The sequence below is a fragment of the Mustelus asterias genome, chromosome 12, assembly GCF_964213995.1.
Source record: "Mustelus asterias chromosome 12, sMusAst1.hap1.1, whole genome shotgun sequence".
Classification (NCBI taxonomy): domain Eukaryota; kingdom Metazoa; phylum Chordata; class Chondrichthyes; order Carcharhiniformes; family Triakidae; genus Mustelus; species Mustelus asterias.
Genome location: NC_135812.1, coordinates 65,310,635 through 65,433,369, shown reverse-complemented (window position 1 = coordinate 65,433,369; position 122,735 = coordinate 65,310,635). Strand labels below are relative to the sequence as shown.

At 46.9% G+C, this 122,735-nt stretch overlaps 1 protein-coding gene across 1 annotated transcript; it reads right to left on the bottom strand.

Annotated features, from left to right (window-relative positions):
* Positions 1-22,631: 22,631 nt before the first annotated feature.
* On the bottom strand, positions 22,632-103,038 carry glp2r (glucagon-like peptide 2 receptor). Its single transcript, XM_078225976.1, has 13 exons — positions 102,658-103,038; positions 85,809-85,899; positions 73,806-73,910; positions 71,175-71,299; positions 67,725-67,831; positions 64,687-64,843; positions 62,026-62,185; positions 57,657-57,717; positions 54,296-54,365; positions 49,369-49,457; positions 45,728-45,866; positions 39,902-39,943; positions 22,632-24,319 (listed from the first exon to the last, which is right to left on the bottom strand). Exons 1-13 carry the CDS (start codon positions 102,748-102,750, stop codon positions 24,020-24,022), a joined length of 1,539 nt encoding a protein of 512 aa, XP_078082102.1. The 5' UTR covers positions 102,751-103,038; the 3' UTR covers positions 22,632-24,019.
* Between the last annotated feature and the right edge of the window lie 19,697 nt (positions 103,039-122,735).

Below are 122,735 nucleotides of genomic sequence, written 5' to 3'. Positions count from 1 at the left end.
ATGGCGGTTTGGAGTTGGCTGCTGTCCAGTCCACCAGTTATGCCTCTAGGTGGCATCCGCCACCCTCCCTCCCTTCATCCCTGCCTTGGACTGCAGGTGATGGCAGATGACACAGAATGAATGGCACTCCACATCTTGCGAGAGTCTTGCTCTTATGAGACCCGTGAGTCAGGAAAAAATCTGCTGCTGTGTGGGATTCACCACAGAGAGAACACGACTGAAAATGGTTGACTTCCAGTTGCTTCATTATTATTAAGATGCCCCTTTAGTTGACCACTTGTGCTGACCTTGAACTCCACCCACTCTGAAAAGAGCATCCTCCCACTTTGAGGGATCTCGCTGATTGACTGCGTGATTAAGGTCAGTTTGGAAAAATGACGTGCATCACATTCCAGATACGATCCACCACCTTCGACCTTCCCCCGTCACCCACCAACTTCCCTCCATTGCTCTTGATTCAAACAATATCATCATTTTCTCCCCGCTGTCACACTTGACCCTTTCCCCGCTACCCTGGATCCTATTATGATCCACTTCCACATGCCTTCTCTTCCCTCAGTGCCGACACCCATTATTGACCATGCTCATCCTGACCCTGCCCCCTTCCCTTATCCGAGCCATCTGGCTAATTCCCCTCTGTGACCCCACTCTCCATGAGACTTTTACCTCACAAACTCTCACCCTGGACCCCGCATCTCTACAGCATCCCACTGCCCCTGCTGACTGTGATTGTTCCGCATTATTACCAGTACCCTAAGTTCACGCCCCAGGACCCCACTGTCCACTGCCTCTGCCCGGTAAAACATTCTCTGCCCACACTTCACTGGACACTCGCCCCTCCCCCCGCTTCCCCGGACACTGTCGCTGTCCCTTCCTCTTCCTCCTCTGTCCAGCCTTGGTGCAGCTTCTGATAATAACACTCAATATTTGCAAAGTTATGTGAGTAATCCAAGCAGGTAAATCAAGAGATATTAACCTCAAAGCCATGGAAGGGGTGAAGCTTACCAGTTGCATACAAAAAACAAGAACAGTACAACACAGGAACAGGCCCTACGGCCCTCCAAACCTGCACTGATCATGATGCCTGCCTCAACTAAAACGTATGCACTTACAGAGCCCATATCCTTCCATTCCCATTCTATTCATGTATTCGTCTAGATGCCCCTTAATTGCCTCTATCGCACTTGATTCCACCACCTCCCCGGGCAGTGCATTCCAGACATTCACCACCCTCTATGTAAAAAAACTTGCCTCACACATCTCCTCTAAACTTTTCCCCACGCACCTTAAACCTATGTCCCCTAGTATTTGACTTTTCTATCCTGACTATCCACTCTGTCCATGCCACTCATAATCTTGTAAACCTCTATCAGGTCACCCCTCAACCTCTGTCATTTCAGGTTCTATGTTCTTGCTGATGGTGACTGTAATTTGGAGGGCAAACTTAATCCCAGTGAGTTGGCCTCCCTTTAGGGAAGGCAGTGGCACAGGAGTATTGTCGCTCACTGAACTAGTAATCCAGAGGCCCAGGCTCCACAGATATTCCCATCCTCAATGATGGAGGAGCCCAGCACATTGGTGCAAAAGATAAGGCTAGGGTATTTGCAGCAATCTTCAGCCAGAAGTGCCGAAGGATCCATCTCGGCCTCCTCTGGAAGTCCCCAGCATCACAGGTGCCAGCCTTTAGCCCGCTTGTACGTCAAGAGAGCAAAATTCCAACTGTTCATCCTGCAGCAGGAAACAGACATTTTGCTTGCCGTCAAATTAAATTCTCCTGCCCATCGTGATTCCCGCTGAAGGTGGCAACAGAAGATTCTGTTCATTGATCCAGTACGCGGCGTGGGGATTTCCAGAGCATATTTTGCCAACACGGTCATTTCTGAGCTACTTGATTTATGGTTCCATGATATTCAACCCACAGGCCAGGATTTTCATAGAATCATAGAATCCCGACAGTACAGAAGGAGGTCATTCGGTCCATCGAGTCTGCACCAATCACTATCCCACCCAGGCCTGATTCCTGTAACCCCACACATTTACCCTGCTAATTCCCCTGACACTAGGATCAATTTATCATGGCCAATCAATCTAACCCTCACATCTTTGGACTGCGGGAGGAAACCGGAGCACCCGGAGGAAACTCACGCAGACACGGGGAAAACATGCAAACTCCACACAGAGGGGGGAATTTTACCATTTTGAGTCTAAGTGCCGGATCTGGGCGTCAAATAGATCCGCGCCAGGAATCCTCTTTCCAGCGCGCCCATACGTGTTTTGCCAGCTCTGACCCGATCCACACTGTGGGCGGGGCTTAGCACGGGCGGACCGATCGGAGCTCTGAACTGCGCATGCGCAGTTCGAAAAAAATCTGACAGTGCGCCCGGGCTCGAAAAAAAAAGCAGAAAGCGGAGAGAGCGGCTCTCTGACATTCATCCTCTGGTCGGGGCGGGGGGTGGGGGGGTGGGGGGGGTGGTCGTGGTGGGAGGGGGAGGGTGTGACCGATCATCTCCTGGGGGGGGGGGGGCGGCGAGGGGGTGTGACTGATCATCCCCTGGGGGAGGGGGGGTGAGGGGGTGTGACTGATCATCTCCTGGGGTGGGGGGGAGGAGGAGAGGGGGTGTGACCTATCATCCCCTGGGGGGTGGGGGGTGGAGGAGAGGGGGTGTGATGTCTCATCCCCTGGGGGGGGGGGGGGGGGCGGAGGAGAGGGGGTGTGACGTATTATCCTCTGGTCAGGGGGGTTCCGCTGCCTGTCTGCGGCCGATCCCTCCTGGCACCATCACTGGGACACTACCAGCCACAGATTACTCTTCCCTGCAGGTGCGAGAGAGCGGGAGAGATGGCTGTGGCTGGTAGTGTACCAGTGATGGTGCCAGGAGGGATCGGCCGCAGACAGGCAGCGGAACCCCCCTGACCAGAGGATGAGACGTCACATCCCCTCTCCTCCCACCGCCCCCCCCCCTCCCCCCGGGGATGAGACGTCACACCCCTTCCCCTCCCACCACCCCCCCCACCCCCCCCCACCCCCCCCAGGAGATGAGACGTCACACCCCCTCTCCTCCTCCCACCCCCCTCCTGCCCGACCAGAGGATGACCTGGGTCAGAGAGCCGTTGCAGTCTCTGACCCCGCTCTTCGGAGGCTGCAGCGGCGACTTCAGACTTTTATTTTGCAGGTCGGTGACAGCGCGGATGCGGATCGGGCCAGAACTCGGTAAAGTGGGATTTGGCGGTAGAGTTGGGCGCGCGGTTCATTAAGTCGATTTAAATGCATGGAAATGCATTTAAATCGTCGGGCCGCCCGATTCGGGCGCGCGCTGGACCCGTGCCCGAATCGGGTGTCGGTAAAGCCGCGATCTGCTCGGAATCGGGTGCAGATCGCGGTATAGGCCCGACGCCCAACTTTACCGTGATTTCGTGCCCGAAAACGGGTGCGAAGCTTTGGTAAAATCAGGCCCAGACATTGACCCGAGACCGGAATTGGACCCAGGCCCCTGGCGCTGTGAGGCAGCAGTGTTAACCACTGTGCCCATTTATTTCCATTGCACAGTGTGCGGGAGTGGGCATGAAAATTTATGTTTTTCCCAACGGCCAGAATGGTAGGTTTTTAGCTCATATTATCCGCTTCTTGCCTCGTTAATTATGCGCACACGGGAAACATGTCGGATTGTGGGTGGGTGACCTCAGATTCACCTGCCGTGCCATAAGCTCACTGTTCCCTCACTCGTGGCGCTTCACTGCTTCACTGAGGACATTTCCCTGTAAGCTTAGAAGAAGCAGCCCTCAAGTTCAGTGATGCCTCCCCTTGAACGCCTGTTGGATTCTATGGAAGTCTCACAATGTCCTGTACCCTCCCTCTGCCTATAGGAGGTCCACCAACCTCACCACTCTGGCATGAATGGCTGTGGCAATGATGGTCAGTGCCTGTAAGAGGTTTGCCACCCAGTGCAGAAATAGGATGAATGATCTCTGTGCCGCCAGGGTTACTCAACCATCTCATCACTCTCAACCCACACGCACACATTCACTGGGACCTCACACACTGCCAGCTCAGGGGACATCACCAATCACTCTCACACACGCACATTCACATCTCCATCTGGCCCCATCTCCGCTGGAGATTGTGTCCTCATCCTATTCATGGCTCTACTCACCAGCCATGCATGCCTGTGATATCTGGCCAGGCATGTGATTTGCTCAGACTCTCTCCATCTGTCTTGTGGATCAGCTCACATACAATAAAAGGGAGAGGACCCAGACTGTGGGGGGAGTGGGCGGGGAGCAGTGGTGGCGTGCCAGGACACGAGCTCCACACTCCCTTTGAAAATCCCGCCATTGAGATTGCCGAAGAGGAAGTGGACCGTGCCTGAGACAATGGTGAGGTTGGCATGGTGGCACAGTGGTTAGCACTGCTGCCTCACAGTGCCAGGGACACGGGTTCAATTCCGGCCTGGGTCATTGCCTGTGCGGAATCTGCACATTCTAGAGAATTTTCACAGTAACTTCATTACAGTGTTAATGTACAGTTAGAAGTCTCACAACACCAGGTTAAAGGAGCTGTGCTCCGAAAGCTCGTGATTCCAAATAAACCTGTTGGAAATTAACCTGGTGTTGTGAGACTTCTTACTGTGCTCACCCCAGACCAATGCTGGCATCTCCACATCAGTGTTCATGTAAGCCTACTTGTGACACTAATAAATAAACTTTAAAACTTTGCACCATTTCTCCCTCAATGCCACCCGTGAATGCACTGTTATGTGTTCCAGCCAGCTGCCATGCACTAATTACCTTTCACAGCACCTTTGCCAATGCCCGTGACCCTCAGCCAGCCAAGCCAGACTGAAGAACACGTCCCATCAGGGACCTGAGGGTGGCACCTTTGGAGACCTGTCACAGTGCTTACCCACACATTCCACCAGCGCAGCGGCACTCACTGCAGTGAGACTTAGTTCTAGATTGGTCACAGCCTGGCAAACACAGCATGCACTCCGGTCCATAGCAGGTGGAGGTAGGGACATTCAAGGTTACTGGCACTCAGAGGACTGCTGGAGGCCATGATTCTGTGGAGTCCAAGTCAGTTAATGAGCCTCCGGACTCGGTCCTAAACCTGTTGCTGGAGCTGCAGCGACAATCCCGGAAAATTCCGCACTCTCTCGTTTCCTTCTCTATGAACAGTATGTTTGTCTGTATAGCACGCAAGAAACAATACTTTTCATTGTATGGTAATACATGTGACAATAATAAATCGAATCAAATCAAAAATCAAATACCAGGACGGGTTTTCAGCCTCATTCCTCAGATCGCAACATACAATAGAGAAATCTGTCCACCTTCAGTCTGAGGTAATAGTGCCGGCTTACCAACATTGGTCAACATTGGCAAGTCGGTTGTCACCATGGGCATTGATCCTGCACTGGTGCAGGAGCTGCAGTCCATCGCTGTAACCCTTTGTGGCATCCATCAGTGGCCAAGCGGGAGCAGGACAGGGCACCTTGCTCTCACCCCATATGCCCCTTCTCCTCAAGAAGACAGCCAGGCTTCCTCAGACACCCTTACTGGGGAAGACCAGTAGCTGAATGCCCCATGGCATTCCACCCAGTTGACTTCGGGACTCACTGGCTGATCCAAATCCCCTCTTCCTGTGACGTCCAGCTACACAGACCCAGGAGGGTGCAGCTGCCCCCCCTCCCCTCGCAGGACACCCAAAGCAGGCCGGAGACCTTCAGGTCTCCGCCCTCCAGAGAATGCCTGCCAAGGTCATCACACAGACAAAACAGAAGGTAGCAGTTAGCAGCCGCCACTTCTGCTGTGGATGTTGGAGCTGCACCAAGACATGGCGGTAGGGTAAGGAAAGTTATAAAGATTTTGGAATACAAGATGGCACAGATGTTCACAACATATAAGGGTGGCACAATGGCACAGTGATTAGCACTGCTGCCACACAGCACCAGGGACCTGGGTTCAATTCCTGGCTTGGGTCACTATCTGTGCAGAGTCTGCACATTCTCCCCGTGTCTGGGTGGGTTTCCTTCGGGTGCTCTGGTTTCCTCCCACAGTCTGAAAGACGGGCAGGTTAGGTAGATTGGCCATGTTAAATTCTCCCTCAGTGTACCCGAACAGACGCTGGAGTGTGGTGACTCGGGGATTTTCACAGTAACTTCATTGCAGTGTTAATGTAAGTCTACTTGTGACTAATAAATAAACTTTACTTTATATGCCATGTACTCAAATGTAAATAGAATCTCACCCATTTCACATCTCCTCTTGTGTATGCTGCCTTTTGATGATGAGCTGGGTTGCTATCAGTCAGGTGCTATATCATGACACCTTCCCTTCCACCCGCAGTGATTGCAAATGTTGCTCTCATGTGCCTCCCGTCTATGTAGTGACTCCGTATCTCCACTCTGTGTGTGTATGTGGTCCTTTTCCTGATCATTCTCAACATCAGCAATGCCCTCACTTTAATGTTAAGTGTGTTAGCGGAACAAACCTCATCGACATGCTTTGCAGGATAATGTCATGTTTATTCTTGGCTGTGTAAGATTGAGTAAGGAGTCTAACAACACCAGGTTAAAGTCCAACAGGTTTATTTGGTAGCAAAAGAGTAGCATTTGCTACCAAATAAACCTGTTGGACTTTAACCTGGTGTTGTTAGACTCCTTACTGTGTTTACCCCAGTCCAACGCCAGCATCTCCACATCATTTGTAAGATTGAGGCAGAGGTGCTTTCCTATCTGGTCTGAATTTTTGAAAGGTGAAGGTATAGTGTACAAGGAGAGATGTGTTCGCAAATGGAGAAGGTCACATACTGTACAACTCCATGCGCTCTCTGTCTCTCAGCAGGTTTTTTTTGCTATGATTTGATTTGATTTATTATTATCACGTGTTAGTATACAGTGAAAAGTATTGTTTCTTGCGTGCTATATAGACAAAGCATACTGTACATAGAAAAGGAAAGGAGAGATTGGAGAATGTAATGTCACAGTCATAGCTAGGGTGCAGAGAAAGATTAACTTAATGCGAAGTAGGTCCATTCAAAAGTCTGATGGCGGAAGGGAAGAAATTGTTTTTGAGTTGGTTGGTACTTGACCTCAGACTTTTGTATCTTTTTCCCGATGGAAGAAGGTGGAAGAGAGAATGTCCGGGGTGTGTGGGGTCCTTGATTATGCTGGCTGCTTTGCCGAGGCAGCGAGAAGTGTAGAAATGGCAATGGATGGGAGGCTGGTTTGCGTGATGGACTGGGCTTGATTCACGACCCTTTGTAGTTCCTTGTGGCCTTGGGCAGAGCAGGAGCCATACCAAGCTGTGATATAACCAGAAAGACTACTTTCAATGGTGCATCTGTAGGAACTGGTGAGAGTTGTAGCAGACATGTCAAATGAGTCAACACTCAGAGCATGTGTACACCGCTGGCAGCTAGTTGTGTTTTCGACTTTCATTTACAGGTGTGATTTTCCAGAAAAAAAAACTAAGTGGCCAATGGGCGGGAAAGTGGGAGTTTTTCCTGCCTGTTTTTTGGGCAAGATTAATAAACTGAATTTCCTGCATTGTGCAACACAGAGGTTGTCAGGGGAATTTACATCAGTGGGGATGGGGCAGGGCCCCAGGATCCCATCAGAGAGGGGAGGTGGCTACTGCACATGCGCTAATCTCCCTGTATACTGGAAGGTTGGTTGACATGCACCTCCCTCCCTCCCCCCACCTCCGGACATCGCTGGACCCCGATCGCTGGCACAGAACCACCACCCAGACATTGCAGGCCCCAAACTCCGCCCCCTCCGATGGCTGCCCTCTTGATGGCGAGGCCCAGCCTTCGGGCACCGGCCCCCGGACCCTGGTCCCACCACCATCCAGCCTGCCCCCACTCCCAGTCTATCTCCACCCCTGTCTGGCCCTGCCCCCTCAGGCCCCAACCCTTAGGCACTGCCTGGTGCCCGCTGGACATGGCCAATGTGCCAGGTTGGCAGTGTCAGGGTGTCCAGTGGGCACTGCCAGGGTGCCAGGCTGGCATTGCCCAAGGGGCACCCACCCCGCCCCCATCCTCTTGGGGGGGCCTCATTGCCTTCTGGTCCTGCCAGTGAGAACATCCTGCCTGGTCTCTGTTGCTGGAGACCAGACATGATCCCCGCTGGTGTGGACACCTATCGAGGGGGTCCGGAATATTAGCAAGCCTGGTAGATACTGTCCTGGGCTCGCTAAATCGATGTAAATCCTCATTTCCATATTGTAATCAGCCTTGCATTGTTCCCTGATGTGAGTCTGATTACGTGGAATAAAATGGCCTGGGTCTTGATTCCCGTTCTTGCCCTCCTGCTGATATTCCCTGGTCTGCTGTGCTACTTGAGCAGCACAGCGGGACAGGAAAATCCCGCCCTACACCTGCCAAGCTCACCAATAACTGCTCGACCACATTATTGTCCTGTTCAAATGTTCGAATGTCAGTGTTTCTCACCTTGTTGTTGTGTACATTGCAGGGCTCTTGTTACAAACCAGCAACGCTGTGCCATGCATCCCTTAATCATAGTTAATCATTGTTAAGCATAGAACCCTACATTTAGCCCAACGAGTCTGCACTGACCACAATCCCATCCAGGCCTTATCCCCATGCATGTACCCTAGCTGGTCCTCATGACACTAAGGGGCAATTTAGCATGGCCAATCCACCAAACCCGCACATCCCTGGACCTTCACCTCATCACTCACCGGGGTCACTGATATCATTCCAAATGGTGATCTCTGGCAGCAACTACAGCCTTTGAGCACACTCTGGAAATGCTTATTGTTATTTCATACAATGGGAGAGGAGCGATGGGGTAGGAGCGAGATGTAATGAAGCTGAAATGTGTTCTTTATTCACAATGTCACATTTTGGATTTGGCAGGGGCCAGGGCTGGCCATGGGGGCATAATATCTGTGTTAAAGAGGAGGCATTTTAATGTCTGGCAGGCAAATGTTTGACGTCGCTACACTCAAGTGCTCTGCACCCATATTAAGGAGAGGATAAATGCAGCCCAGCACCTCTAACAGAGAGTGCTGAATGTCAGTGTGACTTGGAAGAATGTAGCACAGACAATTGAGCCATCTCCAAATGGAGTTACAGCAGCAGAATCTCATTGGCTGCCTCATCCCAAATGTGAATTATATCATTCACCATCAATGTTACACAGAGTGTGTTGTTCCATTGCTGAGGTAGACCTCCTCTTGTTTGATTGAAGGCGTACAGCAGCAAGCCCACTGAGAATTGTGCAATAGCTCTTGCCATTTGTAGGTTGCCATTGCAACTGGGATGCTGGAGAGACACTTGGAGAGGCAACACCTTCTGATGTCTGATTTGGGCATCCTCCTACAGTTAACACCTCATCTCAGCAGGTACACACACCAGCCCAACTATGACCCTCCCTGTGTGAGTATCAAAATCCTTCCCCTTGTTCAGGAGGGGCTTCATGTTCAGAATTCCCTCCCTCGTAGACCTCTCAATCCTCCCCCTCCCACTGATCTTGTTGTGTTTGTGGTGCATATCCTTTTGTTAGCCCTGGAACATATAGAAGTGTATGTGCCCCTGGCCCATTCAGACCTTACCTTTCTTCATCTTAGGGGGGGTGAGTCAGTATCTGCAGCCTGCAAGTGGAGCAAGGGCATTGTGAGTCCCCGAGGGTACGTGGGAGTGCATATACTTGACTGTGTAAACACAGTGCATATACTTGACTGTGTAAACACAGTGCATATACTTGACTGTGTAAACACAGTGCATATACTTGACTCTGTAAACACAGTTAAGTATATGCACTCCCACGTACCCTCGGGGACTCACAATGCCCTTGCTCCACTTGCAGGCTGCAGATACTGACTCCCCCCCCCCCCCCCCCACCCCCACCCAGGTTGCCCAACTCTGCCCTGACTCAGTGCATCAGCTACAGCCCATTGTGATGCCAGAAACTCCATGGACAGGGGCACGTGTTGTTACGACCACAGTCTGTGAACAACATGCTGGGCACGCCCGCCAACAATTAAGGCCATTAACAAACCCACTTTATCAGAATTATTTATTGCCTGTGTGATTTAGTGCCCATCATACGGGCAACGTGAACAGGTGGCCAATCCATTTCTTCACACTTCTCATCCAAGGGCGGGATTTGATTTGATTTATTATTCTTACATGTACTGAGATACAATAAAAAGTATTGTTTCACGTGCCACCCACACAAATCATACCGTACATAGCTTGCAAAGAGTCGCCACACTCTGGCGCCATCTTGAAACATGGATAAGGTCAGCCCACAGTGAGATCAGCAACACATCGCCACTCTCTCTCCATTCCCTGTGTTGTGGGTACTGGCTGGAGGTATCGAGGTAAGTATTTGATTTGATTTGATTTAGATTTATTATTGTCAAATGTATTAGTATACAGTGAAAAGTATTGTTTCTTGCATGCTATACAAAACATACCATTCATAGAGAAGGAAATGAGAGAGTGCAGAATGTAGTGTTACAGTCATAGCTAGGGTGTAGAGAAAGATCAACCTTCGTGCGAGGTAGGTCCATTCAAAAATCTGACGGCCAGCAGGGAAGAAGCTGTCCTTGAGTCAGTTGGTATGTGACCTCAGACTTTTGCATCTTTTTCCCGACAGAAGAAGGTGGAAGAGAGAATGTCCGGGGGCGTGGGGTCCTTAATTATGCTGGCTGCTTTGCCAAAGCAGCGGGAAGTGTAGACAGAGTCAATGGATGGGAGGCTGGTTTGCGTGATGGGCTGGGCTACATTCACGAAATGAAGTTCACAACATGCTGGGCACGCCCGCCAACAATGGCCTTAATTGTTGGCGGGCGTGCCCAGCATGTTGTTCACAGACTGTGGTCGTAACAACACGTGCCCCTGGGTGTCCTTGATAGGTATGTCCCTGTCAGGCAGGGAGGAAATTGCTGAGTGAGGGAACCATGGTTCACAAAAGAGGTGGAATGTCTTGTGAAAAGGAAGAGGGAAGCTTATGTAGGGATGAGGAAACAAGGTTCAGATGGCTCGATTGAGGGTTACAAGTTAGCAAGGAACGAGCTGAAAAAGGGGCTTAGGATAGCTAGGAGGGGACATGAGAAGTCCTTGGCGGGTCGGATCAAGGAAAACCCCAAGGCTTTTTACTCTTATGTGAGGAATAAAAGAATGACCAGTGTGAGGTTAGGGCCGGTCAAGGACAGTAGTGGGAACTTGTGTATGGAGTCAGTAGAGATAGGCGAGGTGATGAATGAATACTTTTCTTCAGTGTTCACCAAGGAAAGGGGCCATGTTTTTGAGGAAGAGAAGGTGTTACAGGCTAATAGGCTGGAGGAAATAGATGTTCGGAGGGAGGATGTCCTGGCAGTTTTGAATAAACTGAATGTCGATAAGTCCCCTGGGCCTGATGAAATATATCCTAGGATTCTTTGGGAGGCAAGGGATGAGATTACAGAGCCTTTGGCTTTGATCTTTGGGTCCTCACTGTCCACGGGGATGGTGCCAGAGGACTGGAGAATGGCGAATGTTGTTCCTCTGTTTAAGAAAGGGAATAGAAATGACCCTGGTAATTATAGACCGGTTAGTCTTACTTCGGTGGTTGGTAAATTGATGGAAAAGGTCCTCAGGGATGGGATTTACGACCATTTAGAAAGATGCAGATTAATCCGGGATAGTCAGCACGGATTCGTGAAGGGCAAGACGTGCCTCACAAATTTGATTGAATTTTTTGAGGAGGTAACTAAATGTGTTGATGAAGGTAGGGCAGTTGATGTCATATACATGGATTTTAGTAAGGCGTTTGATAAGGTCCCCCATGGTCGGCTTATGATGAAAGTGAGGAGGTGTGGGATAGAGGGAAAGTTGGCCGATTGGATAGGTAACTGGCTGTCTGATCGAAGACAGAGGGTGGTGGTGGATGGAAAATTTTTGGATTGGAGGCAGGTTGCTAGCAGAGTGCCACAGGGATCAGTGCTTGGTCATCTGCTCTTTGTGATTTTTATTAATGACTTAGAGGAGGGGGCTGAAGGGCAGATCAGTAAATTTGCTGATGACACCAAGATTGGTGGAGTAGTGGATGAGGTGGAGGGCTGTTGTAGGCTGCAAAGAGACATAGATAGGATGCAAAGCTGGGCTGAAAAATGGCTAATGGAGTTTAACCCTGATAAATGTGAGGTGATTCATTTTGGTAGGACTAATTTAAATGTGGATTACAGGGTCAAAGGTAGGGTTCTGAAGACTGTGGAGGAACAGAGAGATCTTGGGGTCCATATCCACAGATCTCTAAAGGTTGCCACTCAAGTGGATAGAGCTGTGAAGAAGGCCGATAGTGTGTTAGCTTTTATTAACAGGGGGTTGGAGTTTAAGAGCCGTGGGGTTATGCTGCAACTGTACAGGACCTTGGTGAGACCACATTTGGAATATTGTGTGCATCTGGTCACCTCACTATAAGAAGGATGTGGAAGCGCTGGAAAGAGTGCAGAGGAGATTTACCAGGATGCTGCCTGGTTTGGAGGGTAGGTCTTATGAGGGAGCTAGGGCTGTTCTCTCTGGAGCAGAGGAGGCTGAGGGGAGACTTAATAGAGGTTTATAAAATGATGAAGGGGATAGATAGAGTGAACGTTCAAAGACTATTTCCTCGGGTGGATGGAGCTATTACAAGGGAGCATAACTATAGGGTTCGTGGTGGGAGATATAGGAAGGATATCAGAGGTAGGTTCTTTACGCAGAGAGTGGTTGGGGTGTGGAATGGACTGCCTGCTGTGATAGTGGAGTCAGACACTTTAGGAACATTTAAGCGGTTATTGGATAGGCACATGGAGCACACCAGGATGATAGGGAGTGGAATAGCTTGATCTTGGTTTCAGATAAAGCTCGGCACAACATCGTGGGCCGAAGGGCCTGTTCTGTGCTGTACTGTTCTATGTTCTAAAAATGAACTAAAAAGATATAAAGACAGCAACTTGCACAATGGGTCGCTGCCCTACATGAACATATCAATAGAGAGACAGAGATATGTCAGGGACTCAGAGAGTGCAGTGTTCATACTCACTCAGGATGATTTCGATTTGATTTCACTGTCTCAGCCTCTCTCTCTCTCATTCTCTCTCTCTCTCTCTCTTTCTGTAAACATTTACTAAATTGAAAAAACTGCAATCAAGATGCCTGCTGTCAGTTTGTACATTACAATAATCATGCAGGGTCCCGGGCTCGATTCCCGGCTCGGGTCACTGTCTGTGTGGAGTTTGCACGTTCTCCCTGTGTCTGCGTGGGTTTCCTCCGGGTGCTCCGGTTTCCTCCCACAGTCCAAAGATGTGTGGGTTAGGTGGATTGGCCATGCTAAATTGCTCCTTAGTGTCAGGGGGACCAGTTACGGTAAATGCATAGGGTTATGGAGTTAAGGAATGGCCTCCTTCTGCACTGTAGGGATTCTATGGTTCTATGCAGAAACACAGAGCGAGAGAGAGAAATCCATTATCGGAAAATCTGAACTGAATTTGAAAAATGCCACTATTGTTCGGATAGAAGGAAATGGGAACATTAGCTGTGTGCGTCATTAGGAGTTTAGGTGAGAGTTTGCTGTTACCTTGTTGCTGAGATTTCATAGCTTTTCTTGCAGTTTCTGCCAAAGTCTTTGCTTTGTTCATTTTGCTTTGAGGACTCTTTCTTCCCAAATCTTTTGGTGGATTTTTTTTCTGCCCATTGCAACCTTCAGTGTGTGGAGCAGTGCCATCTGCTGCCAGCAGATGGGGATTGTGTACTCCACTGGTGGGACCTCCTCTGAGGAGGAAGAGAGGGCAAAAAGGAGAGGAGGTCAGAAGTCTGCAGGCAGCATCACAGAGAGCAACCTGTGGGAGGCGAGGCACGGGCACAGGGGGTGCAGGGTGATGCACTATCAATCGAGTCAAGACTAGTTGTGAGCAAGACAAATAGGCTTTTATTAGCAAGAACTTGGAGCAATCCCTGTCGGAGATCTGGTCTGTACTGAAGGCTAGGGGGAGGAGCCACCGCCTTTATACCCGGACCAGGGGGAGGAGTCTTGGGCGGAACCGACAGGGATGTGCCACATATACAGGTAATAATAAATACTAACTAACAGTGGTTAACCACCACAGATAACAGCTAACAGTGGTTTACCACATTCACCCCCTGTTTAAAAAAGGAGTCCGTCGGGGGTGAGGCAGAGTGAACAATATTTACAGATTTAGTCTATCCGGGGGCTTGCTGTGCCGCTGCGACCACCGTAGTGCCGGTTCCGACGTAGTTTCAGGTCGCGGTGTCGTTTCAAGCGCCGGAACGTTGCTGTCATCCGTAGTCTCGTCCGCCTGTCGGGTGCGTGGTGACGACTCCTGGGGCTCAGGCGAGCTGTATACGGGGGCAAGAGGAGTGAATAGTGGTTCTGATGTGGTAGGGACAAAGTCGGGGGTTGGGGGTGAGGGGTTTGGGGCTATAGAGGTCCCTGAGTCACCTGCGGGCGCTAGGTCACGGATAGATACTGTGTCCTCCCGCTCGTCGGAGTACAGCACATAGGTGTACTGGGGGTTGGCGTGGAGGAGTTGAACCCTTTCGACCAGGGGGTCAGACTTACGGGTCCTGGCATGCTTCCGAAGCAGCACAGGGCCCGGGTATGCCAGCCATGATGGTAGTGAAGTCCCTGAGGAAGACTTCCTGGGGAACACGAACATCCGTTCGTGGGGGTGGCATTGGTTGCCGTGAACAGGAGGGACCTAATGAAGTGTAGTGCCTCCGGTAGGACCTCTTGCCAGTGGGTGACTGGAAGGCCTTTAGACCGTAGCGCTAGTAAAACGATCTTCCAGACAGTGGCGTTCTCTCTCTCCACCTGCCCGTTACCCCGGGGGTTGTAGCTAGTGGTCCTACTCGAGGCTATGCCTTTGGAGAGCAGGTACCGTCGCAGTTCATCACCCATGAAGGAGGATCCCCGGTTGCTATGGATATAGCTAGGGAAACCAAACAGAGTGAAGAGGCTGCGCAGGGCCCTGATGACTGTGGCCGAGGACATATCTGGGCAGGGAATCGCAAAGGGGAAACGTGAGTACTCGTCAATGACATTGAGAAAGTATATGTTGCGATCAGATGAGGGGAGGGGGCCTTTGAAGTCGATGCTTAGGGGTTCAAAGGGGTGGGTGGCTTTTATGAGGTGTGCCCTGTCTGGTCGGTAGAAGTGCGGCTTGCATTCCGCGCAGAGCTGGCAATTCCAAGTTATGGACCTGACATCCTCAACGGAGTAGGGCAGGTTTTGGGCTCTAATGAAGTGAAAAATCCTGGTGACCCCCGGGTGGCAGAGGTCGTTGTGGAGAGCCTGCACACTGGCGCATGTTCCACGGGACAGGGCGTCAGGTGGCTCATTGAGCTTCCCGGGCCGATACAAGATATCATAATTGTAGGTGGAGAGTTCGATCCTCCACCATAATATCTTGTCGTTCTTGATCTTGCCTCGCTGCGTATTGTTGAACATGAAGGCAACGGATCGTTGGTCCGTGAGTAGGGTGAACCATTTCCCAGCTAAATAGTGGTGCCAGTGCCGTACAGCTTCCACTATGGCTTGGGCTTCCTTTTCGACAGAGGAGTGTCGAGTTTCGGGGCCTTGGAGGGTTCGTGAAAAGAAGGCCATGGGTCTGCCCGCCTGGTTAAGGGTGGCGGCTAGGGCGAAGTCAGACGCATCGCTCTCCACCTGGAATGGGATGGATTCGTCTATACCGTGCATCGCGGCCTTTGCAATGTCAGCTTTGATGCGGTCGAAGGCCAGACGGCCTCCGCCGTCAAGGGAAAAAGTGTGGATTTAATAAGCGGACGGGCTTTATCCGCATAGTTGGGGACCCACTGTGCAAAGTACGAGAAGAAACCCAGGCATCTTCTCAGTGTTTTGAGGCTAGTGGGGAGGGGAAGTTCCAGGAGGGGACGCATACGGTCAGGATCGGGGCCGATGACCCCATTCTCCACTACGTACCCGAGGATGGCGAGGCGGTGTGTACTGAATCCACACTTCTCCTTATTGTAAGTCAGGTTAAGGAGACTAGCCGTGTGCAGGAATCTGTGGAGGTTGGCATCGTGGTCCTGCTGGTCATGGCCGCAGATGGTGACGTTATCCAGTTACTGGAAGATGGCCCGCAGCCCGTTCTGGTCTACCATTCGGTCCATTTCGCGCTGGAAGACCGAGACCCCATTGGTGACGCCTAAAGGGACCCTAAGGATGTGGTAAAGGCGAGCATCCGCCTCGAATGCCGTATATTGGCGGTCCTCCGGGCGGATAGAGAGCTGGTGGTATGCCGACTTCAAGTCAACGGTGGAGAACACCCGATATTGTGCAATCTGATTGACCATGTCAGATATGCGGGGAAGGGGGTATGCGTCCACCTGCATGTATCGATTAATGGTCTGACTGTAGTCAATGACCATTCTGTGTTTCTCCCCGGACTTAACGACTACCACTTGTGCTCTCCAGGGGCTGGTACTGGCTTCGATGATCCCTTCCCTGAGGAGCCGCTGGACTTCAGACCTGATAAAGGCCCTGTCTCCAGCACTATACCGCCTGCTCTTGGTGGTGATGGGCTTGCAGTCGGGAGTGAGATTCGCAAACAAGGAGGGAGGGGCGATCTTAAGGGTCGAGAGACTGCAGGTGGTGCGCAGTGGGCAATTTAGGCGCTGCTGATTGCAGACGGAGAGCGGGGGAAAAGGCCCATTATACTGTATAGTGACACTCGTCAGATGGGTCATGAAATCTAGCCCCCGGAGTACAGAAGCGCAGAGATGTGGCAGCACGAGGAGCCTGAAGTTATCGTATGCCCCGCACCATCAGGGTCACCACGCAGCACCCGAGGACATTTACAGAGCGGGATTGCGATGCCATGGAGATCGTTTGCTTGATGGGCCGCACGGAAAAGGCGTATCGGCTCACGGTATCAGGGTGAATTAAGCTCTCCGTACTCCCGCTGTCAAACAAACAATGCTCCCTGTGCCCGTTTACCTCAATGTCCATCATGGACTTGGCGAGTCGATGAGGCTCGGTCTGGTCCAGGGTAGCCGACGCCACCGTTGAATCCTGCAGATAGCCGTAGGGGGCTGATGAGGTAGGAGATGGCGGCCCCTGCTGGTCACTCGCGGCCGTTGTCGTCCAAGATGGTGACCCCCGCGGGTCGGCGGCAGCCGATGACATCATCCAAGATGGCGGCCTCTGCGGGTCGCACGCGGCCGGAGTCGTCCAAGATGACGGCCCCCGCGGGTCGCACGCGGCCGGAGTCGTCCAAGATGGCAGCCCCTGCGGGTCACATGCGGCCGGGGTCGTCCAAGATGGCGGCCCCTGTGGGTCACACGCGGCGCTCATGGATTTGGAGGTAGACTTATGGCAGACTTTGGCGTAGTGCCCCTTCTTCCCACACGCGGAGCAGAATGACTCCCTCGCCGGGCAGCGTTGTCGGGGGTGCTTACCCAGGCCGCAGAAGTAACATTTCGAGCCTCCAGAGGTTGCTGCAGTGGTCAGGTCACCGGTGAGGTGTGGGGCGGCGTAGGTCTGTGGTCCTCCCGGTAGCGACAGCTGCGGTGTCCACGATGCGCCCACGTGGTCAGGTGAGTAGGCTTTGAGGTATTGTGAGGTCACCTCTAAGGATTCAGCCAGTTCCACCGTCTTCTTTAAGTCCAGCGCACCCTGTTCCAGCAGCCGTTGCCAGATATAAGTAGTTCCGATGCCCGTGACAAAGGCATCCCTGATTAACTCCTCTGTGTATTGGGTGGCAGTCACAGACTTACAGTTGCAGTTCCGGGCAAGCAGTCGCAACGCGCGCAGGAACTGATCAACCGATTCTCCTGGCTGCCGTCTGCGCGTAGCGAGGAGGTGTCTCGCGTAGACTTCATTAGACCGTTTATTATACTGGCCCTTTAAAAGTTCGATAGCGGCCGAGTAATTTTCCGCGTCTCGGATCGTAGCGTATACTACGTCGCTTACCCGGCCACGGAGCACCCGTAGTCTGTCAGCATCTGTACGGACGGCAGTGGAGGCTTCGATGTAGTCTTCGAAGCATTTCAGCCAGTGATCAAACGTGTTTGACGCTCCAGCAGCTTGTGGGTCCAGATTCAGCCTTTCGGGTTTTAGTAACTGCTCCATTTAAAAATAAACTTGCTAATAATATTGATGCACTATCAATCGAGTCAAGACTAGTTGTGAGCAAGACAAATAGGGGCTTTTATTAGCAAGAACTTGGAGCCATCCCTGTCGGAGATCTGGTCTATACTGAAGGCGAGGGGGAGGAGCCACCGCCTTTATACCCAGACCAGGGGGAGGAGTCTTGGGCGGAACCGACAGTGATGTGCCACATATACAGGTAGTACAGGTAATAATAAATACTAACTAACAGTGGTTAACCACCACAGATAACAGTGGTTTACCACACAGGGATAGCAGGGAGGGCAAGGCGGGAGGGATCGCATAAGATGCCATTATCCTGCTGTCAGGGAGAAGAGACAGTAGTCCAGCTACCTCAACATGTCCGAGGTCCAGTGCCACAGGAAGCTCTGCCACTCTCGGACACTGTGACATAATTGCGCTGCGTGATTGGGTTGGAGATCACCTCCAGTTAGTATGTGATCAAAGACACAGATTTTGCAAGTCGCTGCAAAGTACCCTGGCAGCTCCAATGATGCACACACCCTGCCGCACTCCCAGCTGTCAAGGCTGTTCATGGCTCCAGCTCGGCTGGGTGGTTGGCTGCTGGGTGACAAAGGGTGTACCTTGAAAAGGCGGTTCATGAAACCAGCACCCAAGGATGAAGGTGGAAGAGAGGCACAATAGGAGTCATGTCTCCACAAGACAGGTAGTTGAGAGGACCATTGGGCTGCTGAAGATGAGGTTCCGCTTTCACACACATTTTTTCACACAATCCCATGAGCCCAGCTTCACATCACAACCTGTGTAATAAAGTTTACTGGCCCTGTTGTCTATCGCAAGGCGCTGATGAGGCCGGCATTGATGGAAAGTATGATGGACACTCAAGCCATCAAAACAAAATTTAGATTTAGATCTTTTCCAGTTTTCTACATAACATCAAGGACGTAATTAATAGAATTAAAGGGGAAGGAAACCTGGTCCATCTCAGACACTTCCCTTCCCTTCCCTGACCTTTCTGTCTCCATTTCTAGCAATAGACCATCCATTACAAGCCCACTGACTCCCACAGCTATCTGGACTACAGCTCTTCACACCCTACATCCTGTAAGGACTCCATCCCTTTCTCTCAGCTCCTTCGCCTCCGTCGCATTTGTTCCGATGATGCCACTTTCCAAAGTGATGCTTCTAATATGTGCTCCTTTATCCTCAACCGTGGATTCCCATCTACAGTTATCGACAGGGCCCTCAACAGCATGCAGTCCAACTCCCGTGCCACGACCCTCACCCCCTCCCCTCCCTCCCAGAACAAGGATAGAGTCCCCCTTGTTCTCACATTTCACCCCACCAGCCTCCGCATGCAAAGCATAATCCTCCACCATTTTCACCAACTCCAGCGTGATGCCACCACCAAACAAATCTTCCCTTCACTCCCTCTGTCAGCATTCCGCAGAGACTGTTCCCTCCTGGAAAACCTAGTCCACTCCTCCACTATACCCAACACCTCTCCCGTCACTCATGGTACCTTCCCATGCAATCCCATGTGTAACACCTGCCCCTTTACCTCTTCCATGCTCACCATCCAAGATCCAAAACATTCATTCCAGGTTAAGCAGCGTTTCACTTGCGCTTCTTTCAATTTGGTCTATTGCATTCACTGCTCCCATTGTGGTCTCCTCTATATCGGAGAGACCAAATGTAGACTGAGTGTTCGCTTTGCTGAGTACCTTTGGTCTGTGTGCAATCAGGACCCTGACCTTCCCGTTGCTTGCCATTTTAACACACGATCCTGTTCTCATTCCCACAAGTCTGTCCCTGGCCTGCTGCAATGTTCCAGTGAAGCTCAACGCAAACTGGAGGAACAGCATCTCATCTTCCGGCTGGGCACTTTACAGCCTCCGGTCTCAACATCGAATTCAACAACTTCAGATGATTTGCTCTACTCCACCTCGACCCCTTTGTTTTCATTCTATTTTATTTAATTTTTCACTGCTCTCTACCTTTTATTTCTTTATTGCCTTTCTTCATTTTTCTTCCCCCCCCCCCACTCTTTCCCACTACTTTATCCCCCTTTCCTTACCTTTTCTCCCTCTTTGCTTCTCCTTTTCTAAATTTTACCTCTGTCCCATCCATTTCCTCCCCCCCCCAACCTCTTCATTTTAGCTTTTCTGCCGTTTGGCCATTCACACACTTTATTCTCTCTGCGGACAGTCATCAGCAGTCTTTTCCCCTGGTTTCTGTGGCTATGACTCATCTTTCATTCCCTCCCCCCTGCGGTATAAATATCTCCCACTTTCTATGCCTTTTAGCTTTGAAAAAGGGTCATCGGGACTCGAAACGTCAGCTCTTTTCTCTCCTTACAGATGCTACCAGCCCTGCCGAGATTTTCAGCATTTTCTCTTTGGGTTTCAGATTCCAGCATCTGCAGTAATTTGTTTTTATGAAACTATGCTTCAGTTGTATAGAGTTTTGGTCAAAATCCTTATGGAGCAGGAAGGACTTTGATTCATCGATTCCCCAGAGTGATGCAGAGCTGAAACTATTTAATTATGAGGACATGTTGCATTGACTAGGAGTGTACTTCCCTGAGCAGAATAAATTGGAGGGATATTGAGCTAAGTATTTAAAATGTGTGTTAAAAACCTGTATCCAAGGTCATCATTGCTGACATCAGAGCAGCCTTCTCAAAAGTCAACCCACGGAAAGCCCAGATGGGGTACTCAGACAAGCACTCAGGTGCTGCGTGGACCAGCTGGGCGGGTTCTGCGATATCGCAGACATTTTCAACCTCTCTTTACACCAATCTGAGGTCCTTCCCTGCTTCAAGAAGACAACCATCATCCCAGTACCAAAGAAAAGCCAGGCAGTGTGCCTTAATGATTATTGTCCGGTGGCTCTGACATCCATCATAATGAAATGCTTCAAAAGGTTAGTCATTGCACAAATCAGTCCCTGCCTTCCAGACCGCCTGGATCCACTACAGTTTGCCTAACGCCACAACAGATCCACAGCAGACACCATCTCCCTGGCCCTACACTCAACCCTGTAACACCAAGATAACAAAGACACCTGTGTCAGACTACTATTCATAGACTATAGCTTAGCGTTCAAAGCCATTATTCCCACGAAACTCATCTCCAAACTCATCTGTCCAAGACCGCAAGAAACTACAAAGAGTCATGAATGAAGCCCAGTCCATCACTCAAACCAGCCTCCCATCCATTGACTCTGTCTACACTTCCTGCTGCCTCGGAAAAACTGCCAGCATAATTAAGGACCCCACGCACCCTGGACATACTTTCTTTCACCTTCTTACATTGGAAAAAAGTTACAAAAGCCTGAGATCACGTACCAACCGACTCAAAAACAGTTTCTTAGCTGCTGCCATCAGATTTTTGAATGGACCTGCCTTGCATTAAGTTGATCTTTCTCTACACCCTGGCTATGATTGTAACATTCTGCACTCTGTCCTTTCCTTCCCTATGTAAATATGCTTTGTCTGTATAGTTGTCAAGAAACAATACTTTTCATTGTATACTAATATATGTGATAATAATAAATCAAATCAAATAACAATGAGATTCGATAAGTAGATTAAGTGAATCTTTTGTAGCCTAGAATGAAGGGGCATTACCTTAAAATTAAACAATACTGTTTAAGAAGCACTTCACATCAGGGGTAGTAGAAATCTGAAACTCTCTCCTTCAAAAGGTGGTGGTCAATGAAAGCTTTCAAGACTGAGTTGGATAGATTTTTGTTGGCTAAGGATATTGTGATAAGGATAAATGGATTTGAGACATAAATGTCACCATAGCCCCATTTGTTCGGGAAAGCTGACTGATGATGATTTAACCTGAAGATCACCACACCTCAGGCGAGGGATGAGGTTGAGAAGGCGGGGCCTTCATGAATAACTTCAGCCGGTACAGGAATTGAACCCGTGCTGTTGGTGTCGCTGTGCATCACTAACCAGCCATCCAACCAACTGAGATAAACAGACCTCCAATTTGAGATGCAGATGAGGTCTAATCTAATTGAAAAGCAGAACAGGTGCGAGGGATTGAGTAGCCTTCCAATGTTCTGACTTTCCTACAGCAGTTTGGTAGGGATGTAAGAAGGTTATATATTAATGCAAGTTCTTTTTTGTTTTTCATCACAACTAGTGGTGGACTTTTCATTCACTCTTTAATTGAGGCAAAAGGAGGGAGGGAGGACTCTGATGGCTTTGTAATCTGCTTTCCTTCTTCCTATGCTAGCCACCACTGCCATAATCATCATTAGACAATGGTGAAGAACACTTTCCTTTGGTATCTGTTGTATGGACACCAGGGGTGAGGTTTTATGGCCTCACTTGTCCTGAAACCGTAAAATCCCACCCGAGGTCAACGGATCTTTCTATGTTCCACCCCTCGCCTGCTCTGATTCCCGTGTTGGGCGGGCCGGCAAGATTCCGGCCGGGGCAATAATCTTCTTATTTCCATCTCAGAAGGCCGAACAAAAGCTGGAAGTTCAAAGTTGCAGAAATGACTCTCTTTGCGCAGCTTAATAAATTTTATTGTCTGGACATATTCAAAGACTACAAGCTTTGTTTAAAAAAGTTCACAGCTACAATATTAAATATGCAGAAAATTAGTGACTATTATAGATGATGCCCCAAAATTGGGAGCAAGGGGAATGTTTACTTTAGTGCACAGTATGTACAAGCTTAGTCACATCATGATACCTTATAATGTTTGGATCCAAAATAGTAGACCAGAACTGTTTACCTATTGACACAATAGAAACTTGCAAACAGAGACATATACAGCACAGAGGGGGCTGTTTGGTCTACTGTGTTTAACCAATAGTAGGAGACACATAGCCAGAAGTAGGTAAATATTGCAAAAAATAAACTTACTGTTGTCCCCAGAGTGGGCAGAAAGGGTCACACCAGTGGGATTTTCTTTTTTCCCCCCAGACACCTCTCCATAAAGCACTGACCTGTTCTCGAACCAGATCATTGTCAGTCTGAACAGTATGTCTGGAAGGAGACTATCACCACTGCATCCTGTCGCATCCCCATCAGATGCTCACACACGCACAAAGGATTGCCACTCCTTCCACAAACAATCAACCCCTCCACCACCAGCGAACAGTGGCATCCATGTGTACCATCTACAAGGTGCACCTCAGGAACTCAGCAAGGCTCCTGAGGTAGCATCTTCCAAATCCATGACCACTACCATCTAGAAAGACAAGGACAGCAGATACCTGGGAAGACTGCCACTTGGAGGTACCCCTCCAAGTCACTCACTATCCTGACCAGCTGTGGCTGGGTCAAAATCCAGGAATTCCCTCCCTAACAGCATTATGGGTGTACTCAGGGACGGTGACTGTTCAAGCAGGCAGCTCACCACCACCTTCCCAAGGGGCAATTACGGATGGGAAATAAATGCTGGTGTAGCCAGCAGTGCCCACATCCAGTAAATGAATTTAAAAAGATAGACACATGCACACGTGCACACGCACACACACACGCACACACACATGTGCACACACATTCCAGGATTGAATGGGTAGCAATTAAGAATAGCTAAATATCTTTCCTCTTCATAGCCACTGGGCTCTGTGTAGCACCTTTTCTAACTTCAGTGGACTTAGCATTGGCCAAGAATCAAGCTTGATGTATTCCTTCTCTGCAAGGTACAGGTCTGCACTGGTCGTGCCCACTAAATCACTGGAAGAGAAAAGGTGTCAAAATGACTTCTGAGTGAATCTGATCAGATATTCAGTATTTGAAGCAGAAAATGGAAGTCAGTCACAAAGCCGTTTCAGGCTGTCTTGATGTTGACCCCCAGATGCACTTCTTACATTCAAGGACTTCATAGCTTACAGTACTTAATGTTACACTTGGCTTGTCAAGATCTGGCCCTGGCAGGTGGTCCTTACATTTGGCTTTCTCCAAAAACAGCTTCCCCCTCACTGCTCTCCGACACACTGGTCTGGGTGAACTGCTCCATTGGGATGGTGCGGTGTGCTTGCAGCTCTGTCACGGGCGCTGTGCTCAGTTGCATGCTCGAAGTTCTGGTGTCGCTGTAGTAGGAGCTGCTGCAGATGTAGCTGTTGGACCTGGGTTTGGGGCATTTCCCCAGGTGTTTGAAGTGCTTGCCAAAGACGCAGCCGTTGCATTCAAAGTGATTTACCAACAGCCAGCACCTCCACCGCATTTTCAATTCTGCTTGAACCTGCCGCAAAAATAGACGATGAAAACAAAACAAGAGATTGATTTGAGATTGTGGACGTAACTAATTAAGCAAGGCATCAATAAAAATAAAAATATCTTTTTTAATTAAACATGAATGCTAAGATCATTGATGACATTTCAAAACGTGGCTTTGTACGGCTGCCTTTGCCAGTCCACGCTTCCCACACATTCACAGAATTGGGAAACTTTAGCCTGAAGTGGAGACTGCATTTTGCATTCATTTTGAGCCAACCAGTGTTGTTAAAGATGTGGCCGAATGGGCCACCTAAGATTGCAGTTTGCAAGAGCATGCTGGGATAATTGGACAAGTACTGAAACAGGCAGGCTGCAGCCTCAAAACAAATTGGACAGAGGTAAACCAGGCTGCAGCTGCAGACGTTGGAATACACAGGATATAGGCCATCTCAAGGACAAAGGACACTTGCTGGTCAAACCGGGTTGTTTACCAGACATTGGGGCACCTTAACCCTTTTCAACAATACACTTCAAATATTGAACTCAAGCCTGGTTAAAATTATTCAGTAAGCAAAGATAACAAAAATTGCCCAAATTATCTTTTTGCAAGAAAATGGAGCGCACACATTTAGTTTTTTTCATTTTTACATTTTAATTTGTGCCCTTTAGACCTTCTGCTCATCCATCCAGATTCTGGACATTTTAGTAGTAAGAGTTTTACTCATATTTGCAACTGAAGAAAGTAGTAATTCAAGATTTCCCCCCCGCCCAAATGTTAAAGAACAAAAGCTAACTTCTGTTAACAGGAGTTAAAGAACAGAATTTGTCATATTGTAAATAAAATATTTGAATATTCACAATTATGGGTATAGTTTACAATCCGAATGGGTCTTCCCAGCTGAACACCAAGATTTCCTAGAATATGCAAACCTTAAAAGTTATTTTACACTTTGGCTGGAAGTTTATTTTGATAATAGGCCAAGTATAGATAGGCCTCTGCTAATCTGCAACATAGAAATTTTTGCATAGACAACTGCAGTTTGTACATTCTCCCCGTGTCTGCGTGGGTTTCCTCCGGGTGCTCCGGTTTCCTCCCACAGTCCAAAGATGTGCGGGTTAGGTTGATTGGCGATGCTAAAATTGCCCCTTAGTGTCCTGAGATGCGTTGGTTAGAGGGATTAGTGGGTTAAATATGTAGGGATATGGGGGTAGGGCCTGGGTGGGATTGTGGTCGGTGCAGACTCGATGGGCCAAATGGCCTCTTTCTGTACTGTAGGGATTCTATCATTCTATTCTATCATATTAACCCCATAACCACCTACAGACATGGCTGTTGGGTGCACACCCAGAGATCCAGTGGCAGCACCTGATTGGACTCTATCGATCAGGGTAATCAAGCCCTGATTGATTGATTGGCAATAACTAAAAAGGGCGCAAAACCAACGAGATATAAAAGGTGCTGCACAACAGAAGAATCTCTCTCTCTCCCCAATGAACGAACGACAACGGTGACCATCACCAGCAATGACCAGTACAAGGAGAGCCACCACACCAAAGAAGGAAGGAAGATCAGAGCCAGAGTATCAGACCAGACCGAAGGACCAGACTATGCAGAGGACTACGGAGATCAACACACAGATAAAGGCCAATACCTGCCTGGGTACTTGCCAGCCACGCAAAAGCTAAGTCAAGGTCTAGTATTGGACTTGAACTTTAGTATTCTATAAGATAACTTAGTATTGATTGTGTGGGTGATTAGTAATCGTGTGTGTGAATAAATATTACTGTACTAACAATTCTTTGTCCACCGTATAAGGGTTGAAACAGATTGTGTGGCAGGCACAACAAAGTACAGGTCAGGCAGCAACTTTCAATGGCTGCACATGCACAGCTAAATGCAGAAATTAGGAAGTAGCTGTCTGAGCTGCAATATGCTCCTCCAGAAGGTTTGCTATGACAGCATCTCGACATTGAAATATGTGCAATGGTATGAAGCTGCAGCCCTTACCAACTAGAAAGTCAGTAAATCTGTCAGAAAATGTTCCAACATCTAAGTCCATTCCAGTGTCAATGCATTTCTAATAGCATGATGTGTTTTAACTGTTACATTCCAGAAACTCAGTGGGGATGGATTGAATTGGGTGGCACAGTGGCACAAAGGTTAGCACTGCTGCCTCATAGCTCCAGGAACCTTGTTTCAATTCCAGCCTTGGGTTATCTGTGTGGAGTTTGCACCCTGCATCGGCGTGAGTTTCCTTCGGGTGCTCTGGTTTCCTCCCACAGTCCAAAGATATGTGGATTAGATGGATTAGCTATGCTAAATGTGTGGTGTTACAGGGATAGGGAAGAGGGACTGGGTAAAAAAATACAGGGTCAGAGAGTAGGTGCGGACTCAATGGGCTGAATGGCTTCTTCTACACTGTAGAGATTCTTTGATTCTATGAACTGCAGCCAATGTTTAGAAACTATTGTCAGCATTTATTTACAGAGGTACACATAGCTAACATGCACCTTCTAACACAACTGTTACATATTTACAAGGGTTGTAGGTTACTTTAAGAGCTGAAACTCACAACCCCTAACACAGTTCGGACATTACAACAATCACAGATTCAGTCTCTTCCTATTTATAGCTTTGTTGATCCAACCAGAAGGTTGCCGTTAAAGAGGAACTAAATGCCCCCTTTGAAAGGGATGTAACTAATATATAACAAAAAGAAATCCCCCAAAGCTTTAATCTGATTAGCTAAACTTCCTATAAAGTGACATTTCTCGAGGTTGATGTTGCATTCTAGTCCCCCCTGAACCCCGGTGCCCACTGGTCATGAAAGGTGCCAAGCATCTTGGTGCTCTGTCTCCATTAATACCTGGCATGGATGTCGCTATGGAAGAGAGGCAGACAGAATGACTCTCTCCATTGCCAATGCCTGTTCATGATCTGTTTCTATTCATAGGAGAACAAGTGAATCCCCAGTAAATGCATGCTGCATATATTAAACACAATTAACATTAACCACTCTGGCACTGAAAATTAACTTCAATGAGAAGTCCTGTCCTCCGGGTGCTCCGGTTTCCTCCCACAGTCCAAAGATGTGCGGTTAGGTTGATTGGCCAGGTTAAAAATTGCCCCTTAGAGTCCTGAGATGCGTAGGTTAGAGGGATTAGCGGGTAAATATGTGGGGGTAGGGCCTGGCTGGGATTGTGGTTGGTGCAGACTCGATGGGCCGAATGGCCTCTTTCTGCACTGTAGGGTTTTTATGATTTCTATGAAATGTTCTGGCTGACAATTCAAGATTCAGGGCCTGATTTTACCATTTTGAGTCTAAGTGCCGAATCTGGGCGTCTAATAGATCCGAGCCCGGAATCCTCTTTCCAGCGCGCCCATACGCGTTTTGCCAGCTCCGGTCCGATTCGCGCTGTGGGCAGGGCTTAGTGCTGATGGACTGATTGGAGCTCTGAACTGCGCATGCGCAGTTCGAAAAAAATCTGACAGAGCGCGCCTGGACGCGAAAGAAAAAAAAAAGCAGAAAGCGGAGACAGCGGCTCTCTGACGATCATCCTCTGGTCGGGGGTGGGGGGGGCGGGGGTGGTGGTGGGAGGAGGAGGAGAGGGTGGGACCCTGATCATCCTCTGGTTGGGGGAGGGTTCCGCTGCCAGTCTGCGGCCGATCGGTGGGAGGGAGGGGGCAGGGGGGTCCGCCGCCTCCATGCGGGCGATCCCTCCTCCCCACCGGAGGAACGAATCCCTCCTGCCGGAGTGGACATGCGGCCATGCCATCCCACAAAACCTTCAGGATGAAGCGATTCCTCGCTAAGAAGATGAAGCAGAACCGGCCGATTCCACAGTGGATCCGCATGAAAACCGGCAACAAGATCAGTACATGTCCAAGAGGAGACACCGGAGAAAGACCAAGCTGGACCTGTAACTGATCTTGTTGCCGGTTTTCATGCGGATCCACTGTGGAATCGGCCGGTTCTGCTTCATCTTCTTAGCGAGGAATCGCTTCATCCTGAAGGTTTTGTGGGATGGCATGGCCGCACGTCCACTCCGGCAGGAGGGATTCGTTCCTCCGGTGGGGAGGAGGGATCGCCCGCAGAGTGGTGGCAGACCCCCCTGCCCCCTCCCCCCCCACCAATCAGCCGCAGACTGGCAGCGGAACCCCCCCCGACCAGAGGATGATCTGGGTCCCGCCCACCCCGACCAGAGGATGACCTGGGTCCCACCCCCCCTCCTCCCACCCCATTCCCCCCCAACCAGAGGATGATCTGGGACAGAGAGCCGTTGCAGGCTCTGGCCCTGCTCTTCGGAAGCTGCAGCGACGACTTCAGACTTTTATTTTGCAGGTCGCTTACAGCGCGGATGCGGAACGGGCCAGAAGATGGTAAAGTGGGATTTGGCAGTAGGGTTGGGCGCGCGGTTCATTAAGTCGATTTAAATGCATGAAAAAAAGCATTTAAATCGTCGGGCCGCCCCATACGGGTGCGGGTCCCGCCCGCGCCTGAATCGGGTGTCGGTAAAGCCGTGATCTGCTCGGAATCGGGTACAGATCGCGGTATAGGCCCGACGCCCAACTTTACCGCGATTTCACGCCCAAAAACGGGTGCGAAGTTTTGGTAAAATCGGGCCCTCAGACTTTGCACCTCGAAATAATCATTCTTCAATTGGATTAGTTAAGGGAATAAAAAGTTCACACAGATTTCCCCGTAAAGGGCACTGAACCAAAATAGTTTACCAATCAGAGTAACTACCAGGGCAAAATTCATAACGGTTTGTATTCATTCAGTACATTTCCTGTAATAAACTGACTAAGGCACTTCACAGGAGAGTTACCAAACAAAATTCCACACCGAGTCAAGTACGGCTGCTGTTCAAATGTTTGGTAAACAAAGTAATTTTTAATGAGATCCTTAATGTAATGAAAGGGATGGAAAATGGCAAAGAGGTTAAGGGAGGGAATTCCAGACCTAAGGGCCAATTGGCAACTGAAGGCCACCAATGACGGGTGATTAAAATCAGAGATCAGAGAAGGCGATGACCTAGTGGTATTATCACTCGACTATTAATCCAAAAACTCAGCTAACGTTCTGGGGGCCTGGGTTGTGGAATCTGAATTCAATAAAAAATATCTGGAATTAAGAATCTACTGATGACCATGAAATTGATTGCAGGAAAAACCCATCTGGTTCACTAATGTCCCTGAGGGAAGGAAATCTGCCGTCCTTACCCGGCCTGGCCTACATGTGACTCCAGAGCCACAGCAATGTGGTTGCCTCTCAACTGCCCTCTGAAATGGCCGAGCAAGCTGCTCAGTTCAAGGGTAACCAGGGATGGGCATTAAATGCTGGTCAGCCAGCGACGTCCATGTGCCGCGAATGAATAAAAAAGAAGAAAATGCTGAAGAGGTCAGGAATAATAAAAGGTATGGATAAAGTAGATGCGGAATGGATGTTTCCTCTTGTGGGGCATTCTAGGATGAGAGGTCATAGTCTTAGGATAAGGGGTAGCAAATTTAAAACAGAGTTGAGGAGAAACTACGGGCCCGATTCTTCCATTGCGACCTGCAACATTTCTGACGGGTCGGGCTGGGAGATGCGTGTGTCGGCCATTTTGTAGGTTCCCGCCAGCTTATACGACCCGCTCACATCTCCCAACTGGAGAAAAATGGCACCGCCGGGAATGCGCAGAAAACCGGCGGGCTGCTGATTTGCATGACTTTACATACCTTATCATGCCATTATCGGGATCAACATGGCAATCTTCGCCCACGTCTGCATCTCCCACCTCTTTGTCGTGATGTAACTTTGGCGCGAATCAGAGTAGATATGTAAAAGTCTCAACCTGGCGAGGCAGCCTTGAACTGGAGGTAAGTGCTGCTAGCGGAGCATGGGGGATGTTGCAGGCAGGCCCTGGAGATGCCTGGTGGCCTTCCTCCTGTGGCTTCAGGTGTTGGCCCATTGACCAGTGATATCTGGGGTTGAGGGGGGGGGGGCGGGGGCTTCTATTTTCTCACAGCTCTCTGGGTGAGGTTCCATGAAGGAGTCCCATTCACCCTTCCCCTCCAGGGCAGCGCTATAGCGCAGTGTGTGAGGCCCCATCAAGGAGTCCCGCTCACCCTTTCCCTCCAGGGCACTTTGCAGTGGCATTGTCTTGTCGCGGGGTGTGGTCAGGAACTCGACTGAGTGCTGGTGTTCCGGGGTGGGGAAGAGTGCACCATGTGCTGACTGAGGCCTAACCAGATGAAGCAGCTGCTGCTCCAGGTCAGGGTGCAGAGGTTCAGACATGGACTGCATGGAATCTGCTGTCACTGGGCACACATTTGATGCTGCTTTGCAGTCTGTCCCTGCCCTGTGACACGGACCAGCAACAAATGCCTGTAACAGATGCTGCAGTTACACACATAGCAATGGCTCAAGGGTGCGCATTGCCCACAGCTGCACACCGACCTGCATAATCTGTGCCAGAATTTGTCATGATGGGAACTCACACAACCCTAATCGGGCCATGCATGGCACCATGGGTTGTGTGGGGTTGCCAGCTCTCACTAGTGGGGGTACTGGCCCAAGTGAGGGATTGGGGTGTTGCTGGGTCTATGTAGCCAATGAGAATAATCTGTCATTCTATGCTCTTTCCAAATCCCACTGTGCAGATGGATCTCAGTTTGCTCGATCTGGAGCTGCCATGTTGGTGGCAGCAGGGGCGGAAGAGGAGGAGGAGGAGGTGGCTCAGGAGGTGGCGGGCATGGGGAGACCACCGCAGGAGCAGCCACCACCAGACCCTCAGGAAGGAGGGCAGGGAGCTGCCGCCAAGGGCTAGGAAGTGGGTGAGCAGGTTCCCGAGAGAGTGCACGGAATGCGGAGGGTGTCGAGGCCAAGGAGGTACAGACCCTGCAATTCCTTCAAGGCCCTCTTGGAGGAGATGTGCCGTCGCCGGCTATGCCTGTCCAAGATCATGGTGCAACATATTTGTGAGGTGTTCTCACACCTGGCACCTCAGGAGAGGGGCGGCCATCCGCTCCCTGAGGACGTGAAGGTGACAGCGGCCCTCAATTTCTGTATATGCGGAACATTCCAGGCACCCAGTGGTGACCTAGCTGGGATCTCCCAGGCCTCCGTGCACAGATGTGTGCAGCAGGTCACAGGCGCCCTGTATGCCTGGGCAGGACAGTTCATTAATTTCGATGTGGGCCGTGCACAGCAGGAGGCCCGGGCTCTCAGCTTCACTTCCATCACCGGGATTCCCAATGTGCAGGGCGCAGTGGATGGGACGCACATCGCCTTGCGGGCCCCCCATGCAGGGCCGCAGCAATTTGTGAACCGGAAGGGGTTCCACTCCCTGAATGTCCAAATTGCCTGCGACCATCAAATGAGGATCATGCAGGTCGATGCACGCCACCCAGGGACTGTCCATGACAGCTTTGTGATCCGGCAGTCGGACATCCCTGGGCTCTTTGAAGACCAGGCCAGGCTCCCGGGATGGCTCCTGGGTGACAAGGGTTACCCGCTAAGGTCATGGCTGATGACGCCTGTGTGGAGGCCCCAGACCGAGGCGGAGACCCACTACAACGAGGCCCATGCAGCCAAACGGTCCGTCGTTGAGTGGTGGATCGGCCTGCTGAAGATGCGGTTCCGCTGCTTGGACCACTCTGGGGGTGGATCGGGGGGCCCTCCAGTATGACCCTGTGCGTGCTTCACGCATCATCATTGTTTGGAGCGCTCTGCAAAACATCGCCCAGCAGCGGGGAGACCAGCTGGAGTAGGAGGAGGAGGAGCAGCAGCGAGGGGGCGAGGTGGACGTCCCACCACATGAAGAGCCGGAGGAAAGAGGGCGGGCGGCGATGGCAGGTGTCCGGCAGGGAAGGGCAGCGAGGGACACCTTGATTGCAGCCTGCTTCACCCAGCTGGTGCTGTGCAGTGAGGGGGTGCAACCAACACACATCCGCCACACCCCAGGAGCAGGTGCAGCCGCTATTCCCTCTCCAAACCGACCGGGGCCCTCAAACCACCACATCACCCTTCCCCTGCTCCTATCATCCCACTATCCTATCCCTCAGAAACATCCAAACCTGTTCATGTGCCTGGGCTGGCAATGGTTGTGAGTCTTGTTTGAAGGCTGGAGGATGATGAGGACTCGCTGTTGTGCAGACTGGGATCCTGCCCCTGGTGCCATTCAAGTCTGACTCCTACCTGTTCTCCGAATGCACGCTGCCACCCAGGCCCACGTATCTGTAAGGGTTGGGGACACATGTTTTTTGGCAATGTTGGGGGTGGAGTGGGGGGGGGGGGGGGGGGCACTTGCACCAAGGGTCTGGATGTTGGAGAAGGTGGGGCAGACACTCTGTAACATAGGCTGAGTCTGCAAGGCTCAACAGACAGCACGTCTATGTTTGTGAATCGGGAACACTCACCTCTGGGGGAGGTTGGCGGGGGGGGGGGGGGGGGGGGGGAGCGGGGGGGGGGGGGGGGTGGAATCAGAGACACATTAATTACAGCAGTGAGGTGCAATTAACAGTTTATTGTTTCTTGACATTATTGATTAATAAATCCTGACTAATGCTGACCTTCACCTGTGCCCTCTTAATGAACTAAGACTTTCTAACTGTGCTGTCCACTGCTTCTTCCAGGATGCACATCGGAGGTGGAGGTGTCCAGCTGTGATGCATGCCCCGTTGCCTGTTATGCCTTTGGCAGATGTCCCCTGGGTGGCCGGGACCTGGAGGGCCCCGGCTGACTTACGGATGGCACTGTTTCGGTGCCACCCTGTTCATCTCGCTTGCCCTGAGATGCCCTGGTGTGAGGAAGGGGGGAATCGGAAGGTCTCGGGACGTCCGGGATCTCCTGGGTGGAAGACCCTGGCATGGCCTCAAGCCCTTCCTCCTCACTTCGGATGCCCAGAGGCCCTAGGGACATTCCATGGGACGCCAGATTAGCTGGACTGAGCTTCAGAAGCTCCGGCGTCACCTGGCTCTGCCACTCCTGGAGGCCAAGATGCGTCTGCCCCATGATTTGTGATCCCTCAGCCCTGACCCTCTGAGACTGGGCCAAGCTCTGGAGCCCCTCCGCTACAGCATTCTGTGAGTGAGCCAGGCTCTGGAGCCCTTCAGCAGTAGCCCTCTGAGCCTGGGCTAAGTTGTCGAGGCTCGCAGCCATGGCCTGCTGTCTCTTCAGAATGTCAGCGAGAGTCCCAGTCATGGCCAGCAGTGTCTCCCACATGCCCCCGACACCCATGGCCATTGAACGCTGTGCCTCCTGGATGCTGGAAACACACTCGCCTGTGGCCCGTTGTGTCTCCAGGATGACCTGGACCATGAGGACAGACCCCTGCGGTCACTACCCTTGCAGTGTTGGCCTGGGTCTCACGCTGTGTCGGCACCACCTCCTGCAACAGCACTCTGTTGGACGCCCCTAAACAGCCTTGCAGTTGCAGCATGGTGGCTGACAGCCCTTCCACAACTCCCCGGGTTTCCTGATGCATCTCCACCAGCCTTGGGAGGACCAAACCCAGAGGCCCAGAAGCTGGCATGGGGACAGCTGAATCCTGGCCTCCAGCAGACTTCTGCGTGCCCGAGCCCTCGGATGTGCCCGCCTCTACCCGATGTGCATCAGCGTCGTGTGATGTGCTCACCAGTTCGTAACCCAGAAGCCTCAACACTAAAGGTACCCGCCACGGTGATCGTCTCTGTGTTGGTGGGTTGTGTGGTACATGCTGGTGCCGCTTCAGTGGTGCTGCCCTCGGAGGATTCCTCAGTGCCACCTACTGAGGTGTCATCCAAGTGGTCGTGGGTAGTTTGCTCCAGAGCAGCAGGGGTGGCGGCAAAACCCGAAGGGCTGGGTTCCTCTGGATCCAGAGTTGCAATAAAGAACACATATTAGGGGGAGGGAGGCAAAACATTCTATGAAGCATCAAATTTACTTCGAGGAGGATCTAGGTTGAGGGTGCACTTCTGCTCACTTGCATGCTGGGCGCTGACCTGGCTGTTGGTGGCCGTTCAGGATGGCCCATCACCCCCTGCCAGCTCCATGGCACGCTCCTCCATGCTGGTCAGCTGCCGCAGGTCAGGCACACCACCACCAGTCTGTGTCGTCTCACATACATTGTGGATGTTCTTTTCCTGTGGGAACATTAGGTGGATAGCAAGCATTAACATATTGCAGTGCATGGTGCACAATGTGTGCCTGTGTCTCGGGCGTTGTGTTGGCAGTTTCGGGGAAAGCGGTCACCTCTGAAGAGTGCTCGTTGAGGGGTTAGATTCTGTTCCTGGGGGAAGGGTAACTTGTTGCATGGCCTTCAGGCGTCTAAGCAGGGTTGGAGATCTGTGCCCAGCATGTGCGGGGTTCCAAGTGGGATGCTCACTCACCCTTGCTGCTCGAAGAAGGTCGTACAGTTTTTTCCGACACTGCTGGCCAGGGCGCGGTATCAGGCTCCAGGCATTCACTGCTTCTGCCACCTCTTCCCACAATGCCGTGGCAGGTGCACATCACCCAGGGAGTGTCCATGACAACTTTGTGCTCAGGCAGTCGGACATCCCTGGGCTCTTTGAAGACCAGCCCAGGCTCACGGGATGGCTCCTGGGTGACAAGGGCTACCTGCTAAGGTCATGGCTGATGACGCCTGTGTGGAGGCCCCAGACCGAGGTGGAGACCCACTACAACGAGGCCCATGCAGCCACCTTGGGTGAGGGCCCTGGCTGGGGAAGATCTGCTCATGCCTCTCCTCCACGGCATCTCGCGGGTGCTCCTGGTCGGCCTCTGTGAATCTGGGTCAGGTTTATGAGTCGACATCTTTGTGGCGTGACTGACTGTGTGTACATTCCTGCAGCTTATATCCAGCTCAGGCTTATTAGGAGAGTGCAGGTGCAGTGAGTGTGGCCAGTCAAATACTTGTGAGAAATTTTGAAGGCTGCATTCAGTTGAGTGTCATGCATCTCTCGGGGTGCTAGTTGGCTGCCATTCAATAAGCTGCTGTGTCCAGGGGGGTGCAAGACTCAAGGCTCCCATTCAACAGCGGGAATGATCACAAGGTAGGGTTGTGCATGTCAGCACAACGCTAGTTCTCTGCAGGCCAGCAGTGAGGACTGTATGTTCAAGGGATGGAGGGATTGGGTACCCCATTATCCAGATCCAAGGGGGCATGGGGTGAGCGGGCAGCCATGTCTGTGTGTGGGGGGAGACGGGAGGGAGGGTGGCAGCGATGTCTGTCTGGGGGAGGGGGGGGCCAGTGATGTCTATAGGGGGAAGGGGCCAGCGATGACTGTATGGGGGAGGGGGGGCCAGTGATGAGTATATGGGGATTGTGGAGGCCAGCAATGTCTGTGGGGGGGGGTTGTAGGAGCCAGCGATGTGTGTGGAGGGGTTGTCGGGGCCAGCAATGAAGCCAGCAATGTGTGTGGGGCTGTTGTAGGGCCAGCGATGTGTGTGGGGGGGGTTGTGGGGGCCAGCGATGAGGCCAGCGATGTGTGTGTTTGGGGGTGCGGGTGGTTGTGGGGGCCCGCGATGAGGCCAGCAATGTGTGTGGGGGTGTTGTGGGGGCCAGCGATGAGGCCAGCGACGTCTGTGAGGGTTGGATGGCAGTGATTTGGATGCTGGGAGGTATTTTCAGCGATCTCCCAGTGATGCGCGCATGTGCAGGTTCCCGCTCATCCCGCTGATTTCGGGCTCTTTGGTACGAATAGGCCCCGCCCCCTGAGCTTTTAATGATATTCACGATTGTGACCTCTGCAGTGCACAGAGTGCGGAGATTTGGGTCTGAAGTTGCACTGAAAAAACAGTCATGATCGAGAACAGTTTTCTCACAATTCAGCACTTTTGGAAGAATCGTCCCCTCCTTCTTACAAGGGTTGTGAATCTGTCGAATTCACTACCGCAAAGTGTTGTGGATGCTGGGACAGTGAGTAAATTTAAGGAGGAGTTAGACAGATTTTTAATTGGTAATGGGTTGAAGGGTTATGGGGAGAGGCAGGAAAATGTGGATGAGGAGCATATCAGCCATGATCGAGTGGCAGAGTGGACTCGATGGGCTGAATGGCCTAATTCAGCTCCTATATCTTATGAACTTATGAACTTATAAGGAGCTCAGATATCTGGGAGGGCTGTGTTGCGGGAGGAGATTACAGAGATAGAGAGGGAAAGGTCATGGATGGATTTGAAAACACAGATGCGAAAAGCTTAACTGGGAGCCACTGAGTCAGGGAGTACAGAGGTGAATGGGACTTGGTGCGAATTAGGACAGGGGCAGCGGGGTTTTGGATGACTTCAAGTTTACAAAGGGTAAAGGAACATTTGAGCTTGGCTAGGAGTGTGTCAAGTGAAGAGGTAACAGAAGCAAGGGGGAGAATTTCAGCAGCAGATGAGATGAACAGGAACAAGGCACTGTTATGGGAGTGGAAATAGGTGATCTTAGTGATGGCACGGACGTGTGGCGGAGGTTCAACTCCAATATAACACCAAGTTTGCAAATAATCTGATTCAGCCTTGGATTGGGAGTTGCTTGGGAGAAGGATGGTTTTAGGTTTAGTTTTTAAGTTTATTAATTAGTGTCACAAGTAGGCTTACATTAAGATTGCAATGAAGTTACTGTGAAAATCCCCTAGTCGCCACACTCTGTCGCCTGTTCGGGTACATTGAGGGAGAATTTAGCATGGCCAATGCACCTAACCAGCACGTCTGTCAGACTGTGGGAGGAAACGGCAGCAACCGGAGGAAACCCATGCAGACACGGGGAGAATGTGCAGATTCCGCACAGACAGTGACCCAAGCTGGGAATCGAACCCGGGTCCCTGGTGCTGTGAGGCAGCAGTGCTAACCACTGTGCCACCCCATCAGTGAACAAGGAATGGAGTTTTTGAGTGGATCTGAAGAAAGTGACTTGGGTCTTCCTTATATTAAATTTCTGCTCATCCTGACTGGATGTTGGATAAGCAGTCTGATTATTTAGCAACAGTGGAGGCTGTTGAGGCATTAGCTGTCGTCAATGTGTGTGTGAAAACTGATGCTGTATTTTTGGCTGATTTTACCCAAGGACTGTATGTGTATAATTTATAGTGGTGAGCTAAGGAAAGATCGTTGGGGGAAACTAGTGATAATGGTGGGGTCAGTTAGCACAGTTGGCTCGATGGATAGACAGTGGTGCAGAAGTGTGCGAACAGCACGTTTCTTTTCATTCGTGGGACACGGGTGTCACTGGCTGGTCAGCATTTATTCCCATCCCTAGTTGCCCTTGTTCAGAGGGCAGTTGAGAGTCAACCACATTGCTGTGGCTTTGGAGTCACATGTAGGCCTGACCAGGTAAGGGTAGCAGATTTTCTTCCCTAAAAGACATTAGTGAACCAGATGGGTTTTTCGGACAATTGACAGTGATTTCACGGTCATCAGTAGATTCCTAATTCTGATTGTTATTATTGAATTCAGATTCCACCATTTGCCGAGGTGGGATTCAAACCCGGGTCCCCAGAACATTAGCTTAGTTCCTGGATTAATAGTCTAGCGATAATTCCACTTGGCCATTGCCTTCTCCAACTGTTCAATTCCAGATGTGGGGATCAATTCCAACATTTGGAATTAACTTCAGAACGACACCAGTTAAGTTGCTGAATTGGAAAGCTGGTGCAAGCATGATGGGCCAAATAGCCTCCTTCTACGCTGTGACAATTCTGTTATTGTGTTAAGATTCTGGGAGGGATGTTTGAAAGGGTCAGTGCTGAGAGGATGTCTCCCCACAAGGGGGAGTCTAGAACTAGGGGGCACAGTTTCATAATATGTTGGGGGGTGATTCTCCCCACCCATTGCGCTGTTTCTGTGGCACAGCAGGCCAGGAGAGTCAAGCGGAGGCCATTTTGCGGGCACCCTGCTGAGTGTTCACGGCCTCCGCCAGTCTCCAGCAGCCAGAGTTTTGGTGTCCACATCAGAAATCGGCGCGGGGCCACGTAATTTATTTAAATGTTAATTTGATTCTATTTTAAACATCATTGGTGGGAGTTAAAGTCAAAGGTCCCATGGCAGCATGAAGTTGACCTCGGTAGAGTTCGGAGGCAGGCGTGGAGAGTGAGTGAAGTCGTGAAGCTATCTGAAAGTGGTAGTATCAGAGGGCAGGCTGATTGAAATCCCAAAGGACGTTTGTGGGCATGGAATGAACAGGTGGCGATGCTCGCCACTGTCAGTGATAGTCTATGCTGGCTGTCTTGTCTGGAGACAATACACATCTTTTTAGCCTGTCTTGATGCTCTCTCCACTCACATTGTTTTGTTTCTTAAAGACTTGATTAGTTGTAAGTATTCGCATTCCAACCATTATTCATGTAAATTGAGTCTGTGTCTTTATAAGCTCTGTTTGTGAACAGAATTCCCACTCACCTGAAGAAGGGGCTTAGAGCTCCGAAAGCTTGTGTGGCTTTTGCTACCAAATAAACCTGTTGGACTTTAACCTGGTGTTGTTAAACTTCTTACAGTGATAGTCTACCCATGACAAAGGCGTAGGTTTATGGGATGTAATCAGCTGGGTCCTCCAGAGGGAGCTCTTACACAGGAGATGCAGACAAATACAAAGAAGCCCAGAATGATGGACAGAGGGAGCGAAGCAGGCAGGCACGCTGACACACTCACATACCAACACATAAATCCAGCTTTATTTTGCTCCTAGACAGAAATTGCTGACAGTAAAAGCCCTGTGAAAATGTACTGTGTGGTTTGCATTAAAATCAGTAAATAAACACAGGAATCCAATACTGATAATATATTTGTGCCACTTGGTGCATTATCAGACAAGCACAACTTCTGGCCTATCCACAGTGTGTCCAGAAAATATTTCAAAACCTGAAGAAAAGCCTCAGTTCTGCTGAATGTTTTGAAGCTCTTGTGTCTGGAGCAGTGCTGGCTTTACAGTTAGTGGGGCCCTGTGCCCAGTTTCATCCATGCTCACACACCCACCCCCACCCTCGGAAGACCGTTCCCTACCCCTGGACACAATCCAATACCACATCTGACATTTTGAAGTCACAAGGCAGCAACTCCTTCCAACAGCACTTCAGGGAAAATAGAGGAAAGATAAGGACAAGGGCGCGAATATGAAAAAATAACCACGGGCAATGTAAAGAGCGCAAGCCATCACAAAGAACACTGAAGTTCATAGAATCATAGAATCCGTACAGTGCAGAAGGAGACCATTCGGCCCATCAAGTCTGCACTGACCAAAATCCCACCCAGGCCTTATCCTCATAACCCCACAAAGAACTGAATAAAGAAGGAAACAAACTTGAAAGACTTTAGCATCTCAACTGAAAGATGGCACTTCCAACAGATCCGTGTTCACTCATCATTTTGCTCTTCTCCCCCCACCTCCTGTTGTTTGGGGGCCTCTCTTACTGCACAGTGTGTTTTATGGTAAATCCACCCCTGTGTTGTTGCACCAATTACTGATTCATTTCCCTCTTCTTGACCCAGGGTGCTAAGGCCAAGCCTACCATCTCTTCCGAGGTCAGCTGGCTTAGCACCGATCAAGAATCAACTCTGGAATATTCCGGGTTCACCGTTAAAGAACACAGATATTGTCATCGCAAAGAGCGCTCCATTATCCTGGAGACTTTCTTACAGCAAGGCAGCATTCCGCCAGTTCCTTACCTCGCCATTGGCAAAACAGTACAGCAAGGCCACCAGAAAACCCTGCGGAAGAAGAAAAGAGCATTGTCGTACATTAAATTGTGGCCACAGGCTCTCCGTGTTACAGCGCAACAAAGCTGCAGTAAATGCGGCACAGATTAGTCAATTAGAGCTTGTCTTAAACTAAAGATATCAAGAGTAACACACGTTTTCTCCTTCACAGCTAATCATTACTTTCCAAGGGCATCTAGGGATGGCAAGAAAAGTAAGTCTTGTCTGTGAATCCCACATCCCATGATCAAATTTAAAAATGTTGACCCAGCAAGGATCACTCTGTCGTAACAGGCTTGTGTCGTAACTACAATTCCACTTAACCCATTAAAAAAAATCAGCCACAATTAAGCAAGTGTCTGAAATCCTCTCTCTGGCTTTTCTCTCATTGATATTGCAGTAACTAATATTCAATTTCCCACAAGCTACATGCATAAAGCATGGTGTTATCTAGCATTACTTTCTGACTGATATGATTGGAGGGGTTATTAGCTATAGCTTCAATATGTGACCCATATCATCCAACAGCTGTCAAGCATTCCTCACCCATTGAGTCAAATGTGATGATGATGCAATGGTAGGAGATGGAAGGATCAAATTTGCTCCAAATGGTGCTAATCCTAAATTGGTGATCAAATAAATGCTGCTTATTAAGGGAGTATAACTATTTCCAGTTTCAACCCTTGATAGTGCCTAACTAGCAATAAAGGTACGATTGATGCTTCAGTTAATTATGAAGTCTCTTCGTAATTTGGCAGAAGCTCTGACTAGCATCAACTTAATGTTAAAGTTGATGTCTCAGCCTTGGCTCACTTAATAATATTCTCACTTCTAGGTTTCATTCAAACCAAATGCCAGTAGTTTAACTAAATAATCCAGCTGACATTTCAGTGCAGTACAGAGGTAGTGGTGTACTGTTTACACTGTGGCCCAATCCGTGTGATCAAGTGTCAAAGATTCGAGTGCACTATTCAAGGAGCAGCAGCGGCGTCACCCAATGTTCAACAATTATCTTCAAACAACACCACGAATACACATTATCAGATCATTTATCTCATCTCCGTTCATGAGACCTTGTGCTTGCTCTCCCCGTGTCTGCGTGGGTTTCCTCCGGGTGCTCCAGTTTCCTCCCACACTCCCAAGATGTGCAGGTTAGGGGGATTCGCCATGCTAAATTGCCCCTTAGTGTCCCAAGTGTGTAGGTTAGGTGGATTGGCCATCGTAAATGTGTGGGGTTATGGGGATAGGTCAGGGCATTGGGCCAGTGCAAGATGCTCTTTTGGAGAGTCAGTGCAGCATTGATGGGCCGAATGGCCTCCTTTTGCACTGTAGGGATTCTATGGTTGTGCCATAGTTGGTTGCCATGGTTACAAAGATGCTGCAACTGCAGAAGTTACCTCATTAGTTGTGAATTCCTTTTGGATGTCTTGGGGATGTGAGAAGTCCTATATAAATGCAAGTTCTTTCTCAGGGAGTGAGCCATGGATCAAGACTCTATCAGCCCTTTGATTTTCTCTTAAGGATGACAATACTGACCGATAACTAAAAGCAAAATATTGCAGATACTGGAAATCTGAAGTTAAACACAGAAAGTGCTGGAAAAACACAGCAGGTCTGGCAGTTTCTGTGGAGAGTGAAACAGACGATTTGAGTCCAATATTCTTCTTTGGCGCCTTATGAACAGTCATATTGGACTCAAAATGTTAGCTCTGTTTCTCTCTCCACGGGTGTTGCCAGACCTGCCTGATAACTGGGAGCATTTATAGAGAGAGAAAAGACAGTTAACAATTCGACTCTGTTTAACTCTGTCTCCTCACCCTGTAGACGCTGCCAGACCTGCTGAGTTTTTCCAGCACTCTCAGTTCTTTCAGATTCCAGCATCCACAGTATTTTGACTGATCTGACTGTTAACTGGCCCTGCATCTCTTTACCTCAACTGAATTGGTTCCAAACTCTCACTCGAGATCTCAAGATTTTGATGAAGGAGGTTTACTGGTGATAATATTGTCATTCCAGGTCAGAAGAAAAAAAAATCAACTAATGCCTTTCTTTTCTTGAATTATGATCATAGAATCCCTACAGTGCAGAAGGAGGCCATTCAAGTTTAAAAGTTTATGAAGTTTATTTTATTAGTGTCACAAGTAGGCTTACATTAACACTGCAATAAAGTCACTGTGAAAATCCCCTAGTCACCACACTCCGGCGCCTATTCGGGTACATTGAGGGAGAATTTAGCACGGCTAATTCACCTCACCCGCGTGTCTTTTGGACTGTTGAGTCTGCACTGACAATAATTTCACCCAGGCCCTATTTCCGTAATGTATTTACCCTGCTAGTCCCCCTGACACTAGGGTCAATTTAGCATGGCCAATCAACCTAACCCACACATCTTTGGAGTGTGAGAGGAAACCAGAGCACCCAGAGGAAACCCACGCAGACATGGGGAGAATGTGCAAACTCCACACAGTTACCCAAGGCTGAAATTGAACCTGGGTTCCTGGTGCGAGGCAGTAGTGCTAACCACTGTGCCCTAGATGATGATGGCTTTAGTAGGATGAAGGTGGTAAACATCTGTTTATTGGATGGGATGGACTATTACTGCCTCACAGAGGCAATCATTTCTACATGATGTGTGCATTTTCTTGCAGGGTTCCCTCAGGCTAGCAATGAGGTGAGAAACAACAAGTAACCATCGGAAACGGTGAACTATAAAAGGATCTTAGCCTCTTATTCAATTATCCCAACATGGTGACAGTCGATTTCATTGACTATCTTTAACTGTGTGATTCTTTTTAATGGGTCTCCAAACTCCATGAATTTATTCAGCTCACACACACTCTGGGACTGAGATAACACCAAATCGCCCCTTTGTGATGATTCCATTGAATTTTGTATGTAGAATTCTAATCAAGTACCGGTGAGAACCTTGTGTTAGAATTCAAATAAAATATAACTTTAGACACTTGGGGCAGGATTTTCTAGCCACCCCAACCCCACCCCCCGCCCTCCCTCCCCAACCATTTCCATGGGGGAGGTGGCTCGCCATTGGCCACCTGTGGGATCTTCTGGTCCCACCGACGTCCACACCGGCTGGAATTCTGGACCGGGAGATCCTGTCGATGGGAAGGGCTAGAAAATTCAGCCCTTGATGATTTGATCTAGTTTTTAGTGAGTTACTCCTTGCCTAGCATTGCCTATTTGGCAAACAGATTACAAGCCTCATGGTTTTGATGTCACCATCGCTTGGTGCCGTTGCATAGCAACGACACACAGAAAGAATATGGTCTGTCAAATAAATATGTGCAGGGTAATGCATTTCTTCAGTAAACGACATTAATGGGTGAATCTTCCAGCAGTTTATTTGGGTTGCATAGAGCATGCACTTCTTTCTGAACATCCTTCCTTGATGATGCTCAGAGGTGATTGGAGAGTTTTTTGTTCAATGTTTATTGTAAATCTGAATTTCAGTGTGAGTGCAACTCCAGGTATGAAGGCTGTATTTCACAAAGGCAGAATTGTCTCAAATAGCATGTCCATTCTGCTGTTTGCAATAGGCAGACTACTGACCACACTCAACCAGCCCATTCCGGCAAAACTCAGAACCTAATGTCTAATATGAGCTGTGACTCTGTGTTTGGACAGCTGATGGTTAACTCCCATCCCCTCTTGCTTAAAAAAGTGACGTGTTGGCAAAGTCTTTCTGTCCTGTACTCATCAGGACAGATGCAAGAATGTCAAATTTCAAATTTGCTGAACAATGCCAAGTGTGTCAGGAATTACACTATGTGGAGAAGCCGGCGTTGGACTGGGGTAAACACAGTAAGAAGTTTAACAACACCAGGTTAAAGTCCAACAAGTTTATTTGCCTGGTGTTGTTAAACTTCTTAAGGAATTACACTAACAGCCAATTTAAGATTATCAATCGGGTTCGCAATGTGGCTCATATATACTTCCTAGAACCTATGTATATTCATATGCAGGGATGTGTCCTTTGCAGGCAAAAGAAACATGTCCAGGCATTGTCTTTTTTGAATGAAACAAAAGCCTTGGAGACAATAGTTCCCTAGTGCATTCCACATGGCGACCAATTAGAGTCGATTAATAATCAGCACCATTTTCTCATGTAGTGTAAAATTGAAATTTTACCTTCTTGCATCTTTACCTGATGAGTGCAGGACAAAAACGTTTTGCCAGCATGTCTCTTTTCTCAGCAATACTTAATATTTGTGAAGGATGTGGCATTGCCAGCAAGGCCGCATCCTTCACAATACTGAAAGAGCGGTGACTGTTTTTGCAACTCCCTGGCTAGCCAGGCTACTTCAGAGAGCAATAAGAGGCAATCACACAGTGTGAAACTGGATGTGTATGTCGGCCAAAACAGTACGGGTGGCAGGTGGTAAGGAACATGAGTGAACTAGTTGGGGTTTAACAAATTTCTGATTCATTTTGTAGTTATTACTTTCCTGGTGCAGGTTTATAAATTACCATCATTTTTTGTGTTTGATTTCATAACTTGCCATGTTTGCTTTTGATCTTATGATCTCTAAGTTGTGCCACAGCTGCGGAACTACTGTGTCTCAGCAGCTTAGTCTCTCATTTGAGAATAAAGGCTGAACAACTCTCCATCTTACCATGGTTGCGGTGTGTCCTGTCGACACAATGCATGGCAGCAACTTGCTTCTTGAGCTGCATTTCCCAAACCTATGATCTCCACCACCCAGAAGGAGAAAGCCACAGGTGCTTGGACATACTGTTGTGCCAAAGGTCTCCTCCAAGTCAGACACCATCTTGACTTGGACATATATTGTACTTTTAAAAAAACCATTGTTCAATTGTGATGTCAAAAGTGAGATGGTCATGGTCAAAGAAGAGCGTCACTATATATTGCCCGTCCCTTCATTGTCACTGAGTTAAAATCCTAGAACCTTCGATATATTACGATGGCATCTTCACCGAAGCAACTGCAGCAATGTGAGAGGAAGACCCGAGTCCCACAGTCTCAACGTCAGCTAGGATTGGCTTGCCAACCATGCCCATGTTCCAAAGGGTAGCAAGGTGGCACAGTTAACACTGCTGCCTCACACACCAGGGAGCGGGGTTCGATTCCCGGCTTGGGTCACTGTCCGTGTGGAGTCTGCACATTCTCCCCGTGTCTGTGTGGGTTTCCTCCGGGTGCTCTGGTTCCCTCCCACAGTCCAGAAGATGTGCTCGTTGGATGCATTGGCCATGCTAAATTCTCTCTCAGTGTACCCGAACAGGCACCAGAGTGTGGTGACTAGGGGATTTTCACAGTAATTTCATTGCAGTGTTAATGTAAACCTACTTGTGACACTAATAAATAAACTTTAAAGAATGAATAAAGTGAATTATTCACCCTCACTCTTGATATATATTTTAGGGACTATGAAATCTGAGGTTGTTTTATATTCAATCGTGGGACTTGGACATCGCTGGCTGGCCAGCATTTGTTGCCCATCCCTAGTGGCCCTTGAGAAGGTCGTGGTGAGCTGCCTTCTTGAACCGCTGCAGTCCACATGCGGTGGGATAATCCATTATGCCGCTGGGGGGGAATTTCAGGATTTTGACCAACAGACTGCGAAGGAACGGCTGATATATTTCCAAGTCAGGATGGTGAGTGGCTTGAAGGGGAGCTTGCAGGTGTTGGTGATCCCATGTATCTGTTCCCCTTAACAGACATAAACAGCTCACTGCCACACTTAAAACTGTGGGCAAGGAATGAATATCCACAATGTGCATACAATTATCAAGGCTATCGTTGAAGAAGTCTTGTCGTACCTGAAAGGAGCTGATTGCTAGCTGAAGAAAGAGTCGGATATGTCGCAGGAAGCCCTGAACTTGCTCGTCTGTCAGGAAGATGAATACAAACTCATGGATCCCAAGCAACGGTATCAAGACCAAAGTCGATCTGGCCAACCTATAATATTGGGGGATAAAATTGATTCCGGTTTGGTGGCTTCGTTATTTTGGAGACCCTCAGTGCTTCTGGAATGGGCCAGTTTGAAATACGTTCTTTGACAGCTGCCATGTCAGCATTAGGGAAATGGGTAACTGTCTAATTCTATTTTCCAGAGCTCGTAAGACGCTATCCCAAGTTAGTGATACCAATCAAACAGCAAAATACAGAGACATCCTGACACTTAGGCACCCATCATTCCCTCTAAAATTCATGGATCTAATTGATATCAATCATCTTGCTCTCAGCTTTCACTGCTTACACATGTTTTAATGATAAATAATGGATTTCTCTTGTAATTTATAAGGTAAAGTTGCCATAGTCGCCACAGTGGTTAGCACTGCTGCCTCACAGCACCAGGGACCCGGGTTTGATCCGGCCTGTGTGGAATTTGCACGTTCTCCCCGTGTCTGCATGGGTTTCCTCTGGGTGCTTCGGTTTCCTCCCACACTCCAAAGATGTGCGGATTAGGTTGATTGGCCATGCTATATTGCCCCTTAGTGTCAGGAGGACTAGCTAGGGTAAATGCATGTGGTTATGGGAATAGGGCCTGGGTGGGATTGCGGTCTGTGCAGACTCGATGGGCTGAATCGCCTCCTTCTGCACTGTAGGACTCTCTGATTCAAGTCCCAGATGACCATAGGTTGCTCTCCCCTTTGAGGGTGAGAGCTGACTGGTGGTGAGTTAACCTGAGCTCACCACAACTCACGCAAGGGGCAAAGTTGAGAAGGCAGGGCCTTCATGAATAACTTCAGCTGGTGCGGGAATTGAACCCATGCTGTTTGCATTGCTCTGCATCACTAACCAGTTGTCCAGCCAACTGAGCTAAACAACTCCCCCTCTTGTACTGTACACATGGATAATAAATACCAACGCCTTGAGAATATTTAATTTTCTCCCTTCCGCTTCTCGAGAGATTAACTCATTCCTGGGGCACGGCTCCACAATGCTGGCATCTCTCATGAGTTAGCCATACTTTGTGCATGAACTTGAACAATGAGGTAAGACTGTGAGGACAATTATCGCAGAACCTGAACGTGCCTTTTCCCACTGGTGTCAGTGTCATGTGACGAGAGCGGAGGACTGAACTTGCCCTTCCCAAAGAGATGCTTGAATTCAGCATCTTTTGACTGTTAGCAACTGACTGAAGCAGTGCAAGATTAAAATGGAGAAAAAACACAAACATTGCCTGTTGGACCTTGCAGTTATAATGTAATCCTGTCTTTGATATCTGGCACTGATTTCACCAAAACATCCTCAAATATTCTGTCTCTGCTCTCTTCTCATGTGGAGAGAACATTACAAAAAAGGAATAAATCTAGTCAACCCATACAGCACAGATACATGAAGCAGAGGCTTCAGAGAAAGAAATGAACACCCATTATGTACAGATAGTTGCTAAGGAAGGTTAAATTCGACAGCCCCTAAAATAAGGCCAAAAATTTGACCAACGTTCCTCTTCTAAATTCAAGAACGAGGTGTTCTTGAACCAAGATTTTCCAGTCCCCGTCACGGGCTTTGTGATGAACCAACTAAAAATTTATTGACTTTCAGTGGACTGGAATATCCCGACTGTGGGCGGGACTGGAAAATCCCAGCCACAGTGTCCTTACTGTCACCTTCTCACCTGATATGGGCTGCATGGGGTGCAGTTCCTCGCTGCGGTGACCAGCTGAGCTTAGGATAAACAAATCCTTCAATTGTTAACCAGACTAGGAGTAACTGGGTCAAATGAATGACCTTGCAACCTCACCCACTAAACTAAACAATTATCAGGTGAAGCCTTAAAACACTTAAAAAGTGAAAGGACTCTTTGAAATTTGATTTCCAATCAATATGAACTTTGATTAGTACAGTATCTGCACAGGTGCCAGGAGAGTTCTGGCTTTGAACCCTGTTCTACACAGGGTTGGTCGATGCCAGCAAGGTCACTCAGCATTCTGGGTTAGAAAAAGAGAACAAGAGAAGAACTGCTGCCCTGATTGTTATCCAGTAATCCAGCGAGGGCATGACTGGCTGTGATATATCCCTGCTGCACTTTCAGAGACTTCATCAGTGAACAAAAAGTGATCTTCGAGAGCAGCAGCATGCTTGCAGCTAGCTCTGAAATACCTCTGCCTAGGAGAACTCCTTCCCCTGGTTAGATTCCCCACTCTGAGTCCCAATTGGTCACCCAGGCCAAGTGACCCTTACTCTGCTGTGTTGTCCTTAAAAGGTCAATCACCACATCTACCCACTCCTGATTTAAAGAATTCTGACACCCATACATGAAGGAAGGGTTACGGCGGCACGGTAGCACAGTGGTTAGCACTGCTGCTTCACAGCTCCAGGGTCCCGGGTTCGATTCCTGGCTCGGGTCACTGTCTGTGTGGAGTTTGCACATTCTCCTCGTGTCTGCGTGGGTTTCCTCCGGGTGCTCCGGTTTCCTCCCACAGTCCAAAGATGTGCGGGTTAGGTTGATTGGCCAGGTTATAAATTGCCCCTTAGAGTCCTGGGATGCGTAGGTTAGAGGGATTAGCGGGTAAAATATGTGGGGGTAGGGCCTGGGTGAGATTGTGGTCGGTGCAGACTCGATGGGCCGAATGGCCTCCTTCTGCACTGTAGGGTTTCTATGATTCTATGATATGGACAATCGCTGCTGCCTGAGGAACCATAACCTGGTGATATTTAGCACCTCAGAGAGCCAAGGAGAGGGGATCTCTGAGGTTTCTTTTACTGTGTTTGCGATGTCGGTATATCATAGTTTATATTTTAAAGATGGCTAGGTCGGTTGGCTAGATGGCTGGCATGTGGTTCAGATAATGCCCAGAGTGAAGCCTCAGTTCCAGCTGAGGTAGCCATGACATGGAGGTGCTGGTATTGGATCGGGGTGGGCACAGTAAAAAGTCTCACAACACCAGGTTAAAGTCCAACAGGTTTATTTGGAATCACGAGCTTTTGGAGCACTGCTCCTTCACTCACCTGAGAACAAAGAACAAAGAACAGTACAGCACAGGAACAGGCCCTTTGGCCTTCCAAGTCTGCGCCGATCACATTGTCCTATCTAGAGCAACCACTTATATCTCTCTATTCCCTGTTCGTTCATATGCCTATCAAGATAAGTCTTAAATGTGGCTAATGTAACTGCCTCAACCACCTCACTTGGCAATGCATTCCAGACCCCTACCACCTGATGAAGGAGCAGCGCTCTGAAAGCTCGTGATTTCAAATAAAACTGTTGGACTTTAACCTGGTATTGTGAGACTTCTTACTGTGCCCAGCTGAGGTAGACTTGGGACCTGCCTCCTCGCTCGGCTCCAGGTTTGATGCAGAGTGGAGCCCTTTAAGTTACACAACCACTTGTCTCTCCCTAACAGAGAGAGAGAGGCCTGCGGCTCCTCATGCACTTTGGCTAATTACCAACTTATTTATTATTAGGACAGTGAACCACATTTAACCCTTTCATTAAAACAAAGCCACGTACCTGTATTTGTAATCACTGAATCGCATTTGTTGGGCTTTAAGTTTGGAAAGCAACATTTTCAAAATTCTTATGAAGATGTAGAAATTCATCTGCAGGGAAGAAGAAAATGCTCATCAAAATAGAATTACTTGCTTGTACCTAAAATTACCATGATCACATATTCATTTATTCTGTAAAAGAAGCAGCTCCCATAAATTACTGTGAATGATAAAGGAGGAATATTAGTTACTCATATCCTTGAGGGAAGGAAATCTGCTGGCCTTACCTGGTCTGGCCTACATGCGACTCCAAAGCCACAGCAATGTGGGTTGACACTCAACTGCCCTCTGAATAAGGGCAACTAGGGATGGGCAATAAATGCATGCCAGCCAGGGATGCCCATGTTCCACAAATGATTAAAAAATATATATTTGGAGAATTTAAAGTAGCACCATGGAATCTTTAATATTCATCTGGAGCATTGGAATAGATACGTGACATCCATAAGAATGTATGTAGCAACAAAGCACACCTCTCCCCACCTTATATTGGAGAGTTAGGAGGGGGGCTTGTGGCCACATTATTTGATTCAGGGGGTAATGATGTTCGTTCTCAAACCAAGTTGACACAACTAATGTAAGGAAATAGTGCAAGAAATTTCAGCGTTGTGGGCAGAATGTCAGATTCAGTCACTAAACCACCAACCGCTTTTCTCTGGCAGTATCTCCAGGTTGTCACAACTTTGAAAAAGATATACGTTAACTATGATAAAGAGGCAGCCTTTTCTGGGGCAGTTCGTGTGAAAGCTGAGCATGATGTGAAATCAGGTTACATCCAATATTTAGCTTTAGATTTTGAAAGAAATTTCCTTCAACTTAGGCGGCACGGTGGTTAGCACTGCTGCCTCACAGCAGCAGGGACCCGGGTTCAATACCGGCCTTGGGTGACTGCGTGGAGTTTGTTCATTCTCCCTGCGTTTGCACGGGTTTCCTCCGGGTGATCCGGTTTCTTCTCACAGTCTAAAGATGTGCAAGTTAGGTGGATTGGCCATGCTAAATTGTCCCTTAGTGTCCCAAGATGTGTAGGTTAGGGGGATTGGTGGGGTAAATGCATGGAGTTAGGGGATAGAGCAGGGGGTGGGCCTGGCTAAAATGCTCTCTTGGACAGCCGGTGAAGACCTGATGGGCTGAATGGCCTTCTTCTGCACTGTAGGGATTCTATGATTTCTATATCATGACAACGAACACTTCAGCTAACAGTGACAGTAGAATAGTAGGTTTGGAAAGATAATGAAGACTCAAGTTACTGCCAATGTTCAGGGGAGGGAAGGTCAGATAGTAAGTGAATACACCAGTCATGTACTTCCAACTGGTGACTCGCTAGTACTCACTCTCCCTCCTGGTCATAGGTTGTGCCACTAAGAGTGGTTAATTGCAGAGGTTTACGGAAAGTGGGAGGGGTGGGATGGTGTGGACTGTGACCTTCTATAGGACTGACAACCAGTTTCATAGGGTCGGTCATACTGCCTCATCACTGGGATAAAGTTCACCATTCAATTAATACATGAAATACATAAACCCAAGCAGCAAGTTCTGAGCACAAATCTCTATTAGCTGAAATAATCTCCATAAACCCTGCTGTTTAGGGGCATTGATTGGCCTGTTACCAGCCTGTGGAGGAGGTGCTGGGTGAATGGATTGGCTGTGGCATGTGTCAGTCAGGGTGCAGAGACGGGTTACAGTTAAGGGGCTCCTGGTTAATCAGATTGGAACGTAAAACACAGGCCACCGTTTCTGAATGAGAGGGATTGTGTTGCGGTGATTTCAGTGAGACTTCACACAGTCACAAGACAACCAAGGATTGCTCAGTCAATTTGATTTGAACTGATTGATTTTATCTATTGTAGCGACATTCTGCTACTTTCTCTGAACTAACATTAACCCTCGCTGTGTGCAGAATCCTCAGAATATATACAGCCTTCAACAACAACAACTTGAATTGATTTAGCACCTTTAATCCAGTAAGGCGTCACATGAACCCATCTAACAAAACATTGACATTCAGCCACATAAGGTGATATTTGTACAGGTTTTTAAAAAAATAATCGGAGAGGATGGTTTTAATGCCTTATGTTTTAAAGTTTAAATTTTTGGGGGGAGTTTATTTATTCGTGTCACAAGTAGACTTACATCAACACTGCAATGGAGTTACTGTGAACATCCCCTAATCGCCACACTCTGGCATCTGTTCGGGCACACTGAGGGAGAATTTAGCACCGAATCAGCATGTCTTTCGGACTGTGGGAGGAAACTGGAGCACCTGGAGGAAACCCACGCAGACACGGGGAGAATGTGCTCAGACAATGACCCAAGCCGGGAATCGAACCCAGGTCCCTGACGCTGTGAGGCAGCAGTGCTAACCACTGTGCCACAGTGCTGCACTTTAGATGATGTAGGGGAGAATAATAACAACGACAATAATGAGCCAAACTCCCCACTGACAGATCGGCACATGCTCAGCACATTGATGCCAGCCTCTGGGGCGTGTTCAGTCTGTGCCCCCCGCTTAACAGCGTGAATCCCTCTGCAGCACTCTCGGAGACTCATTCAACTAATTGCGTCCAAAAACGGGTGGCATAAACTCCCATTTTCCCACCTGTTGGGCACGTGGTTTTTTTGGGGAGAATTGCCCTCCCCTAAGCATTGTAGATCAGGCTGGTGCTTGGGCAGCCATTATTCTATCTGCCACTGCACATACAAACTGCTTCAGCTTGACTAATCTTGACCATCATGCTTTGAGAGATTAGGCACAGCAGGACTGATGAGAAATTCTTTTTCTCAAAGCTTGAGAACTGTGACCTTTTGTCTGGAAGAGTAACTAGTTCCCCTGTGAAGCTAGACAGTCTTATTGCGTCTATAACAAAAGAAGCTCATTAAAAGAACTTCAAAGTAGGCTAAGGGAGTCTGGAAAGGTAGATGTGTGTGTGTGTGTGTGTGTCTAGCAATGTCCCTGAGGCTTGATAAGCACAACTAATTACTAGCTAATAAGCAAGTGCTCTGGACAATTGCCTACATAATCGATCTGAACTGGGTTCTGTCGAAGAATATCAGAAAGTGAGGATCCACTCCCAACTTAGCACAAGTTGCTTTTAACTGTATAAGATACAATAACTTTTGAACTGGGTTCCTGCCGTCAAGACCTGGGTTCGATTCCCGGCTTGGGTCACTGTGGAGTTTGCACGTTCTCCCCGTGTCCACATGGGTTTCCTCCGGGTGCTCCAGTTTCGTCTCACAGTCCACAGATGTGCGGGTTAGGTGGATTGGTCATGCTAAATTGCCCTATAGTGTCAGAGGGACTAGCTAGGGTAAATGCATGGGGTATGGGGATAGGGCCTGGATGGGATCGTGGTTGGTGCGAACGCGATGGGTCAAATGGTCTCCTTCTGCACTGTAGGATTCTATGATTCTATGAAGTGAAAGATCTAGTCAAGCATTGAATCCTACAATCAGCACAGACTTGATCAGGCATGAGTTCCTTAATACCTTGCAGATTGGGCCGCACAGTGGCACAGTGGGGTCAGCACTGCTGCTTCAAAGCAACAGGGGCGTGGGTTGACGTGGGTTCAATTCCTGCCTTGGGTGATTATCTGTGTGGAATTTGCACGTTCTCCACATGTCTGCGTGGGTTTCCTCTGGGTGCTTCGATTTCCTCCCACACTCCAAAGATATATGGGTCAGGTTGATTAGCCATGTTAAATTGCCCCTTAATGTTGGGGGACTCGGGTGAATACTTGGGGTTATGGGGATAGGGCCTGGGTGGGATTGTTATTGGTACAGGCTTGATGGGCCAAATGGCCTCTTTCTGCACTATAGGAATTCTATGATTCATAGTTTTGAGTGTTTAGGTGCTTGACTAAGATAGTATTGGATGTGTTTGCATGCAAAAAAGTAGTCAAGATTTTCAACTGTTAACTGAAGCATTTGAGTGTCATCTTATTGTTTCTAGAATCCTCGGCTTAGAACTTTAAAATCTGTTTGGATCAAAAAAGGTAATGGTGACCTGTGTTGAAAGAATGAGACACTCAAATCCCAAGGGAAAAGGTGTTGATGAGTTAATCATAAAACATAAAACACATCCTGCGGAGAGAGCTGGGCAACCACCATAGCCGACGGTGATTGCATTCGAGGTGTAATATTAGGCACAGGGTGATTCCTTTAGTCACAGTGCAATGTTGAAAGTCATTTGGTCTATGAGGCAGTGTGACACTGTGCTCTCAACTCAAGAGGCAGTGGTTAATAGTGCAAGAGGATGTGGAATCAAAGCATTGAAGTGGTGACAAAAATACTGGGTTAGGGAATCATAGAATCCCGACAGTGCAGAAGGAGGCCATTTGGCCCATCACGTCTGCACCATCCACAATCCCGCCCATGCCCTATTCCTGTAATCCCACATATTTACGCTGCTAATCCCCTGACACTAGGGTTGATTTAGCATGGCCAATCAACCTAACCCACACATCTTTGGACTGTGGGAGGTAACTGGAGCACCTGGAGGAAACCCACGCAGACACGGGGAGAATGTGCAAACTGCGCACAGACAGTGAACCGAGGCCAGAACTGAACCTGGGTGCCTGGCACTGTGAGGCAGCAATGCTAACCATTGTGCCACTGTGCTGCCCCTTGTGACACTAAAAAAAAACTTTAACTTGAACATTATTATTTAAAATTTAGCCTTGCCATGATGCAAAAGTCCTAAACGGTTTGTCAAATAACAAATAAGTTTCAGCCTTGATGGCCGAAAATGTCTGGCAGAAATCCAGTTCGAACTTTCCAGTAGGTTAAGTGGTACTGCTCAATGAACAGGACAGGGAAAGGAAGGGTGGTGATTAGACTGGTCACAAATGATTTTCATTGTGTATAAACCAACAGAAGAATGCTTTGATACTCACTATAATTGCAAATATCACTGGTCCCCTGATGATCCACCAGATGCCCATGTGTCTGTTTGTACCCCAGCACCTAATATACAAAAAGATTGCAAGTAAATTAAATAATTATTTCTTTTTAAACAGTATGGCCAGAATTCTCTGACCTCACTCGGAACTGGGATTTTCTGGTCCTGCTGCAGTGAATAAAAATTTGGCTGAGCGCCAAATTCTAAAGTTTACTTATTAGTCACAAGTAGGCTTACGTTAACACTGCAATGAAGTTACTGTGAAAATCCCCTAGTCACCACACTCTGGCACCTGTTTGGATACACTGAGGGAGAATTTAGCATGGCCAATGCACCTAACCAGCATGTCTTTCGGACTGTGGGAGGAAACCGGAGCACCCGGAGGAAACCCACACAGATACGGGGAGAACGTGCAGCCTCCACACAGACAGTGACCCAAGCTGGGAATTGAACCTGGGTCCCTGGCGCTGTGAGGCAGCAGTGCTAACCCACTGTGCCACTGGCAGCAGTAATGGGGTGTACAAAACTGGAAAACTTCGGCCTGTATCTTGGGAATTTTTAAGAAGACTTTATTGCCTCTAATTTTCTCCCCATGTCTTTTAATCTCTGATGGTGTGCTGGGGTGCACTCACTAGGCCGAATAGCCATCTTCTGTACCATAAATGAATCTATGACACTCTGGGTGAGATTGTCTGTGATCCCCCATGGCGGGTTTTGTGGTGGTGGAGGCAGCCCGCCATTGATTGGCAGCTAGATCAGAAGGTCTCACCGTTGTCAACAGGGTATCCTGTTCTCTGCACCGCCCCGCTGCCAGGAAACCCACAGCAGGGTTTGCCATCAGCGAGACTGGAAGATCCCACTGGTGAGACTGGCTGGAAAATTCCAGCCTTTGGCTGGTTATGCTGTACCTTTCTTTCACTCTTTGGACTCTGTGAGAAGGTGAAGTTCAGGTAAAACAAATAAATCAGTCTTGAAAGGCCAAATGTTCTACTCCAGCTCCTATTTCTTATGTTCTCACATTCTCTGTGTACACTTTTGTCAGTATGCTGGGGTGTTGGTGTCTCCAAGTCACAGCTCAGTTTACAGATTCTTTGGCATCTGGTGCATCGAAAGAAGATTATTTGAAGCAATGGAAAGAGTAGCAAATACCCATACGCTGGAAATCTGAATTAAAAACAGAAAAATATTCAGTGGGCCTGGCAGCATCTGTGGGGAGAGAAACAGAGTCATGGGTCAGAAATTCTGGGTAGGATTCTCTGGTCATTCACGCCAGCAGGATTCTCCAGTCCCGCTGCGGTGAACGGTGAGTTAGCTAAGCGCCAAATTCTCCGTCCTCGCTGGGAGCAGCGGCGGAGCGTGACCGGTCGGAGAATTCCGGCCATTAACTCTGTTTCTCTCTTCACTGAAACTGCCAGATCAGTTGAATATTTCTGGTATTTTTTTCTGTTTTTAAGCAGGTAAGGAACACATTGTACTCAAAGTTTAGAAGGCCATCGTTACATCCAACTAAAAATGGTTGGAAACATCTCATGTTTGCCCTTTGCCAATTTGGCTGTTTAAGTTCCCTAGCATCAGGCAGGGGAATCAGCCCACAATGTATCTTCCAGCAGGTCACTGTGATCTTGGTGCTCCTAGAAACCTACTGGGGATGTCGTTCTCCTGGACACAACTTCATTCAAAAGACAAAAGAAGGGTGACACAGTGGTTCGCATTGCTGTCTCACAGCGCCAGGGACCCGGGTTTGATTCCCGGCTTGGGTCACTGTCTGTGTGGAGTTTGCATGGTCTCCCCGTGTCTGCCTGGGTTTCCTCCGGGTGCTCCGGTTTCCCCCCACAGTCCGAAAGACGTGCTGGTTAGGTGCATTGGCCATGCTAAATTCTCCTTCAGTGTACCCCAACAGGTGCCAGAGTGTGGCGGGGAGGGGATTTTTACAGTAACTTCATTGCAGTGTTAATGTAAGCCTACTTGTGACACTAATAAATAAACTTTAAGAACTTGAACATTGGTAAGTTGCAGTGAGAGAGAGTTAACCAATGGTGATGCCATGTAAATATAACTGTATAAAAATATAGCATATAAAAATATAAGGACGATTAAAGACCAAAATCAATAGCATAAATCGTCACTGAGGTTGGAATAGTGGAAGGTTAAGTTGGGTAAATCACAGTGATTGGGCAATGCCAAACTTTGATTTCAAAGTCTTAAGTTTGTGGTTGGAAATGAAGTCTCAAGATGGCAAACATTGTTTGTGCAATGAATCTCGATTCCCACAGAGTGAGGGCATTGTGAAAAGGAAACGATAATGGAACAAGCATTTCAAGTTGCCACACAGTGCCAGGTTTGATTCCCGGCTTGGGTCACTGTCTGTGCGGAGTTTGCACATTCTCCCCGTGTCTGCGTGGGCTTCCTCTGGGTGCTCCGGCTTCCGCCCACAGTTGAAAGATGTGCGGGTTAGGTGGATTGGCCATGCTAAATTGACCCTAGTGTCAGGGGGAGTAGCAAGGGTAAATGTGTAGGGTTGTGGAGATAGGGCCTGGGTGGGATTGTGGTTGGTGCAGACCCGATGGGCTGAATGGCCTCCTTCTGCACTGTAGGATTCTATGACTCTATAAATAGACATTAAGAAAAAGAAAGAGATGCACAGAGGGACACCGACAGCAGGAATATTTATAAGATTAATGGGCACAGTAAGAAGTCTCACAGCACCAGGCTAAAGTCCAACAGGTTTATTTGGAATCACAAGCTTTTGGAGTGCTGCTCCTTCATCAGGTGAGAATCCTTACTGTGTCCACCCCAGTCCAACACCAGCATCTCCACCTCAAGATTAATAGGGTGTGGTGAACCATCGTTGGTTCCCACCAGGTAGTACTGAGCCAGGGTCTGGCCAGTAATATGAGTCTGTATATATGTTGCTGTTGGGGTTAGGGTTGGGTTGTTCTACATGTTACTGTTGGGGTTAGGGTTGGGCTGTTCTACCTGTATTATAGTTATTATGGTACATCCCAGTCGGGCTCCGCCTCCTGGGAGAGGTATAAAGGTCACTGCTCTGTCTGGGACCCCTCAGTCAGGGATCGTGTATTATATATGGTAGCTCTATTGTAGTAGTTAATAAAAGCCTTTATTTCCTCGAGCATCTCTCGCCTCGTGAGTTATATCGCGCATCATAGGGGCAACAGCTTTTGAGATGAACTGAGAGCAGAGGTCATTAATCAAATTAGAAGTCTTTTCTTGAGTCCCATTCAAGTGTCTGAGAGAATGTTAAAAGACTGAGTGTGTTTCAAAGATGTTAAACAATACACCAGTTCAATTATCCACCGTGTTGTATCGGAACACTTACTGTTTTCAGTAAATCTTACCATTCATTCTCATAGATAATCTTTGATATTGTCCAAGGTATCACAAAGAGGAGTGGGCACACTGAAAGAGAAAGAAGTTCATTTTGAGTTGCATCTAGACTTGCTGCTGAAGGACACCACTCGAAGATCCCTTGGTCCCAGTGTGGAGGGTCACATACCTATGTAACCATGATAATTTTATTCAGTGTGTACATTAATAGTTTCTTTCTTGAGGCTGGAGAGTTCAAATGAAAAACATTTAAGTAAAACTAGAATTCCTGGCCCCAGGGAGTAGAACTGCAGAAATCCCCGAGGAGCGATACAGCAGCACCAGGTTGTCACTCCAGGATATGGTGGAGCTCACATCTGTACTGCACATGTGGGAGCAAGTGAACCTCAGCACCACTCCCTGAGGCAACTGGGGATTTTTGCAGGTTGTTCGACCCTGCTCCACCCTGAATGAGTTGATGGAGTTTTCAGCCAAATTTTTCTGATTCTACTCTGTGGAAATAGGGAATATAGGTCAATGATATTCCAATACATTAGTATTCACAGTCATCCCAATCTTCAAAATGAATTATACTATTGAAAAATCACAGCAGCGCAGGCTGCATGTTGGCACAGTGATTAGCACTGTGCCTCACAGCGCCAGGGACCCTGGTGCGATTCCTGGCTTGGGTCATTGTCTGTGTGGAGTCTTCACGTTCTCCCCGTGTCTGCATGTGTTTCCTCTGGGTGCTCCGGTTTCCTCCCAGATGTGCAGGTTACGTTGATTGGCCATGATAAATTGGCACTTAGTGTCAGGGGGACTAGCAGAGTAAATATATGGGTCTACGGGGATAGGGCCTGGGTGGGATTGTGGTCAGTGCAGACTCGATGGGTTGAATGGCCTCCTCCTACACTGTGGGGATTCTATGATTCTATGACGTGCTGGTTAGGTGCATTGGCCATGCTAAATTCCCCCTCAGTGTACCCGAACAGGCGCCGGAGTGTGGCAACTAGAGGATTTTCACAGTAACTTTATTGCAGCGTTAATGTAACCCTACTTGTGACACTAATAAATATACTTTAAACTTAAAACAGGTCTTGTCATTCTATATATTAGCAGATGTCATCTGTCATTGCTCATAAGTCAGTAGATACACGGGCATTGTTTTCTGTTTTGGCCCATACTGAATACTTCATAATCAGAACACACGGATGGATGGGAATTCGAAAGTAACTCGCATCTATGTTGCAACATTATTGCTGAAAATTGTCCTAAAGATCTATACAGAAATGCATTCAGAGAAAAAGTGACACTGAGACAAAGAAGGAGATATTAGGAGGGATGATTAAAAACTTGGTTGAATTGATGGGTTTAAAGGAGCATCTTAAAGAAGGGAAGGAGGTACAAAGATTTTTATCAAAGTGTGGGGTGCAAATGGCTGAAGGTCAGTGCTGAAAGGAATGGAGACATACAAGAGGTCAGAGTTGCAGGATTGGAGATGTTAGAGCTGGCAGCTAACAAAAATAGGGCAGAGAAATGCCATGTTAAACACAAAAATGTGAATTTTAAATTGTGGTGATTATATTCCTAGCATCTTTTTGGATCAATCCTAGATCAGGAGTACAATATAAAGGTCTTTCACATAAAGGATTAATGTGGGACTGAGTACAGTACCCGCCCACACAATGGAACAGCTCAAAACCTCACAACGAGTGCACTGGCAGAAATTAACATCTTGCAAAACTGAAGGAAAAATTGAAGAAACATGTGGCAGGGAGGCATGTGCACTCCAAAGATCCTTTGAATGACGATAGGGACATCCTTGGCAGCAAAGTCAGGGGGGAAGTGAAGGACAAAGTGCGGTCCAAAAGGCCCTCATCTACAGGACAGATAAAGGAAGACTTTGCATCGTGCCAGGACAGAGGCAGTAGTGATTGTTGCTGGACCAGTAATTTAGAGATCCAGGGTAATGCTCTGGGGACCTGGGTTCAAATCCCACCATGGCAGATGATGAAATTTCAACTCAATAAAAAAATCTGGAACTAAAAGTCTAATGACCATGAAATGATTGTTGATTCCTGTAAAACCCATCTGGGTCACTAATGTTCTTTAGGGAAGGAAATTTGCCATCCTTGCCTGGTCTGGCCTACATGTGACTCCAAAGCCAGAGCAATGGCGTAGCAAGTCACTCAGCTGTATTTAAATCACTAGAAAAGGAATGAAACCGGACAGACCACCCGGCATCAACCTCGGCTCCGCAAACGACAATGGCAAACCCAACCCTGCAATGTCTTCCTTACTAACATCTAGAGTCTTGTGCTAGAATTGGGATTGTTGTCTCACGGACTAGTCAAACAACAGCTTGATATAATCATACTCACAAAATCACATCTTAGAGATAATGTTCTAGACATCACTAGCGCCATTCCTGGGTATGTTCTGCTCCTTCTTGAATTCCCACTCACCTGAAGAAGGAGCTTAAGGCTCCGAAAGCTTGTGGCTTTTGCTACCAAATAAACCTGTTGGACTTTAACCTGGTGTTGTTAAACTTCTTACTGTGTTTACCCCAGTCCAACACTGACATCTCCACATCATCTCCACATTATGTTCTGCTCCACCAGCAGAACAGACCCAGCAGATGTGGTGGCACAGTGGCATACAGTTGGGAGGGCATTGCTTGGAGAGTCCTCTCTGAAGTGTCATGGTGTCAGGTCAAACATGGGCAAGGAAACTTCCTACTGATAACAACGTACCATTCCCCTCCGCTGATGAATCAGTACTCCTCCATGTTCAACATCACTTGGAGGAAGCAGTGAGGGTGACCACAGTGCAGCAAGTACTCTGGGTGGGTCTTCAATGCCCATCATCAACAATGGCACAGTAATACCACAACACTGGTGCTGGTTGTGTCCTAAGGGACATAGCTGCTAGACTGGGACTCCTTGTGGCAGATGGTGAGGGAACCAACAAGAGGAAAAAACCTATTTGACCTCATCTTCATCAACCTGCCTGTTGCAGATGCATCTGTCCATGACAGATGTCTAGAACATTATCTCTAAGATGTGATTTTGTGAGTATGATTATATCAAGCTGTTGTTTGACTAGTCTGTGAGACAGCAATCCATGAGACAACAAGAAAATTGTAGTCACTGTTGTAGACGTCCAATTTGTGTACAGCAAGTTCCCATAAACAGCAATAAAATAATGACCACATAACTTAGTGAGTTGAGAGTAAATATTGGTCAGGAGACTGCAGAGAACTCACCTTCTTTTCTTCAAAATAGTGCCACTGGATCTATTGTATTTGTTACGGGTGTCCTCATTTGCAAGAGGGCAAATGGGCTCTCACCCAAAATTGGGCATTTCTAAAGGTTCAACACTTCCTGGGTGCTGCAGTGAGAGCCGAGATTATGGTCTCCAGGCCTTGGAGTGGGGCTTGCACATGCAATCATCTGACCCAGCGAGTTACCACTTGTTGTAGGGTGTTGATTACAATTCAGTAGGTCTGAAGAAGCCTTTGTATTCATATACGGGTTTACTGAAAGGGCAGGATTTTCTGGCCCCTCCCATTGGCGAGATCTTTCGATCCTGCCGAACACGCATCCCTGTGGTGGTTACCTGGTAGTGGGACGGGTGAGCCACATAAAACACCGACGGCATTGGCAGGACTGGAAGATCCCGCTGGTGGCCAATGGTGAACTTCCTCCGCTGCAGAAAGCACGCTGCGCAGGTGGGAGGGGGGTGGGGGTGAAAAAGCGCGCTCTAGGGGTGGGATTTCCCGGCTGTGCTTGCCCCAAGCGTAGAAAATCCCACCTGAGGCCAATGGACCTTTGCCTGGCCTGTGCCCCACTCCCTACGATTCCCGTGGTGGGCGGGACAGGAAAATCCAGGTCTTTATTGATAATTATTTACAAACATTCAGTAAAGGATATCAGCTTGGAGCTGTAAGTGGAGTTGAGTCCACGAAAAGATCAGCCATGATCTTATTGAATGGCGGAGTAGGCTCGAGGGGCCAGATAGCCTACTCCTGCTCCTAGTTCTTATGTTCACACTTGTTGGCACAAACAGCTTTGTCCAACACTCGACTAACATTGGGTGCGGGTCACTGTTTGGTTGCAGTGTACTCAGTCTCCCACTAAGCTTATATGTGCCAAACCCTTATGCTACACCACTGGGCAAAGGCTAACACTTGCCATTCCTTTTTGAGAAGCGTTATGCAGTTCTCAAAATATCCCCGTTGTTGAGAAATTAGACTTGTGCAAAGGGGGCCCAGGAGTCAATTGCCTCAACCTGGATACTCAGGAGTGGTCATTCATATGCAGGGAACCACCAAAATGAAGGAAATTACATTTCTTTTAAAACAGTGGGTATATTTAAGTTATGGACTTGACCTTCACTTACCCCAGCCTATCAGGATGTATTGCTTCAACAGTCTTCTCTCCGAAAGGACAGCCAGGACTATCATTTTATGAAGGTAAATGCCTTCCACCAAAAGCCAGAAGAAGTTGGCTCCAACAAAATAATGCATGAAAACCTGGGCCACCTTACATCCGTTTGAAACCTGCAAGAGAGAAAGTGCAGAGTTCACCCGTCATTGCTTTAATGAGATTCTAACATAGACAATGAAATATTCAGGTTTGACTTGGTGGTGTTCGACTAATGACCAATTTTATTTCTGAGGGGATTACTAGTTCATATGGTAGCATTTGAGTGGAGCAATTTCCCAGAAACTCACCGGCTGTGCTGCCACGTTGATGTGGGCTCGCCATATTGCGGCAGAATTTTAACAGTGCCATAAACGCATCTTTTGTTTCACATTAATGAATCTGGGTGAAGAGGTCAAGCCCAAATTTTTCCTCCTCTCACCAACTTTTACAGATGCACCATAGAAATCATCCTTTCCGGATGTATCACAGCTTGGTAAGGCGCCTGCTCTGACAAAGACCGCAAGAAACTACAAAAGATCGTAAACGTAGCCCAGCCCATCATGCAAATCAGCCTCCCATCCATTGACTCTGTCTGCACGTCCCACTGCCTCGGCAAAGCAGCCAGCATTGTCAAGGATCCCACACACCCTGGACATTCTCTCTTCCACCTTCTTCTATCGGGGGCAAGATACAAAAGTCTAAGAACACGTAGCAACCGACTCAAGAATAGTTTCTTCCCTTCTGCCATTAGACCTTTGACACTTTAGGAACATTTAAGTGGTTATTGGATAGGCACATGGAGCACACCAGGATGATAGGGAGTGGGATAGCTTGATCTTGGTTTCAGATAAAGCTCGGCACAACATTGTGGGCCGAAGGGCCTGTTCTGTGCTGTACTGTTCTATGTTCTATGAAAGGACCTATTATATATTAAGCTGATCTTTCTCTTCACCCTATCTGTGATTACAACACAACGGGGGGAATTGTCCCGTCCCGTCCCCCATGGGAATCGTACCGGTTTGGGGGGTAGGGGGTTGGTGGGATTGGTGGAGGGGGGGCGCGAAGGAACATGCAAAGGTTAATTGATCTCAGGTGGGAACCTCTGGTTTTGGGGTGAGTGTGGCCGGAGGATCCCACCCTATATTCTGCACCCTCTCCTTCCTTCTCCCCATATGTACTCTATGAACAGTATGCTTTGTCTGTATAGCATGCAAGAAACAATACTTTTCACTATATCCCAATGCATGTGACAATAATAAATCAAATCAAACCAGAGTGAGCGTTTAAAAAGAAGGGATAGTGAGTCAGTAACTCCTGGATTTAAAATCCCTGAGATTAAGAGGAGTTGTCTTTCTAAGTGTTGCAAGCACATTGCTGGACTCCTGACTGTAATATTGTTCTCCTCCTTTAGTGTTTTTTCAAAACTTGTTCCTGATGAATAGAATATTTCTTTAAATAATTAGCTTTAAAGGACTTTATAGTCTGACTGGCTCAGAATCACGGCAGGCACTGTGATTATCTGAATTCTCCAGTCTCGCCCACACCACAACAGCTGGCAGCGAGATCGGAGAATTTGGTTCTCAGCCAAATCCCCATTCACAGCTGCAGTACTGGAGAATCCCAGCCGTGGGTGAGGTTGGAGGATTCCAGCCAAGATCCTTTTATAATCTAAGACAAGACCATGCAGAAAACCTATCGTGCTAAAAAGAGGTGCTTGAAGAGTTTATTGCTACCGAGGGAACAACAGTTGCTGTCTGGTAGGGGAATGGATTCCTCTATATAACTGATTCCTGTACGCTGATCAATAGTGAACCAAACATCACTTAATTGGTTGCGAACTTATTCTGTTAAAAATCACCATTATACTTAAAACAATGAACAATCTGAAAAGAGACAGCTGCACAAAGAGAAAGAGAGAAGGAGAAATAGAAAGGAAGAAGAGGTAGCCCCTGACAGAACAAAAAAAAAGAGACAGACTTATATGACAATGATAATTAAAACAGAAAATGCCGAGAAAAACTCAGCAGGTCTGGGAGCATCCGTGGAGAGAGAAATCGAGTTAACGTTTTAAGTCCGGAGGAAGTTCATACTTTTTTTATCCCTTCTTTTTAAATCCTTGAGGGAGGCATGGCCTAGTGGTGTTATCACTAGACAATTAATCCAGAAACTCTGTTCTGGGGACCCGGGTTCGAATCCCGTCATAGCAGTTGGTGGAATTTGAATTCAATAAAAAAAAAATCAGGAATTAAGAATCCAATGATGACCATGAAACCATTGTCGATTGTCGGAAAAACTCATCTGGTTCACTAATGTCCTTCAGGGAAGGAAATCTGCCATCCTCACCTGGTCTGGCCAACATGTGACTCCAGAGCCACAGCAATGTGGTTGGCTTTCTGAACTAGCCTTGCAAACTACTCAGTTCAAGGGCAACTAGGGATGGACAATAAATGTTGGCCTTGTCAGCGAGGCCCATGTCCCACAAATGACAAAAAGATGGTGCCAGATCTGCTGAGTTTTTCTCAGCATTTTCTGTTTTATTTCAGGTTTCTAGCATCCACAGCATTTTGCTTTTATAGACGAAGGTGATTTTGTTGGCTTCAAATACTTGGGAAGAAGATCAGGATATCAAGCTTACCTCAGTGTCGAAAAAGGTTTTCCATCCCATTTCATCGTCTGGATGTTTGGAGTAAGTGCTATTCAGGAAAATATCTTTGACAAGGACAGCCAATGCTCGCAGAATAAAGGAAGAAAATAAATTCATGTGGATGTAGTTTCGAGTGCAGTGCAACTTCCTGCAGCAACGAACCGGGAAAGAAGTCAAGATTACATCTAAAAACGCAATTTCCATACAGATACAAATAACAAGCATTCTCTTAGAAAATCTTCCAATATACTTGTTCCAGTACTGGCTGACGTTTTGAGTCCAGATGACCCTTTGTCAGCTCTTTTCTCTCCTTACAGAAGCTGCCAGACCTGCTGAGATTTTCTAGCATTTTCTCTTTAGGTTTCATATTCCAGTATCCGCAGTAATTTGCTTTTATCTAATATTTCCTTATATTTAATATTTTTTTAATTCATTCGTGGGACATGGGCGCTGCTGGTTGGCCAGCATTTATTGCCCATCCCTAGTTGCCCTTGGAGAGCAGTTAAGAGCCAGCCAGATTGCTGTGGCTCTGGAGTCACATGTAGGCCAGACCGGGTAAGGACGGCAGATTTCCTTCACTAAAGGACATCAGTGAACATTTCTGACAATTGACAATGGTTTCATAGCCATCAGTGGATTCTTAATTCCAGATAGATTTTATTGAGTTCAAATTCCACCATCTACCGTGGCGGGATTCGAACCCGGGTCCCCAGAACATGAGCTGAGTTTCTGGCAATAATACCGCTAGGCCATCCCTCCCATCCCCCCCCCCCAATATCTTTAATAGGTTAATTAACATAGACACACGAAGGACGTTGTTGGCCTTGGTTGCTAGTTTACACAATATTTATAACATTTGCTAAATCTTCTGTCCAGTTTGAGGAGCAGTTCTGAGGACATGTTTGGAATAATTTCACTTGCCTCAAATTAATACCTTAACTTGGAAGCAAAGTTCACAATATGGAATCATAGAATCATAGAAACCCTAGAGTGCAGAAAGAGGCCATTTGGCCCATCAAGGTCTGCACCGACCACAATCCCACTCAGGCCTTATCTCTTTAACCCCATCTATGGAACACAATTCTGGTTTGGGAGTGAACAGGAGGAATGTTTGTATTATAGGGAGGATTCTATTCCTGCATGAGATCCATGGATTTTTTTCTTAAGAATATATCCAAGATTAATTCTGAGATCAAAATATTTCTCGTCCAATGAAGAAAATAAACATTTCTTTATATAGTTCAGAGAAATGAAACTGTGAAGAAAAAGCTGTATAGGGCAAAGGGAACAATCACAACACAGTTAGGTTTGATGTGAAAACAGTGAAGATTAATGAAGAATGAGGACCACCAAACTGGGGAAAGGCAAAGAAAGAAGAGTTAAGAAGTGATATGGCTCAAACGAACTGGGTGGAAAATGGAAATGGGTCAGCAGTAGGGAATGTTCAAAATGAGCTAACAGTTTACAAAATAGAGTTATATCTAGATTACTAGATTAAAAAAAGGGACCACCCAAGAATAGGACTCCGAAGAAAAATGAATAGATTAAAACTAAACTGAAATGAACTAAAACTAAACTAAACTAAACTGCGTGGGTTTCCTCTGGGTGCTCTGGTTCCCTCTCGCAGTCTAAAGATGTGCAGGTTAGGTGGAATGGCCATGGTAAATTGTCACTTAGTCTCCAAGGATGTGTGGGTTGGGTGGCTTAGCCATAGCAAATGCACGGGATTATGGGGATGGGGCCTGGGTGGAATTCTCTTTCAGAGAGTCAGTGCAGACTCAATGTATTCGAGAGGAGGCTAGATATAGCACTTGAGGCGAATGGGATCAAAGGTTATGGGGAGAAAGCGGGATTTGGCTATTGAGTTGGACGATCAGCTATGATCGTGATGAATGGCAGAGCAGACTCGAAGGACCAAATGGCCTCCACTTACTCCTAAGTTCTCTATTTCTATGAAAAATGGTGTTACCAAAAATAAGAGGAACAAAAGGAGGATAGAGAGAAAGCAGCACAGTGGCATTAGCTTTTCTTTGATGCAGCAATGATGTGCATAGATTTGATTGGGCAAAAATAGCTCTACTTTGGGTGTTGTAATTGGTATGTTTTGTGCTCATCCACAACAGGGATGTCATTGTTGAACAATAGAACTCGGAATCCCAATTCATGTTCAAGAAAGAAATTGTATTTAATGCCTTTCACCTGACTTCACATGTAATACATAAATACATGCTCGATAAAAGTGAGTACTAAGGATCTTAACAATATTACTCAGACCTCAAGATGTCCCACGAGATGTCCCAAGGGCGGCATGATGGCACAGTGTTTAGCATTGCTGCTTCACAGTGCCAGAGACCTGGGTTCAATTCCAGCCTTGGGTGACTGTCTGTGTGGAGTTTGTATATTCTTCCCTTGTCTGCGTGGTTTTCCTCTGGGTTCTCCGTTTCCCTCTTCTATAACTGGGAAGTCTAAAGATGTGCAGGTTAGGTGGATTGGCCATGGTAAATTGCCCCTCAGTGTTCAGGGATGTGTGGGTGGGTGGATTAGCCATGGCAAATACACAGGATTAAGGGGATAGGGCCTGAGTGGGATGCATTTTCAAAGAGTCAGTGCAGACTCGATGAGCCTCACGGCCTCCTTCTGCCCCTAGGGATTAAATGCTTCTATGTATAACCAGCTTGGTACACAGTGCAGTTTGATCTTTATAATAATAGAAAAAGTTATGGCTTTGTGCAATGTCCTAATTTACTCCATTTTTCATCTCATCCTGTCATGCTATTAGGCCTCTCGTGATAGACAGTTCCTTTGTATGACACACAGTCAGGAATAAGGGACAATGGGGTCCATGTCATGCAAGGGAATTTATCCCCTATTAAGCATTGATGTTATACCATGATATCAGTATGTCCTAGCCTCATGTGCCAAGAAATAGGACAGCAAAGCTGTAATAGTATCATTATACATAACAAATTCAAGCTATAATCTTAGCCCAAGTACACTTTAAGAGTATTTGATATGAGCAGAGAACAAACCTAAGCCACAGTAGTATCAACACAGCCAGTGAGAGGGAGGCCAGTGAGAGAGAGTAACCCACGGTGTAGATCAATTGCAATGCTTTCAGTAACCCATGCGGATTTTTCTGCAAAGATGTGACAAAACAACATATCATTATTAAGAACAGTATGAGTTGTGCTTCCCTGTAGTTCTGACTAACCAGCAACAAGATTTTCTAATAAATACAAGTTCCCAGTTACAGAAGTCAATTTTTTTTCGAAATACACGTTGTGAAATCTAGATGAGGACTAGGGCGCATACTGTTTTGCATTAATTCTCAGGATTTGAGTTAACATAGAACATAGAACAGTACAGCACAGAACAGGCCTTTCGGCCCACGATGTTGTGCCGAGCTTTATCTGAAACCAAGATCAAGCTATCCCACTCCCTATCATCCTGGTGTGCTCCATGTGCCTATCCAATAACCGTTTAAATGTTCCTAAAGTGTCTGACTCCACTATCACTGCAGGCAGTCCATTCCACACCCCAACCACTCTCTGCGTAAAGAACCTACCTCTGATATCCTTCCTATATCTCCCACCACGAACCCTATAGTTATGCTGGAAACATTCATTACTCATCCCTTGAGAAGGCTTTGGTCGGCCTCCATTCTGAACCATTGCAGGCCTTGGGCGGGATTTTCCGGTCATGAGCGCCCCAATGCCAAAGGTTCCCGCCCGAGGTCAATGGACCTATAAACGGTTCGCCTAACCGGAAATTTGTAAAAATCAAATGGTATTCGTCATGTTCACTCAGCACCTTATCACCCAGCTTCCAATGGGTTAGCAGAACGAGCTGTACAAGCATGCAAATTATCGATGGAGAAGCAAGCTTACAGACCATTGCCTTTACATTTAGCAATGTTCTTACAATAACACGCTAAATACAATCACAGGGGTCACGCCAGCCGAGTTCCTAATGGGATGTCATCTGTTGACCCAGTTGGAGTTAGTATTTTCAGATCTGCTGAGGAGAGTAGACAAGCCTCCCTGAGGCAAAACCATGAATGGAGGAAGAAGGGTAGCATTTTGCAAGTTGATGAGCTAGTCCTGGTCAGGAACTTTGCAGCAGGACCGACATGGATGGCTGGTAAAATTATGGAAAGAAACAACATTGTCGAAGTAGAAGGTTGGTGTGTAATAAAACATGTGGATCATTTGAGAAAGAGAATTGGTGTTGATACCAAGAAGCAAACAGACACCTCCTGTAGTCGATTTGTGTTCATCAGTTGCTGATACAAGGATCCCGTTGTAAGTGCGGAGCTGTGGCACTCAGCGGTTTTCGAAACTGAGGAGGACTTTTACCCCAAACTGATGAGTTTACTTTTTGCAACAACCCACTCAGATGCCTCACTCACTGAAGATCGCTGGTTTTGTTTGAAAAATGATCGTTCAACGTTGGAGGAAAAGTCTCACTGTCTCCAAACTGTCAAAACCAGTTTCAAGGGACTATTACCAGGAGTGAAGGAGCTGTGAACTCTGGCCAGGAAAGCATTTCCTGTGCCTTATTTCTGTGTTAGGGTTAGGGTGTTTGAAAGCCTGATGCAATTGTGCAAGAAAGCAAATTACTGTGGATGCTGGAATCTGAAACCAAAAGAGAAAATGCTGAAAAATCTTAGTAGGTCTGGCAGCATCTGTAAGGAGGGAAAACAGCTGGCGTTTTGAGTCCAGATGACCCTTTGTCAAAGCTAAAAGGCATAGAAAGTAGGAGATATTTATACTGTAGGGTGAGGGAATGAAAGATGAGTCATAACCATAAAAACAACAGGAAAAGCTGCTAATGGCAGTCCATAGAGAGAAGAGGAGGTGCGAATGGCCAAACGGCAGAGAAGCTGAAATCAGAGGGTAAGCTGTAACAGATGAAGATGTGGGTGGTAATTGTGCATCATTGTGTTCAACATTCCCAATTCACCAACTCTTCGAGGCAATTGAGATAGCAGCTGAAGAGAACTCCTGAAACCTTACATCCAAGTGATGTTTAAGACCTGGCTTTATTGTGAAGGGAGTGAACAAAGTGACCAGTGTGAGTATCTAGCCATTTGCCATCATGAGTGTCATGGAGATGAATGGTGACAGATGGTTTCAGAATTCTGTTTCAGTGTGAAGACCAACCATACTGACATCGCAATACGCCCATTGAAAGTGATGATTCCTTTTTTATTTGTTTGAATCTGGATTTAGCACACTTATCTGCATCAAATTGTGATATCGATCAATCCAGGATGTCACATCGGAGCACATTGCCAGATTTTGAGAAACTGTGTCACAGCATTCCCATGTGTCTCATTAGGCTTGGTAATGACATAAAATAATAAAATTTTTACCAAGTACTTTGAAAACACAGACTTTCACATTTATATGGTGCATAATGTTACATCACTATAATACATGAACTTTAATAATTGTGGCACAGTGATTAGCGCTGCTGGCTTACAACACCAGGGGCCTGGGTTCAATTCCAGCCTTGGGTCCCTGTCTGTGTGGAGTTTGCACTTTCTCCCCGTGTCTGCGTGAGTTTCCTCCAGGTGCTCTGGTTTCCTCCCACACTCCAAAGTTGTGCAGGTGAGGTGGATTGGCCATACTAAATTGCCCCTTAGTGTCAGGGGGACTAGCTAAGGTAAATACATGGGGTTATGGGGATAGGGTCAGGGTGGGATTGCTGTCGGTGCAGGTTCGATGGACCAAATAAGACCATAGGACATAGGAGCAGAATTAGACCACTTGGCTCCGCCATTCAATCATGGCTGATATTTTTCTCATCCCCATTCTCCTGCTTTTTCCCCATAACCCCTGATCCCCTTATTAATTCCCTTATTAAAATGGCCTCTTTCTGCACTGTAGGATTCTATGATTCTATGTACTGAATGTTACTGTGTTCTTTCATTGCTGCTGTTGGCACCTGGGTTGCGTTAAATTTCAAGTATGAAAAATGAATATTGGAAAATAATTTTGGAAGCATTGCCTCCATACCATTGGATAACAAAAATCTATCTCAGTTTTAAAATTAACAATTGATCTCGCACCAGTTGCCATTTTTGGAAGAGTTCCAAACTTCTAACACACTTTGCATCCAGTGAACAGCATAGCAGTGGAACAGAAGAGCAACTGAATCAATAGAACATAATGGACGCGTATACGAACCAGACTTCATGGCAGCGGAACCCTACTTAGGCTGATTCAGCAAGTTCATGAGAGACTGAGAACAAATAGGGACATGCACTCCTTACAGTAAAAGACTATCAGATATGATGAATATTAAAAGTGGGTGCTGTACTAAAGTTAACACTTTTCGAAGTTCTGACAGAATGGGAAGCAGATAGACTGGATGTCCAGATGGAATCTATATGCAGAATAGTCCTTCCTTCTTGGTGACCAAGGAAACAGGAATTTCTGTTGTAAAACAAATTTCCAAATATCTCAACAGCTTACCTTCTGCTGAGCATGTTGATTGCCTTTGGAACATTCAGAATGATCCCGCCAGATATCAGTGGAATTTGAGTGTGTCATCCAACTGCCATTGTCCAGGCAGTACCTGTAGACCCTTTGTGTGCTCCCTGCAAGAGAGGCAACTGGAGGTGAAGAAGTTTGGAGGCACAAACACGGAGCTTTAAAAGTTTGTAGATTATAGGCAGATGATCAATGATGATGGCACGGAATTACAGTTTGAAGACTCGCCTTGAACAAGTTTTGCTTACCTGAGGGGAAAGCAACTATTTCTCCAGAACATCTTTTAGTTTATCTATTGGAGTCACAAGTAGGCTTACATTAACACTGCAATGTAATCACTGTGACAATCCCCCAGTCGCCACACTCCAGCGCTTGTTCGGGTACACTGAGGGAGAATTTAGCATGTCTTTCGGACTGTGGGAGGAAACCAGAGCACCCAGAGGAAACCCACGCAGACATGGGGAGAATGTACAAACACCACATAGACAGTGACCAGGGCCAGGAATTGAACCCAGGTGCCTGGCGCTATGAGGCAGCAGTGCTAACCATTGTGTCACTGTGCTGCCCCGCATCTGGCCAACCCTCTGATATTTATCTGACTAGTCCTTGGATATTTCAATGTTTTCCCACAAGATTACATGACTCAAAACAAGAGAGGAGGCGAAGTGGTTGAAAAGTGCATCGACTGCTGTTCTGGTCATTATAGGATGTGAGGCAGTCTTTGATGTACTCGCTAATTCTTTCCTATCTATCAATTTTATATGTTCATATGTTTGATATATATTACTAACTATTATTGGCACAACTGGGTGTCTTTGATGGAAGCAAGCTGGAAACAATGCTCATGCAAACAAGTGAACATTTATTGACTGTTTACACTATTTACAGACAGGAAATTAGCAGGGCTCCATTAGAACTGTTTTTCCCCCTCAGGTTCCAGTTACAAGTGATAATCTGACATCACTGACAATGTATTCCAGTTGTTAGCATCATAGCTATTGACCCATTATACTACATCTCCCCCATTTGTTCTATTCAGTAACATTAACTATTCACACACCCATCCTACTCCTGTCCCCACCCCAAGTCCCGACTGTCTCTTGCGCTGGTGGCGCTAATCTCCAACTGTGTTTTTAGCTCTCTTTGAGGATGCGTAGGATGCATTCTCTCCACAATCCTTTCCATGGAAGGCATCCACCTCTGCACTAACCCTTTATACTACACTAACAAAGAAACTTTGGAGCAGGTAAAGTATTTACTTAGCCGGTAACTGCTGCTTTATGTGGCGCAGGTGAAGGACATTGATCCTCTATCACCTGGAGTTAATTCATCTGAACTGGGGCAGCAATAGAGGTGTTACGAATGAATGCTGTGCCTCGGATTAAAAGTCAACATGGTGACTATTCAAAAGTTGGCCTGTGTATAACAAGCTAGGTTGCAGTGGTTGGAATACTTAAATTGTTTGGCAACACTCATTATTAGGTGTTGGACCTGTGAATTATTACTCTTTCGCATCTTCATGTCTCCAATATTGTGACAGAGGAAATTAATCTGGGGTTGGATTGACATAGAGCTCCATTGTTGTTTGATTGCTTATTGAACATGCAGCACGATCGCACTTTGCATCAGTGTGCACAGATTACTTTTAAAGCTGCCTTCTCTTGTAATTAAATTCTGCAAGCAGCGAGTTTAACGCAGGCCACCAATCACTGATACAGAAATTAGGAGCACGCTTCAGAGAATCCGGCATTGACTGAATAATGCGCTGACTGCAAAACATATTCATTTTGGAAAAACATACTGACGTTTTAATGTTGCAGTGTATTCGAAAATCAAACAGGCTGATGATGCAGGTGTATCGGCGCATCGTGCCATGGGGTGGTGAGGGGGAAAGCTGGTGGTGGGTGGGCACGGTGGGTGGGGGGATGTGGTATGAGATGGGCTTGATTGTTGCCCGACTGCACTCGAAGCAGCATTTCTGAGGGTTAGCATCAAGGCAGGTCAGGACCCTCACAACACTCAGAAGGGAAGATATCAAATGGTTGCTTTCGGTTTCTTATCTGAGGGATGTTGAGATGGAGATCATAAAATCATAGAATCACTACAGCGCAGAAGGAGGCCATTCAGCCCATCGAGTCTGTACCGATCACAATCTCACCCGGGCCCGATCCCCGCAAACCCTCATATTTACCCTGCTAATCCCCATGACAATAGAGCTAATTTAGCATGGCCAATCAACCCAACCCACACATCTTTGGACTGTGGGAGGAAACCGGAGCACCCGGAGGAAACCCACGCAGACACGGGGAGAATCTGCAAACTCCGCACAGCCAGTGACCCGGGAATCAAACCTGGGTCCCTGGTGCTGTGAGACAGCAGTAGTAACCACTGCGCTACCGTGCTGCCCCAGATGGCTGACTCAAGTTGACTGCAGTCGTTGGAAGACTTAAATTGCTTGGAGATGGTTGACTCAAGTTGCATTGGTTGCTATTGGCACAGAGCTCAGTGGGAACAAAAGGTGAATAACATTTATAAATACTTTTCCTTTCCCTCTGATATAGATGCAAGACTAAAAGATTTGTAGAAATGAAGTGAGCTTTACTTGAGGATTACCTGGGTTAATCCAAGGGAGGTACCAGGGACAGGGTTCTGACACATTCCCCGGGTACGATTCTGGCCAGCAGACAAATTGGTCAAACGTTTTGTTGCAAAATACCCCTATTTGGAAGCAAATGTAAGTAAATTATTCAAAGAATTGCAGGCAAAATTTCTAAAAGTATAATTTAAAACAAATACAGAGAGTTGAGTTTTATGGCTCTTAAACTTCAAGATCAGAGACCTGGACCGGATTCTCCGACCTCACCCATGGGTGGGGTTTTCCGGTCCCGCTGCAGTGAATGGAGATTTGGCTGAGCGTCAAATTTTCCATCCTTGCTGGCAGCGGGGCTGGAGAATTCTGGCCTTGATTTAGTAGCAGAGTTTGCATTGCTGATCATTCATTTTGCATTTCAAGAGACACGAGTTGGGGCAGACTTAATCCAGCTCTAGTACAGGTGAATCCACAACATAAACTGCACTGATTGGCAGCAATCGTACAAAAGGCTCACGAGAATGGCTATTATATGAAATGGGGTGTTACAGATTTGAGGGTCTGAGGGTGAATCGACGGTAGATTGTGGGAGCACTGTGGAAGACATTGCCATGGAGCTGTTACTCTGTATCTCCTGTAACACAGCACACCGCAGAGTTTCAGACTGAATTATTGCTCATAATTCTGTTCGCTGATGTAGAACGTTCATTCTGAGGAATGGAAGGGCTTTCATATTGAAGGTTGATTCTCAGTGTCCTTAACGGTGTGTTGGTGAGATGGATGTGGATACATTGCTTAGGTTGAATATAAAGGCTGGAATTCTCCCAAAAAAATTCTAAGTGTTGAATTCGAGGGAAAACTGGAGTAATTCACGTTTTTTTCAGTGGGAGTTCAGACTAGAATCTCCGACACTCTGTGCACTGCAGAGGTCACCAGCGTGAATATCATTAGATTTCAGGGGTGGGGCCTATTCCTGCTCGGGAGGCTGAAACCAGCGCACCTCTGCGCATGCGCAGTGGCCCTGAACTGTCGGCCTCCCGTTTGCTGGCCAGCTCGGGACCCCTGCAGTGCTGCCCCTCCAACCCCCTCCATGGCCCGATTGTGGCCCCCCCAACCATTCTCAGGCCAGCTTTGACCCCCTTCGTCCCAGACTGCCCCATTCTCCAGCCTACCCACTACCCCCTGCACTGCCTATGCCCCCCCACGCCCTACAGTATAGACACCCCCGTAAGCAGACCCTCCTGCCGACAGACACCCCCCCACCCAGCCCGCCCCGATGGCTGGCCTCCCTCCTACCCCCATCCATCCCAATAGCACACTGGCAGCAGGACCCCCTTACCTCCACTGATTGTCCCTAAGCCCCGCCCCCAAGGCCCCTCTCCCTATGCTCCACCCCCTTGTCACTGCCTGATGCCTGGTGGGCAGTGCCAAGGTGCCCCCTGGGCACGGGCACTTTTCCCCTTGGGTAGTGCCAAGAGGCACAGGCTGGCACTGCCAGGCTGACCATGATGGGGGCACAACACCTCTGCCACCCAACCTCCTAGGGGGCCCTGATTGCCCCCCTTCACTGCAGTGGGGCCAGGCTGCCAGCTCCCCAAAAGTGGGGATCTACAGTAAACCCCGCTGGAGTGAAACTCTCTGGCGGGGTGGGAGAGGGTAGCGGACCTGAGAATTCAGTCCCGGGCCCGCTAATAGCATTTAAATTATATTTAAAATATCATTTAAATGCTATTTTCGCCTCCCTGCCGATTTTTGGAAAAGACTGCGCCAGAAATCCGGTGCTGGGAGACGCTAGCAGGGCGCAAACGCTTGCGGGAACCCTGCACAATGCCCCCCCCCCGCCGTGCGATTCTCCCAGCCCGCCACGCTAAAAAATTAGTGCAGCAGGTTGGGAGAATCATCCCCAAAATAAGAGTCATCCAGCCTGACTGCAAATAAAAGTCAATTCAATGTAAATAGAACATAAAGGGCAATTGGTTCAGTTCTGGATTTGTCAATTCAATGAGTTGACTATCTACCAATTAGATTTCTATGAAAACATTTGAAATTTTAGCGCCATAGACCTTGCGATTTGGTATTGTTTTATTTGTGAGTGCTCAGAAGTAGCCCCCAGTAGATTTTGTGCTAAAATAAACCTTTTCAGATAAGTGCCAAGAGTGGAAAGGAAGGTTTATGACCTGTTCCTTTATTCCTGTCGAAGATTTGATTAATCTGAATCTGAAAGGAATTACAATATCCTGGGAAGAAATATTACCTTATTTACAATGAATTCTTTTTTCACCAATTTAAGCTTCATTTAAAGTCAGGCTTGCATTAACACTGCAATGAAGTTACTATGAAATTCCCCTAGCCGCCACACTCCGGCGCCTGTTCGGGTACACTGAGGGAGAATTTAACATGGCCAATGCACCCTAACCAGCACGTCTTTCAGACTGTGGGAGGAAACCAGAGCACCCGGAGGAAACCCACACAGACATGGGGAGAATGTGCAAACTCCACACAGACAGTGACCCAAGCTGGGAATTGAACCTGGGTTCCTGGTGCAGTGAGGCAGCAGTGCTAACCACTCTGCCACCGTGCTGCCCCATTGTTTCAGTCCTGCAATCAACATTAATTTTAGTCTGATTTCTTTCTCTCATTTCAACCTTTATTTTAGTCTTGGTCCCCACGAGAAATTTAGTTTTCTTTATACCTCGGCTAGCTGAACATTTGTCTCTACCATTTTACTTGACTAAAGCAACAATACTGCTGACACAACCAACAAGGAGCTGAAGTGATCCTTTGTTGAGGGTTACAGTTTGATGTCAAGTTAGGAGAGAGAAGAATCCCGCATTTAAACAAAGATGTGCAGGTTAGGTAGATTGACCATGTTAAATTGCCCCTTAGTGTCCAAAAGATGTGGAGGTTAGTGGAATCTGCAGGGTAAACATGTGGGGTTACGGGGATAGGGCCTGAGTAAGGTGCTCTGTCAGAGAGCTGGTGCAGACTTGATGGGCCGAATGGCCTCCTTCTGCATAGCAGGGATTCTATTATTCTATGAAAGGTGGCATCAGCTTGGTTAAATGGCCTTTTCTAGTTGCATGTTCTTCCAATCTTCAAATCATCAAGGCTGGAATTTTCCTGCCGTTTATGCCTGGCTGCCCGGGACTGAAATCTCCAGGTGTGCTAGCGTCTCCCCCCCACACCCCGCTGCCAGGAGTGGTTCACTCCAGCGGGGTTTACAGTAGTTCCCTACTTGCAGGGAGCTGGCAACCCAACCCTGCTGGGTGAAGGGGGGGTGGGGGGCAATCAAGACCCCCCAGAGGATTGGGCACTGGAGGGGTTGCCCCCTGGGCATTGCTAGCCTGATAGTACCAGCCTGGACCCCCAGCACTGCCCAAGGGGCAAAGTGCCAATGTCCGGGGGCACCTTGACACGCCCCACTGGGCATTGTGCAGTGCCAAGGCGGTGAGGTCTAATGAGGGGTGGGGCCTAATGGGGGCAATTGGTGGGGTTGGGGGGTCCTGCTACCACTCTGCACTTGGGCTGAGTGGCAGAGGGAGGGAGGCCAGCGATTGGGGATGAGCATTGGGGTGGAGGTCAACCTGCTGGGGGGAAGGTTGGAGCTGCGGGGAGGGGGCGGGTGGGGTGGGGGGGGGGGGGGGGGGGGGGCGGTGGCCAGCGGAACCGCGGGGGGAGGGGGCGGGGGGGAGGAATTGGGAGATGGGGGCTGCGGGGCGGTGTGGGGGGAGATAAAGATGGGCCAAGGGTAGGAGGAGGTGGGGTGAGGCTGGCCCAGACACATCCAGGGAGTCAGCGATCGGGCCATGGGGGGAAGGATCGCACGGCTGGCGATGTGGGGGTTGTGGAGCTGGCAGTATGTTGCTACTGTCCATACGCTGATCTCAGTGCTGACAGATCGGTGCATGCGCAGGGGGTCGCTCAGCGCGATGCTGCCAGCCTCTCTGGTGGGAATAGGCCCTGATTTTCAGTGTGATTTACGCTAGTGCACTCTGTGATACACAGAGTGCGGGAGATTCACTTTGAAATTGCCGCTGAAAAAAACAGCATGATTTACTCCAGTTTTCACACAAATTCAACATTTAGAATTCTTTGAGGAGAATTGCCCCCATTATTACCTGGCCAGGATTAAGAAGCTCTTACATTGTGAATTATTCATTTGTGGTAGAACATAAAGGAACAATTTCATCAGCTGCTAAGGTGCAAGGTACATGCAAAATACTACAAGTCTGCACAGTTTGTGCACTTTGTTCTATGTCCTAGTCTAACAAAGTGACCAGGGGCCATTTCCTGGCTGGTCATTTATCTAATTCTTGTAACTGTAACTGATTATTAAGAATTCTAGTCAATTTGTCTCTCAATTAAGTCTTTCTATTCTTAGTGAAGGATCGACATTATTGAGTTACACAGGAAGTGAGACAGCTGTGTGACAAAGTAGATAGGGACATTTTATGGATGGGTTTCGGTCACATTATAGATGGTCAAATGTTCAATGAATTTAGAAGATGTCACATTCAATGTGCTCGAGATGTTACTCACGGCACACATTAGATCATGGCCATTTAACAGCGATTTCAAACAAAAATGAATGACTATTTTAGAACTGAACAGTTAATGGAAAAGTTCAACCAATAATATCCTCATTCTATGCTGCTCCTTTTTCTTAATTCAGCTTTTTTGTCCAAAATAAATCTTAGAGCTGTGATAAACCTGGAGCATTAGCAAACTTTAGCTGCATCTCAGTGAGGAGCTGGTTTGCTTCAAAGCAATTCCATTCTAATTTACAATACCACCTCCACCTCAAATCAACTTTTCTCTTCCATAGTTTGTCTATCTCCTCTCCCCCCATCCCCTTGCATGACCCACCTTGCAGTGCTCCCCCTTGCACGACCACCACTCCCTACCCTTGCAGAGCTGCCCTCCTTGAGCAGCTCCCTCTTCGAGCAGCTTCCTCCTGCCTAGGCCCTCCCGCATATCACCCCGACATTGTGCATAGCTCCCCCTTCTGCCATCAGAGCCTCACCCCTACTCAGGCCTCACCCCGTGGCACTGCTCCTGGCGCATTTATGGTGCCCAGTCAGGCACTTCCAGGGTGACAAGTCAGCACTGTCAGGCTGGCACTGATGGCACTGCCCGGCCCTGGTCCCGACCACCTCTGAGTCTCCCCTCCCCTCAGACTGGCCACGGCACCCGGGTCTCCACTACTGCCGAGCACTGGTGTTTCTCGCCGGTGTGACATCTCGCCGGAGAAGGAGGAAGCAGCCGTACCAAACCCGGTAAGTGGATAGTAATGTAGGCAATTCTATGTTAATAGGCTTCACACCCTTTGGCTTCTCACACGGAGAGCTGGTAAGATCGTGCCCAATGTATTGAATAAAGTCAGAGACTTGGGGAGATGTAGGATAATATAAAGAATATACAGAATAGAGTCAGAAACTACGGGGGAAAAGTAGTGTAAAAGGTTACTGTTAAAGATGTAAATAGACAATCTACATAATCGGTGATGTCAGAGCAGCATGGTGGCATAGGGCGGCATGGTACCACAGTGGTTAGCACTGCTACCTCACAGCGCCAGGCATCTGGGTTTGATTCCTGGCTTGTGTCACTGTCTGTGCAGAGTCTGCCCGTTCTCCCCCTGTCTGTGTGGGTTCCTTCCGGGTGATCTGGCTTCCTCCCGCATTCTGAAAGACGTGCTGGTTAGGTGAATTGTCCATGCTAAATTCTCCCTCAGTGTAGCTGAACAGGCGCCGGAGTGTGGATTTTCACAGTAATTTCATTGCAGTGTTAATGTAAGCCTACTTGTGACACTAATAAATAAAGTTTAAAACTTTTAAACCAAGTGCTCACTGAATGATGTTTGCGTGTGAAGCCTCGTGCTAAGCCTTGCCATGTATACAGTTAGAAGAATGTTTAATAAAAGCTAACATTTACCAACAGCCTTGCCTCCATCAGTCTCTGTTGATCCTAACTAATTACAATCAAAGCTAAGACCCAGGATGGTAATAAAAGAGGAGCCGCTATGTCCGAACCTCGATGGAGCATGTTGCCTGCAGACAGCACAGTGTAACATGTTAGAGTCTCACCCACAACCCGTTTCCCATCCTCCAGCATTATGATGGCAAACTATTACTGCTGGAGATCGACTTTACCGGGGATGCGGAATAAATATCAGCTTTGCCAGACTAATGAGGAATGAGAACTGAATCAAATATCTTGTTTTCAGTCTCCTTGGATCGATGCAAGTTACTGTTGAGTGCACTTTGCTGCAATTGAAACTTCAAATCTTTGTTTGAAATGTGCTGTAAAACTAGTTTAAATCACAGATTACTACAGTGCAAAAGAGGCCCTTTGGCTCATCGAGTCTGCACCGACGTGTGAAATGCCCTGACCTACTCACCTAATCCCACTTGCCAGCACTTGGCCCATAGCTTTGAATGTTATGATGTGCCAAGTGTTCATCCAGGTACTTTTTAAAGGATGTGAGGAATCCCGTCTCCATCACCCTCTCAGGCAGCGCATTCCAGACCCTCACCACCCTAAGGGGAACAGCTGCTCCATATGCACCCTGTCCATGCCCCTCATAATCTTGAACAGCTTCATCATCCCTCGGTCTTCTCTGCTCCAACGAAAACAACCCAAGCCTATCCAACCTCTCTTCATAACTTAAATGTTCCATCCCAGGCAGCATTCTGGTAAATCTCCTCTGCACCCCCTCTCGGGTTTATGCCCTTCCGATAATGTGGCAACCAGAACTGCACACAGGACTCCAGCTGTGGCCTCACCAAAGTCCTATACAACTCCATCATGACCTCACTGCTTTTGTAATCTATACCCAGATTGATAAAGATGAGTGTGCCATGTGCCTTTTTCACCACCCCATTTACCTGCCTTTCCACCTTCAGTGATCTATGGACAAACATGCCAAGGTCATTGGCTAACTCCACAGAACTCTCTGAACAAAGCATAGCTTTACTCCACAAAATTCCTCAGTGTGAATCAGTGTTGCATTGTGAAAAAAACAAAACTAATGCCATAAAATCATCAAGTACTACGGTGCATATCTGGAAAAAAATGAATAACAATCTGAACCCACTTGGAACTTGCAGCCTTTGTCCTCCCAATATTTAAAACAACTCACTTCAATATTATTGTTACTATTAAACAATCATAAAAGATCAACAGTGGAACATGTGTGGTCATTCTCAGATTTCATATTTCTAGTCGGTCACCTTGTCCACCAAGGAACGGTTTTCAGATGCACATTGGACCTGACTGTCTTAGTGTTTAAATTCATTGCACAAAAGTTTAATGAATTAATTAAATTAATAACCCACTTCACACCAAATTTATGCAGATGAGTCTTTCAGGACAACACCTATTCATCAGGAAAGTTCGGAACTGGCAGTTGGCCGCTGGCCAGACCTAACACGTTTGCCAATAAAAATTGTAAAGTATATTTATTAGTCACAAGTAGGCTTACATTAGCACTGCAATTAAGTTACTGTGAAAATCCCCAAGTTGCCACACTCCGGCACCTGTTCGGGTACACTGAGGGAGAATTTAGCATGGCCAATACACCTGATCAGCATGTTTTTCAGATTATGGGAGGAAACTGAAGCACCCGGAGGAAAACCACGCAGACACGGGAAAAACATTCAAACTCCACACAGACAGTGAACCAAGCCGGGAATCAAACCTGGGTCCCTGGCGCTGTGAGGCAGCAGTGCTAACCACTGAGCCACGGTGCCGTTCTTTACAAATGTGTCAGAACGGGCTCTAATGTATTGCTGATTACAGTGAAACACATCTGGAATGGAACAAAATTTCTAAAGCAGGGTTGTGTCCTGGTGGCTGCGATTACTTCATGGGAGAGCAAGGTTAGAAACTTAGCCCTTGAAACCAACTAATGAGTTCTTTCAGTGCGTAATAAATCATGAATGGACTTTCTGTTTATCTCCTTATTTAACTGTTGGTTCAACCTTACTGAATTCATTCCTCTAATCTCCTGAATCACACCATGGCTTGCATGGCATTCACCACCAGTGAGGTTGGAACAACATCCAACCATCTCACATCTTATTGTATAGGGGTAAGAAGGAGGTCAATGTGGGCAGATTTTTTTGGATTGTTGCCAGGTCAATCGCCCATGAGAAGCATCATGGCTAAAACAAATTCTGCCCTTCTTGCACTTGAGTTGTGAATCGGAGACACTGGGGGCGATTCTCCCACCCCACTGAGTTAATTTTCTAGCGCAGCGGAGTGGGAGAATCTCACAGCCAGGCATGCGTTTGATTCGCTCATGAGTTCCTGCCGCGAGCGCACCTCCCAGAGTTGGATTTCTGGCGCCGTCAGATCCGCACTGGAAACCAGCGGGAAGAAAGGTAAGATATTTAAATCTTTATTTAAATGTAAATTAAATGCAATTAGTGGGCCCAGGACTGAATTCTCCAGGCGTGCTAACCTCTCCCACCCTTCCAGAGTATTTTGCTCTCGTGGGGTTTAGGTGGGTCCCCACTTCCGGGGAACTATCGGGATGACTTCGCTGGAGTGAAAGGGGGCAATCAGGACCCTCCAAACGATCGCGTTGGGGGGGGGGGGGAGGGGTTGGTGCCCTGTGGGCATTGGCATCATGGCAGTGCCAGCCTGTGGCCCCTGGCACTGCCCAAATGGCAAAGTACCCATGCCCATGGGGCAGTTTGGCAATGCCCACCAGGCATGGGCAGTGCCAAGGGGGTGGGGACAAATGGGGGTGTCCCCATTGCCACTCTGCCGTTGGGATTGATTGGGGCAGGAGGGAGGGTAGTGATCAGGGCTAGCTGGGATGGGTTGGGGGGGGGGGGTGTGCTCTGCTGGGAGGGGGAGTTGGCCAGGGTGGGTGGGGGCCGTCTGCCTTCCGGGAGGGGATCATCACTGGGGGAGGGGGGTGGGGGGGGGCAGTGCTGGAGATCGAAGTAGGCTGGCGGTGGGGTCAGGGTTGGGCCCAGGAATAGTCGGGGGTGGGGGGGGGGCAGGATCTGGCTGTGAGGGGATTGAGGGGGCAGCACTGCGGTGGTCCCGGGCTGGCCAGCGATCAAGCTGGCCGGCAAAGAGGGAGGCTGACAGTTTAGGGCCACTTCACAAGTGCAGAGGCGCGCTGGTTTCAGCCTTCCGCCCCCTGAAATCTAATGATATTCACGCTGGTGCCCTCTGCATCGCACAGAGTGTGGGAGATTCTAGTCTGAGCTCCCACTGAGAAAACCAATGTGAATTTCCCACAAATTCAACACTTAGGAGTCTTCATTTTTATTCCCCCCTTCCTAGCCCATGGTTGTTCCAATCAATTGTGGTACTCCCTGCTGCCTCCCAGTTTGGAACAATGGACACAGTACAAAGCAGGAATGGAGACTGGGATTGCTGCAGTTGCACTCTAGGCAAAATCTTTGACATTCGGATAGACAATGTTTCCTCATATAAATGAGGAACTTGGCACAGTGCAAACAATGGACCTTTTCACAATTGTGCAGGACAAGACAAATGTCAGGTGTTATTTTCTGAGATAAAGCACCATGAGGTTGCCTAGTCACACTTTATCGTGGTTTGCTGAGTGAACAGGCTTGAAATGAAAGTGTATTTATTAGTCACAAGTAAGGCTTACATTAACTCTGCAATGAAGTTACTGTGAAATTCCCCTAGTCCGGTGCCTGCTTGGGTCAATGCACCTAACCAGCACGTCTTTCAGAATGTGGGGGAAACCAGAGCATCCGGAGGAAACCCACGAAGACACGGGGAGAATGTGCAGACTCCACACAGACAGTGACCTGAGGCCAGAATTGAACCCAAGCCCCTAGTGCTGTGAGGCAGCAGTGCTAACCACTGTGCTACCGTGCCATTCCCTGATATTAATAGATGGATGTGTGAAATTTTACAATGATGGTCTTCCTATTATTATAATTAATTAAGATATTAAGCATTCAAACTCAATTCACAAAATATCAGATGAATATTAATTGTTCACAAGTTTTTCTCAACTAATAGTAATTTTAAGCCTTTAGGAATTTGCTAATCACTGTATCACCCATGGAAGTCTAATTTGCAAATATTTGGTTACATGTGCAATCTCTTTCTCGTTCTATAAATTGAGACTTGTAATTGAGGTAAATAATGACCTTTTCAACCAAACAACTGAAAACATGACCCTTGCCCACCTCCCCCCCCCCCCCCCCCCCGCCCCTCCTCCCCCCTCGCCCCTGACGAGAGTGCTGTGAATATTAAGTGCCAGGAATTTTCAAGTTGACTGAACTCAATTGAATGGGTCGTGTCTGATTATTGGAAAAAGGCCATGCTGTACGTTCAATTGTTGGAAAAGGAAAAGATTGGAAGGATCTGATTCACCTGCTTCAGAGAAAATATCTTCTCATGGAAGAATCTGGTCTAAGGCGTATCAGACTATAGAATCATAGAATCAGTGCAGAAAGAGGCCATTTGGCCCATCGAGTCTGCACCAACCACAATCCCACCCAGGCCCTACCCCCATATCTATCCACTAATCCCTCTAACCTACGCATCTCAGGACACTAAGGGGCAATTTTAGCATGGCCAATCAACCTAACCCGCACATCTTTGGACTGTGGGAGGAAACCGGAGCATCCGGAGGAAACCCACGCAGACACGAGGAGAATGTGCAAACTTCGCACAGACAGTGACCCAAGCCGGGAATCAAACCCAGGTCCCTGGAGCTGTGAAGCAGCAGTGCTAACCACTGTGCTACTGTGCCGCCCATCTATCCCTGTAGAGGAATTGGGTGAGATTCTTTGACCTCCCAGCCACGTGTTTCCCACTGTTGGGAGGTGGCACGTTGTTTGTTAACGGCGGGATTCTCTGATCCCACTGACATCACCCCACAGCGGAGAATCGTACCGGCGTGAACAGCTGGAGAATTCAGGCCACAGTGTTTGTGTGAGGAGAGATGACACACAAGGAAGGGTGAAGATCAATAGTTGAGATCAACAGTCTTATGTATCAGAAATCTGTACCCTCAAAATGTTTGAACAAATTTGTACTGCCTGGCACACGTTCAAACTAACCAGAGCAGGATCCCGTTGAATTGTATTTTTAGTAGGTTCTATCTGTACCAGATAAGTACCACATAGAAGGGGAAGATGGACAATTGTTTTGGTGGGGTGTGTAATGACTTTAATCAGGCAATTGAGGCGGGCTTGTTAGAATATGAACTCCCTGATTAGGGGCCAAATTGGTGGGCCAATCAGGGAGCCTCTTGCTTTGTACTTAACCAGGTGTGTCAGTTCCTCTGGGACTCCTAGTGCAGACTGCTAACTGAAAACACTCTGTATGCTGTTGTCAGACTTGTAAATAAAGGGATTTTGGTGAAAGGACTTCTGCCTCTGAGGACTTATTACAGGGCGGTAGAGCTAGTGAAGGGTGGGGGCTGAGGAGGAGCACTTTGGGAGGAGGGGGTGGGGGCACTACCTCCTCTGCCTTGCTCGAGTGCTTATCTTCTGACAACTGGTGGTCATGAAGAATCCTGAAGCTAAGACTTGTGGTGGCATGGTGGCACGGTGGTTGGCACTGCTGCCTCACAGCGCCAGAGACCGAGTTCAATTCCTGGCTTGGACCACTGTCTGTGTGGAGTCTGCACATTCTCCCCATGTCTGTGTGGGTTTCCTCCAGGTGCTCCGGTTTCCTCCCACAGTCCAAAAGACGTGCTGGTTAGGTGCATTGCCGTGCTAAGTTCTCCCTTAGTGTACTAGAAGAGGTGCCGGAGTGTGGCGACTAGGGGATTTTCACAGTAACTTCATTGCAGTGTTAATGTCAGCTTACTTGTGGCTAATAAATAAACTTTTTTTGTGGGGACAAAGGAGGATGCAACATCAAGCAAAGTGTATTAATGCTTCAAGAATTCACACAGACCCGGGGCCCAGAAAGACGCTCACCTCAAGAGAAGCTTCTTCCAAAAAGGCAGGGGTTAAAATCTTTAAACAGAATGACTTTGCGATAAGTAAATCTTATAGTCAAGTTAGGGTGCTCACCAGTGTTATTACTGGCCTTGGTATTTTGCTGACACTGATCTTTATACAAGGACCAGTTACTGATCATGTCCTCCAGCATCGAGCCGCTGACCTGCAGAATAAACAGGATGGAAGATGTAAACAAGTCCCTGTAAGGAAGTTAAATAAGTAAATTCTTTACGAATTACTGAAGCAGAAGATGACTGCTGTAAGGTTGATTTGTGTGAAAAGCAATGCATTCAATTGCAGCTGAAGTGAATACCTAAACATTACTCCTTGATTTATCTCTCTTTCTAGTCTTCAACCCGTGCGTTGTCATGCATGATATCTTTGGTTCTTATTTAATTTTCTCAAAAAATATGGTCAGCTACGTTGGGAGAATGATGCAGGATAAAAATTAAAAATTCTTAAAACATTATTCTCAAGGCTATGTTTCAACAATTTACTTCACAAAATAAAGTCAGTTAATTTTAGTGACGCTATTTTGTAGCGAGCAATATTATTTAAATTTCCCAAGTTACTAGGTTATCCCAGAATGTGATCCCACTAAGCTATCCCTTTGACGTTTTCCTTTCAATAACATTTCTCAACATTTGTTAAGGATAAACCTTTAGATGATTTGATCAGTTCAAATCAACATTGACTGCTTGGACAAGGCAAAAATCAAAACAAATCATTACATGCACTCAAATGATTCTTATTTCAGAACATCCATCTCACCTTCCCGTTAAACTGATCTGTTTTTAATGTTAAATTGAAAATCTTAACCATCAGCACAAGATGAATATGTCAAATTCCATTTTAAAAACATGGATTCCCATAAATGTTCTGTAGTTCACATTCTGTAATTCCGTCTTCAGGTAGATAGAGATCCTTACTTGTTGTATCCAAAAAAAGTTCATAGCGATGCTATTTTCTCCGGTTAGTTGGATGATCAGCCATGATCTTAATGAATAGTGGAGCAGGCTTGAAGGGCCGAATGGCCTATTCCTGCTCCAATCTACTATGTAATCAGGTTTCGTTGGTTTTAGGTAATTGAATGCCATTTTTATAGAAAATTCAGGATTTCTGTTTTAGGGATTGTATTCTGTTGTAGGGTGTTCATAGAATCTCTAAAGTGCAGAAGGAGGCCATTTAGCCCATCAAGTCTGCATCGATCACAATCCCACACAGCCCCTATCCCCGTAATCCCATGCATTTGCCCTGCGAATCCCCCTGACATTAAGGGGCAATTTACCATGGCCAATCAACCTAACACACACATCTTTGGGGTGTGGGAGGAAACTGGAGTACCTGGAGGAAACCCACCCAGACACGGGGAGAATGTGCAAACTCCACACAGACAGTCAACCAAGGCTGGAATTGAACCCGGGCCCCTGGCGCTGTGAGGCAGCAGTGCTAACCACTGTGCCACTATGTCACCCTTGGATACCATTTGGTCAGTATTAAGTAAGTTACTGTAGTCTTAAAAATAGGTTATCTGTCAGGGAAGAGCCAATGATCAGGCAGGTTGATCTCCCATGCTGGGGTAGAGTCAAGGTCTAGGGTAACCAATGAAGTTTAACTGTGTCATCACCTGTTGCAATTTTTCAAAGGCATTTTGGCCTCTTGGCTAAGATCAAGCATCAGATCAAGCCCAGGATGGGGTACAGTGTCTCACCTTGTCAGCTTGGTTCTTGTTTGTCCCTCTCTTGGGGACCATGAATTGGATTCAATTTGAGTTTAGTTTTTTGGATGGAATAAAAATTAATAAAAAAGAAAAAGGTTACGTATGTATTTATTGACTACAAGAACTATGTACATATAAAAGCAAAAGGTTCAAGCTCGGAGCTGTCTCCATGTTTGCTTGTATACACGGCTTGGTCTAACATTAGACTGGCCCCTAGGTATGGGTTATGTGTTCTCTTATATCACCCTGTGAGCGGGGCGGTACTGTGTGCAGTCCCACATTAACCCTTTATGTGCCAGACCCTAATACTGCACCTTCCCCAGTCCTTATTCAATGTATTTCAAATTATTCTAGTTTACCCCATGTATTTGCATCATTATTACCACCCCATCTCTCCCCTTCAAGTCTCTGAGTTCATCGGTTCAGGTGGCCCAGAGTCCGTATAACTCTCCCATAGCTCATTCGTTCTAAGAGTTGTAGGTTTCAGGTAAACTTTGTTGATTTGGAAGTATCCTGGCAGCTGGAATATTTTTATCCTCCTTTTCCATTCCTTAGTATTGAATTGCTCTTTGTCAATTCAGCAGTGATAGATGCCAATTATTCCATCCCATTTCTTGCAGGGTGGACAAACTTTGTGTTTATCTTCATGTCATTTTTTTCCTCTTCTTTCTTCGCTGTGTGGGTCATGGTGATATCCTCTATGATGGCAGGTGGACATTCCTGTTATGCGGAATGTTGTTTTTTAGCAAACACACCCTTGCATTTGGATGTGCAGTGAGCTACTGCCAATGGACAACTTCTACTTAGTTCTGGCATGGTCCGTGCACCGTCATGCTGGCTGGGCATTGCAGCACTTGCTCTGTGGTTGCAGTGTTGACCTCACTGACAGTCGTCAGAGCTGGAGGCTGAGATTCTTCTGGTTGTTGTTTATTATCTTGCCTATCCTCAACTGAAGGTGTCATAGTAACCAACTGAGTGGTTGGCTGCTCTGACCAATGAGGGCTTTCCGACACCTGTAACAAAAAATGGACAAAGCTGCTCTGCAAAGAGAGAGGACAGTTCCATCCCAGTAAGGATATTCTTACTCATTAGAGCTCTGGGGACCTTGCAATCTGTATAATTTTGGACAGTCATTGTCTTGACAACTTCTGCCATTGTGAGGAGATTCAGGGCTAAACAGGCATTTCTGTTCAAGAGAGTAAAGACTTAGTACAGCTGACATACATCGGTTCAACAGTTTGTTTGCCACCATACATTTGTGGTGGTTCCAGAATCATGCTTATGGCCAGAAGTTGGAATCCTCCCACCCATAATGTGGTGTGTCTGGTGTTCAAAGCCAGAATCTTACAGCCATGTGTATTTGTCTGATAAAATCGCAACACTAGTTCCCATGTCCAATTTAAGAGATGGCTATTATCAAAATGTCTGCATTCCAATACAAAAATCCAGGATCTTTGATCTCAGCCAAGAAGCATGACTGCGTGTCCTCTTGATGTGCAGTCTCAACTTTATGAATCATCTTTGGGTCTGCTGTGTGGTTAGATGTTTTGGCCTTGCACAGTTTGCCAGAGTGTCAAATCCTTGAAAGCACTGGGCTGAAATTGCAGGACATTGATCTCACAGGCGGGGGTGCTTTTCTCCATGGCACTAGCTGGTTGCTTGGGAGATTGCTTCCCTTGGCCTTGAGTGACTCTGTTTCTGTGCTGTTTAACTAACTTTCCTGTTGGACTTTAACCTGGTGTTGTTAAACTTCTAACTAACTTTCGGCATCCCCTTTGATACACAGTTTACTTTTTGGAGTTTAGACTGTCTAACGATCTGGATAGGTTTCCTCAGGGTGCTCCGGTTTCCTCCCACAGTCCTAAAATGTGCGGATTAGGTTGATTGGTCATGCTAAATTGACCCTAGTTTGAGGGGGATTAGCAGGGTAAATATGTGGGGTTACGGGGATAGGGTGGGATTGTTGTCAGTGCAGGCTCAATGGGCCGAATGGCCTCCTTCTGTACCGCAGGGATTCTATGATTCTATGAATAGTAAAAATGCAAATTGTGGAGCCCTGCAAGTTTTTCAGATTCACTTTTTAAGTACAATTTTTGACACAGACACCCATCTATATCGTTACCTGGTAGCAAGGGAGCTTTTACAAGGATGATCGTGTCTCTTTAAATGGAATTGCGCCCATTACTCACCCAATCGCGTTACAACCAGATCGAGTTCAGGGTTCCGACTGATATGAAGCAGACTGAGCTCTGATCAAAGAACTACGTGCAGCCCATGTGGTTATGTGACTGAATTCACAGAATTTAAGAGATAACAAACCATAATCTTACACATTGTACCTCAGCTATTTTTACATTGCTGACTGGCACCTTGATATAACATAGAAACATAGAAAATAGGAGCAGGAGGAGGCCATTCAGCCCTTCGAGCCTGCTCTGCCATTCATTATGATCATGGCTGATCATCCAACTCAATAGCCTGATCCCACCTTCCCTCCCATATCCTTTGATTCCACTTTTCCCCAAATGCTATGTCGAACTGCTTCAATGTTTTGGCCTCAACTACTTTCTGTAGTAGCCAATTCCACAGGTTAACCAGCTTTTGAGTGAAGAAATTTCTCCTTATCTCTGTTCCAAGCGGTCTATCCTGTCTCCTCAGACCATGATCCCTAGTTCTGGACACCCCACCATCAGGAACATCCTTCTTGCATGTACTCTGTCTAGTCCTGTTAGAATTTTATCAGTTTCTATGAGATCCCCCCTCATTCCTCTGAATTCCAGCGAATACAATCCTAACTGACTCAATCTCTCCTCATATGTCAGTCCTGCAATCCCAGGAATCAGTCTGGTAAACCTTCTCTGCACTCCCTCTCAAGCAAAAACATTCTTCCTTAGATAAGGAGACCAAAACTACACAATATTCCAGGTGTGGCCTCACCAAGGTCTTGTATAATTGCAGCAAGACATCCCTGCTCCTGTACTCAAATCCTCTTGCTATGAAGGCCAACATACCATTTGCCTTTTTTACTGCCTGCTGCACCTGCACACTTACCCTTCAGTGACTGGTGCACAAGGACACCCAGGTCTCGTTGCATATTCCCCTTTCCTAGTTTACAACCATTCAGACAGTAATCTGCCTTCCCATTTTTGCTACAAAGTGGATATCCTCAAATTTATCCAAATTATTCTGCATCTGCCATTCATTTGCCCATTCATTCAACTTGTCCAAATCACACTGAAGCATCTCTGTGTCCTCCACACAGCTCACCCTCCCACCCAGTTTTGTGTCATCTGCAAACTTGGAGATATTGCATTTAATTCCCTCATCTAAATCATTAATATATATAGTGAAAAGTTGGGGTCACAGCACTGATCTTTGCAGTACCCCACTAGTCACTGCCTGCCATTTGGAAAAAGACCCTTTTATTCCTATTCTTTGTTTTCGTGTCTGCCAACCAGTTTTCTGTCCTTCTCAATACACTGCCCCCAATCCCATGTGTTTTAATTTTAACACGCTAATCTCTTATGTGGGACTTGGGTTAAAAGCCTTCTGAAAGTCCAAATAAACCACATCCACTGGCTCCCCCTCATCAACTCTACCAGTTACATCCTTGAAGAATTCCAGTAGATTTGTCAAACATGATTTCCCTTCGCAAATCCATGCCTACTCTGTCCAATTCTGCCACTGTTTTCCAAATGCTGTGCTGCAAAATATTTGATAATGGATTCTAGAATTTTTCCCACTGCCAATGTCAAGCTTACTGGTCTACAATTCTCTGTTTTCTTTCTACCTCCCTTCTTAAATAGTTTAGCTATCTTAGCTACCCTCCAATCTATAGGAACTGTTCCAGAGTCTATAGAATTTTGGAAGATGACCACCAATGCATCCATTATTTCTCAGGCCACTTTTTTAAGCACTCTGTGATGTAGATTATCAGGCCCTGGACATTTATAAGCCTTCAATCCCATTAGTTTCCCCAAAACCATTTCTCTCGTTATACTGATCTCCTTCAATTCCTCCCTCTCGCTAAACCTTGTGTTCTCCAACATTTCTGATATCTTATTTGTGTCTTCCTTTGTGAAGACAGAACCAAAGTATGTATTCAGCTGGTCAATCATTTCTTTGTTTCCCATAATAAATTCCCCTGTTTCTGACTGTAAGGGACCTACATTTGTCTTCACCAATCGGCTTCTCCTCACATACCTATAGAACATTTTACAGTCAGTTTTTGTGTTCCCCCCAAGCTTACTCTTGTACTCTATTTTCCCCTTCTTAACCAGTCTCTTGGCTCTCCTTTGCTGAATTTTAAACTGTGCCCAATCCTCAGGTCTGTTGTTTCTCTTGGCCAATTTATATGCTTCTTCCTTGGATCTAATACTATCTCTAATTTTCCTTGGAAGCCATGGTTTGGCCACACTTCCAGTTTTAATTTTGTTCCAAACAGGAATAAACAATTGTTGGAGTTCACCCATGTGCTCCTTGAATCTTTGCCATTGTCTATCCACTGTCATTCCTTTAAGTGACATTTCCCAATCTATCATAGCCAACTCACGCCTCATACCATCTTAGTTTCCTTTATTAAGATTCAGGACCCTAGTCTCAGAATCAATTACCTCACTCTCCATCTTGATGTAAAATTCTATGATATTATGGTCGCTCATCCCCAATGGGTCCCACACAACTAGATTGCCAATTATTCCTTTCTCATTACACAGTACCCAGCCTAGACCAATGTATTGGTCCAGAAAACCATCCTGCATACGCTCCAGGATTTCTTCCTCTATGGAACTGTGACTAATTTGATTTGCCCAATTTATATGCAGATTATAATTTTTAATTATCCATTCGTGGGACATGGGCGTCATTGGCTAGCTAGCATTTATTGCCCATCCCTAGTTGCCCTTGAGAAGGTGGTGGTGAGCTGCCTTCTTGAATCGCTGCAGTCCATGTTCTGAGGGTGGACCCACAATGCTGTTCAGGAGGGAATTCTAGGATTTGAACCCAGCGAATTCGAAGGAACGGCGATATATTTCCAAGTCAGGATGGTGAGTGGCTTGGAGGGGAATTTGCAGGTGGTGATGTTCCCATGTATCAGCTGCCCTTGTCCTTCTAGATGGAAGTGCACATGGGTTTGGAAGGTGCTGTCTAAGGGCCTTTGGTGAATTGCTGCAATGCATCCTGTAGATAGTACACATTGCTGCTACTGAGCGTCGGTAGAGGGATTGAATGTTTGTAGATGTGGTGCCAATCAAGAGACTGCTTTGTCTTGGATGGTGTCGAGCTTCTTGAGTGTTATTGGAACTGCACCCATCCAGGCAAGTGGGGACCATTCCATCACACTCCTGACTTATACCTTGTAGATGGTGGATAGGCTTTGGGGAGTCAGGAGATGAATTACTCGCCACAGTATTCCTAACCTCTGACCTGCTCTTGTGTTTTTGTGGTGAGTCCAGTTGAGTTTCTGGTCAATGGTAACCCCAAGGATGTTGACAATGGGAGATTCAGTGATGGTAACACCATTTAATGTCAAGGGGCGGTGGTTAGAGTGTCTCTTATTGGTGATGGTCAATGTCTGGCGCGAATGTTACTTGCCACTTGTCAGTCCAAGCCTGGAATTGTGCAGATCTTTTTGCATTTGAACATGTACTGCTTCAGTATCTGAGGAGTTGTGAATGGTGCTGAACATTGTGCAATCATCGGTGAACATCCCCACTTCTGACCTTATGATGGAGGGAGGTCATTGATGAAGCAGCTGATGATTGTTGGGTCCAGTACACTACCCTGAGGGACTCCTGCGGAGATGTCCTGAAGCTGAGATGACTGACCCTCCACAACCACAATCATCTTCCTATGTAGCAGCTATGACTCCAACCGGTGGAAAGTTTGCCCCCTGATACCCATTGATTCCAGTTTCACTAAAGCTCCTTGATGCCATACTCAGTTGAATGCAGCCTTGATATCAAGGGCTGTCACTCTCACCTCACCTCTGCTATTCACCTCTTTTGTCCATGTTTGAACCAAGGCTGTAATGAGGTCAGGAGCTGAGTGACCCTGGCAAAACCCAAACTGGGCATCACTGAACAGGATATTGCTGAGCAGGTCATTTTACTGATAATCGAGAGTAAACTGATTGGGCGGTAATTGACTGGGTGGGATTTGTCCTGCTCTTTGTATACAGGACATACCTGGGCAATTTTCCACACTGTTGGGTAGATGCCAGTGTTGTAACTGTACTGGAAGAGCTTGGCTAAAGGAGCGGCAAGTTCTGGAGCACAAGTCTTCAGTACTATTGCCGGAATGTTATCAGAGCCCATTGCCTTTGCAGTATCCAGTGCCTCCAATCGTTTCTTGATATCACGTGGAGTAAATCGAATTGGCTGGAGATTGGCATCTGAGATGCTGGGGACTACTGGAGGAGGCCGAGATGGGCCATCCACTCGGCACTTCTGGCTGAAGATTACTGCGAATACGTCAGTCAGCCTTATCTTTTGCACTGATGTGCTGGGCTCCTCCATCATTGGGGATGGGAATATTTGTGGAGCCTCCTCCTTCAGTGAGTTGTTTAATTGCCCACCACCATTTACGATTGGATGTGGAAGGACTGCAGAGCTTTGATCTGATCCGTTGGTTGTGGAATCGCTTAGCTCTGTCTATCATTTGCTGTTTTTGCCATTTGGCATACAAGTAGTCCTGATTGGTAGCTCAGCCATAATGACAGATGTTCCTTTATTGCCTGCATCTCTAATTTCCAGACAAACTGTGTCATTCAATCGAAGGCAGCAGGTGGCTGCTGCTGGTCATTTCTCAGTGTAACTTCCCCTCCTTAGGTGGCAGTGGTATTCGGCAATAAAAACCATACCAACTCTTACCTTAAGAATGTATCTGGAGCTCTATAATATCCCTCTCTAATATACCCTCCTTTTCATGATAAATATATGGTATCAAACTCAGCTGCAGTTTGAAGCAGCGACTCACTGAAAGTCGTCCATGGTTTAAAACAAAATCCTCTTCTCGTTTCAGGGCAGCACAGTGACACAGTGGTTAGCATTTCTGCCTCACAACGCCAGGGACGTGGGTTCGATTCCTGGCTTGGGTCACTGACTGTGCAGAATTGCACGTTCTCCCCAAGCCTGCGTGGGTTTCCTCCGGGTGTACCTGAACAAGTGTGGCCGGAGTGTAGGGGATTTTCACAGTAACTTCATTGCTATGTTAATATAAGCCTACTTGTGACACTAATAAATAAACTTTAGCTGTAGTCCTCTTTTACCTCAGCAGGGAATGGGAACCATCAAAACTCAACCTGGCGGAGTTAGGAACAAGGGCATGGTTTTTTTGTGCACTGGTGTAAAGATAAAGTCACCGTAGTCCCAGATGACCATAAGTTGCTCTCCTCTTTGAGGACGAGAGCGGTTTGGTGGTGAGGATCACCGCACCTCAGGCGAGGAGGAATGGTTGAGAAGATGGGGCCTTCATGAATAACCTCAGCTATTGGCGTCGTTCTGCATCGCTAATCAGCCACCCAGCCAACTGAGCTAACCGACGGCCCCAAGTTGAAGTACACTGAGTGTACTGGATTTGTAAACCCATGCATTGTTATGGGGTCTGGTTAACAATATTCTAAAGTTCTCTTCATCCTCTCCTGTTGTCTTTGATTCTGATTCCCTGGGCAACTTTGTGGGTCAGTAAGATTAGCTTATTTAACTTTCTTCTTATTTGTTCTGCAAGCTACTTGCATTACCAAAATATAATTTCAGACATATCTGACACCATCTTCTTGACTTGCAAAGTTTATAAATACTTTAGTTAAAAAAAAATAATCGGGGCAGACAGAAAAATGGAGTTACATAGAAACTAGAAGCCAGGAGTAGGCCATTCTGCCCTTCGAGGCTGCTCTGCCATTCATTTTGATCATGGCTGATCATCAAATTCAATATCCTGATCCCTCCTCCCCTCATATCCCTTTAGTGCCTAGAGCTACATCTAATTTCTTCTTGAAATCAGACAACATTTTGGCTTCAACCACATTCTGCAGTAGTGAATTCCACACATTCACCATCCTCTGGGTGAAGAAATTTCTCCTCACCTTAGTTCTAAAAGGTTTACCCCTTATCCTCAAACTATGATCCCTAGTTCTGGACTCCCCTACCATTGGGAACATTCATTCTGAATCTGCCCTGTCTAACCTTGTTAGAATTTTATCAGTTTCTATGAGGTTCCCTCTCACTCTTCTAAATTCCAGTGAAAATAATCCTGAGTTAAGGCCACAATCAGATCAGCCATGATCTTACCGAATAGTGTAGTAGGCTCGATGGGCCAAATGGCCTCACCGTGCTCCTATTTGTTATGATGTTCCTTCACACGCACTTTCAGCAGCCATCACATTTAAGTCATGAATATAATTACATATACCAATGCGAAATAAGAGAAAAATACATAAACCGCAATAATTAGTTTCATTTGCGCAATTTATAAACCGGTTTCAAAGTTCTGCTGATCTCTCTTTATCAGTTAGCAATGAACCAAATTTTATTGCATCAGGAGAATCAACTGCTGTTAGTTAGACTTGTCCCTTTACCCTTCAGATCAAAATTGTCTTTCATAGAGTTATAGAATCCCTACAGTGCCGAAGGAGGTCATTCGGCCCATTGGGTCCACACCGACACTCTGACAGAGCCCACCCCCCGCAACCCCACACATTTACTCTGCAAATCTTTGGACACTAAGGGGCAATTTAGTACGGCGAATCCACCTAACCCGCACCTTTTGTGACTGTGGGAGGAAACCGGAGCATCCGGAGGAAACCCACACAGACACGAAGAAAATGTGCAAACTCCACACGGACAGTCACCCAAGGCCAGAATTGAACCTGGGTCCCTGGAGCTGTGAGGCAACAGCGCTAACCACTGAGTCAATAACTTCAAGGCACTGAATGCACCTCTTCGCTGAGACTGACAACAAGATGCTGTTTTGATGACATTAACAGTGGAGCAAGGCAACTCAGACAGAAACATTTTCACATTTAAGGCTTCACATCTGCTCCTCACCTGACTTTTCTGCACTATTAATGCATAAATATTGGTGAGTGCCATTAGCGTCATAGTCAATTAGACAGGAAATCTGTCCTAATTGCTTTCAATTTTATGCCACAGGAATATTTCAGTAAGTAGGTGAATATTTAAAATTTATTTTTTGCCTGGTAACAATTCAGATAAAATCCAAATTGAGCAAAAAATGTATTTTACTGTATATGCCTGGGTCACATGAAAATACAGAAATCCTTATAATTTGATTATGCAACCTTAACTACCAATCATTAATGTATTGAATTAATCACAAGCTGCAATCTTTTCCACGACTGTTCTAAAAACTTTTTTGTTTTCAAACTGACCTAACATTTTTAAAGTGAAATTTTGTGCAAATTCTTAGATGTAACACTAGGAAGCTAATAACATTTACTTCAGAGAATTGGTGGACTTTGATTAATGGATGCAAGGATATTGCTGCAATCCTCAAAATGATCAGCAGAATTCACAGGGTAAATACAAAAGAGGGAGGTTGCTTCACCCATCATAACACAGCGATGTGCCATAAAAAAGGGGACATTTCTCTTGCTCTTCACATCACACTATGTTCTTGAATACCTCCACTCCTCTGTCTGGGATTCAATTTCAGATGATGTTACACTTTCGCCGGAGCTCCACCACTTCGCCTGCCACGGAATCGGTGGGGGCGAGGGTCCGACAACGGAAATTTCTGTTGACCTCTGGCGGGAATTTCCAGTCTCGCTTGAGCGAGACCGTAAAATCCCATCCAATTTCATCTTCCTAACAGCTCTAAATTTGCGCTTCATTGGTTTCAACCTCTGCCTGCGTCCTTGTGGTTTTACTTTACCTCAAAATACTCCTGCAGATTTACCTTGACTTTCTTGTTTAGTATCTGAGACCTCTCCCCTCTGCCACCTTCCACCAAAGTTAAGTGGTCTGAATTTTTCTCATTTATCCTTGTAGCTCAGATCTGTGAGGCTGGTTACAGCTTTATCAAACTTCTTTGCCACACTTCAATTTCAAGTGCAGATTTCAAGTGCGTCAGGTTCCATCGGATAAAAATAGAACTTGCATTTCATGTCTTTCACAACCTCAGTACGCCTCAATATGGCTTACTTTACTATCTACGAAGTACATTCGAAATGTCGCCACTAATGTCATTTATAGGAAACAGGTCAGCCAGTTTGCACACATTAAGATACTACACAGTCTGAGGATTCAGGGTAGACCATTTAGGATGGAGATGAGGAGACATTTCTTCACCCAAAGAGTGGTGAGCCTGTGGAATTCATTACCACAGGAAGTGGTTGATGCCAAAATATTGAATGTATTCAAATGGCTGCTAGATATAGCACTTGGGGCGAACGGGATCAAAGATTCTGGGGAGAAAGCATAGGCTATTGAGTTGGACGATCACCCATGATTGTAATGAATGGCGGAGCAGGCTCGAAGGGCCGAATGGTCTTCTCCTGCTCTCATCTTCTATGTTTCTATGTTTACAAATGGCAATGAGATAATGGTCTGAAACTCTGTTTCGGTGATGTTGATTGAGGGATAAATATGGACCAGGAGAATGGGAACTCCCCTACTCTTTTTTCAAAAATCAGCATGGAATCATTGACATTAAAACAAGTCGCCTCAGTTAAATTCAGTCTCGCTCAAAAGATGGAACCTCCAACAGCGCAGCACTGCCTGAACGCTGCAGTGATTCATCATCCAAAATCATGCGCTTGAAGAGAGAGCGAGAGCGAGAGCAAAGAGACCAAGAGTGAGAGAGAGTCAATGCCAAAGACTGATTGACAAACTCAGCCATAATAGTTTGCCATTATCCCTTCTGTTTCTTGGCTGAAACTCAATCCAGCCACAGAATGTGACAATGTGCAAATGACCACTGAATTTGCAAGCTTTTGAACGGACTCTGTCAACAGTGTAGAGCCAGTTTACGGGAAACATGGGCAGTTTATGAGGGTGGTCAGTTCCAAATCATTGCCCAAACTAAACAATTTCCAATCACATTATTGTTTTTAACCTGCACAGGTCACAAGTTCAAATGCTCGCTCTGGGTATTCCGCATAATCACAGCTGATAATAGCAAAGGCTTTCAACTATCTCAAAGAATCATACAACACAGATGGAGACCATACAGCCTATCATACCTGGGCTGGCCCTTTGATAGAAATATACAATTAGCCCCACTTTCCCCATGTCCCTGCAAACCATTCCTTTTCATGTTTTTATACAATTCCCTTTGGAAAGTTACTATTGAATCTGCTTACAATATACTTTCACATGGTGCATTCCAGCTCATAGCAACTCACTGCATTAAGAAAATGTTTTCTCATCTCCCCCTTCCCTCCAATTCTTTTATCAGTTACCTTAAACCTGAACCCTCAAGATAATGATCCTGATGGCTGTAGACAGTTTCCCGCCATTTACACCTTCAAGTTCCTCCTAATTTTCTACACCTTTCTTAAATCTTCCCTTACACTATCCTGCTCTCAGAAGAACAGTAAGAAGTCTCACAACACCAGGTTAAAGTCCAACAGATTTATTTGCAATCACGAGCTTTTAGAGCGCTACCCTTTCATCAAGTGAGTACTACTATCAGGCTACTCACCTGATGAAGGAGCAACGCTCCGAAAGCTCGTGATTCCAAATAAACCTGTTGAACTTTAACCTGGTGTTATGAGACTTCTTACTGTTCCCACCCCAGTCCAACACCGGCATCCGCACATCATGGTTCAGAAAGACAATTTCAGATGTAAAAAATTATGGCCAGAGTTTTGCCGTCCCACCCGTCACGGAAATCGTAGCGGGCAAGACACAGACCACGAGAAGCTCTCTTGACCCCGGGTGGAATTTTCTGGATTTGGGGCGAGCGTGGCTGGAAAATCCCATCCTATATGAGAAATCATTTTCAGTACTTCACCTTCTAAACCCACGACTGCTAGCATCTAGAAGGACAAGAGCAGCAGATACCTGGGAACACCACCACCTGGAAGTTCCCCCCCCCAGTCGCTCACTATCCTGACTTGGAAATATATCGTCAGTCCTTCATTGTCGCTGGGTCAAAATACTGAAATTCCTTCCCTAACAGCACTGTAGGTGTACCTATGGCTCAGAGACTGCGGCGGTTCAAGAAGGCAGCTCACCACCACCTTCTGAAGGGCAACTAAAGATGGGCAATAAATGCTGACCCAGCCAGCGATCCCCCGTGAAACGAATCTTAGAAAATTCTGGGAAAATACAGTGATGTGGATCTGAGTTCAAATGGTAAAGTGGCAAACGGAATGATATCAAGAGTCCTAGTAGTAACCTCTGGTGTACGGGCTGAGTAATGTGATCAGCAAACAGCAGTTATTGGTGCAGTACCTGACACCTTCTGTTTGAAAATACAAACTTGGAGCTCTCCCTGTTGCCTCAAAGGAAAAAACAGCGAGGTAAGCAAGTGTTTTGTTTTTAATTCCTATCGGGGGGCAGTCACCATCAGGAGGCTATCTGATTCATGACCTGAAAAGTAACCAGAATCCCTCTACCAAGCTCTCAAATTTTCAAATTGACATGACGCAAAGAAATATGAAATGTTGACAATTCCATAAAGGATGCCAGAGGCAAAATGAGAAACAATACAGAGCAATCAAAAAATGTGGATAAAGCTGAAAGCTTTTGATTCAATTTATTATTGTCACGTGTATCGGTATACAGTGAAAGGTATTGTTTATTTCACACTATACAGACAAAGCATACCGTTCATAGAGTACATAGGGGAGACGGAAAGGAGAGACTGCAGAATGCAGTGTTACAGTCATAGCTAGGGCGTAGAGAAAGATCAACTTAATGCAAGGTGAGGAGGAAATTGGTGAAAAGGAGTTTTTTTACCCAAAAAAAAACAGGTGGCTTGTGGTGTGGGATATTTTAGTTGCCCAAGAAAATGACTATTACAACAAAATCACTTACAATCTTCAATCAAAGGGTCAATTACATTTAATAAAGCAATGAATTTGATGAGGGGAGAGAGACAGAGAGAGGGATGATGGAAAGAGGAATAAGGACAAGGAAGAAAGTACGAGACTATGAAAGAAAGAGACAGAAAGTGCAAATGAAAGAAAAAGAACATGTAAAAAAAGAGATAGAGAAGATAATTTAATTTTTCTTTGAAGCTTAAGTTTATTTATTAGTGTCACAAGTTGGCTTATATTAACACTGCAATGAAGTTACCGTGAAAATCCCCTCGTCGCCGCACTACAGCGCCTGTTCGGCTACACTGAGGGAGAATTTAGCATGGCCAATGCACCTAATCAGCACGTCTTTCAGACTGTGGAATGAAAACCCACGCAGACCCGGGGAGAATGTGCAGACTCTGCGCAGACAGTGACCCAAGCCAGGAATCAAACCCAGGTCCCCGGCGCTGTGAGGCAGCAGTGCTAACTACCATGTCACCCATCTAACGCTTATTATTGCCTTGACTAGTTGTTGCATCAGGAAAGGGTGAGGGAGCAGTGGCATATACCCCACATCAGTTGTCATTGCTAAGTTTCTCAAAAAGACATGAGGGTAAATGTTGACTCAGTGTGAGAGTATAACATGGGAGACAACAAATTGGCATTTTTTTTCCAATTGACTTCACTGGAAATAAAAATCGAGAGAGATGTGAAGTGGTTGGTGACTTGCTCTGGCTCATTTCATACTAGTGCAACATAATCGACAACTTCCCCATAAAGTTTCAAAATCTTTTATTTCCGATCAATGACTACAGTTACTTCAAGCCCGTCAGCTGCGTAATTACTGAATCAATAAGAAAAATTGAATTAACTTGTAATTCAACTTCTCAACATAAAGACATCTAGAAATAACGGAGGTTCAAACAGCGATAGCAATCTCATCTCAATTTACATATCAGAAGCAATTTTTTAAAAATGGAAGTTAATTTGGTTGAATTATTTACAAAAATGTATATATTTTTAAAAATCAGTTAAGAATACCAGTCAACTTCCTCTTAAACTATTTAAATGTTTCTCACTGGATGCAATATTTGATTTATGCAAGGTCTGTTGATCACTAATATTTAAACTGAAATTGTTTTGCTAATAACTCGTTATTCTAAATGTTTGTCCGCTCAGGTTTATTTTCTGTCTGTCTGCAGAATGATGAAAAATGCAAGTTGTCAGCAATCCAGAACCACCTGTTGGAGTGTTTTGTGTATCTAACTCACCGCTGATCAATTGACTTTCTTTGAAATTAAGATTCACAAACGCTGGCTGCATTTAACACTGAAATTTATATTCAAATCGCTGAACACTCAGTAGAAGTGACGGGTATATCCAGACATTTAAGTTGGAGCTGAAGCAGGCTCCTCATAAAGTGGAAATATTCCCAGCATTGACCAGTATCAAATGTTCACATTGCAAAACAGCAATCCATCTTAGCAATGAGGGCTTTTTAAGCTTGTTCCACTGACCTCAATGCTCCTTACTCCCAGAGTGGTGGTGTTGTGGTTATGTTATGAGAGCAATAATCCTGGACTAATAGAGCTCAAATTCCAGCATAAACCGGAATGGGTACGCACAGGCTTCCTTTCTTAATATCAACTCTTTGCTAAAGAGGAGAGAATGGTTTTCAAAAATAAATATTCATATGTCCGGAACCTCTGTTGGTTTAACCAGGAAGGTCTAGGGTTCAATAGCAGCGATCTCTCCCTCCTCATTTCTTAGGTTCTTGTCTGACCAGTAACGTAGCACAAAGTGGGAAACACAGGAGCTTTATAGCCCAAAACTAGATGGTTTGAAATACAATGCTCATAATGGGAAATTTCAGGGAACACATTTTAAAATAAAAATTTGGGGTTTTTTCTTCGCTGTTCTGTTTTTAGTGCTCCAATTAAATTCCCCGTGCTATTTCCTTTTACACAGATGTTTGTCTATTTAACCAGATTAAGGACTTAGTTACAAAGTATAGATGAGAACTTAATGCAAATATACTAGCAGAAAACAAAGCACAGAGAATGTTACAACTTTGTGTTAGAGAGAAAACATTTGCTGGAACTTATTCTGTTTCAAACTGACAAATAAATATAATTTAAAAAACAAGGTTAAACTATCCACTGTTGTTTTTTTGGTGTGGATTTGTTTGTACAAAGCACCTTCTCAGATATACTCACTTGCATTAGTTGTAGCAATGTCACAAAGAGTAAACGATGCAGCCACTGGGTCGAATTTAGTCCCTCGTCCGTGCTTCCACTGAAGAGTTTCATTGCAGCTTGCTTCCGTATAAACTGTCAGCAAAGTTGTCGAAGAACATGTAATTCTCCCCCCAGCCCTAAACTTTCCCCCAGCTACTGTCTTCTTGAATCATTCAGCTAACAGCAGCTCCCATCAGATTCTTTCGATCAATCGAATGTTTCAAGACCTCTAACCTCTAATGTCACAATTTAATTGATCTTTTTTTAAAAAAAGATTCACATTCAACCCAGCTTCAAAGTTAATGTTGCGGGAGATATTCCCTTGGAGAGAAAAGTCCAGCCTCTGTCTCTGCAGTGTGTGCTGTTGCCAGCAATTGCTTTCTGTATCATACTCTCCACCCAATTCCTAAACTTCTCTCTACCAATCATAGCCAAATAAATGCAGGCAGTTACCATAGAAACATACCTACACAATCACACTTGATTGGAAGGGACAATCTCTGTCACTCATGGTGTACTGATCAAAGAGTACAAGGTGTTGAATTTGTTCATCTTAGAGTGAAAAACTTAGCAGATTTTATTTAAAGTTAAAGTTTATTTATTAGCCACAAGTAGGCTTACACTAACACTGCAGCGAACTTACTGTGAAAATCTCCTAGTCACCATATCTGTTTGGGTACACTGAGGGAGAATTTAGCATGGCCAATGCACCTAACCATAGGACTGTAGAATCCCAAGAGCGCAGAAGGAGGCCACTCAGCCCATCAAGCCTGCACTGACTCTCTGACAGAGCATCTTTCCCAGGCCCACCCAACCCTGTTACCCCACGCATTTACCATGGCTAATCCCCCTAACCTACACATCTTTGGACACTAAGGGGCAATTAAGCATGGCCAATCCACCTAACCTGCACATTTTTGGAGTGTGTTAAATGGCCTGAGCACCCAGAGGAAACCCACTCAGACACAGGGAGAATGTGTAAACTCCACACAGACAGTCACCCAAGGCCGAAATTGAACCTGGGTCCCTGACGCTGTGAGACAGCAGTGCTAACCACTGTGCCACCATGCCGCCCTAGCTGGTAAATTGATAAAGTCTGATCATCTTCCTCATTGGAAGAAAGCTACCCTCCTGAACTTCCCCATGTTTTTCTTATTAAAAACCATGTATCACGATACACTTGTGTCTCATCGTAGATACCTGCCAGATATCTTAGAGGAATAATTATCTTGTTTAGTTCAAGTTAGATAATGTCACCATTAACAAAGCAGTTAATGTTCAAGTAATCATTTGACTAACAACTATTTCTGAATGTACAAAACATAACCACTTAATAGACAGTGGTTGAAAAGGAAGGGCAGAATTTTGCCAGCCACAAGGGCAGGTTTAGGTGGGAGGAAACTCTGAGAAAATGATGTTAGGTTGTTATCCCAATGTCAATCCATCCGTTCCCAACTTTCCTCAGCCTGGTTTTGGAGCTCAGTGGTGAGCCCTAACCCATTTGTCCAGTGGGAAAGGAGTTGAGTTGATTAAAAAGGCAATTAAGAACCTTTCTGATGCCGGATTCCTTCTTTCCCATCATTGCATAGATCACTTGCCATGTCTGCACCACACCAGACTTGCTGAGGCACTGTACAACAGGAAGAGCTTTGTTGTTGAAACTGACAAGTTGGGAAGGCTTTGATCAGTTACGCCAAAGAGCTCCAGCAAAGGTAATTGAAAGACTGCTCTTCCAAACAATTTATCTTTCAGAGAGTGCATTCACTGCGACTACCAACTTCTTGGAAGGTTCTTCACTTGCCCAGGAAATCACTTGCCTTCAAGCTACACACTCCTGCCATCAGCCTTCACCCCAGCAAAGGAGCAGCTCGAGCAACTCCACCTTCGCCATGGGGGCAAGAGCAAAAACCACAACATCACCAACAACAGCAGCAGGAGCAGCAAAACCAGCTGCTTTGCCCTCAATGCCACCAAACTCCAGTTGGAAGGATGCTAGACCCACCACACAGGGACTACAGGCAGAGAGAGGATTAGCTCCCTCGACGTAACTGAGCGCCGGTGCCTCAGGATGCTCAGGGTGTAGGTCACTGCTGACCGCTATAGCATCTTGGATCAAGACTTCCTTCCTGGTGGACCAGATGGAGTCTTATTGCCAATGGGCAACAAAGAGCTGCCCCACTGGGTTTCTGCTTCTCACCAGGTTGTGTGTGTGCTCTCTTGTTTCGTGAGAAGAGGAAGCAGAGAGGTGTGAGTGTTTGTAACAGTTTGTGTGGAGAGGAAGGAAGGACGACATTTGTGGAAGGTGACTGTGAGGCATGGATACGAGAGGGCAATAGGCTGAGTATGAGTGTGAGTAATGACTGCTCAGATAGAGATTTAGAGAAAGGAATGAATGAATCTGTGATGTGTATTGACCTGCGGAGCGCTGTGCTGTACTCACAGTCATGCCCTCCACAGGTCCTGATACAATTCAAAAATTCATATTTTGAATGTGCAAATCTTTTTATAACGCATGGTTCCAGAAAAGCAATGAAATCGTCACTTAATTCACTGTCTATGTAAGTTTGTGTTTGTATATATATTATATATTTATTTAAGTATAAAATATATAATCTTCTTACTCACGTACATACACATATTTATTACATATCCATAACTCTCGTATGGACATACACACAATTCCCTTCATGAAATTTCCCTCTTTTATGCAGTGAGTTTTATTCCTTTACTTGCTTTAGTAAAAAATATTGCCAAAACTATAAAATGAAATGATGAAGTGGGACATGTCTTTACAGTCTTGCTGACCATAAATAAACATTTGACTAACATTCGCAAATGGAGGAAGCAGATGAAGGTTTTGCCTCTTCTGGAGATCATAGCCATATATGAATAGCAGTAGGCCCTGTGGCCTCACCAACCAATCCCACCTTTCATTACGATGACTTTTTAATCTCATCTGTTTCCCTTGCTTCCACATCCTTTAATTCTCTTGTCTAGCAAAAAAGAAATCGATTTCCTATTGGGTCTCATCGTTTGCTGCTTTTTACAGGAGAAATTTCCACATTGCTCCATCCTTTTCATGAAGAATTATTTCCTAACTTCTCCCCCGAATGGCTCACATTTTTAGGTTGCTCTAAATTCTCTCCAACTCTTTCCTCCATCAGTTGCTTTCAAAATCCTAAAAACCCCAATCAAATCACTGCTGCATTTTAAAAATACAGGAATATAAGCCCAGTTTATGGAATCTCTTGTGAAAATCTACCTCTAGCTGTCTGGTAAATCTGTGCTGAACTCCTTCCAAGGCTGATAATTCTTAGATGCTGTGCCCAGAACTGCATAAAATACTCCAAATGTGGAGTAACCAGGGCTTTGCCATCCCAAGATCAGGGTGTAAGTTCGTAACATTTGCTTCGGAAGAGGGGTTCAGGGAACCAAGGACTGGGTAGCAATGTCCAGGGAGTGGAGATGCTGGGAAGCAGAGCCCAGTGAGCATAGAGGCTGGGACTCAGAGTCCAGGGAACAGAATGGCTGGGACTCAGGCTCCAGGGAGCAGAGAGGCTGGGGCTTAGGGTCCAGGGAGCGGAGTGGCTGGGACTCAGGCTCTAGGGAGCGGAGAGGCTGGGGCTCAGGGTCCAGGGAATGGAGTGGCTGGGATTCAGGCTCCAGGGAGTGGAGAGGCTGGGGCTCAGGGTCCAGGGAACGGAGTGGCTGGGACTCAGAGCCCAGTGGGCATAGAGGCTGGGATTCAGGGTCCAGAGAATGGAGAGGTTGGGAGGCAGAGCCCAGGGACTGGAGGTGCAGGGACTCAGGGCCCAGTGAGCGGGGAGGCTGGGAGGTGGAGCCCAGGGAGTGGAGGTGCTGGGATAAATGGTCCAGGGAGTGGATGAGACAACATCATGAGCACATTCTCTATAAACTGATTTCGAACTTCATTACATCAAGCACGCAAATACATGGCGGAGACTATAGTGTAATGGTCAAGTTTCTGGACTAGTAATTCTCAGAATGAGGCTACTGTGCTGGGGAATTGGTTCAAATTCCACAATGGCAGCTGGTGGAATTTGAATTCAGAGAATAAATCTGCAATTCAAAAACTAGTCTCTGTAATAATGACCATGAAACAATCATCAATTATCATAAAAACCCACCTGGTTCACTAAAGTCCTTTAGGGAAGGAAATCTTACCTGGTCTGGCCTACATGTGACTCCAGAGCCACAGCAATGTGGTTAACTCTTAATTGCCTCTGAAATGACGAAGCAAGCGTTTCAATTCACGGGCAATTAGGAATGGGCAACAAATACTGGCCTTGTCAGTGATGCCCACATCCCTTGAGAGAGTAAATGGTTCTCCCCACATTGGCACTGCCCAAAACTGACATCAAATTAAACACAATGGTCCAATATCGCAAATATGCAAATAAAATATTGAAAATGATGATTGACAACGGAAGCAGAAAAAAAGGCAAAAGTTCCAGAAAGGTAATTTATTCTTCAAATGTTTATTCTCTTTCTAATATTTTGCAGTTTATTCTGTTTTCATTTCACATTTTCACCATGAATAAATATTGGGGACGATACTCTAGTCAGAGGCAGAGGCCATTCAGCAAGCTTCCTGCTGGGCACCATGGCGTCAGCGCATCTCTGGCCACCTGAATTCCGGCATTGTCAGCTCCGCACCAGAAATCGGCACAGAGCTGAACAAATTATTTAAATCACGCTTTGCATCTTATTAGCGGGCTCTGGACTGAAGTCTCCGGGCCCACAAGCGTCTCTCCCACCTACCAGGAGTGTTTTACTTCAGTGGAGTTCACATCAGCTGGGTAGGGCCTGGGTGGGATTGTGTTCGGTGCAGACTCGATGGGCCGAATGGCCTCCTTCTGCACTGTAGGGATTCTATGATTCTATGATTCTACTAACGTAGAGCAGGCGGCCTGACCCAGCTAAAGTGAGGGGAGGCCATGGAGGCCCCCCAGCCTGACCCCCAGGCACTGCCCGAAGGGGCAAAGTGGCAATATCCAGGGGAGAACATGGCACTGCCAACTGGGCATCGGGCAGTGCCAAGGGGGCAGGGGCAGAGGGGGCGGGGCTTAATGGAGCGGGTCCTCTTGGGGCAATCAGTCAGGGTGGGGGTTATGACTGTCACTCTGCACTTGGGATCGGTGACAGAAAGAGGATGGACAGAGATCAGGGCTGGCTATTGGGGTGTTGGGGGGATTGGCCTGCCAGGGGGGTCGGACTGCGGGGAGGGGAGGGGGGGGTGGGTGGGTGGCCAGGGCTGCTGGGCGGGGGGATGGGGACTGTAGGGGGGGTCAGGGCTGCGAGGGGGGTGGGACTGTGGGGGGGGGGAGGGGTGGTGGTCAGGACTGCGGGTGGTGGGGGGACAGGGAGATCGAGATTGCCAGGGCAGGTCAGGGGGGAGATCGAGCTGGGTTGGGGGGGGCAGGGGTGGTCGGGGTCGGTGCTGGCCCGGACACAACTGGGAGGCCAGCGATCGGGGGTGAGAGGGCTGCAGGGCCAGTGACGTGGGGTTGCTGTGCTGGTCAGAAATAGGGAGGCCAGCAGTGCAGGACTACTGCGCATGTGCCGATCTCGGTGTTGACAGATCGGCGCATGGGTAATGCCCGCTCAGCGCTATGCTGCCGGCCTCGACTGATTTTTATCGAGATTCACGCAAGGGCTCTCTGTGAGTGTGGGAGATACTTTTTGAAAGTCTGCTGAAAAAAGCGATGGGATTTACTCCAGTTTTTACGCGAATTCGACACTCAGAATTCTTTTGGGAGAATTCCACCCATTATTTTCTTATCATTGTTAGCTTTGAGTGCAAACACAACTCACAGTTATTCAATTTATGTTCAGGTAACTCACTATAAACACAAAATGAAACAATATCTGGTTCTAGTTCAAATTGACTATGGTCCCGAAATACAGGTTACTCTTGCTAGCTTAACCTTGGAACCAGTTTCAAGTAGTCTGCTCGTAGTGTAAATATTGTAACATTGATATGACTTGTGTACGGGTGATATCAATCTGAAATTTCACTGGCTGATCAAACATATATGGAACTATTTTTAAAAAAACTTTTCAAACGCAAGAAAAGGCAGTGATCTGTGATGGCTGTCACAAGTCACCTGACATGCTACAGGTTGACCAGTTGTCCAGTTTCGTGGAAAGTTTCAATGTGAATTACAAATCAGGCATCCCATGATATGCTTCTTTGGAATTTCATGCCATGAACTCCATCAAAAGGATTTACTGAAAACTGCATTAGGCCTCATATTTTCCTTTCTACAAGGTGGAGACAGAAAGTCCCTACTGTGGCAGCAGCTTCATGGAAAGGTGTTCTGCCTATCTCATCAAGAAGGATAATGGATCTTCAGGGGTTAATGGCTTTTATAGAATTTAATCACCCTAGCAATCAAAAAGAAACTAGGGTTGGTTCAGATATCAGCTAAAGCAAATACCTTCAGAAGTTGTTGTGGGGCCAGAGGGTCATGTGACTGAAGTAACCACTTTTGGAATCTCCTTTGGAATACAGCTGGTAAAACAAACTTGCAAAGGTTGAGATGCAGCTTTACCTTTTTATTTTTTTTAAAATAGCTTTACCAGGGTGAGTTTTTAACTCAATAAAATCTAACCCCTCCCTTGTTTTAAACTCAAGAAAGCCTGCCAGATTCTTTCCAATAATACATATTTGCTTAAGCACAGGAGTAAATATTTTCTTCCTTTACAAATGCAAAAAACAAACACTTACTTTCAGATTTGGAGTGATAAACTAGAGGGGTCATTTTTACCCCTCCTCCTGTAGCTATAATGACATGCTATATCCAGACACATTGGTGGCACAGTTACAGTTTTCAGGGTTCCTGGCAGCAGCAAATATTTGAGTGGTGATGTCCCACCATGGTAATCAGTGTTTCACATTCAATCCCAAACTCTTTCTTACTGCTCTTAGAGAATGGCCACAATACTGTTTTTTAAATAATATCCAGGAGAATACCAACAATGTTCAGCAAACTCAGACTCTTGTTTGCTCATTCTCCCCCTGCGTCATGGAAACAAATTTAATGACTTGCTTCATTGAGTGATGCATTAGTAACATAAACAGTTATCAAGACCAAGGTGCACCTCTTAATTTGCCATACAGAGAATTGTCTCCTGAAGGTAATGACGCACACTGCATCCTGCTTACTCACAATTTGGCAGCAGGGTTGCAAGATCAATCAACATTTAATTATTTGTTTAATTACAGATGACCAGCGGTCGGGCTGCTGACTTCAGCACCTGCTCACTTACCAGGTTACGGGGGTGAGCTCGGGGATGCTCAGGTAGTTTGAGGGCTGGGCACCCACCCTATTTACATGTTGTCCTCCTGCCACAAACATGCCCAGTGTGGGCACTTAAAATCCAGCCTTTAGACTGAGGATCTTCCTGGACCAATGCAGACAGAAAAATAATAAGCCTGCCCATTGCACCACCATCTCCTGTTTTCTACTGCAGAAGAAACCTTCAAACCAACCAAAGAACTCTGCCACAATCAAAAGATTACTATTCAGCCCTTGTCAGGTTGCAGTTTCCACCAGAAAATCGGCATTTCCTATTCACTTAAAATTATCATTTAAAACATCTAGTGAATGAGGGTAGCACACCTCAGTATTCACATTATGCTCCCTACTGCATGGGTATGCAGGAGAAGTCAGGCAGGTTGTCCATCACATATTCTTGACCTTCAACAAATACCACCATGCTGTTGAACTATATACATGATGTGGAGATGCCGGCGTTGGACTGGGGTAAACACAGTAAGAAGTTTAACAACACCAGGTTAAAGTCCAACAGGTTTATTTGGTAGCAAAAGCCACACAAGCTTTCGGAGCTCCAAGCCCCTTCTTCAGGTGAGTGGGAATTCTGTTCACAAACAGGGCATATAAAGACAGAGACTCAATTTACATGAATAATGGTTGGAATGTGAATACTTACAGCTAATCAAGTCTTTAAGAAACAAAACAATGTGAGTGGAGAGAGCATCAAGACAGGCTAAAAAGATGTGTATTGTCTCCAGACAAGACAGCCAGTGAAACTCGGCAGGTCCAGGTAACTGTGGGGGTTACAGATAGTGTGACATGAACCCAATATCCCGGTTGAGGCCGTCCTCGTGTGTGCGGAACTTGGCTATCAGTTTCTGCTCAGCGACTCTGCGCCATTGTGTGTCGCGAAGGCCGCCTTGGAGAACGCTTACCCGAATATCAGAGGCCAAATGCCCGTGACCGCTGAAGTGCTCCCCAACAGGAAGAGAACAGTCTTGCCTGGTGATTGTTGAGCGGTGTTCATTCATCCGTTGTCACAGCGTCTGCATAGTTTCCCCAATGTACCATGCCTCGGGACATCCTTTCCTGCAGCGTATCAGGTAGACCACGTTGGCCGAGTTGCAAGAGTATGTACATACTCTTGCAACTCGGCCAACGTGGTCTACCTGATACGCTGCAGGAAAGGATGTCCCGAGGCATGGTACATTGGGGAAACTATGCAGACGCTGCGACAATGGATGAATGAACACCGCTTGACAATCACCAGGCAAGACTGTTCTCTTCCTGTTGGGGAGCACTTCAGCGGTCACGGGCATTCAGCCTCTGATATTCGGGTAAGCGTTCTCCAAGGCGGCCTTCGTGACACACGACGGTGCAGAGTCGCTGAGCAGAAACTGATAGCCAAGTTCCGCACACACGAGGACGGCCTCAACCGGGATATTGGGTTCATGTCATACTATCTGTAACCCCCACAGTTGCCTGGATCTGCCGAGTTTCACTGGCTGTCTTGTCTGGAGACAATACACATCTTTTTAGCCTGTCTTGATGCTCTCTCCACTCACATTGTTTTGTTTCTTAAAGACTTGATTAGCTGTAAGTATTCGCATTCCAACCATTATTCATGTAAATTGAGTCTCTGTCTTTATATGCCCTGTTTGTGAACAGAATTCCCACTCACCTGAAGAAGGGGCTTGGAGCTCCGAAAGCTTGTGTGGCTTTTGCTACCAAATAAACCTGTTGGACTTTAACCTGGTGTTGTTAAACTTCTTACTGAACTATATACATCCAGGTTAAAACTGCACAAACAATTTATCACAAGAAATAAGTTTACATTGAAGCAAAATAAATCAGCAGGTAAAGAATATGTGCCATATACCTGTCTTCAATTATAAAAGAACAACGTGCTTGAATCATGTGGTTTGACAATACTGTTATGAACGTATGGTTCATAATTCATATGTTTTAGAATGTAACATAGTTTTGGGAATTAATGTTTTAAATGCAGGACATTTGGGGCACCTGGTTGAAAAACTGGTAAAAACAACTGATGTAAATGCAACTGAACCAAGCCTGGGTTTATTCCACTTAAAATGTAACGTGTTTATCCAGCAAGGCCAAAACTGATCATTTAAAAAACCTTGAACAACATCATTAAGATTGTAATGGAACTAGAGTCTGGAGAGTGGACAACCAAATCCATGAGAAATATAAATGAATCATATGGGTTACAGAACAAAGAATAATGTTGAAGATAAAATAATTCATTTTCATTTCTGTTGAAACCATTCAAAACAGGTGGAGTCTTGGTTAAAAGGTTATTTTGTTTATTCATCTGTTAATGTTTGTTGACATAAGCGGGGAGCAGATTGAAGCAGTTGCGGATTTGTTCTTGTGTAATCTGCAAATTACTGAGTGGGGAGAGTCAAAGAAAATGTCCAGTTTGCATTGAAGTAGCAGAAATACTAACTTTATCATCACTGTGTGGAATGTAGGAGGGGGCTTGAGGCTCAGTTTAGAATTCGTGAGGAGGAAAGAAGTTAAAGTTAAAAATTAAAGTTTATTTATTAGCCACAAGTAAGGCTTACATTAACACTGCAATGAAGTTACTGTGAAATTCCCCTAGTCGCCACAGCCCGGTGCCTGTTCAGGTCAATGCACCTAACCAGCACATCTTTCAGAATGTGGGAGGAAACCGGAGCACCCTGAGGAAACACATGCAGACACGATGAGAACGTGCAGACTCCACACACACAGTGACCCAAGCCAGGAATTGAACCCAGGTCCCTGGCGCTGTGAGGCAGCAGTACGAACGACTGTGCTACCATGCTGCCGTTTTTTAAAAATTAAGTTGGAAGAAGCCTAGTTTGAAATCAGAGGGGAAACATCTACAGTGGTCCTCACAGAGCCTTGAGATTAAAAAACAGCTGTACAAGGGCTGTGAGAGCAGATTGGGTAAAAATAGTTTATGTATTTCCAAAGCCAGGATACGGAATGCAGATGTTGAAGTCTTCAAAGAAGATTGAAGTATTGCTTAGCCAAAAGTAAATGGAGGGATGATCTTCATGAATCTTGTGCCATGGAGAAAGCTGAAATACTGAGTAAAATCAAGGCAAATTTTGGGAGATTGCGACAGGTCTTTGGGTTGCACCCAGGAAAAGTGGATGAACCTTCAAGATTCAGGTAATGTTTAAAGGAACTCTTGGGTGGAAGTAACAAGTTGATTTGAGTTTACAGCATATACCTTTATGAACAACAATGTTAAGTTAGTGGTGCTTGCTTTGTTTCATTTTTCTTTAGATACAAGAAAGTTTGGTTTTGTTTGAAAATGTGAAATCTTGTGACGCAATTTCCGTCAATTAATAATCTGGAGCGTGCAATGCACCATGCATTAAAAAGGCAGAAATATTGCACCATTGCATGCTGTACCATCCTGGTGGCTATGTTGTATGCCATCTGAGAGTGAAAGGTTGTTGGAAGCCTATTGTGTACCCAGCAGTTGTAGAATGTTGCAAGGAAGGTTGGGAGGGCACAGGAGAATGAGGGAATGGTTGATCAGATAATTGGAAATCATATGTTACACACCATTGAGGTAAATTATGAACATGTAATGACCAAGGAATTATAAAGCACATGCAACAACCAGAAAATAACCAGAAAGAGGTTGTGTTGGAACTATTGAATGGCATCAAGGTTGGTAAGTCGCCGGGACCGGATGGGATGTACCCCAGGTTACTGTGGGAGGCGAGGGAGGAGATTGCGGAGCCTTTGGCGATGATCTTTGCATCGTCGATGGAGACGGGAGAGGTTCCGGAGGATTGGAGGATTGCAGATGTGGTCCCTATATTCAAGAAAGGGAACAGGGACAGCCCGGGAAATTACCGACCGGTGAGTCTAACCTCAGTGGTTGGTAAGTTGATGGAGAGGATCCTGAGAGACAGGATTTATGATCATCTAGAGAAGTTTAGTATGATCAAAAGTAGTCAGCACGGCTTTGTCAAGGGCAGGTCGTGCCTTACGAGCCTGGTTGAGTTCTTTGAAAATGTGACCAAACACATTGACGAAGGAAGAGCGGTGGATGTGGTCTATATGGACTTCAGCAAGGCGTTCGATAAGGTCCCCCATGCAAGACTTCTTGAGAAAGTGAGAGGGCATGGGATCCAAGGGGCTGTTGCCTTGTGGATCCAGAACTGGCTTGCCTGCAGAAGGCAGAGAGTGGCTGAGGAGGGGTCTTTCTCTGCATGGAGGTCAGTGACCAGTGGAGTGCCCCAGGGATCTGTTCTGGGACCCTTGCTGTTTGTCATTTTCATAAATGACCTGGATGTGGAAGTGGAGGGATGGGTTGGTAAGTTTGCTGATGACACCAAGGTAGGTGGTGTTGTGGATAGTTTGGAGGGATGTCAGAAGTTGCAGCGAGACATAGATAGAATGCAAGACTGGGCGGAGAAGTGGCAGATGGACTTCAACCCGGATAAGTGTGTAGTGATCCATTTTGGCAGATCCAATGGGATGAAGCAGCAGTATAATATGAAGGGTACCATTCTTAGCAGTGTAGAGGATCAGAAGGACCTTGGGGTCCGGGTCCATAGGACTCTTAAATCGGCCTCGCAGGTGGAGGATGCGGTCAAGAAGGCGTACGGCGTACTAGCCTTCATTAATCGAGGGATTGAGTTTAGGAGTCGGGAGATAATGCTGCAGCTTTATAGGACCCTGGTTAGACCCCACTTGGAGTACTGCGCGCAGTTCTGGTCACCTCATTACAGGAAAGGTGTTGAAGCCATTGAAAGGGTGCAGAGGAGATTTACAAGGATGTTGCCTGGATTGGGGGGCATGCCTTATGAGGATAGGTTGAGGGAGCTTGGTCTCTTCTCCCTGGAGAGACGAAGGATGAGAGGTGACCTGATAGAGGTTTACAAGATGTTGAGAGGTCTGGATAGGGTAGACTCTCAGAGGCTATTTCCAAGGGCTGAAATGGTTGCTACGAGAGGACACAGGTTTAAGGTGCTGGGGGGTAGGTACAGAGGAGATGTCAGGGGTAAGTTTTTCACTCAGAGGGTGGTGGGTGAGTGGAATCGGCTGACGTCGGTGGTGGTGGAGGCAAACTCGTTGGGGTCTTTTAAGAGACTTCTGGATGAGTACATGGGATTTAATGGGATTGAGGGCTATAGATAGGCCTAGAGGTAGGGATATGATCAGCGCAACTTGTGGGCCGAAGGGCCTGTTTGTGCTGTGGCTTTCTATGTTCTATGTTCTATACATGCTGTTCTTTGTTTTATTGTTTTACCATCTTACTGAAGAGCACACGAAAAGGTAAAGCAAGTTTATATGAGCTCAATGTTGGTGCTTTTTTATTTACTGTTGGAAATGCAATTAGTTACATTTGTATTCCCAATTATCCATGTGTGACTCATAACTGGTGCATTGGATAGCATTGGCTCACTATGTGTCGCTGTGACAGATTGCATTCATTGCTCCAGTATCTTGGATTCGTACAGAAGCTGTACAGAACTCATGCACTTCAATGTCAGCTTTTCTGTGTTACCTCCTTGAGTAATTAATGCCTTTGCATAGTGCATGATTGTTGATTCTGAAACAAACTTTAATCATGTTTTAAATACACACATGTGGTGATTGTGTTATGGGAGTGAGCATGTCAATTTTATCTAGGAACAGAACTTTCCAGGATCAATCTTGTTCTTAAGGCAGGCAGACATGGTACATTTGTAGCAAACTGTAAAGACCACTTTATGTTTTAGTCCTCACTGAGATTTAAGGTGTTTTTAAGTCTTAAGTTTAAGTTTATTTTTTAGTGTCACAAATAGGCTTACATTAACACTGCAATGAAGTTACTGTGAAAATCCCCCGTCGCTATACTCCGGCACCTGTTCGGGTACGCCGAGGGAGAATTTAGCATGGCCAATGCACCTAACCAGCGCGTCTTTCAGACTGTGGAAGGAAACTGGAGCACCCGGAGGAAATCCACGCAGACACGGGGAGAACGTGCAGACTCCACACAGACAGGGCCCCAAGCCAGGAATTGAACCCAGGTCCCTGGCACTGTGAGGCAGAAGTGCTAACCACTGTGCCACCCAATAAGGGCAATAGATTTAGCATAGGAAAGTGGCACTGAAGTAGGTGATAAGCCATGGTTTAACTGAATGGCAGAGGAGGCCTACGCCTGTCCCTATGTTCCTAGTGAGAAGTCTCACAATGCCAGGTTTAAGTCCAACAGGTATATTTGGTATCATGATCTTTTGGAGCGCAGCCCCTTCATCAGGTGAGTGGACTGAAAGCTCGTGATACCAAATAAACCTGTTGTTCTTTAACCTGGTGTTGTGAGGCTTCTTACTGTGCTTACCCCAGTCCAATACCCGCATCGCCACAGGCCTATGTTCCTAAGTTAATATTAAAGCTCGGAGAGTTAAAATCCAAGTAAAAATCCATACTTAGCTGTTATGTTTGGATCAGCTCTCCTTAAAAATAAATCTAGATTAATTTGACTTGCATCGCAAAGGATTGAACTAACATTGTGATTAATTTTAAAACTGAAACTGTACAGCAAGCTCCAATTTATATATATTTGACTGCTGCATGTGTACACTATTACAGTGTGTATCCAAAATAATGCTCTGGGGATTTAGGCTCGAATCCCACCATGGCAAATGGTGAAATTTGAATTCAATAAAATTATCTGAAATTAAGAATCTACTGATGACCATGAAACCATTGTTGATTGTCATAAAAACCCATTTGGTTAATGCCCTTCAAGGAAGGAAATCTGCTGGCCTTACCTGGTCTGGTCTACATGTATTCCAGACCCACAATAATGTGGTTGATTCTCAAATGCCCTCTGAAATTTGATTTGATTTGATTTATTATTGTCACATGTATTAGTACATAGTGAAAAGTATTGTCTCTTGCGCACCATACAAACAAAGCATACCATTCATAGAGAAGGAAAGGAGAGAGTGCAGAATGTCGTGTTACAGTCATAGTTACGGTGTAGAGAAAGATCAACTTAGTGTGAGGTAGGTCCATTCAAAGTCTGATGACAGCAGGGAAGAAGCTGTTCTTGAGTCGGTTGGTATGTGACTTTTGTATCTTTCTCCCAATGGAAGAAGGTGGAAGAGAGAATGTCCGGGGTGTAAAGGGTCCTTGATTATGCTGGCTGCTTTTCTGAGGCAGTGGGAAGTGTAGACAGAGTAAATGGATGGGAGGCAGATTTGCGTGTTAGATTTGGCCACATTCATGACCTTTTGTAGTTTCTTGGGGTCTTGGGCAGAGCAGGAGCCATACCAAGCTATGATACAACCGAAAAGGATACTTTCTATGGTGCAGTTCTATGGGGGCAGTTAGGGGTCGGCAATAAATGCTGGCCCAGACAGCCACAACCACATCCTGTAAAACAAATGAATAAGAAGAAATTCAGAGAATACATGTAACTGTAAATGTTTTAGATGGCTGACCATTATCTGTAATAGGAGATTTTATAGACATTCAAAATCATGAGGGGGCTGGGCAAAGTAGAAACTGTTCCCACTCATAAAAGGATGAAGGATGAGAGTGATGCGCGACAATAAGCACGTGGAACCAAGGCTTCGGTATTGAAGGCTTTAATAGAGTAACAATGGAACTACTAACACGAATACACCAGTTCAGACTGAAGGGGTCCTGCCGGAGCAGGGGGTCTTATACCTCGCCACCGGAGGCGGGACCCCACTGGAATGTGCCATGATAACTCTTATAACAGGTAAACACCCTAACCCAACAACATTGTACAACCCCCACAGTAACAACGCCCTAGCCCAACAGTAACATAGTAACAACCCCCAGTGGTGAACCAACGATGGTTCACCACATTCACCCCTCCTTTAAGAACAAAAGGTGGCGGGGTGCACGAAAAACAGGTCATATAAACAGACAAATCACAGGATTCACAAGTCCAGATGGTCTGGAGGACCGCACCGACGCTGCGATCTCCTCAACACCGGTTGCGAAACCGGAGCAGGTGCTTGTGGTGGCGCTCTTTCCAAAGCAACGTCTGGCTGTCCCCTCAAGGACTCCCGGGCCGGCCGGCCCTGGTGAGGCGATGGTGCAGGGGATCCTGGAACGTTTGGTGGTAGTGGTGGTGGTGATGATGGTGGCGCCGATCTCCGAGTCTCAGGCAAGCTGTACATGGGAGTAAAAGTGTTATGCACTGGTCCCGGTGCTGACCGCGCCACGTCTGGGGAAGCAATGAGGAGTAGTGGATTCGTGACTGGGGGAATAGGAGCGACAGGAGTTGCTACGTCCCCTGCGGGCGCCAGGTCTCTAATGGAGACAGTGTCCTCTCGCCCGTCAGGATATGCCACATAGGCATACTGAGGGTTGGCGTGGAGGAGTTGGACCGGTTCGACCAAGGGGTCGGACTTGCGAGCCCTCACATGTCGCCGCAGAAGGACGGGTCCTGGGTACGTCAACCAGGCTGGCAATGAGGTTCCCGAGGACGACTTCCGAGGGAATGAGAACATCCTCTCGTGGGGAGTAGCATTGGTTGCCGTACACAGGAGGGAGCGGATAGAATGGAGCGCATTTGGAAGGACCTCCTGCCAACGGGAGACTGGAAGGCCCCTGGATTTCAGTGCCAGTAGGACAGCTTTCCAGACTGTAGCATTCTCCCTTTCCACCTGTCCGTTACCCCTAGGGTTGTAGCTCGTGGTTCTACTAGAGGCAATCCCGAATGAGAGCAGGAATTGCCTCAAGTCGTTGCTCATGAACGACGAGCCCCTGTCGCTATGAATGTAGCAGGGGTACCCGAACAGGGTAAAAAGTTCACTGAAAACCTTGATGACGGTGGCAGTCGACGTGTCCGCACAGGGGACAACAAACGGAAACCGGGAATACTCGTCTATTATGTTGAGGAAATAGACATTCCGGTCCGTTGAGGGAAGGGGGCCCTTAAAATCCACACTCAGCCTCTCAAAAGGGCGAGTGGCCTTGACCAATTGTGCCCGGTCTGGTCGATAAAAGTGTGGTTTGCATTCTGCGCAAATCCGACAACTTCTAGTCACTGACCTGACATCCTCCACCGAGTAAGGCAGGTTGCGGGCTTTGACGAAGTGGTAGAGTCTGGTGACTCCAGGATGACACAGATCATTGTGGAGAGCCTTCAAGCGGTCCTCCTGCATGATGGCGCATGTTCCGCGCGAGAGGGCATCCGAGGGCTCATTGAGCTTCCCTGGACGATACATAATATCGTAATTATAGGTGGAGAGCTCAATTCTCCACCGCAAGATCTTATCGTTCTTGATCTTGCCCCTCTGCGTGTTACTGAACATAAACGCCACGGATCGTTGATCCGTGATCAGGGTGAACCGCTTCCCCGCCAGGTAATGGCGCCAGTGTCTGACTGCCTCCACAATGGCCTGAGCCTCCTTCTCCACCGCTGAGCGCCGAATTTCTGGGCCTTGAAGGGTGCGGGAAAAGAATGCGATGGGCCTGCCTGCCTGGTTTAGTGTGGCGGCTAGGGCGAAATCAGATGCATCACTCTCCACCTGGAAAGGAATGGATTCATCCACCGCGTGCATCGTGGCTTTCGAGATGTCGCTCTTCAAAACCTTGAAGGCCAATTGGGCCTCCGGCGTAAGTGGGAAGGTCGTGGACTTAATGAGCGGACGAGCTTTGTCCGTGTAGTTGGGGACCCACTGTGCATAATACGAAAAGAACCCGAGGCATCTCCTCAGTGCTTTCGTGCTAGCGGGCAAGGGAAGTTCAGTGAGTGGGCGCATACAGTCTGGATCAGGGCCAATGACCCCGTTTTCCACCACGTATCCGAGGATGGCTAACCTACGCGTACGGAATACGCACTTCTCCCTGTTATAGGTCAGATTCAGGCGAGATGCAGTGCGCAGAAAGTGTTGGAGATTCGTGTCGTGGTCCTGCTGGCCATGGCCGCAGATGGTGACGTTATCCAGGTACGGGAAGGTAGCCCGCAACCCGTTCTGGTCCACCATTCGGTCCATAGCACGCTGGAAGACCGAGACCCCATTGGTGACACCAAATGGAACCCTGAGGAATTGGTATAGACGACCATCCGCCTCAAAAGCCGTATATTGTCGGTCCTCTGGGCGGATGGGGAGTTGATGGTAGGCGGACTTAAGGTCTATGGTAGAAAACACTCGGTACTGCGCAATCTGATTGACCATATCAGAAATGCGCGGGAGAGGATACGCATCCAGCTGCGTATAACGATTAATGGTCTGACTATAGTCGATGACCATCCGAGGTTTGTTCCCGCTTTTGACTACCACGACCTGCGCTCTCCACGGACTAGCACTGGCCTGTATGATCCCTTCCTTGAGGAGCCGCTGAACCTCAGATCTAATAAAGATCTGGTCCTCAGCGCTGTAACGCCTACTTTTAGTAGCGATGGGCTTGCAGCCAGGTACCAGATTTTTAAAAAGGGATGGTGTAGTGATTTTCAGGATGGATAGATTGCATGCGGGGTGCTTTGGGCAATTTGGAGGCTGCGGCTGATTCCCTACTGCCAGTGAAGGGAGTGGCCCACCGTACTGTATGATCACACTCTTCATGTGGACCATAAAGTTTAGTCCGAGGAGAATTGGCGCGCAAAGGTGAGGTAACACAAGGAGCCTGTATTGCTCGTAAATTGTGCCCTGTACCTCAAGAGTTACCATACATCGTCCTTGGATCGGTACAGACCGGGACCGTGATGCCATGGAAATTGTCTGCTTGGCAGGGAGAACCCGGAGTCCACACCTTTTAGCAGTTTCAGGGTGTATGAAACTTTCGGTGCTTCCACTGTCAAACAGACAATTCACAGTTCTACCACTAACCTTTATATCCATCATAGAATGTTCAAGTCTGTAGTGCCTGGTCTGATCCAGGGAGATCGACGCCACCGTTGGCCCCTGGGCGTCACTGCATGCTGCCGATGTGGATGCTGAGGACCCCTGCTGGTCGCTCCTAGTCGTCGTGGACCATGATGGCCGCCCCCATGAATCGCACGTGGGCGAGGGCGCCAAGCGCAGCGACTCCTGGTGGTCTTCCTCCTCTGTCAGCCACGATGGCGCCGTCCTGGGATCGCACGTGGTCGGACCTCGTGGGTACTGCGACGCCGAAGGAGATTGTCTCCGTTCTGGAGGGTTACAAGCTGCACTGCCGTTTTTAGGTTTGGACCTGCAGACTTTGCCGTAGTGGCCTTTTTTACCGCACTGGCTGCAGATTGCCGTTCTTGCCGGACACTGTTGCCGTGGATGCTTGGCCCCACCACAAAAATAGCATCGCTGGCCACCTGGAGCTGCTGCCGTCGTCGGATCGATCTGGGAGCGCGGGTTAGCGGGGCGAGGAGGGAGCTGAGCTTGCTCCAACCACGTTGACTGCACGTGGTCCTCGGGGTACAGCGCCAAGCTCTTCGACGCCGCCTCCAGCATCACGGCCATCTCCATTGCTTGGGTCAAGTCGAGTTTCCCCTTTTCCAGCAATTTAAGCCTGATGTACGAGGACCCTACCCCTGCTACGAACGCGTCTCGGGCGAGGTCGTACATATACTGTTCGGCTGATACGTCCTTACAATCGCAACCCCTGGCAAGCTGCAGGAGCTCATTGGCATAGTCCTCCATGGTTTCGCCCGACTGCCGACGTCGTGTAGCGAGGAGGTAACGAGCATGTATCTCGTTGGGTGGCATAGTGTATCTTTTTTTTAGGAGCTCGACAGCACCCAGGTAAGTGGGAGCTGCACGAATGGCTAGGTAAATCGTGTCGCTTACCCTTGCGTGGAGGACCTGGAGTTTATCACTGTCTGTAGTGATAGCTACCGAGGCTGCCAGGTAGTCCTCAAAGCACTTCCACCAATGGTCGAATGTGTTAGCTGCACCGACCGCACGTGGGTCCAGTGTCAGACGATCCGGTTTTAGAATCTGTTCCATACTCTCTGTTTTTTTTTCTTCTTGTTGTACAGCTGTGAGTTTTCTGTTACTCTATTAAATTGATGCGCGACAATAAGCACGTGGAACCAAGGCTTCGGTATTGAAGGCTTTAATAGAGTAACAATGGAACTACTAACACGAATACACCAGTTCAGACTGAAGGGGTCCTGCCGGAGCAGGGGGTCTTATACCTCGCCACCGGAGGCGGGACCCCACTGGAATGTGCCATGATAACTCTTATAACAGGTAAACACCCTAACCCAACAACATTGTACAACCCCCACAGTAACAACACCCTAGCCCAACAGTAACATAGTAACAACCCCCAGTGGTGAACCAACGATGGTTCACCACAGAGAGGCACCGATTTAAAGTGATTTGCAAAAGAAGCAAATGCCATGTGAGGAAAAAAACGTATTAACATGTGTGGTTGGGGTCTGGAATGCACTGCCTGGAAGTGTGATGGAAGCAGGTTCAATCGAGACATTTAAGAGGGCATTAAATGAATACTTGAGTAGAAACAATATGCAGGGATACAGGGAAAAGACAGGGGAATGGGACTAAGTCATGATGCTTGTTTGCAGAGCTGTGCAGACACAATGGGCCGAATGGCCTCCTTCTGCACCATAACAATTCGGTGATTCTGAGACAGAGCCATCCAGGAATCATGGGGAACACTGCATGCCAATGTGGAGTTTATGGGATGGATTCTCCCTCATGACCAGGATGATATTGTGATGGGACAGCTCACTCACCCATTACAAACCCTGCTGGTTTCTGCCCCACCAGATTACTGCCCATGTAATGAGGGTGAAGATGTGTTCCCTGC

Coding starts and splice junctions, on each gene's coding strand:
- glp2r (XM_078225976.1), bottom strand. CDS start 102,750: ATGAAACTCTTCAGTGGAAGCACGGACGAGGGACTAAATTCGACCCAG. Junction 54,366..57,656: donor ATTATCTATGAGAATGAATG/GTAAGATTTACT, acceptor TTTGTATATTAG/GTGCTGGGGTACAAACAGAC. Junction 45,867..49,368: donor TTCAGTGATTACAAATACAG/GTACGTGGCTTT, acceptor CCAATATTATAG/GTTGGCCAGATCGACTTTGG.